The sequence below is a fragment of the Lathamus discolor genome, chromosome 4, assembly GCF_037157495.1.
Source record: "Lathamus discolor isolate bLatDis1 chromosome 4, bLatDis1.hap1, whole genome shotgun sequence".
Lineage (NCBI taxonomy): Eukaryota > Metazoa > Chordata > Aves > Psittaciformes > Psittacidae > Lathamus > Lathamus discolor.
Window position 1 is genome coordinate 60286562 of NC_088887.1, and position 143878 is coordinate 60430439.

General features: G+C 42.2%; 6 protein-coding genes across 19 annotated transcripts; 2 read left to right on the plus strand and 4 right to left on the minus strand.

The window, feature by feature from the left end:
* Window positions 1-6248: 6248 nt before the first annotated feature.
* On the minus strand, window positions 6249-72437 carry CRACDL (CRACD like). Of its 8 annotated transcripts, XM_065677665.1 has the most exons (12): window positions 72153-72437; window positions 61411-61511; window positions 33528-33604; window positions 32438-32600; window positions 29393-29528; window positions 28855-29019; window positions 28156-28224; window positions 24543-24773; window positions 19573-21178; window positions 9628-9827; window positions 7770-7905; window positions 6249-6954 (listed from the first exon to the last, which is right to left on the minus strand). In XM_065677665.1, the coding sequence occupies exons 3-12, from the start codon at window positions 33592-33594 to the stop codon at window positions 6809-6811; spliced, it is 2919 nt and encodes a 972-aa protein (XP_065533737.1). In that variant the 5' UTR covers window positions 33595-33604; window positions 61411-61511; window positions 72153-72437; the 3' UTR covers window positions 6249-6808. The 8 variants fall into 8 exon arrangements, with proteins under 8 accessions (XP_065533737.1, XP_065533736.1, XP_065533735.1 ...); XM_065677664.1 differs by lacking the exon at window positions 61411-61511 and having other exon boundaries at window positions 72153-72436; XM_065677663.1 differs by lacking the exons at window positions 61411-61511; window positions 72153-72437 and adding an exon at window positions 68401-68450.
* A 7667-nt stretch (window positions 72438-80104) lies between these two features.
* On the minus strand, window positions 80105-112148 carry TSGA10 (testis specific 10). 3 transcript variants are annotated; one of them, XM_065677671.1, is made up of 17 exons: window positions 111810-112148; window positions 106404-106610; window positions 105648-105713; window positions 104276-104476; window positions 103646-103801; window positions 103134-103307; window positions 102889-102966; window positions 100290-100441; window positions 98954-99069; window positions 93085-93239; window positions 91858-91913; window positions 91468-91636; window positions 89211-89321; window positions 88448-88633; window positions 86236-86438; window positions 85803-85907; window positions 80105-80274 (listed from the first exon to the last, which is right to left on the minus strand). In XM_065677671.1, the coding sequence occupies exons 1-17, from the start codon at window positions 111837-111839 to the stop codon at window positions 80139-80141; spliced, it is 2301 nt and encodes a 766-aa protein (XP_065533743.1). In that variant the 5' UTR covers window positions 111840-112148; the 3' UTR covers window positions 80105-80138. The 3 variants fall into 3 exon arrangements, with proteins under 3 accessions (XP_065533743.1, XP_065533742.1, XP_065533744.1); XM_065677670.1 differs by lacking the exon at window positions 111810-112148 and adding an exon at window positions 108652-108708; XM_065677672.1 differs by lacking the exons at window positions 106404-106610; window positions 111810-112148 and adding an exon at window positions 106250-106324.
* On the plus strand, window positions 111712-113992 carry LIPT1 (lipoyltransferase 1). Its single transcript, XM_065677673.1, has 2 exons — window positions 111712-112096; window positions 112523-113992. Exon 2 carries the CDS (start codon window positions 112789-112791, stop codon window positions 113908-113910), a length of 1122 nt encoding a protein of 373 aa, XP_065533745.1. The 5' UTR covers window positions 111712-112096; window positions 112523-112788; the 3' UTR covers window positions 113911-113992.
* A 3484-nt stretch (window positions 113993-117476) lies between these two features.
* On the minus strand, window positions 117477-121509 carry MITD1 (microtubule interacting and trafficking domain containing 1). Of its 2 annotated transcripts, none has more exons than XM_065677674.1 (7): window positions 121211-121509; window positions 120919-121020; window positions 120652-120788; window positions 120483-120569; window positions 119680-119795; window positions 119289-119349; window positions 117477-119201 (listed from the first exon to the last, which is right to left on the minus strand). In XM_065677674.1, exons 1-7 carry the CDS (start codon window positions 121362-121364, stop codon window positions 119106-119108), a joined length of 753 nt encoding a protein of 250 aa, XP_065533746.1. In that variant the 5' UTR covers window positions 121365-121509; the 3' UTR covers window positions 117477-119105. The 2 variants fall into 2 exon arrangements, with proteins under 2 accessions (XP_065533746.1, XP_065533747.1); XM_065677675.1 differs by having other exon boundaries at window positions 121221-121301.
* MRPL30 (mitochondrial ribosomal protein L30) lies at window positions 121359-123919 on the plus strand. Its single transcript, XM_065677676.1, has 5 exons — window positions 121359-121602; window positions 121831-121911; window positions 122448-122594; window positions 123427-123500; window positions 123587-123919. Exons 1-5 carry the CDS (start codon window positions 121552-121554, stop codon window positions 123717-123719), a joined length of 486 nt encoding a protein of 161 aa, XP_065533748.1. The 5' UTR covers window positions 121359-121551; the 3' UTR covers window positions 123720-123919.
* Window positions 123920-127008: 3089 nt separating this feature from the next.
* Window positions 127009-136813, minus strand: LOC136012685 (lysozyme g-like). Of its 4 annotated transcripts, XM_065675754.1 has the most exons (6): window positions 136138-136813; window positions 135246-135335; window positions 134028-134224; window positions 133638-133773; window positions 127733-127937; window positions 127009-127653 (listed from the first exon to the last, which is right to left on the minus strand). In XM_065675754.1, the coding sequence occupies exons 1-5, from the start codon at window positions 136364-136366 to the stop codon at window positions 127744-127746; spliced, it is 846 nt and encodes a 281-aa protein (XP_065531826.1). In that variant the 5' UTR covers window positions 136367-136813; the 3' UTR covers window positions 127009-127653; window positions 127733-127743. The 4 variants fall into 4 exon arrangements, with proteins under 4 accessions (XP_065531826.1, XP_065531825.1, XP_065531827.1 ...); XM_065675753.1 differs by having other exon boundaries at window positions 127009-127937; XM_065675755.1 differs by lacking the exon at window positions 127009-127653 and having other exon boundaries at window positions 127720-127959.
* Between the last annotated feature and the right edge of the window lie 7065 nt (window positions 136814-143878).

A 143878-nucleotide genomic window follows, 5' to 3' on the forward strand; every position in this document is an offset into this window, starting at 1 on the left:
TTACCGTGCCGTCCAAAGGCAGGTTCAGCACATCTGTTCCATGGTGTGTGCACATTCATGTGCATGTTGCACCCCTGTTAGCAAATGTGAATGTTTGCTTGCCTTTTCCTACTATGCCAACCTTACACTGATGCCTGATGACACATGGTCTAGCATGATGCCTGCCAATCTGGGGTTCATGTGGCGTTGTGTGGTGTATGGCTTACAAAGTGCTGGCAGGGCCATGAGCTGGTTGTTCCTTGTGTTTCCCAGTGGGTTTTGTGAGTGCTGGAGCTGGATTCACTGTGCCGTTGAACCACCACATAGCCCTGGCATTTGAAAGAACATACAGACAAGCTCTGCAATGCCACAAGGCCAAGGATGGGGAATGATTTGTGCCATGGTTCCTCCTTGGAAATCTATTTTTTGTGTGTGTGGTTCAAAATAAAGGCATGAAACAAACAAAAACCTTCATTAAGCAAAAAGCAATCCCTTTTGCATACTTGAGGTGAATGCTGCAGGAGGAGGCAAAGAAGTTGAAAGAAGGCAGCCCTTATTTAAAGGAGTGGCTAGATGGGGAAGATGATGTCTGTTTTGCCTGGACAAGCTCAGGGCCTTATTCTTCCCCTTGTCTGCAGGCAGCCTGCCCATCAAAATTATCCCTGGTGCTGAGTGCAGAGAAGGCAAGCCAACAGCTTATTAAGGAGTCTCTGTTATTCCTGCTGAGAAAGGTGGCTTTTATTTTCCTGAAGGGTTATTAACTGAATTCTCCTCGTCATAACTCTGGGTGTTTTCCTCTGCTCTTTCCAGATAGTTCTCCTTGGTTCTTCAATGTAGGCAATGGTTTGGAGGCGTTCATTCAGTCTTGTTAAATTCTGGGCAGGAGGAATGAAAATAACATGGGAATAGGATTTCTTTGGGAGACAAAATCACCGGAGCATAACTTTGGGACAGACCTGACTGCAGTCCAGTGACTTCCAGTTTCTGATATGGTGCTGAACCTTTTACAGCAACTGGGGCCCCTAACATAGGAAGAACATGGACTTGCTGGAGAGAGGAGGACCACAAGGATGATCAGAAGCTGGAACACCTCTCCTAAGGAGACAGGCTTAGAGAGTCAGGGTTTTTCAGCCTGGAGAAGAGAAGACTCAAGGGAGACCTTAGAGTAGCTTTCTAGTACCTAAAGGGGGATACAGGAAATCTGGAGAGGGACTTTTTGCAAGGGCATGTAGTGACAGGACAAGGGGGAATGGCTTTAAATTGACAAAGGGGAGATTTAGGTTAGATATTAGGAAGAAATTCTTGACTGTGAGGGTGGAGAGACACTGGCACAGGTTGCCCAGAGAAGCTGCGGCTACCCCATCCCTGGGGCTTTGAGCAACCTGGTCTAGTGGAAGGTGTCCCTGCCCATGGCAGGGGAGTTGGAACTGGATGATCTTTAAGGTCCCTTTCAACCCAAACCATTCTGTGATTCTATAAATAAATGGGAACTATGTGCTACAGTGAGTGAAAATACCACTGCACCTTGCTCAGCATCCTTGAACAGGCTTCAGTGGAATTATGGACCTGCAACATATGCCATCGTATGCAAATAAGTAAATAAACAAAGCAAAAAGAAATCAACAATGAAAGTACTCAATGTGAAATATGTGTGAGATGGAAGGAAGGAAAATTGTCCTCCATCACTTTACTCCAGTAATATCTTACAGACTCTTAGCTGCATTTCTAACTGTACTTAAGATAGCAATTTGGAATCCCAGAGAGGGAGACAGTTCAACCTTCTCCTCAATGACCTCCATTTAAGATGCCTTAGGTGAGCTAGAGAGGTTTTCTTCTGGGAATACAGCCAGTGTACACAGAGAATTAGAATCTGCAGCAAAGGTGCTGCAAGATACTGCAAAGGAAGAAGATCTGAATGGACTGTGAATACGTTTCCCATCAGACTTGAGCTTCAAAGTGTAACATGATGCAGAGAATTAGCTGGGACTAGTAATCCATAAAAATCTTCACATGGTATTTACTTTGTGAAGTAAGGCTACAAAAGATTCCATGCTGTAAAACCTCATTGGTTCCTGTCACTTTCTGAGCATCTTAGCAAACATCGGGAGTATGTGAGAACTGTGCCCACTTGGAACTGAAATGCCTTCTCCTATGGGAGTTAGTCCCATGCAGCCACTCTGTGCTGGATCACACAGCGTTACATTTACCCCTGGGTTTTTATGAGACATGCAGCACTGCCCAGTGTTCACAAATGCCTTTTTCTTTTTTGGACTCTGTAAGAGTACAAAAGTTACCTTCTAACCACAAACACAAAATCCTGTAATTAAACCTTTGTTACGCACAGCAGAGTGCTCATCATGTATACAAAGCAAACATTTTGGCAAGTTTATTATGCTCCTTGAGACTAAGATGGAATTAATGGCATTGCAAAATTACAGCAAGCTGCTTGCTATGCTGCTGCTGGGTATTTTCACTGGCAATGGGATTTTATATTCCACTTCGTCTTGAGAAAAAGTGCAATAGATTCAGTAAATGTTTTTACTGTCAAAGGCAACAGGGTGCAAAACACTGTGTCAAAGTAAAGGCCAGGGGGGTATTTTGGCCTTAAGAATTTATTGCACTTCGCTGAACTTTAAAAATCCTTTAGTTGTAACTTTTTACTTAAAATTCTTAAATGTTAGGAGGTAGCTAATGAGGATAATCTGACTAGTAAACAGCGTTAGTCATCACATGTAGAGGTTCTGCACTAAAAGACACCTGATACATGATTTTGTTTGCATTGTGCGCGGTCCTTCATCACTGGGAGGGACAACTGCTTGCAGACCATCACCTTCCTCATTGAACAGAAAGCCAAAGTGCCTCATGCAGCACTTACGGGAGAGGAAACATCTATTTTTCAAGTCCATTTTGGTTTTGTTCTTTGACTGCAATTCAAACTATCTTAGTTTATGTGCATGAGTCACGAACAAAGGGTGATTTTTTACATTTTATTTCCCTGATAGATGTTATACTCCAACAATATATATTGCAGCTGCCTGAGCAAAATGGATCAGCCTGAGTCAGTCATCTTGCTTCTCAGCTGGAAAAGTACAATGATGTCCTTACGAAAGCTGAGCAGATCTGAAAGGCTTTTCTGGTGGTATCAAGTGTGAAACATAAATCACTTCATACAGAGAAGAATAATATACTTGTAATTGCATCTTTCCATTGCCATGAACAGGCCATTTGACCAAAGAAGAACATGGGCTCTAAAACTATTTTCTGCTTACTTGTTGACAAGACAGATATAGCAAGACCTGTTTGCATGACCCTTTGACTTAGAATGAATAGATCTCGGTACAGAACAATGCCATCAGTAAATAAAAATTACCTCTAGCCATCAGCTCAGATGTCCAGGTAGCCGAGTGCCTTCCCTTACACAAAGGCCAGGTCCATCAGCAGTAGTATGAAGAATTCATCAGTCATGCTACCTCCCAAAGCTTTTTGCTATCTCCAAAGCCAAGATCCTAGCTTTAGTGTCGAGCAGCACTTGATGGATTTTGTCTTCTACTGATTTGTCTAGATGCTTTTTGAAATCAACTAAACCTTTGGTGACCACAGCCTCCTACAATCAGCAATCAATTCCAGTGTACTTATGCACTGCATGAAAAGCAGCACATCATGTTACTGCTTCTCTTAAGCATATTATGAAATTAACTTACATTCCTCCATAATTACGGTAGAATTGGTCAAGATCCCAAGTTTGCTTCACACAGGCCTGAGCTGCCTGCAGGGTTGCAGTCCCATTCCCTTGGAGATGACTGTTGCTCATGGGCCCACAGGGAACCACAAAGCTGTCTTGTCACCACCCATGGCAGTCATTCACACCTACTGAAAACTGAAAGTGAGTTTAGCCAGCAGAAACCCTAAGGCAGCAATACTTGGACCACATCACCAATGGCAAAACGCAGGCTGATGTCCACCCCATGCTTCCTACCTTATCATTCTCCCAGATTCAGATCCCAAATGCCACATGAGGAGTAGGGCTGTGCTCCATGGAGAGCTGGTCACCCCCTTAGCCCCTTAACTTGACACGTCGCAACAGGGAGGGACATGGGGCTTCTTCTTGAGATTGTGCAGGTCTTGGTACAATACCTCCACCCTTCATCTCTGGTATTCCTGAGCATCGTCTATGAAAACAGGAGATAGTCCAAGAGATTCGTACTCTTCCCCAAACAGCTGCACAGGTCAGGCTCTGGGAATTCAGTCAGGTTTCAACACAGATTTAATCCTTTTAAACAGGGAATGTTATGGAGACAGACCATACCTTGACCATACCTTTAACTACATGTCCTGAAAACACTGTGCTCTTTGCATGGTGATAAGTAGAGAATCCAAATTTGGTCTTTTTTTTTTGATGTATTTTTATATGTATATTTATATATATTATAGAACCACAGAACCATAGAATGGTTTGGGTTGGAAGAGAAATTAAAGATCATCCAGTTCCAACCTCCCTGCCACAGGCAGGGACACCTCATGCTGGGCCAGGTTGCTCTCAAAGTCCCATCCAGCCTGGCCTTGAATACTGCCAGGGATGGGGCAGCCACAGCTTCTCTGGGCAACCTGTGCCAGTGTCTCAACACCCTCATAGTGAAGAACTTCCCCCTTATATCTAATTAAATCTACCCTCCACCCTCTTTCAGCCATTACAGTTGTTTAATACACAAAACGTCTTTTTCTTCAAAGATTGCTACAAAACATAATAGCATATCTTAAAATTACACTTGATGATAATTAGTTACTTATTACAGAAAAGGTGTTTTGGAGAGAGAGTTAAGCTGTTTTTCATTGCATCTGAAAAATGTACCTATTGCTGCTGTACATCCTACAGCATGATTTGAACACCAAAACAAAAGATCACTAACGGACTGTGCCTGATGGCTCGTGGGGAGCCACGTGAAAGTTGTTTGCACAACCAACCTTCAGGCAGTTGAGCCCAAGGGTGCCTGTCCTGTAATTAAGTTCCTATTTCTGTTGTGGATGTGTTTAGCAGAGAGCACTCTTGCCACTTCTCATTTCAGCAGGTTTGCCCACGCTGCCTTCTGTGATCTGCATAAAGCAGGAAACCCTGGGAGAACTGGCAGGAACTCCTTGGCGTTGGGACCACTGACAGCTGCTGGAGCAGGCAAGTGCAGCTCCTGCATCATGCCTCCAGCACCCATGCAGGCTGATTCCAGTAGTGATACAGGCTAGCTGGCTTTAGCCAGAGGCTTTGACAAATACAAAACTTGTTTTTTTCCCCTCATATTTTCAGTGAGGAAAGACAACCTGCCTGAAAATAGATGTTTCTTGGATATTAACCTGTTCCAGTGCCCGTTGTCTTTATTAATTACAAAGTGCAGTTGTTGGAGGGAGCTCGGGTTTTCCTCCCCACTTCCTTAGAGCAGACAAGATTTTGAAACTGCAAATGCAGGTGGTGTTAGGAAACCCCAGGTATCCTAAAGTCCCCCTACATTTATCTAAAAAGACTGTTACTGCATCAAGAAAAAAGATCACATCAATACACATAAACCTGGGGAGTGCAGTGCTCAAGCAGTAACTCACACATACATACACAGATGGAAATGCTTGCAAAGAGGGGAATGCTTAGCAGTGGGCATTTCATTTCCAGGAGATTCCCTAATGGGCTTTGTCATTTGCTTCTTTGACTTACAGGGAGGTCTTAAAATATATTCAGAGTGATTTCGGTCAATCAGCAGCAATGATTTCTCCTGTCAATCTTGTTAAACAGGTGAAGGTGAAGAGCCTGGGAGACTTCGTAAGCAAGAGTCCCAGACTGGTTGGGGAGACTCAGGCCGATGAACATGAGAATTTTATATAAAGGTAGTAAAGCACAGAGATACATTACTGTTTTTTAATGAGAATAACTAAGATTCCCTAGGGGGTGATATGTGAAGCCGATGCTGCAATGACATTCACAGCATTTCAGTCTGGACTCTAGCTCAAGGCTTTTCAGTTCTTATTTTTAAACTAAACGCATACTGTCCATTGCTACTAATACTATCCTCCTAACTGAGCATGATGATTACACACAGAGGAAAGCCAGTTGCAACCAGATAAATTCAGGTAGGAAGGCAACTGTGAATGCATTGATGAGCTTACAACCACAGATCAGTTTCCTTATTACTTGCCTGCTTGCAAACGTTGTGAAAACAAGTCTGCTGACAGAAGGAGCTGAGGAATTTTTATTCATGGTCATGCATAAACGTGCGTATTTGTGCCTCATGAAACGTAACCTAAGCCCAGAAACAGGACCACTTGGCTCAGCTAAGCAAACATGCTGCTGAAGCAACACAGCTGAATGGAATACTCACTAGCACCTATTCACCAACACCTCCATGTGCCAAACAGAAAGTGCGTCAGGCAAGTCCAGTGAAACACATCAACAGAATCAGGATGTTAGTGCACACTTTATAAATGTAAACAGAAAACGGTAACAAATAGAAGTTTCCAACAACAGAAATTCAGAGAAGGTTAGCAAAGATCCTGGTTTGCTGCAACCACCATTAAAAGCAGAAAATGCAGGAAATATGTCAGGCAAAGGTTTTATTTTCCAAAGTGTAAGTATGTCCTTAGCATAATTTAAGTAATCCATTGCCATTGCAATCCTGATTGCTACAAAGTTGACGGTAAACTTTTTGACTGCACCTATTGCACACTTTCTCCACAGCTGTACAATAAAACCCTTCTCACGTATCAAGAGACTCTCCACTGTGATTAGCTGGTCTGTAGAAATTCAGTTAAGTAGTTGACTTCATTATGAAAGATGCTATTTGTTTGCATTGTTCTACTTTATAATCTGTGGCATATCACTCCAAGCTTGCGATTTCTTTTTGGCCAGTTCCATCCATGATGGCTGATCCGGAGCAGCATTACTGGCTTTCCTCAAGGGGCTTATTTCCTCTTTATCCACTAGTGCTGGTGATGGGGCTACTGTGAATAAAACAAATGGACATTTGATGTTCACTTGCTGTGCAGCTGTAGCCCCTACCTCTTTAATGGAAAACTTCCCATGGCTCATTCTACGGTAGAAAATCTTTACATTTCACATGGAAGCTGCTCCTGCAGTATGTTATTGAGGGAAGAACCATTCTATCCTCAAAAAAAAGACAATGTTTTTCTTACCACTAGTATCTTTTGGTCCTTAAATTTACCAAAACCAAAATGATGACATGGATTCCTTGCTGTACCCTGTGTGTTAACACCCAGGCCAAAAAGGAAGAGTCTTTTCATTAGCAAGAGCATTCACTTGCAAATTCCTCCTTTAGCCAACCCCCAACTCACAGGAATTTTATTACCTTCAAAACTTCTGCCCTTCTTTCAAATGTCAATTTACCAAAGAGATTCAAAGTTACAGTGGGAGGACTGATGGGCAGGCAGTTTGTGGCCACATCCTTCCAGCTTGCTGAGGAACCCACATCAAAATTGAATGCTAATTTTGCATGCATTCTGCATTGTACATTCTACACTGAGTGCATTTGAGACCCCATCCTGTCAAATGGTCTCATGCTCTCAAAGTCACATTTCTTTCAACACGAGTTTTGACTACTCTGTAATCAAAGTGCTCAAAAGAATATGCCACCGAATAAAACCCCAAATGTGAATCCTGAAAACAGCCTTCCCGTGCTGATGTGGGCCTGGGGAAGAGATTAGAATCTAGCCCCTACTCCTTTTCCATCACACTCAAGGAGGATTTCTTCTGACAAGGTTGGGAGATAACAGCCTACATTTTAAGAATTGTTTCCTACCAGTGACATAATGTGACAGTGAACTGGTTTTCAGCAGGGGCTCCTTCACTTCAGACTTTGTCTCTTTCCTTTGTTCTTCAGAAGCGGTTTTAGGTGCCAGGTGTGAAAGTTTGTTCCATTGCTGCTTCACTGAACCCTAGGCACAGACAGGGATCCAAGCAATGCAGAGAGAATGAGACCAGTTTGAAAGACACAAGCAAAAGGAGTGAATGTAGTGCCTGTCACAGTTCAAAGACCACATGTGCTCATCACACATTGGTCCCAGTCCTCTCACTTGAGCAGATACCTGTTCAAAAAACTCCTGTGGTTTTAGCTTAATGGCCATGACACTCAGCATTACAAATTAAAACTATCCCTCTGTATCTCTTATTCATACCGGTATCTCTGTGTAGGTTATTATAGTCTTCAATGCAACATGTATTCCGAGCCCTTTTCACACCTCTACTAGCATATATAGGATTTGGAAACAGCCTTGTTCTCTCATGTTTCCCTCCCACTTCCTGAATTTTGTGGGTTAGGGCACTGTATTTTGGATGCTTGATGATAAACGGATTTTCCATAAAAAAGGAATCAAACACATCCTCCCATGGATTTCCTTGCCAGTATCAAAAACTACCCTGAAGTGATAGTGGCTGGTGCAATGTGGGAGAAGGAAAAAGTGGGATCAGTACAATAGCACCAAGCCTCATATACTGCAGTCAGAAACATCTTGAGGAAGTTTCTCTGTTAGCTGATATAGGGAAATAAAATGCATGGCATGAATTTAAGAGAACATTGCCAGCTCAAATCTGGAGTTTCCTATTCTGACATAGAAACTGTATTTTGGGATCATTTATACCCTTGGTGTCTTAAGTGCTATGACAATTTTGAGCATTATTGCAGTTCATAATAGACATTTTATTAGGTATTACTCCTTGTTAATCTAACCACTGCTATTTTTCATTATCTAGAGATCTTCCCTTATTCCAGGTTATAAAACAGCTACCTGGGTTTCTAACAGTAGCGTCTAAAGCAAAGAAGTGGGCCATTTGCACTGGGAATGCTGTACTGGTATAGGACACACACTCACTCCTGCATCAGTGCGGGGTTCTCCCTGTGAAGGAGGCAATGCAGGGAGCACTCGCACTCTGCTGAGCTATCCCAGCACCAGGGAAGCCTTATTAGTGTTCAGAATTAAGGCCAAGCACTTCTGCTGGCCCAGCTTTGTCAACCAGAAAGATCATTTGCTACGGGTATCACCCTCTTTTGCATGGAATCTTTTAAGAGGCAGTGTCAGCCAGTATTCCATGGCATCATGTGAGCGTCTGAGTTACCCGTATACAGAGAACCAGAATTTACATCTTGGCACTGTCTGCAAGCGCAAAAGTTATTTTTATCCTATTTCACTTCTCAAGGCTCTAAAAATTGTTACCTAGGAGCTTCTGGGACCGAGCTGTTCATTCAGTGTTAAATCAGTCCGGATGCATAGGAGGCTCAATGGAATGCTGCGCTTTGAAGGATAGTTAAAGACAGCACATTCCCTCTGCATTGAGAGAGATCTGAGATTACAGTTTAGCACCTCACTGTGGGTATTTTAGCATGCAATACACACTTTAGATCTGTAAGAATGCGCTGGGCACCCAAGAAATTTTACACAGCTCGCATAGTTCCAGGATTTCTTGGAAATACGAAATCACATATCTGGATGATCAGAGAACACTGAATTTGTAACACATTTCTCAGGGCAGTGTCTTTGTCACTCACGATTATACTCATCAAGTATCTGTAATCACTACAGCATGACTGGTAATCTAGCAGTAGATACAAAGAACACTAAAGGGGGTGATATGAAAGCATCATGAATTTGTACTGTAAGTACCTCTGTTCGTTCCTTCTCTTTATTCTGTCTCTCTGTATCTGACTTCACATCCAGAGCCACCAGTTTTTCTCTGTCGGGTTCCTGCTCCTGCTGCATGCCCCTTTGCTTTTGCCTTGCTATGGAAATCCAGGCTGGTTCTGTGGGAGTGTTGGGATCTCTTCTAGAGTCTCCAGCAGCCACAGGGGAAGGCATGCTTCTCTCTGTTAACAGATCATTTATGTACATGGTTATATGAAAGAAGTTGTAATTAGCTTTAGCTTGCACTTGCTCAATATGCTGATTGGTCCCAGGACGTGTGACCAGCCTGGGTAAGTAGGAATTCTGTTTAGTTTGGTCTTCAGAGAGCAATCTGCCTGTTTTAAGTTACTGTTTTACTGGTGAAAACTGCTCTGCATCTTTGCTTGGCTGGAGTCACAGTGTCACTGGCCTCACCTGAGGGAGATGCAGAAACACGAATCAAGCTTCACTAATCTGCCCATTTTCCAAGGACTACTCTTCTGCTTCCTTCTCCCATCTGGTTCGTGACCTCTCAGAGACAAGCAGCAGCAGATTCAAAGCTGAACAGAGTTGACCCACACTGTTGCAAAGACAACCCCGTCCTCACTGCAGCTGCCCTCGGCTTCCGCTCTCCCCATGCCCACAAGGCAGCAGTTGATGCCTTGGTCTGGTTCCTGCCTTCCTCCCATCCCTTTAGGAGCAGCTTCCCTCACACAGCCCCTTGGTGCCTGCAGGTGCTGTGGGTGACTGAGCACAAGTCTGTGGTGTCTGATCACACACAAGTACTGCTAAAACCATAGGGTTAATTCGTGGTCTTTTGACGTGAGGCTTACTTTGAGCTGTCCTTGCTGACACGGACTGTGCTTTCCACTGGAGACAGTCACTTTCATCATGCTCTACCACAACTCAGATTTCAGTGAGATGAGTTAAAAAAAATCGATTCCTAGAGTGAAGGGTCAAAAGTGCTACCCTGCTGTCCTCACAGCTGCTACTCAGGCATAAGTGGTATCCAGAGTTATGGGGAAATGAAATACCCTCTATTCAAATATTCTGTGAAGAGAAAGCCTGTCTATATGCTGAGCAGGTATGGAACAAGAGAAGAGCCTCAGCTCCTCTGTTGGCTCCATCTCCCAAGTTCTCCACTTCTTCATTGGCTCACACTGCACATGAAATTCCGTTTTCCAAGCAGTGTGGAGCCTCTGTGTGGTTTAAGAGGAACAACAGTACTAACACCCTTAGAGCCACTTTAGAGCCACAAGGAAAGATGATTTAACCATTCCCAGACATTTCTGGCAACTAATATACCCCAAAATTTACAGAAGGCCATTTCAGAGCTAGAAGTTAAGCTTCCCAACCTCAAACCACACATGGTCCTACCCCAAGGAAACGTCTGTTACCTAGTCAGCACCCTGTTCAGGGTCCCAGGAGGAGGCAGACCCAGCCAGGGAGCACTGCTACCCCAGAATCTCTTGGGGCTCAGCTGCTGTGCAGGCTTACAGCTGGGCCACCCAGCCACAGGACCCTGTGGAGCTGTCAGGAGGACTGTGGTCTAGTTTAAAGGAACATGGCCCTGTTGAGGAAAGCAAATGTCTCTGAAGGCACATTTGAGAAGCCTCATGAAGGCATGGGAGATAAAAGGGATGATGCTCTCCCAACAGCTGGAGTCTGCAAACTCAGGCACACTATGAAATCCCCCAAGCTTTCTTTGCTCAGGGATTTTCTCAAGTCAGTGCTGTACCTCACCAGAGACAGACTAGTTATTTGAGCAAGAAAACACCGTAAAGCCTATGTCAGCTGAAAAACACGAAAAGAGAAAACACAAGGTTTGCTTTAAAGCCTAAGCAAGGTACTTTGCCAGCTGATGCCTGCATTTCCCTTCACATTCAGCTCATGATCTCACAGGGAAAACTCTGAAGAAACAAGCCAGAGAGTCCAGCTGTGTAAATGCAGTCCTTGAACACTGAAAGAGCTTACCTCCCTCCTGCACAGCAAGTTACTCCAATTCTCAGCATCCCACCTATGCCCCACCTTTGCATGCCAACGGCTGTTCCTCCCATAACCTCCTTCTTTTCTCTTCACTGGCTCCCCTCACTTCGCTTTTGTCTTGTTTTACAGGATGATAAGAGAATATGGCTGGGAGGGATCTCAAGATGTCCTGTAGTCTAACCTTCAGCTGCAAGGCAACATCAGTTTCAAGATCAATTTCACATAAACTGTTTCCTGATTAATATGTATCTATCCTGTTCTTAAAACCCTCATAAGATGCGACAGATCTCAGAGTCTCTCTAGACAGCCTATCCTATGGCTTGGCTCTTGTTCTACTCGATTTTTTTTCCCTATTGGTTAAGTTAAATCTTCCTTGCTCCAATTTAAATCCTTAACTTCTTCTCCTATACACTATGCATATCAACAGATTACTTACAGCCTCCTTCCAGCAGCCTTTTATGCATTTGAAGACTTAGACCGTGTTTTCCGATTATTTTTAGCTCTTCTGATTAATCGTATTCTCTAGATCACTCTCACTTTTGTCCAAGCTCTTGACCAAACCACATTGGTTGGAACTTATATCTGTTATCTTGTAGGTGCTTAGAAACAGCTCAAGTATTCCTTTCAGTATTTTGTATTAACTTAAGTGGTCTATAACAGCTTTTCCCCCCGCCATCTTGCCTCCCTTTTCAAGATGTGCCACCTTCTGGAGTACCCCTCATCTTCCACGGTTCACCAGGATAACCACTAGCTGAAGCTCAAGGACTGCTAGCCCATCTTCTCTGAGTATCTGAGGACAAACTTCATTAGGATCTTCATAAGTAAACCCGCACAGCTGAACTGATGTGATGTCTGCTAATACATCTACCATTCCATTCCCTCCTTTCCTTGTAGGCCATATCCTTGAACCCACCTGCTCACCCATTTTAAGTCATGAGCAATTTGGGCAGGACTTATTAGTGCATTGCCCAGTAAAACCAGGTGTCACACTTCATCAGTTCCCAAAGCACTAGTTGTACACAGACCGACTGCCACTGCTGAAGCTGATGGCAATGCCGAGTGCTCCTCAGAGCTGAGGACCCCTCACTGAGTACAGAGTGTACAAGCTTTTGTATGTACATACTCAAGTACATGGAGTACAAGGTTTTCACTTTAGTTACCTTCTATCCAATGTGAACTCATTTCCCTAACTTTAATGAATAACCATTCCACAGTTACGCTCAATATTATGAACATGCTTCCCCACTGAAGCCTGGCTAGCTGGACTCATCGTGCAGTTCCATCCCACCAAACATACCCCTTTCCCATTACATACAGGCCTCTTCTCTCAGCCCAGAGAAGACTGGGCTTCCTCTCTGACTGTACAGCTACAGACACATATCACTCCATGCACCCTTTTCCACCACCTTTTTACCTTCCTTCACTGTAATATCTTGGCGCTCAAAACCACTGATGTGTTTACCCTGAAGGCCCTTTTCTACCCACCCACCAGCTTTCCAATGATTCTGGGAACCTGACTTCTGCCTTGATGCTGCTAGTGATGTACAGTCCCTCTGATTCAAAATCACCCTTTGTGCTTTGTCCCATTTTCACTGTCACACTACAGGAGCATTCTGTAAACACCAACTGAACTGCACGTTGCTCCCCCTCTGCTCCCATCAATCAATACCAACACAATGACTGCTATGCCCAGGCTCTATTTACTGCACTGCTTGTAACGGTCTTATTGCTACCTGCACTCCTGTTTCTCTGTCATCCTCATGGATTTAGGATTCATCTTTCTGTTATTTCAATGTGCCTTGCCTAGCACAACAGGGTTCCCAGTCCCACAGTGATATGTCTGGAGGCTGCTATTATGTTTTCACAAGGCAGATATTCTGAGGAAGGCATCAAGCACTTTTGCTCTTCAGAAAAGTCTCCCTGATGAGATGCCAGACATCCTAGTTATGCCAATTAGAAGGCCAAGTATCATCCCATAGAGATGGTATCAGGATGCCCCTGTGATAGGAGGGAACAAAACCTCTTTATCATCATCTCAAAGATTTTATATGTGTCTGTACAGGCCTGACTTAGGACAGCAGAGTAGGGTCACCTATAGCAGATCAAGAGCTGAGCTGTTTCTGGGAGGGACTTCCTTATTTCTTTAAGCAATTTTGTTCTGCCCTTGTCCTTTGCTGCAGAAAGCCAGCCAGGCAAGGCAGAGGAAATGCCTTCTCTTCAGAAGAAAACCCATCAGATGCAACCTGTGCAGGATTTACTACCTCATCTGTCAGCCAGAATTACTGTAAGGGGTAGAAGAGGCATATTCACTATTTATTATCTTTCCTATTGCCCAGAGGTCCTTTACCTCCTCCCACCTCCAACTAGAGGAGGTTTCTTGGCAGTACACATGCACTGTGGTACCAGCCAGAAAGATGAAGGGTGGTGAAGTAATCCAGCAGACAGTACGGTGAAGTGAGTCGGCAGTTTAAGGTGATCTGTCCTACAAAGCTCTGGGTACCCTGGGGGACACCAAGAGGCTAAAAGCTTTCTCAGGAAGAGACTGTTCTCAAGAGAAGTGCTGCTTGCACATCTTCCTCACTTCACCGACTGCCTGATCACCTTGAATGAGCCCTCCCTGTCCTACCTCATCTGGTCATGAGGCAGTCTGTGTGCTTTTATGACTCATCACGTGGCAAAGCAGCGAGTTTAAGGAACCAGGTAGCCAGAGTGAAACCAAACGTACTCAAAAGCAAAATCTAATTCCTGCTTCTGCTGCATGTCACATCCACAGCAGCTAGCACAACAGCTCCCAGTGGGTAAATGTGACTTTTAGGGAGACAAATGCAAGCAGTAGCATCTTCCATGGGAAGCTGTGTGAGCTCGACAGGCCACAGACGCCACAAATGCCTCCTCCAGTGAAGCAGGGCTGAGCCTCTTCCTTCCGCCTGACACTTCGGAGGTTTTTCTGAATAAAACTGACATCTGAATCATATTCTTCAGTTCTTATTACAACATCCTATTTTAAACAATATGCTATTCAACTTCTTAATAACTTCATAAGCTAATAAAGGACACTGCTGGCAGCAGTTTGTCTCTTGTTCACCCACAGTTTTAACCTCGTGATTGCATCTTTCCCTAGTTTCCTTGGAGCTGGCTTGGCCTCAGACTTTTTGAAAGACAAGCGAGCCTCTTCTTCCCCTCAGGATAAGTCACCAACAACGGTGATACCAGGTCAGAACTTGTCAAGCCACTCTGTGCATAATGTCACCATGCATAAAAACGAGCATTTAATGTAGGCTGCCAAGGTCTTTTTGTGCTACTTGAAACCACATCCAGAGGCTGCAGAAGCCCTCCCTTCACATCTTTCCCACAGCCGCCTAACACACATTGATGGTCCCAAGACCAGCCACTCTGTCTGCTGTCTTCAGCACTTCCTCAGCCTCCAGACTGACCACCAAGGATAACCCCTGAAGCCAAGTGAACCATAGCCACATCCTTAATTCCCTCCCACAGATCAGAATCACCTGAGCTCTTCTCTGCCGGTCTGACAGTGGCAGGGCTGGTTGCCTCATGGCCCCTAACGGGGAATTCTCCTTCTGCAGCCCCATTAAATTCAGGTACCTGTTTCCTCCACTATCTTACTAAAACAGCTTTTTATTTTTTTTCTCAGACTAAAGTTCTGATCTTACAGATTAAATTTATGCCTAAATATCGTGGAAACGAGTGTGTACACTTCTCATTGCTACTTGGATATTATCCTTTAATATGTGTCAGTTTGGTTGTGCAAAGAATAGGACGAAGATAAAAATTAATCTTTACGTACAAAAGGAGATACGTGATTGACTTGTTATTGTGCATTGGTTTATATACACGCACAGAAAGTGAAGAGAAATGAAAGAGAGATACATACCTATTTCTGTCTATTGACAGACAGATATACTCAGTGTATTCAAGTGCATCTGGGTGTGTGTGCATTGCTTATATGGATAACCACAGCAAAGACACGTTTAAACATTGCCCTGAGATTTAGAGACTGATTTTTGTTAGGTTTTTTTTTTTTAGAGATAGCCTCAGGTATTGTACCCATATTCTTTAAGTCTAAAAACCTTCTTGTGCACGAAATATAGCAGAGGCCCTTTATAACATTTAAATCTCATATCTGCAAATGAACATCTTACGCCTGCAAGGACTGCAAAGAGCGCTTCCTCTTGCCATACATCTGTGCAGGCAAAAGGTCAGAGACAGAAATATTAGGTCTTTTTGAAAGCCAAACCTCTAACAGCAAGCAAAGGTAACCTGTGGATTCCCTACGTATTTTAAAAGCAAACATACTCAGAACTAATCCAAACAACTCCACACCAGGAGATAACACCCCTTGTATACAACACGATCATTGGTTTGTAACACTGCTCATGCATACATATTTAATTCCACACTGTTGTATCTTTGCTCATTTATAAAGCCCCAGTTATTTTAAGAAGAGCTTTACAAATGCACATGGCATGTAGTATATCCTGGCCTACATAGTTCCTTGTGTTTATAAAAGCACTACCTGCATTGGTGTCAGTGTACACACCCAATTCCTTAATTTCAGACAAAGCTATTCTAAAAGATTTGACATTTCTTTCTTCTCTAGGATGATGTGTGAGGTATTTGACTCTTGGTCGGATCTATACCACTGCTGTCAGGAGAGTCTTTTTTACACAAGAAACTGCTATGTTAGCATCAAAGTCTATTTCACTGCTGGAAAACAGCCATATTGCAAAACAGCCTGACACAATTGAAAAAGCAACTTCTGCTGCAAAACAACAGCTTCCTTTTCAGCTGTAGCCAGGACACTACAGCATTAAAGCAATGTCTTTTTTATGTAGAGAGAAACGTTTTTCTTGTCATTTCAGAGCTTGTGTTTGCCGGATGATACACACCAATTTCATTCACTTTACGTTCACTGTCCCTGCCCAAGCTCCTTTCCCTTGTTAGAGCACGTCTCCCTGCTACAGCTCCTCAGTCACTGAGTTTTATATACCCTAAAACGCACATTCACACAGGTACTGCTTATGGTTTTACTCCTGCAATAACCTATTAGCATATGTTAATTGCTTCCGCCCTTTAGAGGATTTATAGCAAAGTGTATCAAACCCAAACAGCACAGCTTAACCTTTTAATTCTTGCAAAGACTTGTGCCTTTAGCTGCAGGAACTTCCAAACGACTCCTCCTGGGGTGACTAATTTCACACAGCCATTAAAAAGCCACCTTGCAGGCTGACAGAGGCCAAGCAATCCCCTGCTAGCTCCCTGGAAAACTCTGGAGAGCACAGGTGCTACTTTCACCCGGGGTGGTAAACCAGCATCCCACCAGCCCTCCCGTTGCCCCTGGTACCAGGAGAGTTGAAAAGCTAAAAATCAAACTGAATGAACCAAATTGTCCCTGCTCACTCCACAACACAGTAAACTGGCTTCCTTGAGATGAATCTACATGCGAAGGGAACTGCACCCCTTACATCACCATTTCACAACTTGTCTTTCCGTTCAGTGCAGGGATTTCCTAACACACTGGGAGGAAACTCCCTGACAGCACAAAGTGATTCCTGATGTTGACCACAGCTTTTTGAAAGGGCTGGTGAACTCAAGGACTAGGAGAGAGCTGGGTGCCAGCATTAAGGGTGGTTGGATGGAAAAAGGAAAGTAAAGGGTGTCCCAGCAGATCAGGAGGCCAGAGATGGCTGGTAAGTGATGTGATCCATGAAGGGCCATTCTGACTGTGCTTGTCAGGTTTCTCGTGCTTGTTGTTGCAAAGACACCCTCCCAGCTCACTGGGCTGAGGCAATGTTTCAGAGACACTTCAGAAAGGCTCAGTGAAGACCTTGTAACAGCCTTCCAATACCTAAAGGGGGCCTACAAGAAACCCAGAGAGGGACTTTTTACAAAGCCAGGACAAGGGGGAATGGCTTTGAACTGACAGAGGGTAGAAGGAAGAAGTTCTTCACTGTGAGGGTGGTGAGGCACTGGAACAGGTTGCTTTCTTAGTCCTGACATGCCCACCTATTATAACCCATTACCAAGTGACTCAAAGCTGGGAAACCAGCAGCTTTGCTTAAAGTGATACAAGAGCAGTAGTGCAGCAGGTAAGGAAGAAGACTAGTTACCATCACAGACCAATCTGAACCACCATCCGAAACAACTCCAGGCCACACAGATTTGGTGTAGTACTGTCAGGTGGAGAGGAACACGTCCAAAACATGGCTCAATTTGCAGCCCCAGGCTTGTGCAGCCCTGCCAGGAGGAGGGGCATGGCTCTCACCTGTGGTCACTATTTTGCACAGGACAGTCCTGAGCCTGGGAGCAGGAATCTCCTTCACCCCAAGGCTGAGGAGGCAGAGGAGGAGCCTGGTGGAGAAACATGTTTCCCAGCTCTGTTTCTGACCTTTCTCCCTCTTCCAGCACTGCCTCCAACCCTGCTGCTGCTGCAGGCACTCTGGGACTCAGCAAGAGGGATGGGGGAAAAGGCTGTGTGCAGGAGCACTGGTCCTCCCACTGCTTGCCTCTGTCCTCTGCCAGACCAACCCTACCATGCCAGGTCTCCACTACAAATAATCAACCATTCTTCAGGGCAGGGTAGAGAGAAAAATATCTTTAAATGGAATGCTGGGATTATACAAAGGGAGAGCACCTTGCTCTTGGGGTGCAGGGAGACTCTAGACTGATGGCCATGGGAGCCCCATCTGGCTGCAGAGGACCTGAACGAACACCCTCCTTTATGGCTGCTGGGAGTGCAGGAAACTATACATGTGGCCAGAGGCCTGCAAACACATCTGTGATCTTGCAGCAGATGACAAGTGGAATCAGCTGCTACTCAGGGCATCTCAGGTTTCCTCTGGGGCCAGGAACAGGCTTTCGTCACCCTACAGGACAAGTGCCATGAGGTCTTCTGGTTTGGTGTTTCCCCACTCCAAAGCTCAGATTAACCCAAACCAGAGCAACCAGAGGCAGGAGGGAGCTCTCTGCAGTGGCACACAGAAACCTTTTCATGTGCTTGGCCAGCATCTCCTCCTCACATTCTTAACATCAAACCCACGACCAGACAGAGTAAGGGCCGGGAAGAAGTTTCTCCCACATATCAGAAGACCTAAAGACTCTTTTTCCCCCTCTTGGCTGTCCTCTGAAGCAAAGACCAGTGCTAGAAGAGTTTGAGCATGCTTCAACTAACTTGTTTACCGTCATTGCAAAGACCTCAGACAGTGGTGCCACTTGCAGTCTTTTCTGTTCTCTGCCTGTAGCCCATAATATATGAGTCTCCAGAGGACTGATTATTTTTTTAACTCTAACCCAATTATATAATGCAGACAACAGGGTGAAATTTAACAATCTGCAGTAGACACAATCTTACAGTCTCTCCCAGCTTTAAACTCCAGGAAGCTGCAGGGTAGTTATTTTTTGTTTTTAAACAAGGAATGAGTAATGATAAAGATGGATAAATGAATAAGCAAAGCTCACAGGAGACAATAAATAAATGGTGAGTTGAGCATGCCAGGCAGCTACTGGTACTTCTCCTTTAATGCTACCCTGAAAAGAAGGTCTAGAGGTCTGAGTCACTCATCCCACACAGGGCACTGCACTTAATATGTGCTCCTGGCTTTTGAATTGCCATACAGCACCTCTAAATGGGATGCTTAGTGTCTTGGTAATTGTGTTCTACAATACTTGCTAATGCACTTTGTTTGTTGAGTGTCACTTAAAACATCCTTTAAACAATGCCCTGAGATGCAAAAATAGCAGGCAAAAATATCTTATTCTTCCCTGCTGTGCTTCTGATACTCTTTTCAGCAAGAGAGAATGAGGGAGCTACATCACTGAAGGCAGAACCATTAGCTCATGCTCACCAGTGTTGTGACTGACACAAGAGGGCTGCCTCCTGCTCTCTCACAGGTAATACCATTCCTTTTGAGGGAAGGTAACTTTATCAAGTATCAGGAGTCTTACCAGACACTTTACAAGGATTTGACTTTTTCTCCAAGTCTCTATCTTCATTTCTGGATTCAGGAGAGTGAATAGCTTTGTCCTGCTTCTCCTTGTTTGCAGTAGTATTTGGAACGCTTACGTTTTGCAAGGCTGGCTTTTTAGGCAATGGAGGTTTGTTACTAAGCTGTTCAGAAGACTTTGCTTTGGGTTTGATCTTTTCATTTAAAGAATCGCCAATAGTTGTATCAGCTGTTTTTCTGATCTGTGCCTTATCACCTTTTAGAAAGGAAGTCAATCCTTCATTTTCTAAATTAAACTCTGCACTGTGTCTTTTAATCCCCTTTGATTCTGGTGACGAGTTGTCTCTATATTTCAAGGACAGTGACGTGGATCTAAGTTTCACTTGAAAAGGATTTTTATCTTCAGAGTTTGGCTGATTCTGAGATACCGCCGTTGAATCGCTTGGCACCGGCACTGTATCGACAGCTGGAGAAACACAGCCAGCCAAGATTTCTGCAGGTTGGCCTGAGTTCTCCGTGTCGGACTCTGGCAGCAAAGGCTGCTTTTTGTTGCTTCTTTTTTCACCCTCCAGATCTGATTCCTTCTGCAAGTCTTCTTTCTTCTTCTCGTTTCTTGAGACCTTCACTTTCGACACGAAGAATCCAGTGTTTAGTGGGCTTTCCAACTCTGATCTTTCTGGGAAGTGAAGGCTTCTGGTCCTTGGTCTCTCCTGCGCAGAGGAAACAGAAAACTTTCTCCAGGCATTGAGTTCATTGGCTGCTTTTTCGGCTTTCTTGCCGAAAACTTCCTCCTTGTGGACCAGTGACTGACTGTTCTCCTTACCAGAAGCAGCTACCTCCTGTGCAGTCTTTATTTTCTCTAGAGAGCAGGAAGCAGATGATCCCATCCTTGTTGAGGAAACAGGATGTGAAACATGGAATGAGCCTGTGGGCTGGAAAGAACCTGTGGAAAACTGCTTGCTGGACTCTGACAATAGAGCAACCTCTTTCTTTACCTCTTTATTACAGGACATTTCCTCAGCTATGTGATCATCCTTCTGTATATTTTCTTCTGACCCTTCCAAGCAAACAATACTATTCTTACTAACTGAAGTATCTTCTTTGGATGGTATTTTATTTACTGAAAACACGGTAGGAAGCTCTTTATTTTCTTGATTTAAAATGTTGATTGACACATTGTTCACATCCCCAGACAACAGAACCGGTGTTTCTGAGGCATCTTCTTGCTTTTGTACGTCTCTGTCTGGACTAGAGTAGGAAGAAGTTACAAAGTCTTTGTGTTCTAACAGCAGTGAGGACTCAGACTTCACACACGTTGTTTCCAGTGTTGGCTGGCAGCCCTCCGGTTTATTCTCTGGTAGCAGGGCTTCCTGTGCAACAGCAGACCCAGAAGCAGGCTGAGTCATCACTGGTCTCAAAGCAGGAGGAAGGTCCTCAGGCATTCTGGGCTTTGGCCAGGAAGCCACATCCTGCACTGCTGCTGTGCCACATGGCAGTTCTTGATTGCTTGGTTTGAATACAGCATCTGACAAGTCTGTCTGTTCATCATCCTCTTCTTCTTCTTCTGGGGTACAGCTCAAATCAGTCAGAGATTCAGACTGGGTCCTCTGCAAGAAAAAAATTCAGAAAGCCCCATCACCATGTAAAGATGCACTTTTGTCTTATACATCATTACATTTTATAACAGAGATCTCAGAGAGGAAGGCAATACTTGCCTCCAACGGTAAGCTGATGTTTTCTTAATCTACGTATACTGGATGCCTTTTTATCTAAGCAGATTCTGGAATGATGTATTTAACCAATATAAAAGTCCTTCTGCACAACTAGTGCTTTCATGCCTTTGTAGATGGAAAGTTCATCAAAACAATGGCCATTGGACTGTCCTTGGCACTTGATTCCCCGGAGCATACTGGCTATGTTGTGATCCTCTTAGGCAAAAAGCAGCACTTGAAAGAGAAAAATCTGTCCCTTTGTATTTTACTACTCCATGCTAGCGTTAAAAATAAAACAACCCATTCTTCCTAAAACATGACTCTGAAGAGGGAAGGGTACATGGAAAGAAGAGCAAAATCCTAGCAAGTCCATCCGGTTAAGGCACTCTATGCCAGCTGAGTATCTACCCCCATATGGCAGTCTTCTGTCTAATTCCACTGCCAAACAGCATGATAGCCTTCTCTCCTTTGTGTAAAACTCTTTTTTTTTTCCTCCAAGAGTTAGACTATTTGTTGAAAGTTTCTAAATGCATATGTAGTTATCTGGGAGGTCTTGTGATTAAGCTTCCAGTAAGGACTGGCTAAATATAGAGGATTATTTGAAAGCACGTTATGAAGCTGCTGAATATGCCTTTTCATATGGTGCCTGTATTTGCTGACTGATTCACTGTAGTTTGTCAGGTAAATATATATTTTGGATATAGGCCCTAATTCCAAGAACACAAAACTTGCACTCTGAAGATACTTTTAGGGTTCTTCCAACTTCTTGTTCTGCAAGTGGAATTGCAAAAACGGAGTTATAAACTTGTGAACATCCAAGCTGTGAACATCTAAGCTGTCCAATGTGGCACTGCATTAAGAAACCGTCTCCCAGTTCAGAATGGGAAATCTGTGCAGCACAGAGCAGAACCCGTCAGAGACACTAGCTCAGACCTCACAAGTACAGCCATGTCAATGCAGTTGTCTCCTTACACCGGGCAGAGCACTGTGCTGACAGAGCTGTCATGTTTCCAGTTCAAGAGCTGGCTCATGAATTTCTGCATGTTTACACTGTGTGATGCAGATTAAGCCTGCTATTCCACTTTTATTATACATACCTTCCTCAAGCCTATTTCATATTCTAACTGCTGGTCCTAACATTCTTCATCTATTAAAACAGGAGCTATGCAATTTACATTGGTCAGAAGATGGCTGAGAAAGTTCAGTTATGTTTTCTTGTGGAGTGAGAATCTACCTCCATGGTAAATATTAACACAATGTCTTCATGTCTGCTATTGCTCCCCAATTGGCTAACATCCTCTCTGTCATGGGAGGGAGTTCAGAATTCATGATTGTCCTTCGTCTAACCTTTCACTCACTACATACAAGAACAAAACAAACACAACCTCCATGTCTCTGTAAGAAAGAATTTATTTCACTTCAGATGAAATTTCTCATAATGACTCAAATTTGTAGCTATAGCTTGGCTTTTCATTACATTTGCCTTTACCCAAAGAATAGAATTAGGAAAACAACTGAATTTATGTTCAAATCCGTATGCATAGAATCACAGAATGGTTTGGGTTGGAAGGGACTTTGAAGATCATCTAGTTCCCCCTCCATGTGCAGGGACACCTATCACTACACCAAGTGGCTCAAAGCCCCATCCAAAGCCCCTTGAACACTGCCAGGGATGGGGCATCCACAGCTTCTCTGTGCCAGTGTCCCACCACCACTCTCACAGTAAGGAATTTCTTCCTAACATTTAATCTAAATCTGCCCTCTTTCAGTTTAAAGCCATTCCCCCTTGTCCTATCACTACATGCCCTTGTAAAATGTTCCTCTCCAGATTTCTTTTCGGCCCCTGGAAGGCTGCTAGAAAGTCTCTCAGGAGCCTGCTCTTCTCCAGGCTGAACAAGCCCAACTCTCAGCCTGGAGAGGTGCTCCAGCCCTCTGATCATCAACAGGAACATAAAAGCACAGCAACATGAAAGCAAAAGATACCAGTTAGCCAGAAGCAAAGGTGCACAGGCAGAGTCAGACAGAAAATATTAAACCAAGTATTATCAAAAGATGTAAGCACTCTCCGTGGAAAACCAGGAGAGCTCAGTCATCTGGCAGTTTGTAAGCACGCCGGACAAAGCAATTGTACAATGTTACAATGGAAGAGGATGTTCAATCAATGAGTTATTGCTTTACACGGTTCTCTACATAACTGTCCTTATCATTGTGTTGCTCACAGTGGTGCTCTACCAAGCCTAAAGATCACTCACAGATTTTATAAAATACAGAGTATCAGACAAGAAGTATTTAGAGACAGACAGAATATTCCTGGTGATAAGCAAGAGAATTTAATGTCTGTATTTGAAACACTGAAAGAAACCAGGAACAACAAAGTGCGAATACTATAGCAAGAGCTGCAAACTTTAGTTCAAAAAAGAGGAGAGGAAGAAGAAAAATAAGCTACATCATTCATAAGATACGACAAAGAATCAGATGGTGTTTTAAAAACATGGTTTAAAACCAATGTTTTTTTAACAGTATACACCTCTTTTTTTTCTTGTGGAGACTTACTTTAAGTCTCTGAGGTGCACATAAAGGGTTTACAAGCTCTAGGGCAGGGAGAGGTCTGAATTCAGCACAGTCCTAATGTACAGAATTTGGCTCCAATTAATAGATCACAACTTCCTCTTTCTGTGCTTTTTGCAAACATAAACCCAATGGTCTTTGGGAAGTTAAAACAAGCCCTCCACAAACAGTCTCTCAAAGACACATGATTGATTTTACAGGATCTTTCAGACCACAGGAAGAACACAAGTTAGAATCACAGAACAGAATCACAGAATAGTTAGGGCTGGAAAGGACCTTAAGATCATCTAGTTCCAACCCCCCTGCCATGGGCAGGGACACCTCACACTAAACCATCTCACCCAAGTTGACTCTAACAGTTTCCAAAAAGCATTTTAAAGAAAGAAATGGAGCAGTCAGCCCCAGCTCCTGCACCACGAACAAGATATTGAATTGTGCTGCACAGTAAATTTAAGAATGAATTGTTACATAAACTGCTGCATTAAGAGTTAACAACTAAACTCATAATATTTGATCTGTTCCTAGCGTCTACTCCAGATACGTAGCCTCACCAAGTAACAGCTATTAAAACCCAATGAAATATCCATGCTGCCATCTGACTTTCCTTCTCATATCTGAGTTTGAAATACAAAGTCCAGTGAGAACTTCCTGGTTCTGTGTCAAAGGTGATGCCATTTATTTTCACAAGTACCTGAGAAAACCGTCTCATTTTACTGGATCTCTGGTTCCGGGGTTTTATTAAGAGCTTATGTTTAGCAGCAGAATTATCCAAGCAAGAGGAAAGCTCAGGCGGAGTGTCAAAATTGGCTGTAGGCGAGGTGGTACTGTCAGATATCTGGGGAGCTCCAGTTTTGGCACTTCCATGCCTAGGGAACAGCTGGCCATCTGTAGAATGAGATCTAGAAGAAGGACTTAATGTAACCTGAAAAAAAAAATAATCCCCAAACAGAGAATCAAACAAAGAAACAAAGACATGAAAATTAGAAGCCTACAAAAAAGGGGCCATGTTTACTGGCATTCTAAGGTTGCCTCTTTCTCTTTTTGACATCTCTTTAAAATACATTGCGTTTCCTAATGTTGCATGTGGAGTACTACTATTAGTAATTCTGCATTTTTAGCTGCTTGAATACCGTGGTATACTGTCTGGTGGGAAGGACTAAGTCATATTTAACTAGAAGATGGTAGAATCACAGCATCATACAATGGTTTGGGTTGGAAAGGACAGTAAGATCATCTCATTCCAACACCCCTGCCATGGGCAGGGACACCACACAGGCTCTGTCCAACCTGGCCTTGAACACTGCCAGGGGTGGAGCATTTATCACTTCCTTGGGCAATCTGTGCCAGTGCCTCGCCACCCTCACAGTAAAGAAATTCTTCCTTATATCTGACCTGAACTTCCCCTGTTTAAGTTTAAACCCATTCCCCCTTGTATAAGGCACTCAAATGCATGGCCAGCATATTTTAGAAGACAGATACATGAAGAGTGGTCAGTTACAGAACCTAACGGGCCAGTTTCCTTTCTTGATCTGTCCTTCAGCATCTGTGTCTAGGCTCCAACACACAGTTATGCTAGGCTGGAGCATCTCTAGCTTCCTATATGTCATCAGCTCCCTTCCAACTCTACCATACCCTCCTAAAGACAAAAGAATCAAACATCAGTGGCATTGACATTTAAGTCAGCTTGTGCTTTTTCCTCATGCATTTGTATCTGCAAAATAACTAGGGAGTTTACCTGAAATAGAACATTACATTTGTAGACTATTCTGGGGAAGGAAATCATGGACAATTCCTACTAGAGGCCAATAATCCATCCAGAAATAACTAACGAATGCTGCAAGGGGTGCAGTACTCTCAGCAGGCTGGAACTCAGCTTGCCTGTGCACTTCACAAAAAGGTACCACAGTCCCAGGGCTGATGCAAAAAGGAAACTGAAAAACTTAAGGAAAAATACTCTAAAAATGGTTCTTTCCTTCTCTCAGATTAATTTTCTGCAAATAGGTAAAATGCTATTTCCAAAGTGTCTGTCATGGCATTAATATGACCTCTGCAACTCGTGACAGCACTCCCTGTAGGCTTGAAATTCTGGTTCATTTCATTAGAGGAGCTTTCCTCCTTTGTCATGCTTTCTTCTGCAGGCTTTCTTCTTTCTTCTTCTTTCTCCTGTCTCTGGAAGTGATATTTCACTGAAGGGTTGGATGGGAGAAGGGGAGAGCAGGGTAGTGTTCATTTTATTTAGAGAGGTAAAAAGCACCAGTATTTTCTGCAAGGAGAATTCTGCATTATGCACTGCAGCCGAAAGATACTCTGTCATGTAGTGTGGGCCTGGTACAGATTCCTCAATGGCCAGGGGAAAACTCACATTGATTTTAGCAGAGGTTGGATCCACAGCTTCTGATCATGCTTTCTATTCATGAAAAAAAGAGGTAGCTCAGCCATGCTGAATAATGGATACTCTCATTAATTTTCACTCTACACTATCTGCAGTCTAGTACTCAAACATGACTAATGTACAACAAACGATACGTGGCTGCATTATACATCAGTACCTAACAGTGAATACATTGACATTTCAGCTCCAAGATAAAGATGCAGCACATGTTCTCTTTCAAGGCATGTCATTATTTGCCTGCCTTTCTTCTGGCTTCTGCTTTTCCTCGAGAACTTCGCATGTCTTCTCACTGGCAGTGCTCAGTGTTGGCCGTTACACTGGAAAATCAAGAATCTGGTTTGTTACTTAAATTTCAGCAGCCTGAGTGAATGCCAGCTCTGAGACGGCTGCAGAAGTTGCCTGTCCCATGAAGCTTGGCTCTGGCAAAGCCTGCTGGAGGACTGGACAGCTGCCAGCTTCAAATCTCATGTTCGCATGGCTGTTGTCCTGCTGGTCATGCTGGGTGGCACAAGGTGGGGGTCCATGCGGGAGCCACATTCCCAAAGCCTGATGGGACAGTCATGATCCTTTTCTCCCTTCGTCCATCCAGGAAAGCTTCCAAGACACAGCAAGGTGTCACTGCTCCCCAAAACCTTAGGGCTGCGTTGTGCAAAACTCCTCAGCCCTGCAATCTGTTCTCCTCTGACTCTCTCCAAAATGCCAGGTAGTCAACTCTGTGTTTTGGGCACCTTCAGATGGGGCTGCTTTCTGGCTGCGCTCTGAAACTGGACTGGGATGAAGAGAGCTCTGAGCTAGTTGTATGATGTGCCATGTGGGAAAAGCTGAGCAACCACAGAGTCACCACCTCATCTCTGGAGTCAGCAAGTGAGTCAGAGAGCGATGTTAATGGAACAACAGGGAGACATAAATCCTCCTTTAGCAAACACGCATCTGGACTGGATGAATTTACAGCGAGCCTACACCAGTTTTCAAGAAATACCTTCTGCAAGCGTTCTGTTGTTTTTCTTTAAAAATATTAAAAATTCACTGCATCTAAGCAGGTTTTCAAACAGCTTCATGTGGAATCTAACAACTGTAGCCAGAATTCTTTGCTGAGCCCTGCTGCAGCTGGCCTTGAAATACATTTTGCATAATTACCAAGGAATAGTCAGCTTAGGACTAGCTTCTCTATTTCCTTTCAGCAATTCCCTTCCACCCCTCCTCCTATTTCTAGAAAACGCTTTTCCCTTTGCCTCCTGTGTTGTTTCCACCATGACTCCAGCTGCTGACAGCTAAAAGGGACTCTTCAGAGCCTTTCAAAACCTCCCTTTAATCAGCCAGAATGCTGGCTGCTGATTGAAGCAAGCCATCTATTTGCCTGTACTCAAGTCCTGAAAACCACTTCAGCAAAATTCACAGCCAGAATCCAACTGAAGGCAGACTCCTGAGCAGCAATGCCAGCCACTATCACCAGTGTGAGGTAACCTTGTGCTTAAAGCAAGGGTCTGTCTGGGCAGACCTGAGAGGTTCAGAACTCCTCAACAGGCTCCTTCCCTTATCCTATGCATGTAACCCAAGCAGCCTTTACTGCAACTTCCCGTCTTTACAAAAAAAGGGATACCATTTCAGTGTCTAAATCTGGTCGATTGTGCTTGGAGATTAAATCATGTCTGCAAAGTTTGCTAAAGGATATAAGGGCTTAATTATTATCAGTGGGAGATTACCTGGTGTCAGAATTATGTTGATAAATAATCATAACTTTTATGTTAGACAGACAGGCATTAAAAAAGCACAGCAAACAGAGGCATGCAATTAAATACACACAAGGGGTTTTTTGCAGCAGACGGGCAACACAATAATATTTGTCATAACACTTCTTTATAAAACTACCATGCATAATTGCTTGGCCCTTAATACATTTGGCAGAAGTTACCTGTTCTTCTTCTTCACTGCCTGTTCCAGCTAAACTCAAAGAGCTAAGGTGCTTGTGAAAGTCAGAGAACTGTGGGATGGAATGAGGAAGAGATTCAGTAAAAGATGACAAACAAAGTGGATATACTCACAGAAACCATCTACACAAAGCGCACACAGATACTATGTAAGTTGTTGTTCTCTATAGTCTTAAGGATTAGCAAGGACACTGCAAACATAAAGTGTAAGACATGCAGATAAAGAATGAAATAATGTGTAACAAAACTACTATTTAAAAAGAAAAATCAGTTTCAAATGCTTTGTTTCTTTTTCCAAAGACAGCCTAGGAAAAAACATTATAGAAGAGAGCTCTCTTATCAGCACATTCAAGGGGGAATATAGATTTTTCAGCCTTTTTTTCATGCCTGGCAGCTCCCTGTAGTCCCTAAAAAAAACACCCCACCATCCCCATGCACTACACAAACACATCCTCTCCTTCCTAGTTCTGCATTTTTCTGGCGTGATATTTATATTTTAACAGGAACAGAGATTCTTAGTAGCTGTTTACACAGAGGGATAGCATCTTCCCATTTTGAGTAAGGCATTTCTGAATTGTTCAGCGATAGTGGTGTATATAGCAAGCCAAATAATTTATTCTGCCTTCTGCACATAGGTAAGACAAGTCATTAAACTGATTTTTGTCAACACTGGAACTACTCACTCCTGTTCTAATGCCTGGATTTAGGTTTTCATGTAGCAAAGACATTTCTGGAGGGCTCCTGGGTAATCCATCATCTTCAGAACTGGTCCCAGCATCCTCTGTTCGCTTGGCATTAGGTCCAAATGGAGGTGGAGGTCCCAATTTCATGGTAGGCTGGAGTTTCAGCTTCAGCGTGGCATAAAATAAATTAGCATGTGATAGTGATGGAGGTTTCCCCAGTACAGTTTTTAGCTCAGGTCAACAAGTTACCTGTATTTCAACTTCACAATTGAATAATTCAGAGCATAGGACATCTCACTTTGGACCCAGGACAGACGTTCTCTCAGGGTCCCAAACAACCTATCCACTTTTCAACTGTCATTTAAGTAGAACCAAGATATGATACTGCTGTCTGATTAACAAATGCAACATTTCATGTAAACTGCAGACAGATATTACTTACTAATCAAATGCTGAACCACAAATATTACCCCAAAAATCAAGCCTGAAAAGGCAATTCCACCTCTTGCATTTGAAAAAATTATGCTGTATACATTACCTGTAAAGCTCTAATCCGATCAGAAATGTTTTCTTGAGAGAACACTCTTACTGGCCTTGCAGGCTCTTGCCCAGTCTCAGGGATGAAAATGCTATCATGTGACAAAGCTCTGCTTCCCATAATGCCTTTATGTGTCCTAGAATAATATAACAAATGAGTGAAAACATACAGACTATTTTGCCAGTCCTCTTACTCTTAACTAAGGTGGTCTGTTGAACAGGGAGTGGGAGATAGGTGTGAAGGGCACACCACACACAGGAGATTCCAGGCTCCTCTGTGAATACAATACAGTCATTCATTAATCCAGGTAACACCTTTAAAAGCCAAACACAAATTTGCAAATGCTGTTATCCGTCACATTAACAAACTGAATCAAGGCTAACGACAGTTTAACCCCAGCAATTGAGTTATACCTCATGGAAAAGCCACTACCCCTTGGATGGAAGCCAGCAGCTGGGCTTCTGACAGGCAAGCCTAGGTGCAAAATGAAGGGAGCTCACATAAAGGAGCCTGTACCTGAGATGAACTAACTTCTTGCTAACGTAAGAACATGCCTTGAAAATGACAGACCATTACCATAGGAAGAGTAAGTACCTTTTACTATTTAAGTGTGGTACAGTATTTAATGTATCTCTGCCATACAGGTCATTAACAAAAGTATTTCAGGCAATACAGTTCTCATGTGGAATCATCTGCATAAATCCTTACAAGATGCTTACAAGGTCCTGTTCTCTATATCAAGATCCCTGGAATTCTCTCTTATGAGCCTGGGGACACATTTTCTCATGGACACCTTTTATGGGCTAGTGAGAGGAAGCAGGAGATGTTTTTTGGGTGACTTCGCTCATCTTCCATTTTCTACTTTTGAGGCATGTGCTATGTCACCTCTTTGCAAACATTACATGTGGGGCATGAACACCTCGTTTCCTTATGGGAATGGTACAGCAGACCCACGGTCAGACAGTTTGCTGCTAGGAGGTCTCTTGTGCACATTTTCCACAGCTTAGCTCATACTCCAAGAGAGCAGGGACCAGAAATGCATGCACACAGCATTTCTTCTAGGACTCCCTATCTTTTAGGTTTTTTTAAATAAGACATCTATGAAATGGCATAGCAGAGTACAGAGTACAGAATTGTTTGGGCTCATGTACTTATCAAGTTAATTGAGCAGCATTCTAGAGGGGAAAAAAAGAGAAAACAGGAAAAAAAGAGGAGAACTGTGTATTTTTGAATCTTAGATACTGTCATAGGGACATTCAGGAACATAAACATGGCAGAAAGAAACATTTTCCTTGTAACGGCTGCTATAAATATGTTTGATAAAACAATAGCAGGAAAAAGTTGATCTGTATTCCTGCTGCAGAAGGACGGAAAGCCTGCTGCTCCTGCTTAATGCATTAGAGACATTAGAAGAACAATTTGTCTAAATGAAAATGGGATCTCTGCAACGCATGCAAGGTCAGACAAAGCTATAGCAATTTGCAAAGTAAGTGCCAGCCAGGACTGCGATGGCTGCTCAACACACTGACATCTTACAAAGGCTGCAAGGGCAGCCAGATCAGCGGGGCTGCTGCATGTGGATGTTCATCCCAGCATGCTACCTTTGCTTTCTCTTTCTAGCAGACACATACTACCCAGATGCATGGTGCAGGTACCCTAGATGTCTCCTCAGATTACGAGTGCTTGAATTAACTCTCCTTCCTTTCAAGGAATTTTCTGATCGTTGTATAAACAAATATTAAGAAACAACAATGTAACAACCCTGCAAGTAAAGGCACAGGAACATGGCCAAACCACCCAGCGATCATACCCACTTGAACATGACCTTGTTGAGCTGTGCATGAGGGAAAGAAAATCTGACCATCCATGTCTTAAAAATATGGGATCAAACAACAGCGCTGTTAGCCCACTGTTACGCGTGGGGCTGCCAGACTGGAACTCCTGGGGCTTCAAGCTGGACTAATGTTACTCTTGCCAATGCTACAAAAGACACACAAAGTATTTAGTCAATTCCTTTGGTTGTTTGGCGCTGCCTGGTGGCCGCGTTGTATAATGTCGTTTTAAATGGCCGGAAGGGTTTGCCTTTCCCGTCCCTGGGCACAGCATCTCCCACTTGGGGACCCAGGGGGCTTGTTCTGAGAACCACAACATCCAATGCAATGACTTGCTTTTTAGACAATCCAGGGCTCTCCAGTTCAGATCTCCATCAAGGAACACACGTGGACTTTAGATTGGGTTTCTCATGCTTACCTTTCAGCAGTGGGTAGCATTTTTGGCAATGCCTGAACAAAGACAGGATTTTCAGGGGCAAACAGATACACAGGCTGGGATTCATCTAGTCTAACTTCAGATGTTAAACCACAGGTATCTACATTGGAGCTGGTCAGCCCTGGCTCCCATCTACATTCAGTGGGGAGAAACAGGCACTTCCAGAGCCTGGCTCATCTGAACAGCTTCAGACATCTACGCAAGAATGACACAAGCTTTCTTAGTAATGTTGACTTCTCTCTGCTGATTATAAAAGGCAGCTGATGACTAACTCAGATGCAGAAATTTGTCCTTTGGTCAGATGAATCCCATGTATAGAGAGGAAATAAAGTTTTCACAGCCTCTGGATCCTGCTGCTTTCAGTTGCAGTCATCCTCTTATCCCTTCCTTGCTTTCAAAACCTGGCATAAATGGTTAGACATCTAAATTTCTTTAACAATCCTTAGGAATTATATCTTAGGGGCATAAGACAATCTTAGCAAGATAAAAGCTGAATACCTAATTCTTTTTTGAAGATGGGAGTTACATTATTTTGAAATCATAACCCAAGGCTTATTTTATGATTAAATGAAAGCTTTTTTTAGTTGTTTCTTGCTGCACCCCATACAATTCCCTTGTGATTTGTCTTGCATCAGCCTTTTAAATTTGTACTTTCCTGAAAAAGGCAACTGTTTGAGAATGCAGCATTATGAAAAAAAACAAGGAGGCAATTCTAGGGTGTCTTTCATCTACAAACATTGTAGCAGTTCAGTATTTGTTTACCAGCCAAACACTTACTCAAGTTCATCTTCAGAATCATAATTAACGTGCATGTTATGAGAGGCTGCGACATCACTTGTTGACTGGAACAGCTTCAGAGTGCTGCTCCCAGAAGATGACTCTTTCCTTTTCTTCTTACCAAAAAACTTTTTGAAAGACTTGAACTTTGATTTCTTCTTTCCTAAGTGAAGAAACATAAAGAAGATGCAGCCAGCAGCATGTTTCTGAACAATAATAATTCCTTTATCATTTCTGCATAAGTGGGTCTTTTTCCTGGAAAACACAATGCAGTCCGCTCTTCCATCAATGTGTTTCAAGACTACATTGATAGCATGAAATTACTATTATCTTGGAGAGTGGACTGCAATGTTTATGACACACAAGAAATAACCTGTGGTGTAGAATCTTTCCTAATAGAGTTTCTACTTGCCTCTTGAGATAATTACACTGTGAAGAAAAACTCTGGCTTAACAGCCTGGGACACAGAGAAGAAATTACAACCTTTGTTCAGCAAGCTAAACACTGCTGATGAGGACAGTGTTAGCAAAACCAATTTAAATGTAGAAAAGGCTTACATGGGTGGAATGTGCGGTGTAGGGAGGCTTTTAAAATGTCAGCTTTATAATACATCCCAGAATATTTTGAATGCTAATTATGAGACTCAACAGATCATAAAGTATTAAACTAGAAATCAAGCAATAATCTTGAAAAGCAATGCTAGTCTGTTCAGTGAAGAAAGACCTGAATTAGGCTCAGTTGCAAGCTCTGTGAAGGAAACTATTTAAAATGGAATCAGCCTTTTGCACGAGACATCCCAACAACTTGTGCCTGCCCTGTGTAAATTAGCATGACAGCACTGTGAGGCATCACTGCCAGCACTTCACTTACTTGTTGGGTAAAAAAGTTAACTTGGTCGGAAGATGCTACAAAAATCTTATTTCAAGCCTCCAAAAATGTCAAAAATGTAGACGCTCTTGGAGAAAAAGGGAAAATGCATTCTCTAAACAAACAGATTCACTCCCATGACAGAGCTGAGGCATCAAAGCTGAAGAACTTTTCAACAAAACTCACAGCACTTTTCATTCACAGGGGAAGGGAACAACTCTACCTGAATTGTCCTCTCCATCTCCTTCAGTCTCTCGCATCTTAGGGTCCATTATCCTTGGGGAACTCATGTGACAGTCACTAAAGGAGGTAGAAAAAGCTTCAGTCATATCAACAAAGTAGCAGTACTTCACTTCGTAGCTGTATACATACATACAGGCAAGTTACTAAAATACAAAATACTATGCATGTGCTTCTATACGTAAATACAGTATATGTCTAAATCCATGTCTATGTATTGTATCTGTAACCTGTGGCTATCCTGTCCCTGGCAGTGTTCAAGGCCAGGCTGGACAGGGCTTTGAGCAACCTGGTCTAGTGGAAGGTGTCCCTGCCCACAGCATGGGGGTTGGAACCAGATGATCTTTAAGGTGCTTTCCAAGCCAAACCATTCTATCATTCCATCATAAATATACATTAAAATCAAAAAATATCCCATAGGATGAAGCTTATTAGGCAAAAGTATAATAAATTGCATAGAATATATCTACTTTCATAAGACAATAGCATGTTAAGGTTCAATTAACTAGCCTCTCCTGCCTGAAAACAGAGTTTGTGGAGATTCTCAAATGCTTCCAAAAGCATGCATCAGAGGAGGTAGGTTTCTTTGACTCTCCCTCTCCGCACCTATTCAGGACCACAGACAAAATGTCTTTGTGCTTATTACAGCTTTTGGGTAACTGGAAGTTCCAGGATAGGCTGGATGGGGCTTTGAGCAATCTGGTCTGGAGGTAACCCTGCCTGTCCCTGCAAGGAGCCTGGAACTAAATGACCTTCAAGGTCCCTTCCAACCTGAACCATTCTATGATACTATGATGAACATGTACAAATAACATTAGTAAAGAACCATACATATTTTCCCTTTATTTATATCCAAATTTGAAGTATTCTACAGGCTGTAGTTTTTCTTATTTTTTAAGCAATTTGTGAAAAGGTAACAACCCTTTTTATTCCCTTTGTTCATACAGACAGAAAAATACAAGTAAAAATAAAACAATTAATTTTCTTCTCTGTTGCCTTCTGAAAGCACAATACCACTTTGCTTGTTAAGGTTCCTAAATTAAAAGCATTTCCAAAACTCTACAAGTCCCAGGCCTTAAAACAGAATATCTGTAATTTAAACTGCATTCTCAGAGCAGCAGTCTATCTGTGCTCTCTCTTCTTCATCTTGAGAGCCATCATTTCATGGTCAAGGCAGAATAAAGTCATGGATGTCCTTGACTGGATGGTGAGCCAAATGCTGCAGGGTCACTCTCTGGGCTGTAATGGTGCCAGATGCTCCCATCGCACATGGGTGGGAAGGTGACTACACTGTGGCTGTTTTGATCCCCTGAAGTACCAGCAGACTTAACTAACGAGGCTCATGCGTTCAAAGAGTTAGCAAAATGGAAACAAAACATTAATTACTCAAGTCTAAAACATGATGCGATGCCTGAACCGTCAGCAAGCACTTGAGCCTGGCTGTGACGACCAGATGCACGGACAGCAAAGGCACCTCGGCTCCCCCCCAAAGCTGGATGCACACAGTGGGTGTAAAACACCCCCTGCTACAATCCATCAGGAAACCAAGTAAGAGTTAACCACAAACACGAGGGTGAGCAACGTCTGGTCAAGGGCATCTGCCTTATGTAGGGACAATTCATAAGGAACTGCCCTAGAAAACAACAGATGTGGATGATACATGTATTAGCAGTAAATGCCTGCTGGGAGGTGACAGACACATATGTATTGTGCGCCTTGGCCTTTCCAGTCGATAATTAAACAGGCTCAGGATGTCTCAGATTTACTCTGTCATGTTGCAATAGCAATGGCAGGAGTGCAAATCAACACCTTGAAACCCTCAGCTGCTATATGCATGCCAGAGGTGGGATCCTACAGTATCTATATAAATGATGGATGCCATAACTCAGATCCCCAGTTGTGGCCCACTGACACTGCTCTGTTGCATCCAGTTGCACTCAAGCAAGGGTGTATTTTTTTAACCCAAATGTTTATAGGCCATATTTCACTAGTTCTGCATAGCAAATACACCAGGGGATAAATGCCCACACAATGGGACCTGTTGGTTTGAAACATGAAGCTAATTACAAACACTTCCCCTCAGGCAAAATTCAAGCAGATAATATATTTCTGACACACCAGAAACGTGGTGTTGCCCCATCCCAAAACTTGGCAGCCAATTTTCTAGAGAATAAAACCAATTTTAATTACAGTTACCTCCTCCATAATGTAAGAGGAGGTTTGTGTGACTGATTCATGACATCTGAGGTCACAAAGAGTGTTTCTACTGTGTGTGCCAAACACCTGGGGATAGTAATACACGACCAGGGGTGTGGCATACATCTCCTTGCCTAGGGGAGACAGAAGGATGCTGAACACCGATGAACTCTCTCCTTGCTAGCCACACATCTTGAAGCAAGGTCCTCTCTCCCCTGCTGACCTCATGCAGCCATTCTTCACCTCTGCCATGTTTTTTGCTGTTTTCTAAGGTTATTTTACAAATTAAGGTGTCTTTTCAAAAAGTGCCCAAGACCTGGGGAAGGCAGCTCAGATCCACTGTGCTTTTGGGGATGTCTCTTGCAAAGGTGCAGCACAGGGAGCAGGGCTGGAGTACTAGCTTGTGCGAGACAGGTCCTTAGCCACTGTTTTGTCATTTGGTCTACTACTTGTATACAACCTGTTTAGCATAACTTGTGCAGCATTAGCAGCTAAATTTGCTGAAGCCTTAGGCCACAAACTGCGAACTTTCATCTAGACATGTACTTTTACCTAGACAAGAAAAAGAAGGCCCCACAACCGATTCAAGCCAGAAGATAAGGAAGCTATGTTAACTAACAGAAGCTGCAACCTTAGATAGGAGAAGAGAAATGGCTCACCTGGATACAATGAAAGGACCCAGCAAAGAATGGGAAGACCCCAGACCCTAATATTACTATTGGTCTGAACTGTCGCATGAGGAGTGGGTAATTCAGATTGTAAGGGTATAATTGCCCCAGGATTTCTTTGCTCAAGGTCACTCTTCAGAGGCACCCAGCTCAAACTATAGCTCTAGTAATAAAAACTACTTGCATAGAGGGATCTCTCTTTCATCTTATCAATTCAGCATAAACCCAGAGTCAAACCCTGTTACGGCGGCTGGCATGTGTAATTTCCGTAACACCAAGTCCCACCATCATTGCCAGAGCCACCCCTGTATGGCTCCCCAGTGCTGCCTGTGGAAAGAGCTGGAAAGAGGTGGCTTCACTGTGAGGAGCCTGCTGAAGAGATGCAGGAGGTGTGCGGGGAGGAAGGTCATCCGGGTAAGATGACTTTGGAGAGAAGCAGAAAGTGACCCAAGGTGGAGGTCAGAGGTAGGCAGGGTGGAAGAAAACTTGGTGCAAGCACCAGCGGCCTCTGTCTCCTGTGCAGGAGCCCAGAGACTCTCATGTCCCCAGCAGGCCCACGGTTATGTTAAGTCGCAGCAAATAAACCCTAGAAGTTCGGGCCAGGTGGGCAATACTGCTTTTGCAGTGAGGCTACTCTAAGGCTTTTATAAAAACTGCATCTCGACTCATCATGCAATTACAAGGATCAAGGAACAGTGTGCGCCTTTCACTGCCCGGAGCTTGTGAATGGACATACCTCAGGTGTTCAGTTCAAAGGCAAGTTTCCAGCCCAAGCCCAGGGTTTGATGTGACTCTTCCAAGCCCATGCACAGGAGGAGGAGGCAGCGGCAGCCCTCACCACAATCACTATGCTGTGTAAACATGTGCTGTGACGAGGAACACGAGGCGTCAGCGCCAAGGGTGCGGGAGGAGTTTTATGGCTGCTGTCACCAAGGGGAGATTTGTTTGCCTCAGGAGATGAAGGGGAACCCACTTCCTTACCCTGAGGACAGCGGGAGGGGGTCAGCAGGTGGCAGAAGGAACTGGAAGGAGTTGTGAAACCCTTGGCAGGCAGCGTGCTGGTCAGGTTTTCAGAAAGATGCTTGAAAGACAACAGGTTAGTTTTTAGCAAACCTTGATTTTAAGCAAATACTGAAGCTGAGACTTAGCCACTTGCCTGAGTGTTTTGCCAAGTGATGGATTCCACTGGAGCAATATCCCATCACAGTGCCAAGAGATACTGGCCCCCACTTATCCCTGTGCACTGCCAGAGACCCCTCTGTGCTACTCTGCAAGCAGAGCACTGCCCAGCTGAGCATCCCACCAAACCTAGCTGTACACAACCATATTTACTTCTACCTTAGAATTTCTTATGACATTTTTACTGATGTGGGGGAAAGTTATTTTTCCTTTTAAATGCCTCCTTTGCTGAACACTGTTAGAGAAATATTGGGTTTCACTTGCTCACCACCCACCCCATTTTCTTTCCCAAATATATAAACTCGGGCAACTGTTCTATCTATAGCTCCCCTTTTTTCATTCGGTATGATCTATTTTAACAATATATTGAGGCAGGTTTATCAATCTTTCAGGCTTTTTCCTCAGCGTTTGCAACAAACCATCCAGTATTAATGCATTCATCACGGGAAAGACTTGATTAAAACATGGTATTTAAGAGGAGAAACAACAAAAAAACCCCAGAGGCCAAAGTTTACCCCTGGTGTGACTATAACTGTTTGTCACTTCTCTGACGCAAACACAGAATTGACTGTTTGCTGTGGAGCTAAATTTTCTCTTCCTCAAAGCTTTGCTTACAATCTCTGGTAGCCTGTAAGTTCAATAAAATGCTGATAAAAATCCAGCAGCTTTGAATCAGCACCCACCGACATGGGTGATATTCTTGTCCACTTGTGCTTGATCTGGAGGCTCGGCTGTGGAACATGGCTGCTGATCTTTCTCATTTCCAGCCGCCCCAAGATTTACTGAAGTCCGTCACTAAGTTAGATCATCCTGTGATCTGAAGACTCAGCAGGATTCACAACCAAGAGGAGCAGCCTGAATCACTTCTCCCCTTTTAGCAAGGGCAGGATTTACCACACCGCTAATACTTGTACACTTTTCCTCTTCACTTCCTTCGCATTTTATGTGTGGTTTGTTTCACAGCAGACTCCTAGAGATACGTGCTTTATCAATTTATTATGAGATTTTATAAGCCTAAAATGCCAGATGATAAATTGCTAAATATTACCCAAGCTTATAACAGTATTTTTTCTATATTGGACTTTTCCCAGCAGAGGCTTTCTCCACTTTCTTTCTTCCTTTCCATGCCCTTTCGAGATGAGCTAAGATACAAGAAATACTGTTGAGACTAGATCAGTGCAGAGAATAGACAGAGGATACGGCAATGTAATGGGGTTTTATTCCCCTTCCTACCCCTCCAAAATGTCAGTACATTCAAAAGTGTGTATCCAAAAAATCACAGCTGAACCAAGCTACAGCAGTTTACACCTTTTATTCCTGTGTTGTGTAAGAACAGCCTATTTCTAGCAGACAAAGTAATGACTGAAGTGTTGGAATGGAAGGATACAGGCTCTTCAGGAAGGATGGGCAGGGGAGGAGTTGTGTTCCTCAGGGGTTGGTGTTGGGACCAGCAGTGTTTAACATTTTTGTTGGTGACATGCACCGGGGCAAAGACTGAGGCAAGCTTCGCCTCATCCATCCCTCCTCTGAAGACTTCACCTGAAGTAAAGATGCCACCCACAAGCCACGTAGTCCCTTCGCCTGTCACATGGATGGCGGAACAGGGACAGCTCAAAGTTTCCAGAGGGAGCAAGCCCAGGGGGCTGCTGCGATCCCCGCCAGCAGCAGGCGCACCAGCAGAGCTTGCACACCTCTGGAGATGCCCTGCTCTCCAGAAGGTGCATTAGTGAGAGCACCACCCAGAGCAGCCCCAGGACACCACGCCCTGGCATAGCACAGGGCCAAAAGCATGTGGTGATCACCCGCCTCCCAAGCAAAGGTTTATCTCTGCAGCTAAGAGAGACCGTTTGCTGAAGACATTGTGCAACAGGGTGTGGTAGAAGGAAGTGTAGGAGAGCAGGGCAAGAAGCTTGTGATGGAGAGGTATTTGCACAGCACAAGAAACCCTGCTGTTCAACACTTCTCTGCTCTGACCTTCTCCTGCTAACAGAAATCCCAGCATCAACCCCCGCTTCAAGCTCTCAAACTGCTTTGAGTGCTCCCAAGTGGTAACACGTGAGCCTAGCCAAAACCAAATCTCTCACAACATGCCCAATTATAAAATCCTTTCCAGAAGTCATCTATCATCCTGAGCTCATGTTACTAAGATAAACCTCTCCTCTCTCCCCTTCTCTTCTGCAACAGGAGGTCTAGGAAGCATAGTGAAGTGATCCCCATGAGCTGGAACTGCACATACAAGTCCAGGTATTTAGCAATGTCCACATGAGTGAGATGCAGGTCTCCAGGAATCCAATTAGTTTGTATGAACACATCCAAAAAGCTCACATAAATGGACAGGAGAATTTGATAACAACTGCAACACCGTTTCCAAAGCCATACATCTTCCTGCTCCAGACCTCTCTTTATGTCAAAGGAGCACAGGTTTCAGTTTTTATTCGGTCTCCAACCTTAAAATCAAACGAGCAAAGGCACCTGAGTGTACACTTACATGCACACAGCCATCCTAGGAGCTTTGTCTGGAGTCCCACAAGTGTGACTGAAGTGCCACCCTGCCCTTCTATCATGTCAGCACCTACACAGGTTCTGTACATATTCTAGATGCATCCCCATACTTTCTGAATTATTAAAACCTTTTTATTCAGAGAAGACATTTTCTGAGAAAACTGCACTGTTCTCCTCTACCAAATCAATATAAAATATCAAAGATAATCTTCATGCCAAACCAAGAAGAAAAACACCCTGTCAATTTTTGTATACAACCTTGCCTTTTGTTTTCAAAGTTGGGCAAACAATCATCTCTTTCCATTTTCAATTGCTTCAAATCAGTAAACAAAAAGTATCATTTTGCAAAGCCTCCGACTTCATGTGTTCTCTGTTTGTTGTAATAATTTAGTGCAGATGCTGTTAGCGCCTACTTGTTTACGCGGACTGATATCCACGGGGACATCATCTTCAAAATGTGGCATTTTCACAAATGGTTTGCTGTCTAAAACATGACAGTTCAATATCCATCTTCATCAGTCTCACACTGAACTTGGCAGAGCGCAGGTTCTTTCTGCACTGCTCTTCTTCCCTGCATTACTGGTTAGTAAAAGGGTTTCTTCCTGTTTCTTCCCCTCCTTGTGACAGACATTTTTCTCTGGCTACCACAACCCTTGTAGCATGCTGTCATGCTATCAGAAAATCTGTATATTGTGCAACCACAATGGTGTGGTGAGAGCTCGTGTGCCACTCCTCATGCTTAGAGCAGGGCTGGCTGTGAGTAGCTTTGCTACCAGCACTCCCTCCCTGGCTAGCATCCAGGTGAGAGCATGCAGCCTGAATACAGTGCCCTCCCCTTCAAAACTCTATCTTTTAGGGATCCTCCCATCCTCTTCCCAGTCGCTGTCAAAATGAACAGAGCTAGCTGTGAGTGATTTGCCCTTTCTCTCAGAAATTACTAAAACAAGGTAGTTGCATCAACACATCATCTCTTCCAGTGCTGCTCCTCGTGCCAGAGTTTGCTGCTGCTCCACCTCCAACATCACTGGCGGCGGAGGAATAGTAAACTGTGGCACAGGGACCAGCTACGTGTAACTACTGACATACTACTATCTCTTTGCAGCAGCCCTTCCTTTGCAATACTCCCATTTATCACTCAAATCCCCTGTTGCATACTGTGCAAGCATAAGGTGGTGCCCAGCGTTCCTGTGACCATCGACAGAAGAGACATCAAGGGATGTCAAGTAATAAAAGACCTGCTAAATGGAATACAGGAAATGGGAGATAAGATACAGCTCACTGTATGGACACCCCTTCTGAACCTTTGTGCAAACAGGGTGAGAACTGCTATGACCAGCATGTTGGACTCCACAGGCTATGACAGGAAAAGCAGAAGAGGCAGCAGGTGCATCTTCCCAAGCTTTTCAATGCGTTTTCTGGGTGTTCGGTTGTTTTCACTTGCTTCTTTCACTGCTGTTGGGCAGTGCATGCTTTCCTTTGCCTAAACAGACCAAACCCCCCTATCATGCACCTGTCCCTGTTACCCCACAGGCTGGGCAGATCCTCATGTAGGATCTGACATGAGGATCAGCCCTTCCGCTGTGCCCCTGCCAACAGCACATTCCTTTCCCTATTACAAGCACAACACATGTCCAATGAATTGGGAGAGTGTGTGGGGGGAGCCCTGCTCTCTCTACCTGTTTTTCTTTTTTCCAAGAATTGACTGGCCTTCCTTCCCCCAGCATTCCTGACAGAGGCGAGAAACACTCCATAAGATAAATGCTCCTCCCAAGCAGCTTTTGAAGGGTGAGTTTTGGGTTTTATTTTTAAAAAAGCACACTGCAACAGAAGACACAAGCCTAAGAGCTCAGAAGGCACCACTGGCATTCCCCAGTCTGATATCCCGGATAGTGCAGGGAACAGGCTGGTCCCCAGAAGGGTGAAGGGAACTCTGCTTTCATGATAGGGCTCAGTAACCTGAGGGTATACACTTTGTCAAAGGTCATATTTTGTTCAGGAGAAAAGCCTTATCTTCCGTGATTTCTTTAAACAGGAAGAAAAACCCGAACAACAACAAATCAAACCAAACAGCCATACATAAGAATTAAAGGGGGAGAAGGGGTAGCTCGCTCCATTAGTGAACGAATAAAGTGAACCCATGTGAAATGTCTTATTCCTATGGAGTAACCCTTTTCTTCATGCTTTCAGTTGCCTATTTTTTTGTGATTTAATAGAGGAGCCAGGAGATCTATTCTACCAAGCATTATTATTAAACGACCTGTTAGAGTAATAAAGACACATTGCCTCTCTTTCTTCTTTCTCAGCGTGCAGGGATAATACAAGCAGAGTTGTTTTACACAAAGACACGAGACCTCCCACGGCCAGCACCCTACCAGCTATCCTCCACTATATTTAGGAACACAAGCAGCTTGACATGCTACCTGAGTTTTAGGTTTCTATTAGCCATCTTTACTGACAGAAGCACAGTCTGTACCTTTAAATAATACCGAGTGTTCACATAGAGTACTTTGGCTAATAATGTTCTGCAGAAGTTCATCTTTTCTGTAGAGCAGCAGGCTAACGTCACTCAGAGCCAACGGTCAGTGAAGTATTAAAAATTCACTGTGCCTCTCCTTGTGAGGCAATAGAAAAGAAAGTAAAATGTCTTGCTTTAGTTAGAACAAAATTACATTTGATTTTACATGTTGCAATTGCAATTATCCTTGAATTCAGCACTGGGAACATTCCTGAAGCTGTTTCACAGAAATAACTATACCAGGTCTTTTGGTATTCAGAATGAGTAGAAGAAATATCAACGTTATTGTAAAGTCTCACTGCTTTCAAATTCAAGGAACTACAACAGGGCTTTCATTGATCCTTCCTTGCTTTTTGGAACCATGAATACAGCAAATTGTCTATATAACTATGTACACATACACACTTTGTGGCAAAGGAAGAATAAGAGTCACCTGCAACCACAGCAAGCCCTGAGGAACAGTGCACTTACACCTGCTGCCCTCTCAATTAGCCTATTGTAAGCGTGTTCTTGTGCAGCGCGGAGGTTAATGGGGGTTTAAGATGCAGAAAGTGTTTAGCACTACCCAGAATAAGATCCGTATTCAGCTTTATCTGCTGTTCTGAAGAAAACTCAGTGGGCCAAGTTAACCAAACAATGAAGGCAACTGCTAACATCAATGCTAATTTTAGCCCCATTTTCATCCTCTCTAAGCCCATCTATACTGCGTGGAGTATTTATTCTCAGGTCCATAATGTGTTGTGTAGTTAACCGTGTCATTTCATTTTAGGTTTCTTTAAAAGCTTATGACAAATCTTTTTAAATGTCATGTTAATCCAAACACAGTATATCGCTATATCCCAGGCCTAATTCCAAATATTTTGCCATTATGTGTGATGAAAAATACAGTCTGCTTTGGCCAAACACAAGTTGATGAGGAAAGTGCATGAACTAAAAAGACTAGGCTGGGCTATTCCCAGTTCCTTGGGAAATCCTGTGCTGGAAGGATAAAATAATCATTAGTATCATCTATGAACCACATGCAGAAGAGTTTTAATATTGGATATTTAAAGTAGAGAAAAAAGCAAGTAGAGAATGCAAAGAGAATGAATTAAGTATTCTAAGAGAAACCTGAACCCTTCCAGGCAGAGAAACACCAGCCTACCAGCTGAGACTAGCCAGAACACAGCAGCAGGTTCATTTCCAGGAGCTGCTCGTGAAAGGTGCCGTCAGAGGCCCTCAGTCCTCAGCTTTGCCTCATTTCAGCCCACACTGATCTGCCGAACCAGCTGCAGCTGTGTGCTAACCTGGAGTCACCTCGGATGCAGGTATAACAAGAAGCCATGTCTTCAGCCCAAGGACCGGTTCGCCCTCCTTGGTCATCCTAGCACGAAGGAGCAGTGAGGATGGAGTGAGATCCAACTGCAGCTGTGGGAAGGCAGTAGGAGGTGGCGGGGAAGGGGAGCATCTTCCACTGCATTCCCTCTGCAGGGCTCTGACTGCAGACTCAGAGGGCAGCTCCCTCCCCAACATCCACAGGGACTGTCCAAGAGGCACAGCCACTGTCAGTGCAATCTCAATCCTCTGAAATTTCCCCAGGCACCAGCGCTCACATATTTCAGCAATAACCACTACCTTGTAAACACATTCCACATTCCTGTTGCATTAAACCCCAGAGGCCAAATGCAAAGCTGAACGGCCTCTTGTCTAACTGTTGTACGAGGCTCCCTCTGAAGGGGTACACGTGGCAGGCTTTTAATTGGAAAGGACCTTGTTTAGCCTCTTTTGACCCTTCCTAATTCAGTCCCTCTTGGCTTTCAACGGATAATTGTTTTCGTGAGCCCGAATGGGAGGCAGGTGAGCCATGGGCTCCTTCCTATTTCCTCCACTCAGATCACTTCCAGAAAAACAGAGCCCAAGATTTGTAGTGAAGGTCACAGCAATACATGACTACTGCAGGGGTTTCAGGTGGGGGAGTCCAGTTAAGTTGGACAGTCTTCCTAACCCAAATAATTTCTTACATGAACATGCTGGAAGGTTTTCTGACCATGCCACAATAAACATTATTGCTGAGTCCTTTCATCTTTGCTCAGAACCTTCCTCCACAGCCTGTAATGAAAATAACCATCAGGATTTCACAAACGTAAAAGCCTTAATTTTTTGTCATTTACTCCCTCATGACATGCTCTTGCAAACTTTTCATTCTTACTATCCATTCAGGACATATTTTGTGTTTGAAAGACAGAAGGTATTTTCCTGTAGCTCTTCTCTCACCATATACTTGCTGGTCTGTGCTCCAAACCACACTCTATGCTCCAAAACAAGCATATGGTCAAATGGAAAGAACTGCCACTTGTTCAGATTCTTGTTTCCCCCTTTGCTGCTTCCCTGCAGCAATAACCTCAGTGAAAATAACCTCTGGCTAGTCATGCTGCATGTTTCACCTCCAGCTGGCGCTTCAGACTTGCAGACTTTAGATGTTAATACCCTGAATGCTACTTAATAGTTTCTACTGCTGCCTTGTCAGAAGTCCAGAGCCAAGTCTCTAGTGTGCCCTACACCACTTGCACAATCTCTCTCATTCCTTTGGACTGGAAAGAAGAAAGTATTTGCACATGCCAATCTGTCCAGGACAAGCACAATGAGCACGTGTGCTCATATAGTCAGAACATTATATGCAAAAATGTCACATGCAGAATAAAATGAGGAGAGGGGCTGGAGAAAGTACAAGAAAGGACAGCACTGGAGAGCTCACACCTTCCCTGACAGTGTTTATTACAGTAAGGGACGTAGTCACTGAGAGGGCTACTGCTCCTCATCTATCCAGAGCAGCAGAATACACTACCAGTCACAGTATCATACCAACTGTGCATCTAGCCCTGGCAGCACTTTCATCTTCAAAGCAGAGCAGGAGGACAGGTGATAAATGTCAGTATACAATGCTGCTACTCCTCAGGTTTAATTTCCTAAGGAAATTTACTCTATCCTCCTCTGACCTGAGAAGCACTTTCCTTGCGAAACACCTTGCTAGTTTGACATGCCTTTTATCCATGGCTGCATCTCCCTCTAGGCAATGGAGAAAAGAAGACACTTCAACTAGTAATAGGTCTAAACCACGTCACTCTGAGGGGACACCTCTTTGTGGAGGATAGACGGAAGCCAGGGTTACCTAACAGCTCATGGTTAGGTACTCTGCATTCCCATCCCCACCATCCAAGTAATCCCCAAAGACTACACAGGAGCCTGAAAATCATCTCTAAAAGAGGTAGAAAAGACCCATTTGGAGACTTCTCCCGTTCATCCCCAGGCTCTCTTCTTTGAATACGCCACAAATGTTTTACTTCAATACTCAACAGCCTGATGAGATGCAGGTCATTAATTTATGACTATGACAAGATTATTATGGTTAAGTTAACATGTGCAGGCACTTAACTAACTCCTGTTGGGAAATATTTGTCATTAATTCAAAAATTTCCTGCCTGCAATTTGACAAATGCAGCGCAAGTGAGCTGCAGAAATCCAGCACGACATAAACAGCTCTCATCTGCCATCACCCTTACAGGTGACTCTATGGTACTTGAGCTCTGCCTGCTTCAAAGCAGCACAGCAAAATGTACTGCAGCATTCATAAATGAAATGGCACTGGAATTCAGATACTAGAAAAATCTAACTATGTTCTTCCAGACGCAGGAAAAGGAGCAGAGAGGTACTCAACCTCCCCTTGGGGAGCAAAAGGGCGACCACTGGGAGAGAGGGTGGCAGCGCAGCATTTCTAATTAAACCTCAGGAAGCAAAGCTGTGTGAGCAAAAGCTGCTTGTGTGGGCTTTCCTCTCACCTCCTGTGGGTCTGCTGTGATCCCAACTAAGTCAGGTGGTGCAGGGTAAAATCACTGAAGTGGTTTCACTCAGGAGCAACCTGTCTGTCAGGCACAGCACAGATATTCAGGGCCATCTCACTACCCGTGGGTGAGGGGACTCCCTGCCTCAAACTGCTGTGCTTTGCTTGCTTTCCCAGGGAGGTAGATTTAGATTAGATATTAGGAAAAAAACTCTTCACTGTGAGGGTGGTGAGGCCCTGGCACAGGTTGCCCAGAAAAGCTGCGGCTGCCCCATCCCTGGCAGTGTTCAAGGCCAGGCTGGATGGGGCTTGGAGCACCCTGATCTAGTGGAAGGTGTCCCAGCCCACGGCATGGGGGTTGGAACCAGATGATCTTTAAGGTGCCTTCCAGCCCAAACCATTCTATGGTTCTGTGAGGCAGGTGACAAATCTGTGTGTACAGAGTTAGTCACAACAACAAATCAAAACTCACTTCTAAAATAACCACGGTACCTTTGAAGGGTCCCAGCATTTTTGGCTTTTCCTGACCCCTTGGGCAGGTCCAAAGTCAGTGGTGAATCATTTTTCCCACAAAGGCTCTTTAACTGTCTTTTTGCAAGACCTATCGCTGTCAGCCCCTTCCCAGGGGCTCCATGCATTGCTTTGACTTTTTCAGTTCTCTGTCCCAAGGAATGGCATGTTTTGGTACACTTCAATCTCTGCACTTCACATGGGTGTGTCAGGATAAAACTTGGGGACGTACTACCAGAGGGGAGAACAAACACTCCATATAATCCTTTCACAGGCTGATTAAAGTCCTATTTTGAAAACTATTCTATTTTTTTCCTATCACTTTGACTGAAATGCTATTCCAGAACTCTGTTAACTGTGATGGCTAGAAATTCCTAGTCAAAATGAACAGCCTCTTTATCTTTGTGCCAATGCAATACTTTCATTGAACCAGCATTTCTCTCCTGACACAGGTATTAAGAAAAGATGGCCACCTCCCATTTCAGCCTTTATCTGCAAAGCCAAACATGGCACCTTAATTTCTTCCCAGAGATAAACTCTCCAATCTCCTGGCCATTTTACCCTTCTCTGCATCCATCCCACCACAACCCCACCTCTTCTGGCAGCCAGATGCCCAGAAATGGACACTGGATCCCAGGAGGCATCTTTAGCTAGATGACACAAAGGTCATTCTTGGATTTAAGCTCCCCAGCTCCTACTTAGACTTGTACAGGTTAGCAGAAGGCAAAGAGGAAAGCATTCACCTTCCACCTCTAGGCCATTCTCAACTCCCAAGGACATGTTTGAGCCATTTACCCAGATCACTGATGCTGGCTGCCAGCATCAGACTACAGGATCCATTCCAGCTTCTTTTCAAACCCCAAAGTGCCAGCGTATGCTCCCTTGGCTGGACTTGCAAGGGCCCAGCCATCTGTGTTCGTACAGAGCATCTCTGGCGTAGGTGTAATGGGAAAATATTTTGCCTTTTACATACAGCTGGCAAATGTACTAGCTCAGGCTTGAGGAAAACCTGACCCTCTTTCCCTAGGGGCCCCCTTCTTTTTCACATCTTTTTTTCAGGCATTTTAAAAATATTTGTGAGTCATGGAAAACGGCAGGAAATTCGATGTCTAGCAAAGCTCCCAGCTCTGGCAGAAGAGCACTAGTAAGAGGACACTATAAGGCTTTGTGAACAGAGGAGAGATCAGTAAGAACCCGGAGTGCCGGACAACTTAATCTCTCAGGTCCCACGCTATTGTCTGAGGGTGCTGCTTTACTAGAAAAGCTAGATCAAAGTGACTAAAGAGGTTTCTGCTGTTAACTGTCTCCTCAAAGTTGTTGACCTTGAGACCAGAACAATTAAATGAAATGTGAAGCACCTCCTCAAACAGATATGTCTCCTTCTCTGTCCTACATCACCTAAACACACAGTAGTGTGAAGTTACACACTTGGGAGAGCCTTTTGTAATAAAGAACATCCTGAACTGCACAACGATCCTGCTGTGGTATGGATTTTTTCTCTCTTCTTAAGTGGACACATACGCTGTGGGTCCTAGCAATCGATGTTTGTGCTCTCCCATGTGTATGATAGAGGAAAAAAAGCCTAGGATACCAAATTGCACATGCAGACTTTGAAAAGCAGCTGCTGTATCAGGTATGCAATGTGAGACTCTGGGAATTGTTTTTCTGAATACTAAGTGTGGAAAATATCAAATGAAGCTGCACTTACTCAGCCTCTCTGAAGAAATCAGCTCCTGAATGCCTTAGAGTCAGCACTCAAATTTAACAGCTTCATATTAGAGATAATTAAAATATATGGCTTAAAAATAATCTGGTCTTTTATGCCCCTCTTCAGAACCTACCACTACAGCCTCCTGTGCAAAAAACCTATGAACTTGCAATGTACCTGTCCTAGAGATGTGCCGCCAGATCTTTGGCTGATGTCATTTGTCAGGCCTCTGGTGAAGCTAATTGGAGCTGTACCAAATCATATCAATGAAGAGCTGAAACATACTGTTTATGAACTTCTGAGAAATGCAAGTTAAACAGTTTGTATTCAGCTGGATACAGTCCATGTCACTGATCCACCCGGACTGTGGATGCAATCCATGTTTTCCAAAATATGAGAAGTGTATTTACTGTGAGGAGTGGTCCTTCAGAAAACTATCATGCCAGCCCTGTACCAGCACTAAATACGGACATACTCGGGGGTAATTCCCACCATCTTTGCCATCTGTGAGTAGAGAAGGCCACAGCAGAAAAAAGACGATTTTATTTTCCCTAAATTATTTTCTAGAACAGTACATTGCTTTCATTTCAAATTTCTCAAAGGCTCTCTACGTGTAACTTATCAAAGGAAAACAAAAAGCAGTAAGAAATCCCATTGGGTTACCAACCAGAGGCAATGATTGCCTGCCTCTGCAGACAATACACAATTAGAGGGACTTGCTGCTTCCCATTTTGTAAATGTGCTTTGAGGAGCCAGTTGCAGAGAGTGTGGCAACTGATAACTCTTGATCGCTTAAGGATTTCTCTTTAGCTAATCCTACAATAAATTCACTAGAGAAGTTCAGAGGTTGTTTTCAACACTTTATAAACAGGCACCACAAGGAACCAGGGAAGACAGTTCATCTTTCCACTTTTTCATTTACCATCCAATGAAACTTTAATAAGTGCAAAGACAGGTCAATACTCCCACAACTGAATGTTGTGCATCTGTGTAACTAAGAAATGCATTACACCTATAGGAAAACAACCTTTAAAGCACTCAGACATAAACTTTCTTCAGCTGCTTACCTGCGTACGCTCCTGTTTGCCAGATTCAACATAACACAAAAAGGCTACTGGTGTTTCAAAAGGGATCTGTCACGTCTCCAGGCATTTAAGTGGTGGCACAAACACCACAGGCGCTTTCAAGTTTGCATGGAGGAAAGTTTTGCTTGGGTTCGGCTTGGATAGTGCACCCTATGGCCCATCAGCCATGCTCTGCCTTCCCGAAGAGTGAGTTATTAGCACTGCTCCGATCCCTTCACCAAGTGATCCCTGTATCTAACGCCCGGGAGGAGTCAGTCAGAGGAGAAACCACGAGTATCCCCCAGTTGCTAGGAAACAAGCAGGGAGATCCTGACCTGAATTCTTAGTGGAGGCTGATGTTGCTCAGGAAGTGTAAGCTGGGTCCTTCCTGGAAAGTCAGGGGCTTGCTGAAAAGTTACTCCTGGCTTTGCAAAGGCTGCAGCGAGCACCACCCAGGGTAAAGGGACAGCAGCTGAGCTATTTTTATTCAAAAAGGGCACCTGTGGTGAAAACAGGAAATGCTCATGCAAAAACAGAGGGCAAATTTTCTGTTCTTTGTGCCAATTAACCTCAAAATGAGAACTCCGTATTTCAAATTTGGTCTTCAGATAAAGTGGGAGAAACCACGCATCATGTGCACAGCCTCAACATTAACAAATGCAATAACAGAGCATTAAACGTGTGAAAATCAAGAAATTAAGGTTATCCCAGACAGGTATGCTACAAAGCACAATTCGAAGCCAAACTCATAACATAGAAAACTAAAGAGAAACAAATCAAGGAAGTTAATGATGACACAACAACTCTTCATTTTCTTACCTTTGAAATATTTTTAGCTATTGCTATGCCACTATATTAATTACTCTACTTAGCTTCCAACCTCCTCAGCCTGCATTTGCTAAAAGATGAAAAGTAAGAGCTGAACCAGACCTAAAGAACTAAAGCACCTCTGGGTCCCCTAGATGGGGTATACCTGACCCTAGTTATCCTGTACAGTGGAAGGAAATAATGACTCCTCAAATGCAGCATAATGTAAATGTCTCACACAGACACGATTATTTGAGAAAAATGCCTGTTTGCTTTCTACTGACACCAAGGAACATCCATCCTCTTCACAAAACTGGCATAAAGCGATGCTGTGCACACCACGCATGGCATGGCTCCTGCCTGCTGGAGGGGCTGGTGAGGCCTGGAGGAATGAGGGGTGCTAGTGCAGAAACAAGTCCTGTCATTCCATCCACGTGTGAGCAGCTCCTTCCCTGCTTGGGTGGATGCTTTCAGTCCTGGACAGGAATACCTGTGAGGACCTGCAGCCCAGCCAAGGCAGTAGCTGCAATATCATCTTTGTAGAGCACATGCTCTGCGTGAGAGATTTGCCGCAGGTATACCTACAACCCCAGCTACCACATGGGCAAAAGCTCTTATAAAGAGGGGTCTCGGGCACAGGAGGACAGGCCTTAAAAAGGAATTCCTCCACAATTTGATAGCCTTTTATCTGTTAAAAACTATGTTTTCATGGAAGGAAAATGTACACAAGTGTCTTTGCAGAAATGCCAGACCATTTCAGCTGTGCAATGGCATGCCTAATGCTTTCTCCTAATGTGTGTAGTGTACCCCTAAAAAGGCATTCTTTTCGTTCAGTGGCTCAATACAGCTATGTTCAACACAGGCTCAGGGTCAGGCAACAGTCTCTTAGCTAGGCTTGAAATCTCTCCCTCCCTCATAAATGTCCGTATCTACTCAGGGAATCAGTCTATCCCTGCAGCAATTGTAACTGCCCAAAAGCAGATGAATATTAAGGTGCTTCAAGTACCTTTCTGAATAAGACCCAAGGCCTGATGCATTGATAGGAAAATCACAGTTCTTTTGCTCATTTCCTTTCTCTCATCTTTTTGCAGAAATAGGAAGAGCTCAGTATTAAGTCCAATCTCAAAAGCACTTAAATTTCCACACAAAACAGTCATGGATGTCATGACCCAGGGAGCAGCAAAGCTGAATTAATCCAGGTTTTAAAGATGGTCATAATAAGAAAACCTTTATAGGTAACCAAGCATCATTTGGAGGAAGCAAACTGAAAATTTAAGATGTTAAATCACCTGCTGCTAAAGACAAGCTTACCAGTTAGATGATCAGAATACCGTGCAAGTCAGAAACCCCAGCCCTCTGCAGTGCAGCTGTATTTGAAATAGTGCAAGTATTCTGAAACAATTTTCTTTATGAAAGGCCATCTTAAAGATACTATCACCAGAAGGCAAACTTATGCAGAGAACCTACCACAGAAATATCTGTGCTTTAGACAGTGCCAGATTCATTTTCTACTACAAATTCTTCTTTTGCAAACTAAGTGGAGTCACTTCAGTGCATTTTTTTCCCTAAAACCTCTTCCAAATGGCCTCAATGTTCAGCAACACAACAAGCCAACACTAAATTGTCTAAACTAATTGTCCCCTTTCAGGGACAAGAATTTCACATGTGACAGGGGAGATGACATATGAGAAAAATACTTCTGGCTTTTTCTGTATACAAACTGAAGGGCTGTATACACAGACAAGGACTGTCATGTGGATAGAAAGCCATGGGAGATACCTGTTGGTGAAGACAACAGTGATTCAGGTAGGTGCCACAATCCAGCGATCTTCTGGCCACAGATGAGCAAATAGCTCAGTCAGTGACTTGCCAGTGACAATCTTGGCAAAGATACCAATTATTGCATCGCCACTCATGTTCTTAGGTATTTTCAAACATAACCTAAATGCTGTGAAGACCCACTGGCAGTTTCAAACTTTTTCTATGCAGAAAAGGGGGTGTGAATGGTACATGGAGCAGAGTGGTAACAGGCAATAAAACAGTGTGAATGGCAAAAAAAGTGCAGTTTTATATCAAAGTTAGAAAAAAATGTAGACAGGAACAATGCCACTAGAAATGCTGATTCAAGGGAGAGCCCAAACTGGGCATCTTTATTCCCTCTTAACATTTCTAGTCATGTCTTGAACAGTAAGAACAAGTGAGTGGTAAAATGGATCTGGGTGGGGTACAGAAAAGCCATTCCAGAGTGTTAAAAATAGCCCGTCACATCTTCCTATTATCTAAACTGGCATAACTCCACCAGCTTCATTTTATGCCAGCTTAAGACCTGGCAGCCAAATGCACTAAGAGGAGTAAGACGAAGGTGGCAGTTCCTCTTACATGCTTCACTTTGCCTGCAGGCAGGTTTCAGCAAGGCACATGTCTGTTCCAGGGGAAGATAGTGAAGGATTTAATCTTCCTGATGCACACACAAGGATGCTAAAGTACCTAACTCATCAAACACACCTTGCAACAAAATATATTGTTAAAAAATTGCTTTACTCAGCTATGCATTTGTACAACACAGTTCAAAACTGGACATAGAAAGTCAAATGCTGCTGTCCAAATCTCCAGGCCAAGGTATAGCTTTGCAGTAACTGAGATAGTACGTAATCCAGTCACATCTCCACACACATCAGTAACACAGTACTGAGAAGTCTCCTGGTTGTTCAGATGCAGAAGGAGCTACGTGAAACACTGATTCACGCTGATGAATTGTAACCAAGCAACACTGCCAGCATCCCTCCAGCCCATTGTTCATCTGAGCTGGGGAGAATAGCAGCAGAACAGCACTGAAAACCTGCCAAACTCCGACTTCCCCAATTAAAGGATACCATCCCTCTAACACTAGATATAGCAAAGTCTTTAACCAAAACATAACAGAAACAAACTGTTACTTCCCTCTCAGTAAAAAGATAGTGACAACCCTGAAGGTGGCAAATTAATTCCTGTGTGTCCATGACTCTCTTGTAAATAATCTTTACAAAAGAAATAGTTCAAATTTACTTTGCACAAAAAGCACAGGGCAATGAATTATTCATCTGAGCAGAGGGACAGAAATACTGCCTTTTTTGTTAGGCTGGCTGTTGGATGCTGAGGGAAACTGAAGACAACTTTCTCAGCTACAATAACTACTAACAACACAGATGAGATGAAAAGGAAGGAGATACTTGAAAAATTCGTCCAGTGAGAGCTGGCAACCATTTTGCATTTAAGTGTCTGCAACTGAGAGTTAACACACAAAATACAGCCACTTTACCATCATTGACAAGAACCTTTCTATCAATGGAGGCACTAAAAAATGATAATACTGAATGTTTTGCTTTTATTGCAGTTAGGTCTGAGTGGTAAGATTGTCTGCTCTGTTTAATGCCACGGACCTGGACATCAAAACCAAAATTCATTGTAAAATGATCCACCATTGCTTTTAATGGGAATAAGAAGATGACAGAGTCTGTCAATAAAACTGCTTGTTACTAGAGGTCCTGAATTCTCAAGATGTGCCACAGTCCCCCCATTTTATGGGGGGTGGGGGAAGAAGTGCATCTATGAGTTAAGAATAAGATACTTGTTCTCATAATGTAAAAGGCTAATAGCTGTGTGCATTTCTCAGAGTATAAAAACCAAAGCACTGACCTGTAAAACAGGAACAGTAATAACATCTGCTAGACTTCTGGGATCTGAAAACACAATCCCTGAGAGCAAGTTTCCAAAAGAAAGGCTGGGCACTTACGTAAGATGCCACTTCCATTTTCAATGAATTACGCTTTTCTTTTGAAACTCTCGTTAAAAGCCTGAGTGCAAAACCACATACATTTCTCTTTGGGAATAAAAGCAATACGGTGAAGCGACAACTGCCACGGCATTGGCACAAAACCAGATTTATCAACACCTTTCAGCATTCAGGATATACTGGATCACATTCTTTATTTACTCCCTGTTCTTCATTTCCTACAAACCAGATTCCTAGATGTGGTCTTCTCATAGAATGGCTTGTGTTAAGAAGGGACCTTAAAGATCATCTAGCTCCAAACTGCCAATGGCAGGGACATTACTTCTCGATCCCATCATGGGGAATCAAGCAGTTCTGTATTCACTATTCGCTGTGGGGTATTATCAGAATCTCACACAGGCAGTAATGGTGCTGGTGCTTTGTCTCTCTGCTTGGCAGTTTAGGGTCTTTCTTATATAAGTTTTCAATGCTGCCAAAGGTTTTGATAGTTCACAGGACTTCTTACAGGGTCAAAGTCAGCTCCGCATGGCATGAGTTCCCACCAGCTTCCTCTCAGTTGTGAACAGATATTTGAAGCAGAACTTGGTCTCATCTTCTTCCTTCCCCTCATATGTCTGCCAGATGGCTTTATTTAATGTCTATTCCCTAGACTGGCTCTTAGATTGATTTTTTTCCTCTACATTTGCCATCTGCTGGTCCAAACAACTAAATGATACACTCACTTTTCAATCTCATGGCATTGATTCATTCTTGGTGTCAACTTGGCATCCAAAATAGTATGGCAGGCAGACCGGCAGATACAGGTTAGGCCTTGATCCACCAACAGGAATTTTCTCCTTGTGCCTTTGAGAGTCGTTACCACAGGAACAAAGTTGTAAGAGGCAAGTAAGCACAAAGCCAAAATGAAAGACAAGTACTGAGAGGAACTGAACCATATTGTCTTAACAATGGAAAGTGGCCTGTGTGGCTGCTATTGCCTGGAAGCTGGATTTTTAGCCCCAGCAGCTGGAGTTGTGTGGCCTTGTGCAAAGAGAAGACATCATGTCATGCAGCAGCTAAAGGCAGAGAACTGCATGTGAACTTCCAAAAAAAACAAATGCTGTGTGGAAACAAAACTTGACTTAGATCCTCCAAATTGTTTTCCAAAGCCTTGCTCTTTTCAGTGACAATGCATGGGGGCTCTTGTGAAATAACTGATGTGAATATGGGTAGCATGTCTGTGCCCTGCAGGGTGCCAAACCTGAGCAGCACTCCAAAGGAGAGGGAAAGGCCAGGACAGAAGCCCACAAAACTTCAACAGCAGCTGGCTGGAAAGGGTGTGGGGAACATGAGAGAGGCAGAAGGAAGGGAAAGATGCTGAGAAGTCTTGCTATGACCCCACCTGAATACCTAACAGCAAGGTATTACTGAGTCGCCTGAATGCATGTGTTTTACCCATCTTGTTACTTTAAACTCGGAGTTTTTTTAGAGATGGTTCCGTCTCTTGAGTGTTTGCACATTTGAAAGCACAATAGCTCCTTGTGCTGGCTGAGTCCTGTGAACGCCATGAGAATACAGTTAAATAATAAGAGCAGTAAAAAGCCTGGTGCTATTCATACTTGAGATCTTGCACGGCTCTGGACAAATCATAGCCACAGCAACACTCTCAACAAACACATTTTCTAGTCCTCTCATTATTATTGTTGCTCTCTCTTAAAGGTTTATATAAGACAGAAAACAACCCCATCCCTTTCATGAAAAAATATTAATTTCATTTCAAATCTGAATACCACAAAAGACCAGCAGTTTATCCAAATTGTCCAAGTGAACAAAAGCTTGAGAGCTCCTAGTTCAATGCTTCTCTGTATGTTTAAACTTGCATATATACTTGCCTTTTTCTGTTTCTCTTGTGGTTTTGATGGCTCAGCTGACATCCGAACAGCCTGCCTGCTCTCAGGTTTGCATCCCACAGTGAAGTAAGTGGGAACAGTGTGAGGTCTGTAGCGTCTAAATCCCTTAATGTTCAGACAAATGCTGATGCTACAGTGCTGGTGCTAGTTTTCCAGAGCTTCTAACTTCAGTTATGAAACCAATAAACCTACCCCAGCTGCTCAGTGTCCTTGGTCTCAGCAGCTCTGATTCCCTAATTACCCAGTGAGTGTCAAATCAAGTGCAATTAGACTCAAACACAACTGAGGAACAAGCTGTATAAATTCTTTTGCAATGCAAATTCCTTCAGTACTGAACTGTACGGCACTGACCTGCCTGCTCCAGGCCCTCGTGCCACCTGACACTTCATTCGCAGCCCAGGCTTCAAGGGAGTGGTGCTGAGAAACAGATTTCTTGAAATTCCCAAGCTGTTTCGTGTTCTTCACTTTACTGGTTCACAATCAGATTTCTGGTTGTCACCACCATGAATGGAAGGATGATTAAAATTCAGTGACAAGTTATGAAATGTTACATCTGCTCAAGAAGGTAGAGCAACCAGCCAAAAATAATGTATCACAGAAATGTGTAAAACAGCATCAGATCTAGCCGGAGCCAGCACAAGCCAGGTCTATATTTGAAAGCTGCACTGGTACAGATGTTAGTAGGTGTACTGAATAAAGGACAGAAGACTGTACCACCAGACTGCATGTCCATGGCAACCAAAAAAAGGATCTCCTGGGGAAGTGAGTGGTGACATGGGGAATAAAAGAGCCTTAGTCTTTTCCCTTTGTGTTAGGGCTAAATAGCTTTCACGTTACACAGAAAAACTGTTTAGGTTTGGGCCATGTTCGCTCCTAGACAACAAAAGCAGTAAGGAAAAAGGACAGCATGGCACCTTCAGTCCTCAGAGGGCTTGTCTAGCTTGCACACAGGCCCATCTCCTGCATGCTCACAGCAATTATTCCACCTAGACAGTATCTGATACAAACACACCCAGCCATATTACAAACAACCCATTATAATTTACACAATACAGTATAGTAACCAAGACATACGGTGGAGGCATGCAAGCTCAAGAAAGGCACAATAGCCTGCTATGCAGCTATCAGTATACAGCATTTAGGTACAAATCAGAATCATCTAGTTTGGAAGAGACCTTTAAGATGATTAAGTCCAACGATTAACAGCAGTGCAAAGTACCAGTGAAGCTCATTTCTCTTTGTGTATACAAGTTTATTCTGAATACATTTATGATGATTTCATTGTGTCTGCTATAGGCAAGGTTTAACAATATTTACCCTTATAACTACTTATAAAAGTTCTATTACTGTTGAAGGACAACACCCACAGAAAGAATTAGCAATTGCATAAACAATGGAATGACTGGTAACTCCATACAATGCATGGTGATACCAGTCTCCCCCATATGCGCCTACTCTTATGATTCAAAGGGCAACCCCTTGAGCTCCTGCTCTGCTGTGTACCCAAATGACCCTTGCAGAACCACCATCTCTCTCCATTTCCCTCCAGTTATCATTGGGGTGGCTTACACTGAGTTGAGCCCATGTGGACTCGCTGCTGGGCACCTGAATGCTGAGCTGCTAGGCAGGAAGTCAAACACAACAAAAGAAAGAGTCTCCATCTACCCTGCTGCTGTATGTAACCTCTGAAGTAGCAGGATGAAAAATGATTACAGTTACTTTTAATAATCTCCTTTTCTTATTCTTCCCTACCACAAATTTCAGTTTATTCCATTTGTGAGTCTGATGGTACTCTGCATGTGGTCCATTTCTCTGGCTCATTCCTGGTGCAGGTTCTACCTGGGCTTCCCTACAGGCATGAAACAATGACATCAAAAAGGGAAGGGGAGAGAAAGAAAACTGACACAATAGAGCCTTAACATACTCAAAAAGCCATTTGAACATCCAAATAGGAATAGAAACACTTCTTTTCAAGTCTCTTTTGTTTCCATGCTATACTATGTACATGGTATTTCTTGTAATAGTTTGTCCTAAAATAAGTTGGGCATGGTACTAAATATTGTATAATTTCATATCATACAGCAGAGCTAACCGCTTGCCTAATCTGGAATGTACCTTTAAGAAAATGGGGCTTAAGTACCTTTTATTTCTCTAATGTCATATAGGCCCCCAAAAAGCAATTTCCTCTCTATTTCAGTTGGTTTTGAAAGTCTTAGAATTGACAGTTGTATGTAAATAACTTATACCTTCCCTTTTACAGCCACCAAAATCAGCATTGATTTATGCAGCACACAGTGTCTTTATATCTTAATTAAGTTCCCTTCAGGCTTTCACTGTAAGCAGTGATATTTTATTAGAGATAACACCGATACTTGCGTTAATTTCCTTCATCATATTCAGTTGCTCGTAACTTTGGCAGGTGATATAACTTTTAGGTCCTTTCTGTGGGAAGGCAATAGGGTGAATAGCTTTTGATGGTGTTTTTAAGTCCATCCCACATGCAAGAGGCAGGTTACAGCTGCACAATGAACCTTGGTTCTGACAAATTCAAGTTTGTGCTTTGACTCAGCAGAGTAAATAACGCTCTTTTCAAGCAGTCTGCACAAAGTTGTCAGGGCATTCTGGTTTAATACACAGCACGTTATCAGACATTGCACATCCAACATAATTGGTTTCTGAAGTGGTTTCCCCCTGGTGTTTGACAATTTGCTGCTCCTAAGCAAAGAGACTAAGAGTTTAAGAAGGAATGGCAGTAAGACTCATTAAAGTTTGAAGTTCATTTTGATTAAGAACCTTTTTGTGTAAGCAGACCACTTGCATGTTCTTATCACAGTAGCTCTCTCACCTACACACTAGCAAATGGCTTTTGCTTCCTTACCCTAACCTATTAAAGCAGATATTGTCTCCAGATCACGCTGGACAGACCTGTTGTGAAAGACAGTATTTTAATGACACAACAGCAGACTCTTGGGCCAAGCTAATCCGAGCTCTCAGCTTTAGTTCAAATCTGACAGCAAAGTACACAGAGTTAGGATGATGCTGAGTGCTACTGTAAATTCCAGCCTAATTCCATCCTGAAGAGTAGATGGAGTGACCACTTACAAGTATCATGATGAAAACTGCATGTTGGTCAGTTTACTTTGCCTTACGCTTCAGAAACAGAAACTATTAAAATAACAACTAGTCAGATAAGAAAAGCTAATAGGAAATGAGGCTTTACAATGTGGAGATGCTGCTGACAAAATTTAGTGCTGCAGGAGCAGATGTGGTACAATGAAATACTTTTCAGCAGAATTTGCAAGTTTGTTTTGTGGAGATGGAGTCAAGACGCCCCTGCTGAAGGCTCCAACCACCATCACCCACAGATGCAAAGTCCCCATGAGTTCAAGAGGAAGGTTCATAGTAAGATGGACCTATTTGCACGTATGGCCCTCTCTTATAGCCCAAATTATTGTTGTACTACAGCTTGTGACTTTCATTCAGAATAAGACCACAAAGCCGCTGAGATGGTTATTAAACCAGGTATTTAACCAACATGAATAAAAATTACAGAATTAGACTTTAAGTTTACAGTCTGATTGCCAGTAAACCCACTTACTTATTTAGCTTTTACTAAGAAATTTGCTACATTGGGACCACTGCAAATGTTGCAGAGAAAATTTCTGCAAGTTTCAAGATAGCTGACCAAAAATCTTTCATGCGGTCATGACAAACAATTCTCAGTGCTGTCTGCTCACAGAATCATTTCCATCAGATTCACAGGACCACCTTTTACTAAAAAATCATCATGAGAAAGGTTGTGGAAACAATCTCTTCACTCTAGAGCAGACAGCATTTCCTTAAAGCACTCCACTAGAGTTCAAATATAAACCCTTGTGCTAACAGCACTGTTACACAAGAGCTGGTAACCAGCTGAAAGAGCATAATCTTGTCAAAACACCAGGTCAGCTAGCATTATCTTTCTGTATTCTGCAGACTCACTGCAAATGTCAGAAAGGAAACAGATCATTTACTTGGTTCAGGTATCTCTAAAATGCACCAACCTCCAGTCCCATAAAAACTTTGAATGTTGCCTGTTCAAGGATTGAAGCCCACTTGGGGATCCTGGAACATCAGATATGCAGTATTAAATTATTACACACTCAGGATTTCAACTTGCTTCTAGGAAAAAAAGTCTCTCTTTTTCTCCTACCACCTTCCACTGTTAAATTTCACGCTAAAAGCCAACAGGAAAATTAATGACCCGAGTTATTGTTGTGACCAAGTTAAGCATTACTGAAGCAATGGTTGTAATTCAGAGCAAGTGCAAAATGCAACAGAGCTTCTTTATCTAAGAAGATACCAAGACTAACAGAACCATCATCTATATATGCATGGCAAGTTCAAAGGAGTGACTGATGTTGTGCACCAAAGGAGATGTCCCTTAAGATTGCTGTCACAAATGCAGATATTTGTATGGCAGAGATGGAAAAAAGAAAAGGAGATACTCGGTAGGAAAAGCAATACAGCAAAGGCAGCAGAAAGTCTGTGACAGAGTGAGAACAGTTGTTGGGAAAATGCCTAATGACAGAGGATCATACCTCACTGGTGGCAGAACAGAGTAGGGAGTGATACTCAGGGAAGCCTCCCTTCTAGCTGCATTCTGCTTCATCCATGGAATCAAGGTTTGGATAGGGTTTTTTTAATCATCAGGCCCGGATCTGACTTCATCACCAGATGACCATTAGTCAAAACTTATTAAAAATGGCCTGGTTTTAACCTAAGTTTTGACAACATGAACTCAAGTGAATCCAGGGTCACAACCTCAATTCTGACCTTGCAGCAGCTCCTTATTCTGCTTTGCCCAAGTATGGTTTTATTTGTACACGCTACTCTGTGTTCTCAGATGCCTGCACAAAAGTGGAAGAAGCAGGAGCAGGCCCACTTTCAGGTGGACTTTGTTGATTTCTTTCACAGCTGTGGCAAGAATTAATAATGGCAAACCTGTCAAAAGAAGCCAGTGAGCCTGTTCTACAGCCATGAGGCCACAGACACAAGGACAGCTATGCACCACACCAACCAGTGAATCCCAACACTTGCAGGAGCAGTGCTAGAAGGCCCCCTTCTCCTTCAACCTTTCACAAGAGCCAGTAATACTCCCTACTGTATTCTGCAGCCCAGCCTACCAGACACCACCTTCACACCATCACTGCACCCACCATGGCCCTCCTTAAGACACATGCACAGGGGAAGCAGGTACCTGTGAAATTCTGTCCAGCAGACAGAAGAGCAGATTTCCTGAAGTCCTTCAGGCTTCTCAGCTGACTGCAGTATGTGCCACGGTTTCTCAAAACTAATCAGCTGTTTCAGAGAAACATGAAACTGATGAGGAGACCGTGTCTGTTCATTCACAATATATGCTCCACTACAAATACGTAACGCAGATTGGAACTGACAATTAAGATGACCCACACCCTATATAAGCCTCACAAAAAATGCCTAGTTACTCACTTTTCCAGCTTGGCAAACTAAGCCTCCATACTCAGTGTCAAGCTAAAACATTTGTTAAAATAATTCTTGGCTTCCTTCCACTCCAAACAAATTCACCAGACAGATATTTCAACTCATTTGTGACTCCAGCAAGCAGAAGTAGGGAGGTACGAAAGTAGAGGTATACTTTCATATTTCATACCTTCATTAGCTGGAATTTGATTTATTTTTTCTTTAAACACCTTTTTCTTCCACATAAGGATAGTGGAAGATTTTGGCTATTTTTGAGGTCACTGTCTCCAATTAAGAGTAACGCGTGAGCTTTAAACAAATCAGACAACCGTGGAACAATTTTAATCCCTGAATGAACAAATCCCTTGGGGGACCTGGCTGCAGAGAAATCAATGGGCAATTCTATTAAGCCTTAACAGCAAGAAAGGCACAATCTGGCTTCTACAATGAACCTCAAAGCCACAAATCCTGTCATAAGAATTTGTCAGATTCATGTGATCAGTCATCAGTGTACAGAGCCCAATTATACCCAGAATGTCTTCTGCTTACAGCAGCTGTTGGAACAGCACTGTGCTGATCAATCTTTGGGTTAGGGGCTATAATATTATGGGAAAAATAAGACAGTAATAAGCATTAACTGGGTGAATACACATTCATTACAGTGAACTCTTACCCTTATCAGCACCCTGCTGCCCACTGACCTTACTTGTAGCTCAGAAGTGTTAAGTATCAGCTGTGACTGTGAGAAGCTCAGCATTTGCTCTCACAGCCTTTCACAGCAACACATAACTGACCTCTCCTGCCCTACAGAAGTGCTCTCTCTAACTGTGGGATCAAACACAAATCATTCATACTGTGCTACAAAAATATACCACAGGCTGGCGCAGAACCATGCTTTAAAAAATATCATCAAAACAGAAGAGCCAATTTGCCCTCCCCCTCAATAAAACTAAACACTCGCCTACCGACATGTCTCAGGGTAAGGATAAAATCACTGTGCTTCGTATGGTTGATACAGACTGGCCTACATCTAGGAGCCTCTACAGTATGCCTCAGGCTACATCTGTTCTTGTAAATTAAATGATCTCAGGTCTGTTCTATAGCACTGGAGCCAATGCCTTCAAACCAGACTGCTCAGCTCTCACGGTTCTTGAGAGCGGATGACTACATTCACACAGCTTGCTGAAACCCATCATCAGCCTATCTAATGAGGACCATGTCCAGAGCTGCTGTAAAAATGTGAAGGAATAGGTGATCAGTCACAGCCTGACTGAAGAACATTCCCTGAGCTACTATCCAAAGCTATGATACAGACAGGGCACAGCCAGCGCTCAGTATTTACTTTGAGCATCCACTCTTCAGATACACAGTTCTAGAGAGCCATGTTTTCAGAGCCATTAAATGCTTAAAAGCTAGAACTGGGAGCTATCGCCTCTTGTAGCGAAAAGGAATCATTAGCTGATAAGGTGTGCAGTGGGATTTTCAGGTTAGGTGCTTCAATCCTATTGCAGTTGACTGGTATTAGATCCCTGAAGATGTTAAAAGCCTCTGAGTCAAGAGAGATGCCTCTGTTATCCCTTGTCATCCAAGTACAATGTCTCTCTTTCATTTTGCTGGCTTATAAAAGAAAGAAATATAGAAGTAATACTACAAGCAAATGTTTTTCTTCTTTCTAAATAAAAAATACCACCTACAAATTTTGGCTTTGAGATCTTGCTTCAAGTCTATCTATCTCTGACCAAATAAATGGAAGTACTGTGGAAGCTGCCAGGGTAAATTTCAACATTGCCTGGTAGTGTGAGACACAAGACAGGCAGAAATAGTTAAGCAGTTTAATTCACATTGGGTTGGCATTCTGTCAAAGGGGTTTTGCAGAAGTAATTCAGAAAGGGAACCTGAAGTCATTAGAAAGAACAAATAATTTTCACAGTGACACTACTCTTTCCCCAGCACCCTTTCACTGATGCATGTTATCCAGAACTCTGGAATCTGCACAGTTAATTTTAAACAGTTATCAACTCACTTTAAAAAACCCTGAACTAGTAAAGAATCACAGCACTCTTCATCAGTCAGTTCAGCAGTGATTACTTGAGCTGGCTTTAGAGTCTGCAGCATACTTTCTTTCATCTTTCATCTCACAGAAAGACGTGAAAAAGAGCTAGGCTACAAGATTAAAAAAATAATAATTATACATATTGTCTACCACAGCTCCTATTATTTTGAATCAAGTCACTTTTGAGGTAAGTATATATTCAAAGTGAATATTTGAGAGCAGTAAACAGGAAAGTATCTTATAAAGCAGGCTAATGAAGAACAAGAAACCCACAGACCAGATACAGTCTATGACTTCATTTCGGTAATCTGGGGCTGATTCTGGGGGTATAAATCTAGGCGAGCAAGGAAGTCAATCTGTGCCCTGCCAAATGGGTCTGACAGTTCTCGCTGGCTGTGGAAAAGAAAATACTCACTTCTGCTGGGCAATTCGCCCACTAGGAGAAAGTAATAGTACACACTGACACAAGATAATATGCCACATTAACTGTTCTCATAAACATTAATTGTAAGTAGGAGGGACAGAATTAATAAATGTTATCCTCCTTATTGTAACAAGGGCCATCTTTTCTCAAAATTAACTGGGATGTATTCCTGTCTGGAGGCCAAATTTAGAACCCATCTACCTTCAGTGTCGCAAAGACATCAGCCACCTCACAAAATTCAGAACACTCTACTGAAATACATTAACTCGCCTGTCTTGAAAAGCTCCTTTTCAAAATCCTGTGAGAACAGTGCTGACGAGGACAGCATTTTCTTTTTCATGTTTGGATTATACACCAGTGTAGCAAAATCCAGTTACCAGGGCTGGCCTGAATGGACTAAGCAAGATACCAAGAAGGAGGATCTCTGCAAGTCAGCATGTTCATTCACGCTTACAACACTGAGAACACACAGATCTAAGAGACTGATTAACGATCTAAGAGACTGATTAACCTATTTTAGCTGTTTGATTAAACAGTGATCAACAAGTTTCTCATGTGCTTTTTTTCAATTCACACTCTTTAGTATATTTGTTCATGACATGCTGCTGAAGGAACTAAGGACGTATCTCTGTTTAGCTAGACACCAAATCAACTCTTATTTCATTATGATGCTGCCACCTATAGTCTTTCTGAACACCACACTACCCCTGCACAGCTTTGATTTTCATCTACATTTATAAAAATTACATTGTTTATTCTTTGATAAAACCTTCAATACTCCCAAGAGAAATACAACGTAAATGGTTTGGAGGGACAATCTTTTGTCAGCTTTCTTCTGTGATTTCCAGCCCCAAAGATGTTCCCAGTTTGCCTGCTGTGATATTCGCTGATGAAGACTGCTGTCAGCAGTCCTGAGAAGAACAGACAACACTGAGGTGAGTGCTTATCAAAGTAGCATGAGTGGTCCTTCCAAACAAAATAGAGCACACCTGAGCACACTACACAACAAGCCTACAACGGAGAAGACAGGGATGAAAAGAAATCTAAAGCTGCTGTGAGGAGAAATGGAGAGCTCTCACCAGCTACTCCTACATACACTTCATTCACACTCTACTTCTGTACACTGATTAGTACCATTAAGCAGTGGCATTAATTCTCTTCCTCTCCCAGTGTTTTTCTGTACGATAGGGGTTTTTTTTAAGTAATACATCATGAAGTGAAAAAAAGGTCTTGATGAGACTAGACTTATATGCCTTTTTGCTACAGAGCAGCACACAAAGCAATGTAAATTTGGAATCTTTGTTTTGTACCCTTACAAGCAGAGACCTAAGCCATGTGGACATTTTGCAGCATTCCTAGCTATGAAACTGTCAGCTCAGCAATGATGCATTAAGCACTACACCAACTCAGAAGGCCTGCAGATACAGAAAGTAGCAATTCAGCCTTCTAGGAGTAGAAGTCAGGGGGTCAGACTGTGTGTCTGTCCCTCCTTAAGTCCAATTTGTCCAAGCACCTCTGGAAACTTTTCCACGCACACTTCCATGGTCAGCTGATGTAGTGCAGCCCCTGCTTCTGACCAAACCCCTAATCAATACCTTGCAAAACCCTCAGCGATACCAATTCCAGTATTAAAGAAAGAAAATCGTGACTGTAAGATTTCAGGAGTTACTAATTTTGATGGCATACGGTGATCTTTTATCTACACATCTGAATCCTTTAGGTTCTGTGCTATGTTCACAGAATCACAGAATAGTTAGGGCTGGAAAGGACCTTAAGATCATCTAGTTCCAACCCCCCTGCCATGGCCAGGGACACCCCTCACTAAACCATGCCACCCAAGGCTTCATCCAACCTGGCCTTGAACACTACCAGGGATGGAGCATTCATGTGTTGTATTTCTAGCTTCCTTCTTCAGTTCTAGAGTATTTTCCATTTTAGAAAGGAAAAAAAATCTAATCAAGTTTAGAATCAAATAAGCGCCATGATTCTAAACACCAGGCAGCTGATAGCATTGTATTGGACAATGAGTTGGAAGATGAATCTGTTCATTTGTTATTCAATTTTTCTATAAATAGCAGAGTTGCCAAAGCTGATGTGATAAAAAAGAATGACATGGAGAAAGAAAAACTGCGCAATTTTCCCATCTCATTTACCACTTTTGGACACAACTTGTGCAGCTTGTCACTTCTGCCCAGTACCTTCATATGCTGCAGACAAAAACCCAAAGCATGATGAGATTTTAGCTTTTCAGGGAGGCAATATTAAACAGCACTATTCAAAATAAATTGACCTTAGAAAACCCCAACAAACTCCTATGCTGTCTAAAAAAAAAAAAAGAAGCAGAGCTACTGTGTATTTTTATCCATAGAATAAACAAACTGTTTATGGAGACTGTAGCTTAGCAGTGTGAGCTGAAACACTTTCATAACTCTGTGTACACTCAAGAGCATGTCTCTCTTGTAAACTCAGAGTTGCACATCATACCTAAAACTGTAAATGTACCCATAAAAGTTGCACTTTGGTACAGTCAAGATATTTTCCTTGAAGGATTCTTTTTAAAGCTACTTCTGTCTTAGTTTAGCAACAGTCTTCATCAGAAAACCAGCTGGCAGAGAACACCACTGAGCGTATGTACGTACCAGTTACCCACACGTGGGTTTTCCATACTCCCAGGGCTGACTGATGAAGTCTGCTCTGAAACAGTTGGGAGCATGACCTGAGAATTCTGAGAAACAAAATGTACTGGAAGAAGTACCAAAGAAATCTGTGTCCTGTTTTATCTCTTCCTCTTTGGACACCAACAAACAGACAGGCTAAAAACCTGTTTGCCCGAAGTACATACTCTTGTGATTACACTTCAGTAGACTCTTTCCAAGGTCATGAAGCACCAGTGGTGACAAACTGTTAAAAAATCCCTGTCTCTCTTATACCTGCTTGGATTTGTATTTCTCCAAGTCACTGATTTAATTTTCCCCCTGAAATATTTCCAAATTTGTCAGAATTTAAGGTACCACCAATTGCATGCAGTGAAACTTGCTCCCGAGGTACGTTTCAAACACACTCTACAAAAGGAGATACACCATCTGCTGTTTAAAGGGCTTTAAGACAGTTTTCTGTTAGTTAAATTCCTGCAGCTACAGGGTAAGTTACTACTGCCAAGAGGAATTTTGTTGGCTCCAGCTGAGGCTATCCCGGGTACACACTCCAGGAGTAATGGGACTTGCAAGTGCTATGAACGCAGTAAACTGTCACCCCTGAAATCAAGGCAATGACTACGCAAGCCTCAGCTTCATTAGAAACATCACTGCTGATTGTTTTTGCAGAAACATCTTCTAATACATTTATGCTATACTTCGAGACTGCTGTCTGTATTATCCCAGGTGCCAACAGACCCAATTGCTTCATTTTGAACTGCCAAGATTTTTAGTTTCACGCTGTTATAACTCATCAAACAGATGTAGGCACTTTACACTCAGAATTCTATAACACATAATATTCACACTTTATACACACCATAAATTAAAGTACTTCAGAATTACTCTACTGCTTGAACTGTCCACTGCTATATTTAAGTTTAAAACCTTCAATTTTACATGCATTTAAGAGCGGCAAAAGATCCCCTTATCTCTTACACTGCACTCTGTTTTACTCACATCTACCTGCAAAATGTTAATCATAGAATGGGTTGGGTTGGAAGTAACCTTAAAGGCTATCCAGTTCCAACCCCGCTGTCACGGGCAGAGACACCTTCCACTAGACCAGGTTGCTCAAAGCCCCATCCAACCTGGCCTTGAACTTGATATTGAATAAGAAAGATCTTTCCATTAATGACTATATGAGAAGACGCCTTTACTGAGCACATCTCAGCTTACCCATCTTATCTTAGCCCTCTTCAAGTGGGGCAACGGTGTGAGAGGGGCTGCAGTACTACACTGACAAGGCACTGTGGGAGGAGTTGGGCCAGTATCAACCAACTCAAAAACATAAATTGAGAGGACCCAGCCTTATGAAACCCAAAGCTGAAGGATGGACAAACATAACCTTGGGGGAGTTCTGTTGCCTTTAGGATGAGTAGCAATACACAGAAATGCTTTGCTACAGATAAAGCCATTTTCCTTAAGGGGCAATTTTGTCCATGAACAGATATTTCTCTGTAGCAAAATGGGTAACTAAATGGTCTCCTTCCCTGACCTTTTTCCACAGACTCTATTTTCTCTTTACTACTATAGAACCATAAATCTCTCAGTAAGAGAAGACTGTATATTTAATACCTTGGACACATTACATTTTAATGGTTTATGATTGTATTTCCATCTCTCCTGTGATTATTAACTCTCTTTCAGAGTATCCAAAGCTGGGAAATGAAATAGCTTTTTCTGTAAGAGTGTGTTAAGATCCTGGCATGTGCAGCCTTCATCTACTGTCTTCCAACAAAGATTTCCATGTTCAAATGGATGTTCTTTACTATTCTGGACTGATAAAAACCAGACACATTCATTTCATCAACACTCCCAGGCATCTGAAAACATAAAGATAAATGAATTATGCATTCCTGGATACAAACTATATTTAATGAGCCAAGTTAAGAGGCAAGACCTCAGAGGGTGAGAGAACTGATGCACTCCAGCTGTGCAGGGCACTGGACAGGAGATGTGTGACGCTAGTAAAAACAGACACTAGAAGACACCTTCACTTTCTCCACAGTGAGTGGTCTGCAGGGTCCCTGCTCACACTGTGGTTTGGTTACAGTGCCCCAGTGAGAGGCTGGCTGTGCTGGCAACACACATGTGAAACCCAAATGTGGAACAGCCAGATGCAGCACAAGGCAATAGCCATTTATTAAATCTTCACACAAACACAGGGACAACTTGTCTCTGTGTCATTAAACATCAATCTCTCACTTTAGTCCTGCTGAATCTGAAATGTAGCTTTGTTATTGCACTAAATATTTGCTTTTGTCATTTCCATAATTTAAGCATATTTTCAGTTCCTTGGTAACAGTTCAGTGCCAGTCCTTGTCAAAACAGAGCTCACCCTTGCCTCCTCTTTGGTACTCTTCCATCCTAACTATAAATACTGAAACCGCCAGCCAGGTAACTTACAGCTGTTAATGTCCTGCATGAAGGGATAGCAGAGGATGTCAGTACCTCCACAGGCAGCACATGAGCAGGTTTTTTTTCTCCGAAGAACTCAGTGGGAGGCAGAAGGCACTCACATACCTGTGCGCTAGAAGAAACACTACCACAGCCACTGCTGCACAGGTTACTTTTATTTTCCAAGAGAACACTTGAAAGCATACTTGATGCTAAAGAAAACATTTTTAATTAAAAACACAGCAGAAGTAAAATCACAAGGTCATTGTGAAAGCAAAGAAACAAGAGCTTCTACTGTCTATAAACTCTGATGTCTGTACACAGACAAATTAATTACCTATCACTACAACCACAGAAAGATCCTGCTTCACCACTGGATTAAGCTAAACGCACCTGCTCCCCTTCCTTTAATGATAAGCCAACTCCTACCATGAAACTGCCTTCTTTCAATGATTAAAGAGCTACAAGGCAAGTACCAGTAATAACACCACATTTTTTCCTTCTGTAATCTAATCTTTGCCCTGTAGAAACTGCTGATGAGAGCTCACTTCTACTCAAAATTTACATAAAAACAATCCATATCACGCTGCATGGAAAAGGACTGGTGCCCTAGTGTTTATTGGCACAGCGATACAGGGAATGAGAAATTACTCCGAGCCTTGTGTCAGTATCAAACAGGCTTTGATGCATGTGGTTACCATTTTTGGAAGCTAATGATATGTGAGTGATAAAGCAAGTGAATTTTTTAATGATGACAAGTACAGGAGAATATACAGCATGGAGCAGAGAACATGATGTTCAACTGCAGAAAGATTTATGGGAGCTAATTATGGTACGTTAGATTTATAATGGAAAAACAGGAGACTAGGAAAAACTTCTGGAAGATCTTGTGTGTGTCAGCTTGGAATAACAATTTACTTTTGGGCAAAGGGTGTAATGAATACTCCACTGCACACTTCTAGACGGTATTTCTATTGCTTTGGTATTTATATGTACATAAAGCCTCACACCTGCATCATTTCATGCAAATTAAATACATTTCAACTGGCTACAGAAAAGATAGGTTTTTAACTAGCATGAAGATAGGCAAATAATTAGTGTTTATACTGGTATTAAATATACGTGTTTTCTCAGTTAATTGTACAGCAAAACTGACAGGATGATGTTTCCACCACTAAAATTTCACTGCACTCTTATGAATTCTTGAAGAGATTCATGTACAGTGACCCAAGATCTATCAGTGGTGGTTAAAATTCAATACACTAAATATACTATTGACAGCAGTCTGTCAATAGAAGCTAATATAATAATGAGAAAAATTGACTCCTGATATTTCAAGTCTCATGTCCAACAGTATATTAAAGAGGGGAAGAAGTCACGACATTTAAGGGCAATTTCGGGCCATAGAATCAGTCAGCATTTTGTGAGACATTTGAGGAATGGGAGGAAAGCCTTTTTGGGGCAGGAAAACATGCTGGAAAGCCACACTCAGCCTTCCTGAGGGGCACTGCGCTGGTGGGAAACACCAAGCCTGATCACCTCGATCTTATTCACACCTCTGATAAACTTCAAAACAGCAATCGCAGAGGAACCTGCGATACATGGTACACTGAAACCAGCGCTCATGTTTTCCCACTACTGTGTGCCACTACGTTAAAATCATAGAATCAACTAGATTGGAAAAGACCTTTATGATCATCGACTCCAAATTTTAACCATGTCACTGAGGGCCTCATCTACACAGTTTTTGAACACTTCCAGGGACGGTGATTCCACCACTTCCGCTGGCAGCCTTTTCCAACACCTGATCACCCTTTCAGAGAAGAAATTGTTCCTAACATCCAATCTAAACCTCCCCTAGCACTGTTGAGGCTGTTACCTCTTGTCCTATCACTTGTTACTTGGAAGAAGAGATCAGCCACCTCCACTTCTCCATCCTCCTTTCACATAGTTGTAAGGAGCAAGAAGGTGTCCTCAGCCCCACCCGAGCCTCCATTTCTCCATACTAAACATCCCCAGTTCTCTCAGCCGTTCCTCATAAGGCTTGCTCTCCAGACCCTTCCCCAGCTTCGTTGCCCTTCTCTGGACCCGCTCCAGAGAAGGAGAAGCGCCCCCTCAATGTCTTGTAGTGAGGTGCCCAGGATTCCAGATGCAGCCTCACCAGTGCCCAGTACAGGGGGATGATCACTGCCCTGGCCCTGCTGGCCACGCTATTTCTGGCACAGGCCAGGATGCTGTTGGCCTTCTTGGCTGCCTGGGCACAAGCTGGCTCATGTTCAGCTCTGTCAATCAGCACCCTCAGGTCCTTTTCCATCGAGCAGCTTTCCAGCCGCTCTCGCCCCAGCGTTGCATGAGGTTGTTGTGGCACAAGTGCAGCACCCTGCACTTTGCCTTCTTGAACCTCATACAATTGGTTGCCTGTTTTTAACTGCTGAATAAAGCCACCTGGTTTCATCCATATTAAGTGCCTCCCTTCACTGTACTCCGGAGAACACGGGGGAAACCAAGCCCCGTCCCGCCGGCCGGCCTCCCCGCCCCCGACGGCAGTGCCCCGCCGACAGCGGCTCCACCTCACCCGGCAGCCCGCGGCTCGGCCGGAGGAAGCCGGCGGCCGCGGCTGAGGGAGGGGGCTGCCGGCTCAGGGAGGAGGCGGTGGGGCAACAGAGACCGCGGCAGGCGGGCTGAAAGCAGACCCCGCCGGGGAGCGGCATGCGGCTCTGCCTTCTCAGGCCCGCACGGCCAGGCCGCAGCGCCCATCTCCGGGCACCTGCCGCCGATTGCCGGCGGGTTTCCTCGCCTGCCGCCGTGCGTGGCCGGAGTGACACAGGAAGCGGCCTCGCACCGCACCGCACCGCACCGCCCCGCGGAGACTCACCGCCGCGCTGCGGGCGGCGGCGCGCCGTGAGGGGCTGCGCACCGCCTTCACTCACCTGGGGACGAGGCGGCAGTCCTCACCCGGACGCGGCGCAGCCCGGGGCACCGGCAGCTCGCAGGCTGCAGTAGAGCAGTGCCCGCGGCCGGCGGCGCGGAGCCGACGGGGAGTGAGTCAGATGGCACCGGCCCATCCGACCACACCAAAGCCCTTGCCCTGCAGCCACCTGCCCGCGGCCCTAACTCACTCCTCCCCGCCTGGCCCGGCCGCCACCTGCGGGGCAGGACCCGCCCGCAGCCGCGGGGCCGAGGGCGGGTAGGGTGCGGCGCTGAGGCGAAGGGCAGGGTAACTCAGGCCGCCGCCTCGGGCAGGTCTTGACCGTGGCCGGGTTTCTGTGGTACAGGGGCTGAGGAGAGCAGCCCAGCAGCTGTACAAGAGCGATTCCAGCTCCGGAATAAAGCAGGCTTGGGGTTTTCCCCCCCCGCCCCCTTCGCCTACCCTCAGTGGTTAAGGTAGCAAGTGGCCATCTAAGGGTTTTCTTTCTCGGGTTGGAGTTCTGCAGCTGGCAGGGTAACTGCAGCATGTAGCTACAGACCTGACCCTAATTAAAAATCAGTCAGGACTCTCACAGTGGTATCAGTGAAAGGCTGCAGCTGAAGTTGCTTGCATCTGTGAACAGCAGCACATTTGGATATTCAAGTAGTGCATCTGAAGCTTAGTTTCCATGCAAGAGGCAAGACAGGAAGGCTGGTATGGAGGAGCTGACAAAACAACAGTGGTTTCCTACTTTGGAGTCCATCTAGTTCAATAAATTTCTCTCAAACTTCTGAGTTCTTGTTTCAGCATGAGCATGTTTTTGTCTCTGAAGAGTCTCTCCAGTGTACCAGCGAGTCTGAAGACTGCAGTTTTGCATAGGAAACACAGGTATTGCCCAAAAGAAGCAGCAACACCACGCTACATTGCTTTGCAGTCCAAGGTAAAAGTGCTAGAATGAAACATGCTGTGGAGCTTGCTTGTTTCTTAGGGCAGTGGTGAGGGGAGCAGAAATGAAAATGGGAACACGGTGCACGCTCAATCTGAAAATGAGAAATCATTTCAACGTTACTTCAGCAGCAGCCACTCTGGGTAAAAGAAACAGATCAGTTATAGGTTTTATTGCTGTTAAGTAGCATTGTTTTGAAAAATCCACATGCTATTACGGCAACAGTCATTTTATAACATATTGCCGTGTGCAGGAGGAAGGACATACCCTTGTGTAAAGCAAACCTGAGAAGCACATTATTCACCTGCTCGGTTGCACTGCAGCTCTAACAACAAAGAAGTTTTCTGCTTTGTGTACTCTTATATAATTGCTTGGGTGTTGGCTGCATTCAAGATAAAAAAATTGTTTGTTCTTCTCCCACCTCGGGAAATAAAAGCATTGAAAACACAATGCAGTGAGAAGCACAAGCTGGGAAACTTAAAACTAAGTTTGGACTTTTGCATCGGATGAAATAAATTATTAAACTGCTTCATGGACTTTAATGAAAGTCAAATGTCAGGCAGCCTAGAGAAAAATTGAATTGCAATCTATTAGGGAGCCAGGTCAAAAAAAAAATGAATCTATTGAATGGAAACATCATTACAGGCCATGTCTTATCATGTTTTAATTACAAGGAAGCCTTTTTTTCCCGAACTTTATTAATTAAAAATCTGATTCTTGTCGTAGACGATATACGTTTTGACTTGGTCGATTCAAGCCAAGTCCTATGTAAACTTTATTCATCTTATCAAGCTATTTTTATTCTGTGCAGAAAGTGTCAAAAAAAACCAAAACAAGACAACAACCCAAAAACCTGTGAAATCTCTTTCCACGTGTTCAGATAATAGTGTATGTTAATACCACAAAGCTATGTATGACCTGTTCATCTTCGTCTCACATACTCCCTCTGCTGGAAATTAATATGAAGTTTCAGTGGGTCAGAGGAAAGATCATTAAGAATGAAAGACACATTAAAAAACCCTCTTGCTTCCTTTATTAAAAGATCACACTTTTTAAAAGACACTCCAGTCTGTATCAATAAACCAACTTACATTCCTTGTTGCAAGGCTATTCATACTGAAATCACCAAGATGTGGAAAGAGGAGCTAATGCAAATTATCTAGTTAAATATTCTATATATACTAACTTGATATGCATTCTGTTGTATCATCTAAGATGTACTAATATCAGATTAAATAAATGCACGAAAGCAAGCAAGCAACAGAGCTACTGAAGTGCCTCTGATGCTGATAGCTATGGGGCATCCTCATGCGCCATAGCCTACACTGATACCAGTGAGATTAGTTGCTCTCAGAAGAGAGGAGGGGAACAGAATAAAAACCTCAGCTGTAGTGCTACCAAAGAGTACCCCACACCACGAGTGCTTTTCCTGCTCAAAGACTGAACCCGCTTAGCTTTACCACTGACAGCAGAATCTTAACTCCAATGACATGTTGCTAAAGTTCAAGCTTTATTAGTGACTGAAAGGCAAAATAAAATATCCGCTTTTCTTTGATTGGAAACAGTAAGATAAATCACACAGATACAAATGCTGCTGAAAGGTTGTTTGATGGATTTTACAGAAAGCAGTGAAATACTTCAACACAGCAATGCACAATGAATTCTTCCTCCTTGCTGGGACCGTACTGATGATGGAGATACTGTTCTGTACACAGACATAGCAGCTGCTGTTTCTTCCAGTGTGGAGAAGAGACCAAGGAGGGAGGACATCAGAGGCACTGAATTTTTTCTTCTAAAAAACCTTCTAAACTTTTTATGCTCAAGTAAAATCCTTTCTACTGATTAATGGTGCCAATTTTCATTGCCATGGAGAAGCAAAGTCAGTTGGAAACAAGTTCAAAAACAGTGGCTAGAAATTAGGAAAATATTGCTGCAGGAGAGCATGAATACTTTTAAAAGTATGATAGGATTCTTTGTTACGCAAAATGGATAATTTTAGATCATCACAGAGTAGCCGAGAAAAAAATTTAACATGTTCCTACTTGATATGAAACCGCAAGTTGCATTTTCAGGTTTGCCTATGTAAAAATATTGTGGTAAAAGACAATTTTAAAGCATGTATAAAAATCAAGTATTGCATTGTTCACAGTTGCAAGTAAGTATCACAAATGTAAACAAATGATAAATAGATTTCTGGCGTATGTTTCTTTCTGACCAACATACTGTAATAAAGCAACAACAAGAAAATCACCCTACCACAAATAACCCAAATTATGAGGAAAGAGATACTATCACAAAGCATGTAACACATTTGGTATATTTGGGTATGTTCAAATGTAGGAGGCTGCCACTACAGCAATACTGCTGTATGAATATACTCACTTAAGTGACTGTTTTTCTCAACCATATATAATTACATAACAATTCGTTACTGTCAGAAGTCACTTGAAATCTACATGATACCACTACCGAAAAAAGTTCCTTTGGCCCATCCATAACCTGATGATTGCTTTGCAATTTGCCTGCAGATAAACAAAGTTCTTATTTCCGTAACATTTTCTAGGAAAAGGCTAACCCTAGTAATAAAGGCTGTTACTTTATTGGAGTACTCTACAAAAAGCAAGTTTATTACAACTTGGTATTTATAATCTCATTTGCCCTTAATCATTTCTACTTAAGAGAATAATTTTAAAGTACAAATTGATGAAGAATCCTGCACTTTTACTTCATAGGGGAGCACTTCGTTACTGACTTCTTTATGATCTTATATGGAAAAGCCATCATTGTTGCAACTAAGGAATTACGTCTTAGGACATGGGCCTCTGCACTGTATATCCACACCCAGAAAAAACTCAGTTTGATCTATTTTATGATTATCTAATATCTTCTCATTTTCTAAATGGCAGGGTATTAGTTTTACAGACTCAAGCCTCAAGCTTTTTTGTGATCATCTTCTAAAAAAAAAAATCAATATGGCAATGTGATTGCAAAACAAACAACAAACCACTTTTTCATCTTCTGGAATGATGAGATGATCATCTTCTCTCATCTGGTAAAAGTGTACAATATTCTTTTTAATAACTGCATAATGTGGAAACGGTTAATACCATCATGTCTGATCCTACAGTCTTTACTTACAAGTATTCCCATTAACACTGGTGATTGCCAGAATGACCTCTGTGGCTGTCTGCCAAATAAAGAATGAAGGATTCTAACCTACAAATTAAAATCAAGTCACCTGTGCTGAAAAAAATTGTTGCTCTTACGGAAGATAATTCTCACAGTTATAGTACAGGTATATATTTATATACATTATATTTTTTTACATTATTAATCAAAATACTTTTACCGGCTTTTTAAAGCCACCTGCTCCTAAAAAGCAGCATAGAATCATATCAACAAGTTTTAAAAGGCAGTTAGGGGCATTCATCTGGGTTATGCTGTCTTCAATCATTACTCAAATATGTTAATGTTTAGCAGTCACAAACCAAATTCATCTGAAGGAACACAGGTGCAAGATACACGTTTAAACCATTACTGTGACCAACATGCTTTTGCTTTTAAAAAATAAACTGGAGACCTTTTATAAAATTCTTTTATGAAGATAACAAAAAGGAGTAATCTATTAAAAATATTGAATAGTTTAAATTATTTAAACAGGAATTACTTCTCTATTTCCAAATACTGAAGCATAGATTTCCCAGATGATTTATAGGTGAGAATTTTACATTTTCTTTTGCATTTAAAATGTGAGAACATAGAACACAGACAAATGTTATGAGATAACAAAGGGTGGGAATTTCTGGGCAAGTTTAAGTGCCAATAACTATCACCAAACAGTACTTACTCATATTAAAGAACTCTAAGTAGAAACTTTGTGCAGTTTTAATAAAATCTTAGAAGTTGAACACACCTCCAGTACAAAAAAACACATGTCTTCATACGTGGGTATTTAAACACTGGTATCTGCTGGCATCACTGTTTTATTTATCCAATTTAATAAGTCAGTCAGGTTTGAAGAGAGGAAAAAAACCCTCAGACCCTTCCTATCTTGAGATGACACAGCATTCTCTCAAGCATAATACTCACATAGTTCAGCACAAATACACCCAAAGCATCACACCTGAATATAGACACTTTTTCCCCCAATAAAGTTTCATGTTGTTACTTTCTTTCCCCCTTTTTTCAGTTATATCAATAACCTTTTAAAATTATGCACACTTTTAAAATAAAAGCACACTGTCAGTAAAGTCGATGGAACTTGTGGGGCTTTTTTCTTTCTGTTTACTAAGATGGGCCATCCCACATGATAATACAAGAGCTGGGAGAGTGGTGGGAGAGGAAGCTATCTGAACTGTTTTCTTTTTGATGAACAACATTAAGAGTGATAAAAAACCTATGCAAGCATTTGTGAATGAGATTTAATGAAATTTAGCATTCAGCAGGGAAGAAAGATTAATTAAATGAGCATTCAACTTTAACTCTCCAGATGGTGTGCAGTCTTCACAAGCCATTGTGAATATAACATTATAAGTCCTTGAAACAAGAATTCCTAGAAGGGAAAAGAAATCTAATTTGTTTCATATCTAGTGAATACAGAAATACATTCTGATGTTTCCATGTGAAAAATTTTAAGGTTTTGATTCTGAAAGCAATTTGAGCAAGCTTCCCAGTCTCTTCAAAGTCAATAATTTGAAAGAATAGATTTTACTGTGCAAAAGCTCTATAACGCTATTTGGAATGAAAGGCAAGCTTTGGACTCCTATCACTTGAGGAAATCAGACAGAAAAGGTCTTTCCCACTAGGTCTGCAAGACTAACTACAAGGCACATCCTGTTCACTTTACTGAAACAGTGAGGCTGGTGCAATAAAGACAAAGATAGAAGAATAAGAAAAAGTTACTGTCCAATTTACTTCTGATACCACATTCTCAGTAAAATAAAAATGTGACTGTCCGCCTTATCTCCCTTCACAGCATGTCTGCTAAAACTGCACCAAACACTGGAGAGGAGGAGGGGTATTAGTGGTGATTCCAGCACTGCTATCTCATCATACTTCATGTACTGCAGAGTCAGAGGTTAGCTGTGGAAGAAGCCTCTCTACCAATGAGTAAATAGTTGTTTCTACAGTATCTTTTTCAATCCCTGGTAACTTACCTTCAAGCAATTGAAAAATGGAATTATACCTCCTGGAGTTCTATTTCTAATAGTATCCTGCTTTAAATCCAACAGGAACTTGCACCTAGATCATATTTCATCAATTCCCCATATCTATTTAGAAAGTCTTAATTCTGTGGTTCTGCTGATGATTACACACAAATATTTGCATTAATGTTCCTGCTTTTACTCTCAGGCCATACTTTACATTAATTTTGTCTTTTGTTCTGGTCTCAGTGAATTTTCTGAATCTTTCTAGAGTTAGCAGGGAGGGAAATTATCTCATCATTCATAAATATTTCAGACACTTCTGCTAGTCTGCCATTTTCTTGATACAGACTCTTAAGCTCTTGACATAAAATTTATCAAGAACTTTAGTATTCTGGACATTAGAGTACTCACCCAGACACAGGTAAATCAAATGTAAGTCACTTATACAAAGCAGGCAGATCCAGATTTAGATCTCTGCTTTATCTGAGGAGAACCTTATCAAACACGTTATATTATTCATCACTGTATTACTACACCACACAAACCTGATTCTTTCCAGTTAAGCTTTTAAAACATAGCATAGACTGTCAAAGTTTCAGGTTTTATTACACAGTTGTTTGGGGTATTTTTACATTAAAACAATCCCAAACCATTTAGTGTAAGTAGCTCTGGAACAACTGTAGTCTTTCCCCCTGAGCCAAAAATGTATAACAAAGCTGAATGAGGAAAAAAGTAATGAATTATATTAGTATCTTGAGCATTCAAAAATGGAAAATAATTAGGCAGAAAAAAATTGAGTTTATTTGCACTCAAAAGCTACATTGATTTGAGAAAGATTTAGCTTAAACCGGCTAAAGATTTTAAGCAAACAAAGTATTTGTATCTGGCTCACATATTTCATTCCTTACTTAAAACTGTTCACTAGGAATGTGCAAAAGCAGATAATGTCACATAAGGCCAGCCATGAGGAAAACTCAAAAAACAAAAACCCCAAGACACAATCCTGTTAGAGGAATGAAGAATCCCTACTATCAAGGCCTGGCAATAGCTACAAAATCACTGTCTTGCACAGCTGTGTTCTCCTCCTAAGGGGACCAGAATCAGCTCACTGACCTGAGGAAACTTGTCTTATATTCTTAGGATCTATGTACTTAGAGGAGCCTTTGACAATGAAGATGAACCAAGTGCCGAAGGTAATACTCCCAGTTTACAAAGTATTAGAAAATTCATATTGGAAGTACATAACTATCTCAAATGCAGAAATTATTTCCAGGAAGTCATGAATTGCAAATTTTTCCCCCTCAACTGGCAATTTTTTTTAATGCAGGCTGCCATCAATCTACCAAAAATGTGTGATGCAACAAGCATGCAGCTACCAAATATGAAACTAAGCTGAGACCAAAATTGACAGGGGAGTACCTGCATATTGTGGAGGCTCCATTTCACTGATTCTTAAAAGGAAGGATGGGCTTGCGCCTCCTCAGGGTTGCAAGTACTTGAAGACTTTTAGAATGCATTATGTTTCTTGTAAAACATGCACATATACAGAGTAAAAACTATGTGGAAAACTACTAGAAGAAGAAAGGCTGGGTAGTTAAGAGCTTTTATGTAGGAAAGATGAAAATACTTCTACACCTGCACTGACAAATTAAGTAGAGATTTTCTGTAGCATTCTTTTATTACTGTTTGAAGAATTTATGACTACAGCACTGCTGTGTAAGTAGTTGCAATTTGATACAGCTAAATAAAATGAGTATCATCAAAATACTGTGGTACTGAATCTTCTTGTAATTTTATTTGAAGCAATGAAATTCAGTCATTATTTCAACAAAAAATAGCAGAGTTCACCCCTTTATTTTTTTATTTATTAATTTTTCCCCTCTCAATGTTTGGAACTTAAATGCTGTTAAACCACTTACTCTTCCAGGGACCAGTCTGGAGACCAATCAGGCAACGCCTGACGGGAATGTTCAGATGATGTTCTTAATGTAGAGCTTAACTGATATGAGATCATACGATTCCGACGTTGAAGCTCCTTTACAACACGCTCCCTAAATAAACATTATTTTCCAGTGAGACTAAGCACTTTCCAAAAATCATTAAAATGATCTCATAAAATCATAGAATAGTTAGGGTTGGAAAAGCCCTTAAGATCATCTAGTTCCAACCCTACTGCCATGGGCAGGAATGCCTCACCCTAGACCATGTTGCCCAAGGCTCTGTCCAACCTGGCCTTGAACACCGCCAGGGATGGAGCATTCACAGCTTCCCTGGGCAACCCATTCCAGTGCCTCAGCACCCTCACAGTAAAGAACTTCTTCCTTCTATCTAACCTGAACTTAGACTCATGGAATAGAATCATAGAATAGTTAGGGTTGGAAAGGACCTTAAGGTCATCTAGTTCCAACCCCCCTGCTATGGGCAGGGACACCTCACACTAAACCATCTCACCCAGGGCTTTATCCAAGCTGGCCTTGAACACCACCAGGGATGGAGCATTCACAACTTCCCTGGGCAACCCATTCCAGTGTCTCACCACCCTAACAGGAAAGAACTTCTTCCTTATATCCAATCTAAACTTCCCCTGTTTAAGTTCTAACCCATTACCCTCTGTCCTGTCACTACAGTCCTTAATGAAGAGTCCATCCCCAGCATCCCTGTAGGCCCCTTCAGATACTGGAAGGCTGTTATGAAGTCCCCACGCAGCCTTCTCTTCTCCAGGCTGAACAGCCCCAACTTTCTCAGCCTGTCTTCATACGGGAGGTGCTCCAGTCCCCTGATCATCCTCGTGGCCCTCCTCTGGACTTGTTCCAGCAGTTCCATGTCCTTTTTATGTTGAGGACACCAGAACTGCAAACAATACTCCAGGTGAGGTCTCAGGAGAGCAGAGTAGAGGGGCAGGATCACCTCCTTCGACCTGCTGGTCACGCTCCTTTTGATGCAGCCCAGGATACGGTTGGCTTTCTGGGCTGCGAGCACACACTGAAGCCGGCTCATGTTCATTTTCTCATCAACCACCCCCCCCCCAAGTCCTTCTCCACAGGGCCGCTCTGTATCTCTTCTTTGCCCAGTCTGTAGCTGTGCCTGGGATTGCTCTGACCCAGGTGCAGGACCTTGCACTTGGCTTGGTTAAACTTCATGAGGCTGGCATCAGTCCACCTCACAAGCGTGTCAAGGTCCCTCTGGATGGCATCCCTTCCCTACAGCAGATCAACCGGACCACACAGCTTGGTGTCATCGGCAAACTTGCTGAGGGCGCACTCAATCCCACTGTCCATGTCAGCAATGAAGATGTTAAACAAGGCTGGTCCCAACACCGATCCCTGAGGGACACCACTCCTTACCAGTCTCCAGCCGGACATCGAGCCATTGACCACAACTCTTTGCGTGTGGCCATCCAGCCAGTTCTTTATCCACCGAGTGGTCCATCCATCAAACTGATGTCTCTCCAATTTAGAAACAAGGATGTTGTGTGGGACAGTGTCAAACACTTTGCACAAGTCCAGGTAGATGACATAAACTGCTCTACCCCTGTCCATCACTTCCATAGCCGCATCATAGAAGGCAGGATTTCCCCTTAGTGAAGCCATGCTGGCTGTCACCAAGCACCTTGTTGTTTTTCATATGCTTTAGCATCATTTCCAGGAGAATGTGCTCCAAGATTTTGCCAAGCACAGAGGTGACACTGACTGCTCTGTAGTTCCCTGGGTCTTCCATTTTCCTCTTCTTGAAAATGGGGGTTATATTTCCCTTTTTCCAGTTGTCAGGAACTTCACCTGCCATGATTTTTCAAATATGATGGCCAGTGGCTTAATATGATCAGTCATTAACACAATTATTTTTACTATTTAAGATGTCCAGCTTTTTTATTTTATTTCAGAAGGAGTTGTGAGGTTCATCATACACTTCCCTGGAAGACAGACTCTTTGTATTACACCCTTAGACAGATTTTATTCTACATAATCATTGTCTCTGTTTTCCTAAAAGAGAGAAGCTAGCCATGGTTGCTGCAGGTTAAACTCTTAAAAACTGTAAAAATCTCCAGGGAGGAAAAGCCTAATTTTAATGTTATTCACTAGTCTGCAAAATAAGGACAATCACTAAAATCAGCAATGATATTAACAGTGTTGATTGCAGTATTCCTGCGCTGTTTGAGTTGGCAAGGCCAGTAGACTGGTTTCTACCTGAAGTGTCGTGAAACTGGTGGATATTTAAGAGATGCTGGACTCCCCAGTGGGAAAGCTGCAAAGTCATTTTGACTGCAAGGAGTGGGGCCTGGATATTGTATCAATCCGTAACTTCTGCATCTGGGTATACAAGGAGTAAGTACGTGGGATCTGATACTACATTGGAAAACTGACTGATAGTTGCTGTGCTTGGTCACCACAATCAGAACAGGGCAATAAATCAAACCTGCTGTTCCCATGTGAGTCTAAACTGCTTCTGCAGTCAGGAGGATAGGAGGAATGGGGAGGTGCTTTTCCTAACTGGTAAAGAAAAACTCAGACAGATGGATTAAACCTCCTGGTACCATTGTGCTGGTGTTCATTCAAGGCCTGACAGTGTTGGCACTTCCACCTCCTAATCTGAAGTATTACTCCATTCTGCACCAAGGCAGTAAATTAACACAGCTAGCTAAATCAGTGTTAGAACAAGGATATCATCTACCCACTTCTTTAACAATAACAAAAAAAGAAAGTCAGTACTCACATCTGCTGCTTCCATTACATACTATCATGATACTGACTTTAATGATAGGTTTTTATCCTCTCTGGCTAATTTTCTGGTTTTCACTTGCCAGTACCAGAAAAATAGATTGGCTGTAAGAACCTGCCTTGAGGCTTTAACATCTCTCTTTGTGAGCATGAGAGATAGATACCTGCTCTTGTAAAGCATGACTTTCTGAGGAAAAACAGAAAAGAAATAGAATCCTTATAACCTTTGCAGGACATTGAAGGGACACTGTTTTGATTTTATGAAAAAGACAAAAAAAAAAAACCCAAACTCTAGCCTTTCAAAGACAGCTCAATCTAATGTCAGATTTTTATATGAGAACTTTTCAGTCTTTGCTATCTTAAGATTTCTGCATACTGTTTTTGCAACTGACTTACAGACTGCGTAATGGAGCCTAGATTTGTTCTTTCGAAAACAATTCAAGTAATTGTCCTACACCTGGGTCAGGGCAATCCCAGGCACAGTTACAGTTTGGGCAAAGAAGAGATTCAGAGCAGCCCTGCGGAGAAGGACTTGGGGGTGCTGGTCGATGAGAAAATAAACACGAGCTGGCAGTGTGCGCTCGCAGCCCAGAAAGCCAACCATATCCTGGGCTGCATCAAAAGGAGCGTGACCAGCAGGTCGAAGGAGGTGAGCCTGCCCCTCTACTCTGCTCTCCTGAGACCTCACCTGGAGTATTGTTTGCAGTTCTGGTGTCCTCAACATAAAAAGGACATGGAACTGCTGGAACAAGTCCAGAGGAGGGCCACGAGGATGATCAGGGGACTGGAGCACCTCCCGTATGAAGACAGGCTGAGGAAGTTGGTGCTGTTCAGCCTGGAGAAGAGAAGGCTGCCTGGAGACCTCATAGCAGCCTTCCAGTACCTGAATGCGGCCTACAGGGATGCTGGGGATGGACTCTTCATTAGGGACTGTAGTGACAGGACAGAGGGTAATGGGTTAGAACTTAAACAGGGGAAGCTTAGATTGGATATAAGGAAGAAATTCTTTACTGGTAGGGTGGTGAGACACTGGAATGGGTTGCCCAGGGAAGTTGTGAATGCTCCATCCCTGGCAGTTTTCAAGGCCAGGTTGGATGAAGCCTTGGGTGAGATGGTTTAGTGTGAGGTGTCCCTGCCCATGGCAGGGGGGTTGGAACTAGATGACCTTAAGGTCTTTTCCAACCCTAACTATTCTATGATTCTACTCTATGATTCTAATTACATTTGTAATTCTCTTGAAGTAGAACTCTCTTCAAGAATGAAAACTGGCAGTCTTTGCCTAAGCATAGGCTCACTCTAATGTTTGGTTTATAACCAACTGTAAACAAAGTGTTGATATTATTGCAACTATAAGCAACCATTCAAGTAGCAAATTATCCTTAACAAGGAGAAGAAATTAAGTATGGAAGCTGATTCAGCTTTCTGCCAATAAACACTTTAAGAAGAAACACTTGCAGTCCCTACCAAGGAGCACCCATATGCCATGAAATGGATGCACTCTTATAGGGGTAGTAGAGAAACAACAGTCTGAAGAAGATACAATTTCTTTTGAAACAAAGGCACTCCTGTATTCATATACAGTCTAGCTCACTCTATGAGCTGAGCAAACACAGATGATAACAGCTTTTAAAATGATTTGTGCATCTAATCCAAAAGTTCTGCAGTTTTTGCCATGACTTCACGGTAAAGCAGAATCTAATTTGAAACTTAAACATACAGAGACACTTAAGAAATCCATCTTTAAAAGATCTAACCTCAGGTATGGAGATATCCCCTCCAAAACCTGCATCCCTACTTGTGAAAGAATGGAGTAATAACAAAGTAGTTTACTACAGTTAAACAAGACACCTGATTCTCAGACCTGTGCTACAATCACATCAAACTGCTTCTTTTAGCCATCTCATTTATATATTCAAAATAATGCCAGGTACTGTAATATTTTATACTCAATATACCCATGAAATAGAGAAGTACTACTGTTTCACAGATAAGAAAACAAATTAAGACACCAGGACTACATAGATAAACTCACTCATGAAGCAGGCCAGTGACTATTCTCTGGCACTGTAGCCAAATCAAATGAAATAGCTTGTACATATCCTCTTCCCATAAAAAAACACTCCGCAAAACAACAAACCTACCAACCAAAACCCACAAAATAACAACCAACCAACCAAACAAACAAACAAAAACAAAAAACCCAAAACCAACCAAACAACCGCACAACAACAGCAGCAAGAAAACCCAAAGCCAAACCAACCAGCACACCTTACTTTGGCCATAATGCCATTTGGGAACCATCCCCAACGCTTTCTGTGCCTCAGGTAGTACGCGGTAGAATGCTGGCTTCTACTGGCCAAAATCATTCCAGTGTACTAACAATTAAACTGTATGGACAAGTGTACACTGTGTGTACCCCTCAAGTCAATGCTCTGACCTGGGTTAGTTCACTAGTCCAGGTGTAGCCAAAGGTTGCCATTCATATTGTCATAGTAGACAATAAATCACATTTATAGCCAACTAGTCACCTAGACTTCCACTACAGGTCAAGACAGGCATCAGTATCAGTGAGTGAAGACAGATGAGCATGTTCAGGAAAGCAATCCATCCCATTGTAAATCCGTCAGTTCCAGAGGGCAGTTTATCTCAGTGTCTCATTCTGTTGCCTATACAAGGAACCTGGACAGCTAATTTAGACAGCTGAACAGACTAAACTTAGCGACATGAATAGCCTCTGAACACACAGGAGATGTACGACAAAGCAAAGCCGAACTTTGCTGTTTATTCTACTGATTAGTCTTAGTACTGTATTGCATTTCACCCCAATTAGATGCAGTAAACACAATACAAAAACATACACTTGCCTTTCAGTGCGCTCAGTCCCCAGCTGTCTTTTGGTCATATCCAGTTCCAGCTCTAGCTGAGCTGCTCTATTTCTGAGCTGAGTAAAATCTCGAGTCTGCACAACACTGTAAAGCCCATACACTTTAATTAGATAGTAATCACAATCCTCCAGGTATGTTAAGAAATATGATTATCCAAAATTAAAAGGGCAACTGTACCATCCAAATGAGATCAATAACATTTTTTGAGTGAAATACAACACTACACAGAAAAGTCTGTTAGGGTATAGCTGAGGAATCAGGAGAAGGTTTTTGGTATTTTCTGCTTTTAAGGTAACCAACATACATTGGACATTTGAAAATGCAGTTAGATATAAACCCGTTATCTGTTTGCCTATACAATTGGGAAGAATGAAAAAAGAACTCTGCAATATTCCCCTGGTCATTTACTCACAGTTTATCTTCAGCTGCAGAAAGCTGTTCCTTGAGCAACTGAATTGTAGAGTCTTTTTCTTGCTTTGCTATCTGTGACTGAAGTTCTTTCTCATGACTGGACACAAGCAAAGATTCCAGGTTTTTCATAGCTGCTCTTTCATTTCCCAGTTGTTTTCTCAGCAGCTCTATTTCAGAATAGGATGACTCACACTTGCTCTGCAGCTAAAGAAAGATTTGAAAGTTTTAGATGTGTTAGTTAAGATCCCTGGATATTAGAATAACCTTTAAAAACAAAAAGAAAAGAGGAAGTCTGGAATCAGTGACCAAAATTTGCCCTCACTCTAAGATGGATAATTAGTGTTGTATTTGCCCTTAGTCAAAATCCTGTGTCAGATTTATAATTTCACACAATGCATATATCTGAATATAAACGCATTTGAGACTAATGACAAAATGGTATGAAATATATGGACCAACGGATTCTGTAGACAGAGTCATTAAAGAAGTTTTACATTTTGCTCAGGCAAAGTGCAGGAAATGACACCTGGTATAACAAACCAATATCTGCATTTTGTATGTGAACCATTTGTGTGTTCAAACAAAGAAGATATGAGAGAACTCAGGTCATAGGCCAAGGGGAGAAGAAAGAATATTTTTCAATTTCCAAAGCAAAACGCAAACTTCTTGTGTACTAAACTAAAATGCTTCTTCAGTCTGAAAGATTCAATTTTCTGTCAATCAAAAATCTAGTTCTTTTGCTGATAAACAGTTTTGATATCCTGCTTTTGTATTTCAGAACAAAAGAATACTGAAAACTGTAGACAGCATAAGTTACAGGAAAATAAACAGTATTAGAAATGCTGAAAGAACAATATTATTCAGCATCAGGTTTAGTTTCCATTTTTTAATATATATATATATATATGCTGCAATCTAGTACTGCAGACTTCCGCATTGGAATACTATGCAAAATAAAAGCCCTATCTGAAGGTTATACATAGCTGATAAAACTCTGATTGAAAGGTATGAAAAAATTAGCAGCTTTACCCACAGGGTTTGGAAAAGGCATAAAGGTTAAAAAGAATGCTAGAAGTCTGTAAAGAGCAAGAAACTCAGCTGGAACAGAGGATGGATGGGACAGTGATAGAATCATACTGGAAATATCTAAGTAATCTGAGTATGTATGAACAATTTTTCAGAGTCTATCCAAGCTGAGTTTTTAAAAATTGCCTATCAGACACTAATTTTGTAGGCTTTGTAAAAAACAAGCTCAATTGAAATTGATTTTCAGGGAAAGTTAAGGAAATTTATTAAAGAGATATTGATACTTCCTAAAATAGTCAAGTATTTTAAAGTTCATGTCAAATTTCTTTGCTGATGAACTACTTCAGCTGTTCTGCTTGCTTAGTGACTAAATGTAAAATCTGAGATATCTTTCAAGATGATCTAGATGATATTTGAGGCCCCTTCCAACCCAAACCATGCTACGATTCTATGAAATCTCTATTCATTTTGAGGCTCACTCTACAAACTAGGACCATGTACCAGTTTTATTATATTTTTTAAATATCAATCTGCCACACAATCTTCCTGTGTTGTTTTGCTATTGTTATATTCTTATTCACTTTCTGAACAGCAGCAGTTTAGTCCCTTTTGAGTATCTAATGTGCATGGCTAGCCCTCCTAGCCTACATGATATTCAGGAAGCAGAGATGATCTGCAACAAAAACTGTAACAACTGAAAACCAGATGATAGCTTGTATGTCTGTAATGTATTTATAAAGCTATGCTGTGCATTTCTCTCCGAGTTCTGCAGATTTTCAGGTGGGAAGAGGCTCTTTGGGACATCTAAAGCAGTGAAAAGAAGGTTGAAACGTAGAAGCAAGAAAAACAGTGACAGAAATGTAAAGGTGGTAAAGCACTAGATATGCTTCAGCTATGCTGTGGAGTTGTGTGCAACATTATGCCTTCTGTCATTCCACACGAGAGCATTTTATAATTTATAATGCATATTTATTTCCTTGAAATATGCAACTATTTTTTAAGATTTTTTTCCAAGTGTGACTAGTGGAGTTCTAGTCATGTCATTAAATAAACTCAAACAGTACAGCTTATTGTTGCAAATATCTCTAAATATGAGAAGTGGCATTATTAAACAGTTGCAGGCTTAAAATACTACCAGATCATTTCACTATGATCTATGAACTATGGAAAGAACAATTTCAACTTACTTGATCCATCACTTTTTCAAGGGAATCCACTTTCTCTTTCAACCTGCAGTTCTCAGACTCTGTACTTATCAGTACCAGTCTAACAGAGCTACAATCTGCTTCTGCTTGATGGCATTTTGCTTCCCAACTTTGTCCTTGTTCACGGGCTTTGTGGTGGTTCTCCAAAAGCTCACAGTTCTCTCTCTCCTAACACATAAAGCTTGCTTGTTTAATAATTTACAGTAAGCTTCACAAAATAGGGATATGTATAGATCTACAGGTATGACATGATATTGGATGTTCTCTTTCCACTGAAAACTTTGCCACTCAGCCAAAACATTAAGAGACTTCTCAGGAACCAGTGTTTTGTTCAAGATGGCCACGTTTTAATGCTCAAAAGACATCTGTTAAAAATGGCTAGATTAACATTACAAATATGATGTACACAAATATATTGCAGAAATATCTTTTTAAATTAATCCCATATGGTAATAAAGACAAAAGAGTTCCAAGTCTCTGCATGATTCACTACCTGCATTTTTAACTTTAATAAACACACACATGCATATATATGTGTGTGTGTATGTATATAAAACCACAATTAAATATACTGCATTACTTGTATGCTGTGAAAACAGCTAAGAAAATGTATTTAATAAATCCATATTGGTAGAATGCAAATAAGTTTTGGCTAGGAAGCAAATTCTTTCATGGAGATATTGTTAAATTTTTATTTTTAGTTAAAACAACAGCTTTTATTAACAGGTTTAATCCATATACTCACTTTAGACTTCAGTACATCTTTCAGCCTGACAATATCTGTGTTTAAATTCCGCACTTTCAACTTCGTACCATCGAGCTCATTTTGGTACTTTTCTAGTTTTTTATACAATACCTATGAAGAAAGATTTGTTTCATAATGTATAATATTTGTACCTTTAAAAAAAGCATTACTGCATATCTAATGCCTATGGCTTTATTAACTCATTATTTAAAGGCTACATAAAAACTAAACCATGTATATTTCCATAAACAAAATTTGCATTTGTCAAAAATATTTTGTTTCTTTGACTTAGAAATAATGCTAAGCCTTTTTAAGAAGAAGAAAAATGCCAATAAATGAACGTAGCAGTCAAGAAGGAAAATACAGATGGTTTATGTAGGAGCTAGATGGTCATAACAAAAGAGCTTGTCCCATTTAAGGAGCAGGGCTCAGACTCAGCTCCCTCTCTTTTACATGTTACTGTCTCTCAAAAGCCCACATCTGAAAAAGCAGAAGACAGCTAAAATAAAATGAATTACCTAATTAAGTGGCTATCTCCTAATTGGGAGAAATAAAGGCTCAAGTATGAGGAAAAGGGACAGAATTTCTCACAACTATTGCTTGAGAACGAGAACAGAAAGAGGAAAAAACTGCAGAAAGGGTGTCTGGAAATGCTCTGTTCAGAAACCTTTTCTTCCTTACAAAATTACTAGAACACTCAAGTGCATGAACTGGGAGAAGGTGTGGAGGGGTTGTGTGTGGAGAAGGCTATGGAGAAACCTCTATTCCTGCTGCAAAAAAATGCTGTCAGTTCTTGAGAAAGGTACTCTGGAAGTCTCTGAACTTTTCCAGTAAGCCCAAGTGAAGAAACGAGAATGCTGCTTTAAATATTTCAAGTGTCACCTAAATTAATGGAACCACCTAGAGGAACAAATACATATTATAGAGACAAGCCTGTTAAAAAGTAATTGATCCTGTGAGACTAAGACTTTTTTGTTTCTAACTGCTTCTAAAACCATCCAGGCATTACAAAGAAAACCACAAAGCTTTCAAAACTAGGTAAAAGCAACAGGAGGCTGTGTTTTGTAGCAGCTGACCTCATCAGTATCGACTGTGATTCTGAGAGAAGGTAAAGAATAGTGATTCCCTGGAGTACCTTTGGTGGCGAAAGCTACTATGAACCTTGACTTTTCTAGGATACTCAGAGGCGCCAAAGAAAAATGATTAGTATGTTTGAGAGAATAGTTATTTAGAATGAGAGTTGTCTCACCTAATACTTGCAGTGCAGAATTAGGCACCTGATCTGTTAGCTGTGCTTCCTCTCTAATGAAGGGAGACCGGTAAAATGAATCACTTTAAAAACTGATGGGATGGGGTGAATCTCCTTCTGGAGGACTTTTCTTCACTTAAAGGGGAGCCTTAATAACTTAAATTTTTCATATACCTAACATCAGGTGAAATTAATTTGCTCCTTCAAAACTGGTAGGTGCTTCAAAAGGAACAGAAAGCCAGAGGAGCATAAAGTATTTTCCCAGACATCCTAAGCAGTAGAGTAAGTGCAGAGAAGAAAGACCAAGTATCAGAAAGCCTAAATGAAGGCAAGAAGTTGAAGAAAGAAAAAGAAAAAACAGAACATTACATAGTGATGAAGTTTCTACAAGAATTTAAGATTAAGTTCTAGCTGATTGGAAAACACACTGATGCATAAGCATTGTGTGTGCATGAGGTGGCACTTCAGTTTAAGTGTTTTTACTACTTTCATTAGGAACTGCACTCAGATAAGTACCACAATAGATAATGTAAAATAACCAAGTATTTCCAGCATCTTTTATCCAAAAGCCACTTTAAAGGAACATAAATATAATATTATTGCCAAAGTTTTGAATCTTATTAGAATGTATACTGTGTTCAATTATTAGCAAGTCAAATTCAAAAGCTTTTAAATACTCTGGGCCACTGACAGTGCAGTATACAAAATACTTGCTGCCTTCTTTACTTTTCCATATAAGCAAGTTATAACTGCCACATTGGTTTTACCTGAAGATCAAAAAAAGCATTAATTAGCTGTTCCTCAGATAAACATCCAAACCATCACATAAGAAGAGCTGGTCCTCATTGTACAAGTGAGCTGAGCAGTAAGGGGAAAATCAGAGTTTGACAAATGAGCTTAAAAACTAGTTTGCAGATTTACTTCTGATGAGAGGCCAGCAATTCTACGCACTACTTTAGAAACGCACCATTTTCCTTTTTTAGTCAAGGGTTCTCTGTACAAATATACCTGATTTTCTTGCTTAATACTAGAAAGATGCTCTTGTAACCTGTCATTCTCCTGAGCTAATGATTCTCTGTTCTTGTTAGCCTGTGCAAGTTCTTTGGTGGTTTCTTGTAGCTGTTGATCCAAAGTCGTGATATCTTTCTCACAGATACAAAGTGCTTCAGAAGATTTTCTATACAGCAAATAAAAAAATCCTTCAGGTATGACAATACTGTCCAACCTAATACGAATGATAGCTCTACCATTGGTTAAGTTTGCAAATCATGAAACAAAACTGTAACATTTTAACTTTTAATAAGTAAAAAATATTTATACATTAGCACATCCTATGATTCAGTTTTTGAGTTAATAAGTTATTCAAAATCTGATAATGGTCTTACAGTTCATCCTTACTTTATGGAACACTCCAACTCAGAAATCAGAATCTTGAAATCTGCAATTATTTTCTCCTTGAAAAGAAATACAAAATTAAAATAAAACTCTTGCCACTCCTCAGCATAAAATGGAAAAAATATAAAATAATATTATTTCTGTTTCCTTTTATTCAGCTAGCTGATTAATTTAACTAGTGCAAAATGGACTGTGGTTTTCTAAGTTTCATCATGTATTGTTTAGAGCTGAAAATTCCAATAATCTAGTTTGGCAAATAAAGGAACAAATACTATCCTCTGCAGAGTATAATGGTCTTAATTAATTTTTTTAATCCTTTGTGATTGTATAGGTAGCATTTGTCTCACACTCCCAAAACTAAATAATGTCTTCTGCCTATCAGATGTGTTATCACAACTTTTCTACAATGAATAAACTACCAAACTCTGGTAGTTTGCAAGTGATAAAACAAGAATTCCATCACAAATTTTATTACTTACTCCCTTGTCTTTGGATACAGATATTAAAAGAAACATAGACAGGCTAAGGAAATGTCTTCCACTGAAGACACAGGGTAGATGAGACATCCACCTCTTCTCTAAAATGGACACCACAATTTACAGCTCTAAAAATACAAAGTCAGTGCTTATGGAAATATGATTTTAGCCTATCCTGCCATGTTAAAAATCAATGCAAATTCTTGAGTTAATAGTTGAAACAGTTAATAATTACCTTCTTGATTTTATCCTAAATCAATATCCAGGTGACTTTAGCTGAAGTGAAAAATAACATTTCAGAACAAAGAACTTAGCAGCTTCATTACATAGTTTGAAATCACACTGTGCAATATACCTTAAGGTGAAAGGAATGTAATTCAGGTGCTTCTTCAATGACAACAAAGGCAATATTATCTAGCACACTGCATATTTAACATCAGTGGACCCCAAAGAAGAATTTAGGCTAAATTTTATGATAAAATATTTATTGGCTAATTTACTCTTCTCCACTTCAGAAAAAAGTACTTGAAGTCTCTTCTCTCGATAAGTATAAACCAAACAAAACACCAAATATGAGATGACCAACACTGCTCAAACCTACTGCTGCTGAAGTCAGTGTAAGTTTTATTGCTGTCTTGAAACTGAAGCAGAACTAGGTCAGCACTGAGCACTGTTGTAGATGACAATAAGTGTGATGATTCAACAGATCCTTTACCCGTTTACTTTTTGTGACTGTTTACATGTTAGAACATACTTTAGTTGCCAGGCTTTCCTCAAAAGTAGCAATCTTTTTTCTTCCTTCTTCCACACAGCCTTGCAAAGATGCCTTCTCTTTATTGAGTTGTGCAACTGTTCCTTTCAAAGCACATATCTCCTCTTGTTGTACAAGACTTTGTCTTGAAAAGTTATCTGGACACAATCAGAAAGGTCTCATTTGTATTAATTCAACCCATTTGAAATAAAAATTCTTTTGGTGCACTTCTAAAGTATAAAAGAATATGGCAATATCTCCTCTTCAAGAAAACACTGAAGCATGTACCTTTTAAAGATACACAGGTAATCCAACTGATACTAAAATTACTTGGCTCAAAAAAAAAAATATCTAAACAGCAAATTTTTAGGTCATTAAAAATAACTTTCTTGGATATTATAACAATAAAGGCTTAAACAGAATTACTATAAGACAGAAGCAATATGCAGACTATAGCATACAGACTGATGAAGTAAGAGAGACTGATATCCTGATATTAGCTAGTTTTTTCTTAAATAAAATTTTTATTCATACAAACTTCATGTAAAAGTGAGAGTAATGCAATTATGTTTTAACACCACTTAAAATTGCAAAGATAATAATGAAAAAAGCAATCTACTCATTACAAAATCAAATTCCAAAAGATGTCTCTCCCTGTCTTCATTCAGCTAATAAGGTGTTACACACTACATTTACCTTTAAATGGTTAGAGAATCAATCCTTATTTGATCTACATGCATTGTATTCGCAGAGGAGAACTACAGAAACCCTACTTACCGTGAACCTTACATCTCATAAAAAAACATGCAGGCTGCAAATTACTTTTTAAATATCAGTGTAATTGAGCTCATTGAATGATACTTCCTAACCACTTCCAGGAGATAAAACATCAGAAGTAAAATGATCTGTCTTTCAGGTACATCATAGCATGTATTCACATTCTATTTTTTCCACAGAAGCTTTTTCTGTTTCAAAACACAAGATGAAAGGCACTCAAATTTCCACCTTGTATTTTTGGATGTATGGCTCTGGTACCTGCTAAGAAGACAGTGTTCGAACCTGGCTCTAAAGAAAATTCTGATGGAGCAGCTAATCCAGGAAACCACTTCCAGGCACATCAAAGACAAGAAAATCATCAGTAGTAGTCAGCACGGCTTCATCCAGCAGAAGAGACCAAACTGACAAATTTCTGTGATGAAATGACTGGCCTAGCAGATGAAGGGAGGCCAGTGGATGTTGTCTACCTTGAGTTCAGTAGGACCTCTGACACTCCCATAAGGTACTCAGAGATGAGCTGTTGACATATGGGCTGGATGAGGAGACAGTGAGGTGAATTCAAAACTATCTGAACAGCCAGGCCCAGAGGTTGGTTATCAGTGGCACAAAGTCTAGTTGGCAGGTAGTCACTAGTGGTATGCCCCAGGTGTTAATGCTGGGTCCAGTCCTGTTTTACATCTTCATTGACGGTCTCGATGATGGGAGAGAGAGTACCATCAGGAATTTTGCTGATAACACAAAATTGTGATGAGTGGCTGATACACAGAAGGGTCATACTGCCATCCAGAGGGATCTTGACATGCTGGAGACACAGGCTGATAGGTTCAAAAAGAGAAGTGCAAAGTCCTCCACCTGGGGAGGAAACAACCCAGGCACCACTACACACTGGGGGCCACCCAGCTGGACAGCAGCTTGGCAGGAAAGCTGGGAGTCCTGGTGGACAACAAATTGAACATGAGCCACCAACGTGCCCTGGGTGCAAATAAGATGAATAGTATCGTGGGCTGCATTAAGGAAAGTATTACCAGTTGGTCAAGGTGGTATCTGTACTCAGCTCTGATGAGACATATCCGGAGTGATGGTTCCAGTTCTGGTCTCCCCAGTACCACAGAAACATGGACATACTGGAGAGAGTCCAGCAAAGGACCCTAAAAATGAATGAGGGACTGGAGCATCTTGCTTTTGAGGAAAACATGAGACTGCTGGAAGTGGTTAGCCTGGAGAAGGCTTAGGAGGGAGGTCTTATACATAAATATCTGAAGGGAGATTAAAAACAGAGCAGAGATAGGCTCTTTTCAGCTCAGTGACAGTATAAGAAGCAATGGGCACGAACTGGAACACAGGAGATTCCCTCTGAATATTAGTAAACACTTTATTTTTATCTCTGAGGTTGACCAAGCGCTGGAACAGGTTGCCCAGGGAGGTTATGGAGTCTCCTTCCTTGGAGATATTCAAAAGTCATCTGGACATGAGCAACTGGCTGTAGGTGGCCCTGCTTGTGAAGGGAGATTAGACAAGGTGACCAACCTCAACTGTTCTGTGATTCTAAGCAAGGGTGTTGTCGTGGTTTAAGCCCAGCCACCAACCCAGAACCACGCAGCTGCTCGCTCATTTCTCCCCTTCCTTCCCCCACTCCCGGAGGGATGGGGAGGAGAATCGAAAGAATGTAACTCCCACGGGTTGAGATAAGGACAGTCCAGTAACTAAGGTGTAACACAAATCACTGCTGCTACCACCAATAATAATAATGATAAGGGAAATAACAAGGGAAGAGAATACAACTGTTCACCACCCGCCAACTGATAGCCAGCCCGACCTGAGCAGTGATCTAGCCCTTCCGGGTAACTGCCCCCAGTTTATATACTGGGACGAGGTGGCTGAGTGGTGAAGGCAATGTACTGCTAATCCACTGTGCTCTGCCCGCGCGGGTTCATATCCCCTCCTCGTCGCCAAACAAGCTCAAGGTCCAGTTGTAGGAGAACGTAGGGTAGTCAAGCTTCCAAGACTACAGACACATCCAAGTGAGGTGCTGCACGTGGCAGTCTGCCATTCTTTACTGGGCATGACATTCTGTGGTATGGAATACCTCTTTGGCTAGTTTGGGTCAGGTGTCCTGTCTCTGCTTCCTTCCGGCTTCCCTTCCTCCCTGGCAGAGCATGAGACTCAGAAAGTCATTGGTCAGAGTAAACATTACTGAGCAACAACTAAAAACATCGGCGTTATCAGCATTGTTCTCAGACTGAGAGTCAAAACCACAGCACTGCACCAGCTACTAAGAAGGAGAAAAATGACTGCTACTGCTGAACCCAGGACAGGTGTGTTATCACCATTTTACAAAAAGGCAATGCAGGCACTAACATCAATTGAAAGCGCTATCTGAGTATTCTGGATGCCCAAACTGTGACCAACATTTTCAGGATAGAAACTATTACATTTCAAAAAACCACAACTATGGAATGCTGTCACAGCAGTGACATTCCTGAAAATGAATAACCGAAGTATCAAATCAGGGACTCCAAAAATAGGTCATATACATAGTTAGTGAGCAATTCTGAAAAGCTGAATGTGCATCACCCCAAAATTCTAATGTACAGACAGCAACATCATTAAATTATGCACAGTAGTATTTAACAGTTTAAACAGTATGTGCTTTCTCTTTCCGCAATTACCTGTTTTATTCACTGTATTCTCAGCTAAGGAGAAGATCTGACAGACAAGCTTGCTTCACTAGACAACACTGATTTACTCCCTACAAAATTCTGCAAAAGTTGGTTCAAAGGCTCCTATAGAAAAATACCACGATAGCGTAATTAAAAACAGTACCACAAGTTAAAAACAACCAACCAACCACCCAAATTTGGGTTTATTTGTTAAGTAGTATAGACAACCATAAGACTCACGTTTCAAACTTTGAAGTGTTTGTCTCTGAAATAAGTTACTTGTGTGAAAAACAAAAATCATAACTTGGATTCCTCTTATGTGTCACATAGAAGACAACCATGGGGGAACTATAATGCTGTCTACATTAATTTGCTGACAAAAGAAGGTAACACAAGACTTGGAAATCCCTAGTTCCGTTCCAGACTCCAAAATGGGAGAATGTTCTCCAGTGGGGGCACACAATTTCTTTCCATCTTAGAACCATCTTTTCCAATTCTACCTCTCCAAGATACTATTAGCTGCTCATGTGTTATTTTCATTTTGGACAGCCCTAAGTCTTAAGGTTTCTCATCCTAAACTCCTTCTCCACTAACAGAAGACTCCTAAAACTGTATTTTCCATCTCAATCTCCTTTTACTTTCAATCTTTCTCCTGCTTTCAGCATTATTGTTCAAGTCCTAAATATTCTGTATTGTTCGAGTCCTAAATATTCTGTGTGTATTCCGCCCACAATTTCTAATCACGGTTTGTGCCCATAGCTCCAAGTCCTACCCAAAATCTCTGAATTAGTTATCCAACTGCGAGGATCTTTCCAGTCTCTCTACACACTTCATACTAGCTCTCCTCACTGGATGTCTCTGATCCTTCCTCACTCCTTCCCCTCACTTCATTAATTTGCAGTCTCTGACTTCCCACATTGCCCCAGCTTTCCCTGGTGCCACATCTACACTCTGTTTTTCAATTCATTAACTTCCAGTCTTGCTGTTTCATACTTATAGTCTCTTCTGACAACCAACCCTCCTTGTTGCAAATTTCTGTCCAACAATGTCCTGGGTTCAGCCCGGGACAAGCCAATATCCCTATTCTTCACTTATCTCCTAGATCTTTAACTTTACTTCACTTACCTATTTCACTAGGATTATGCTGCCCCAATCCAAATTTTAATCTCCGTATCCTCTCCTTACTTACACTGCAGTTGAAACCTCCTGACTTTCTTCTCTCAGTACATTCTCTCCCCACACCTACACTGTAGTTCTACTCCTTCAGCATCTTCCACTGTTATCCCTGTAGTCACAGGATAACAGCACAATACAGTCTTCATTAATTTCAAGATTCTCTGGCTGGACTTGCCTCACAGTATTGAAAAATGCTAATGAATCTAGATTAGAACATGCTTCAGTCAGATTATGTGAGGCCTCAGGTGATGAAGTCTAAAAAGTCTCTACTCAGCTTTAATGAACTGATGTTTTAGGGTTTTTTTAGGCTTAAAATACACCCAAACTCAGATGCATTTTCTGGGAATGACCAAAAGCATGCAACGAGACATAGACTGACATGCCTATCAAACACTAAGGCCCTACGTTACTGTACCACTATCGGGATAGAAGTATAGGACTTTTAAAACAAAATATTTTAATGTGGACAAAACATCCTTGCCTCTAGCCTTCTCAGGAGTGGCTTAAACACCTTAACCAAAACACTAAAAAAACCCACAAATAAGTTCACTTTGAATGGAATGTTCATCCCAAACAAAATATTTAAATTCAAATAACCTGAGTCTGAAATTTGTAATTGACAAAACCCAAGATATTTAATAGCACCAGTCAGCTCTAACATTAGCTATAATTAGCTATAGCTTAGCTTTGCTTTCCCTTCACAAATACAGCACTGCATCTGAGAAAAGATTATGTCAACTGCATGTATAGAAAATAATAAAAGACTTCTAACACAATACTGTTGTTATTTTGGAAGTAAGAACATATTCCTTGGCACTACAGGAACAATAATTCATGTATCCACCTCCTTTACTCCCATAATATAGAAAACATGCAGCATACACTATCAGATATATACTAAAAGGATGTTTTCTTGATTCCATTATCATTATCTTACGGTGCTAAGAGGTGCTACCACCTCCTTAGTGGATCATAAATCAAAATGATATGCCCATATACCCACATGCATTGTTCAGCTGACAAAATGTATTGTCACTGAAGCTTACTTGCAAGAGCTTGGTTACATAATTTTAAAATGCAAAATCCTTCCAATAATAAAAGAAAACTAATGTTTTGCACTTGGAATGTTAAAACTGGCAAAAATGTATTTATTTGTATTCAACACTTTTTCTTTCAACCCATAAGAAAAAAAAAGAGCAGCAATTTAACAACTAGCATAGTTAGTTGAATTAATTATAAAAATTGTATCTGTCACTCACCAATTTTTTCATCCAGAAATGTAATTTTCTCTTGAGCAACTTGCAGTTCATATTTTTTCTTAACAAGGCTTTGCTGAGCCTCTGAAAGACTCTGTTCTGTCTTTTCATTTAATAAACTAGAAAAGCAGAAGCATTAAACAGGATAATTCAGACATTTACATGTTAATATTTTTTTCCATTTTGAAATATCAATAAAATTGTAAAGGTTAAGAAAAAGCAAGATTCTTCTGTATATTTTAGACTACTTGGAATATTTTATTAATGTTAACCTTAATTTCTGCATATTACAGTCTGAGTACTCATAAAGAATCACAGAAAAGTAAGTATGATTTACAACAAGTGTGAAAGCTTCTCAAAAATTATGAAAATAAAAATCCTCACTTGGGACATACATTGAAATGTCTGACCTACTTCAAGTTATACCCAAGTCGTCTGTTTAAATCATGTAGTAATATTAATGATCCTAGCACCCAGCATTACCACCAATTAAAATCCAACAAAAAAAAAAATAATCCTACAACACCCAACTGGTGTTGACTACACCAGTCACTTGTAAGGACACATAGGTTTAAGAGAGTGTTTGCTTAACTAAATTGTATTTATGGAAATACAAGAGGAAAAAGTCACAGTATCTTCTCTTGCAGCCTGTTCACTCTGTGGCCTAGTTCAGTCTGTGATCTAGTCCCTCATATCTCTCTGCACAAACTTGACATGTGATTGATCTTTCCTTCCAGCCAGTAAATTACTGGGTTTTTATCTTGCACTTGTTCAAGATCTGACTGTGATTTATTATGGACTTGTGCTTTAATCCTTAACAGCTTCAACTGAGTCTAGTCCCAGCTACATGCTTCTGAACATGGTTAGGAACTCCAGTTGAACAGCAGACTATAAACTTTATACAAGGCTTCGGTTTTATTTCCTCTCATGAAAAAGCTCCAAGGAAAGAATGTTTGAAACTAACTATACATGACACTCATTATTTTATGTGTTTGTTTGCTTTCATAAAAAAATAATAAAAAATTAGAGAAAAAAAATCATACTCAATTTACCAAAAACCATCAATCTCTGCAGCTTCTAATACAAAGCTCCTAACTCTTAGAGTGAATTTTACTTTTTCCCTGAAGATGATTTTCAGCATATCATAATATCAACAAGCTGAGAACATTTACATATAAATGAGCAACTAGGAAACCAATTTTATTCCAAAAAGAAGGATGGCTCATAAGGACAACTATCATAAATTCCTTTGCCTTTGAGCTATACGACAGTTATGATAACAAATGAACATAGGCCGACGTTACTCAACAAACTAATGCAATTAAATACATTGACTTACTTAAGTGAAACATATTCAGCTTCTCGTCGGCTCAGCTCAGCTTCAGAGTCCAGTGCTTTTCTCGCCAACCTTTTGATCTCAGTTTCCAGAGAATCAATGGTGTCTTTCATTAGCGTCACTTTGGACACTTGTTCTAACCGTTCACTCTCTAACTATAAACGTAATTAAACAGTAAAAGATGGAAAAAGATGATTTAAACAGAAATTCTCCCATTGATTCAAATTCTACTGTTTTTAGCACAAATCTTTTACTGAAGAACAAATGTCCAAGTATCTCATTTACTTGGGGCTGACTCCAAGTCTACTGAAGGTAGTTGGCAAAGATGAAATATGATTTTCACTTACTTTGAAGGACAATCAATTTCTGGTCTTTCAGATCTCTGGGAAAATTTTCATTCGTTAATGTAAATTTTAGGTTGACAATTATGCCCAAGGGCAAAAATATTTGTTATTGATCAATACTGAAAGTTTTCAGTGCAAAATAATTTACAGAGATCATTATTATGAGTGTATGAAAGGAAAAATGCCAGTTTGGGATGACTTTAGGCCTCTACTAAGTTATAGATACAGATATGGATAGAGAAATCACTGTAAAACATTTGCATAAAGCACTGTATCACCAAGTTACCACCATGATGCCTTTAGGTCTGTACCTTGAAAAAAGAACAGGTTCAGAACCGCTCACACAGATTCCAGCAAAGCTATTTTCAAATCTACACTTCAAAGAAAGATGTGTTTATTAAAATGCTCACACTTAACACCACGCAAAGAACTGTCCTTTCTAAATTATTTGAAACAGCTCTTTAAAGGTAAAAAAACTCTCACCTCATCCCTTTCCTCATTTACTGATTCTTTCAGTACTAATTTCTGTGTTACTATATTCAGAAGTCAGACTTCTAAAGAGCAAGTGAGTAAGCCTCTGGTACACTGTAACTTTTTCAATACTAGCGCCATAAATTTCATATTGATGTATTGCCCTCAAAGGGCACCAAATTAACTGAAGAAATGACATACCTAAACCAGGACTATTACCAATTTTCACTATATATCATATGTCAGACATGTGATTGAAGCTAATTTACTACTTGGAGTACCCAGAGCTATTTAAACCTACAGTGCATTCTTCATCGCAGATGCACTCAGTTTAATATTATAATCCTTGAAACTATACTTAATAGCTTTGTAGGATTTAAAAGGCTGAAGAGGAGAATTAACCAGAACTTATAACCACAAAATCTAGAAGAAAGATACACAACAGAAAACAATGTTAACCTATTAAAAAACCAAGTTCTATCAAGACTGTAGATGTATTTAAGATGTATATTAATTAATGTTTTAATTTTCTGTTTTGGCACCATACATTAGCAAACAATTGCAAACACAAATAATATAAGCCATATTAAATAGGACTTGCCAGAACAGTACAATTATATTTGGTTTTGGAGCATCAGGCTTTACAGTATGCAATCATATATAATACACACTGGAATGAACTCCAAGAGGTCTCTAGTCTAAACTCCTGCCCAAAGCAGGGCCAGCTCTCAGGTCAGGTTGATTCAGGGCTTTGGCCAGTCCAGTCTTGAACATCTTCAAGGTTGGGAACTGCTTGACTGTCCTCATGAGAAAAAGGTATTTCTTTATCCAGCCTGAATCCTTGTTGTTTCAACTGATGACCATTGTTGCTCTTATCCTTCCACCATGCACTGGTGTGAAAAGCCCACTTCCAACTTCTCAATTATTACTGGCAGGTTAGGACTTAGATCCTTAAGCCATCTCTACTCCTGGAAACTCCTCTCATGTGGAAAGTGTCCCAGCCGCAACTACTGTGGGAGCCCTCCATTAAACTCACTCCAATTTGGCACTGTGTTTCTTGTACCGTGGTGGCAAAACTGGATGTGGTATATTCCAGGTGTGGTCTAATGAGTGCTCAATAAATGAGGACAATCATTTCCCTCAAGCTACTGGCTGCATCCTGTTCACACAGCCTAGCACACTCTTGGCTACCTTTGCCACCACAGCATACTGCTGGCTGATATACAGCTTGCTTTTCAGCAGAGCTGCTCCCACACCCATTGGTCCCCAACCTGTATTGGTGCCAGTGGGTCTTCCAAAATTCAGAAGCTGGCATTCATCATTGTTGGACTTCAAAGGTTCCTGTTTTCCATTTTTCCTATCTGTCTTGGTCCCTGTGGATGACTGCCCTGCTCTAGAGTGTATCAACAGTTTTCCCTAACTTCATGTTATCTGCAAACCTTACGAGCATGCATTCTGTCACCTCCTTCAAGTCACTGATAAAGATGTTTAACAGGACAGGCCTCAACCCCTGTGATGCTCCATGTTGACAGTCTCCAGGCCAAATTAACTTCTACCTCATAAAACTGACCATCCAATCAAGTTTTTTCCCACCCATCCAGACCTTAACATCCTAACCTGGATACAAGAACACTGTAGGTAACAGTGTCAACAGTCTTGATGAAGAACATCCACTGCTCTCAGCCTATTGTTTCCTGATAGAAAACAATCAGGCTGGTCCTGCAGGATTAACCATGATTATCATCTGTATTACATTTACAGTTCCATAAATAATTATTTTCTCTTACATTTTGAATAGTAGCTTCTAGCTCTTCAATCCTCTGTTCCAAACGAGCCTTTTCATTAAACACAGTCTCTTGGGAAATCTGTACCAAATAACAACAAAACCACATACAGAACAAGTCTGAACTCACCACAGACATGTAACACAATTAACCCTCAGGATTAGAAGTCTTTAGCAACTTTAATTACACTACTAAGTAGTTTTCACTACTGGTTAAAACAACCAGGGTTGGGGAGGCCAGAATCAAACCTTTAACTGCTCCCTGAGGCTATCACGTTCTGTAGTCATCCTTCGAAAATCTGACAGTACTGTATCCCTTTCCATCTCCACTTTTCTTAACATAGCTTGAGCTGTCACAGTAGCTTTAGGACTCCCTGGGCACCTGATAAGTTCCTGACGAAGTCGGGAAATCTCTTGCTGTGCCTGTTTTTAAAAACAGCAACATAACAGAAATACGGACTAGATAATGTAATATATTACTGTGGCATATGGGTGGTAATGCAGAGCATCACAGAAACTGTACAATATCAAAGTAATGATTTGTGCTCATATTCTTTCATTCAGAAAAGCATTATTAACTCAGGACAGCACTTACAAACTTGCATTTATCTGACACATACAAATCACAGAATTTCTATAGCTTTTTTCTATTTTTTTAAACAAACACTTTGCTCTTTTTTTTTCATGTGAAAAAAGAGAATTTTTTTTTGCATATGACCTTGAGTTACTTTAATTAATCATACAAATATAAATTAAATTACCTGTTCATAAAGATTGACCATTTTGTCTCTCTCAGCCGTTAAAACATTGAGGTTACCCTGAATTTCTGCTATATGGCGCTCATATTTTTTCTGTGTTGACTTAAGTTCTTCACGTTCTCTCAGTATTTTCAAAACGTCTGGAGCAAAGGTCACTCCCTTAAAGAATACAATGATATAAGCTTAAAGTAGAGAAACAGAACTTGATATGATTTCTTATTATATCTGGTTTGGAAATTTCTATGAAAGATTTAATAAGACTTCAACCTAGTATCTTCTAGATAGTCAAGACTGTACATGTATGTTTCTCAGCATTAGAGACCAGATATACATACCATTTTCTAAAATCCACATTTAGTTTGAGCAGCAACTATCTATCACTAATGGTACTGACAATCATGTTAACAGTTACTTAAATTGTAAGCACTCGTGAGAAACCATTTAAAGTGATACACACACATGCAGTATAAAGTGGAAGTTCACATTATTGGCCCATTCCCATCTTAAGCATCCTTCCCTTTATAATCAATTAGTTTTTCTTCCTGCCAATTACAGCTTTAGTATTTTAGCACAAGGTAAACCAACATTCTAAAAATGCATTCCTCCCTTTTCAAAGTGTTTTCCCAAGCTCACCTGGATGGATGTATTTTTTTTTAGCATGCTGCCACAAGTATTTGTTTGCTTAGGACTTGCAAATGTGTTCCTAAATATCTTCAGCAAATTCTCAGTCTCATTTTTATAGTAGTCTCTGTCTTCTTCCAATGTCTTAATAAAGGCATCAAGCTTTGAAGGTGACCTCCCTTGCTTCATTTCAGCTTCTGTTTGTAAAATAACCTGCAAGTGTAAAAAATGAGAGAATTCATTCACTGAAATAGAACTTTGGTAATGGATGATACTTCAGTGTAAAACAGATAAATATACTCTTCAAAATAAAGATAAAGCAGATATCTAATTAAAATAAATACCCATTTAATACTTTAACTTCTGAATGTCTGTATTTTCTCTATTTTATTATACTGCAGAATATATCTGAATGTCCTTTTAGAATGGATCTAACAGGACAGAAAAGGACATAAAAGCTGAATGTTAATTAACTTGGAAAATATCTGTTCAAAAATAAGGAGGGCAATTAAGATTTGCATTGGAATATTTAATGATTTTTTAAATATGAAAGACATTAGGCTGCTATGTTTGCTTAAGATTCATGAAAGGTGAATTTCTGAAATGGAAATAAAGTAATGTGCAAATAAGTATAGCTGAAATACAGGAAGTCATGTAGGGGCCTAAAACAAATTTTGAGGATGAATTGCAATTCCCAAGTTCAAGATGGCACATCCAATCCCTCTCTGTTACAATCTATCTGTTGGAAGTACCTGAATCATGGGAGTTTAAGCACCTAGAGAGTACTAAACTCTGCAAATGTATTATTTTTGTTAAGACACATGCAGAAGTATGCCTTTAAATCCCTGAAAAGTTAGAAATTAATCACCTAAATCTCTCAGTCTAGCTGTCAAATCCCAAATTTTCTGGCTGAAGGACTGAAATCTTTCCAGGGTAATTGAACAGTAAGCTCTACAGAATCAGAGTGGGTTTTTTTCCATAGGGGATTCTTTGCAGGACTGTAGCATATGCCACATTAAATTACCTTAAGAAATTATTATCTTGAACACACAAAAAAATTCCCCATCAATTTATACTGGAAGCAAGTGAATGAGTCCACTTAATAAATCCAAATGTTAAGTTAGATTTACCCCTATAAATGGCAAACATTTTTACAATTATGACATTGTAAACATCTCAAAATATTCCAACAGCATTGTTACACCTTAAGGAAGACAAATTATTACAAAAAAATTACAAATTATAACACATACATTTATCCATTCTATAACTTGTAAGTTTATCAGTGAAAACAAACTAAGTGAAATTGACTCGTACAAGTATTAATTTCACGTGGAAGTGATCTGATTTCATAGTTACATATATAGACACATGCTTAACTCACAGATTTTAGTGTTTTCACTGAGTGTTCCAGCTTCTTTATTGTCTTCTGCTGGTTCTGAATTTGAATCTACCATAAAAAATAAAAAGTCAAGAGCAAGAGATGCATTAATTTCATATAATCATTAGTGCAAATCCAGCATTTTACCTCAACTGTTCTAGTTCAAAAGAGCATTTTGTACATGTTTTCTAGTTTGACTAGGCTGAAAACATGCTGTCTAGTAAAAATAAACTGAATCTAGAAGGCAGTCAGTTAAAAGTTGCAGTTCAGCATGGGAAGAAACAGTAACAGTTGAATTACTCTCAGGTGAGTGAATGGAAAAAGAAGCATGGGATGCTTATTCCCAGGACTGTCTTGCAGAGAAACCGCCAAAACCAGGGACAGTTTATGGGCTAAAGAAATAAGGATATAGTTACACTAATGGCAAACAAAAAATATGCTTTCTGCCATCTGACCACTACTGCATCACATAATTCCATGTGCACAGAATGCCTCTTTCCATTTTCCTGTGAAATCAAAAACATTTTTTCACTGAAACTACATTCTTTCCAACTGCATGATTTTAATCATTGAACTTAAAAAATACCAAAAATGTCAGAACCCACCCACTCTTCCTTCATTCCAGCAAATATATTTCAACACAGAGATGAAAGCTAGAAATTCAGCCCAAAAGGTAAACAAAACAGAACAGTGCCCTGTAATATTAGCAACAAACATTAAAATTATCATTGCACAATATTCATTCTAACAAGTAGCCACCTTTGCTTCCTTAAGCTCCTTATCAGAAGTATTCAGTAGCAATTCTTTTTCCAGCTGCTCAGAGAGTTTGCCAATTACAGCCAGTTCTTTACACAGGTGATCATTTTTACAGGTGAACCTATCCACTTGACTTCCCACAGCTTGCTTCGTATCAAGAAGTTGTAGGACATGTTGCCTTAGCTCATAGTTTATCTTCTTCAGATCAGTCTATGAGGACAAGGAGGAAGAAAAAAAATGTATTAATCTTCAGGATTTGCAAGGACTATTTCATATGTAATTTACACTTAACCAAAAAAAAAAAAAATCAGTACATATTATTCACAAATGAAGAATATGCACACTACTAGCACCATTCTGAACAGATTAATTTGGAAGGGTTATGGACAATGCAGAATCTGATCCTTAATGTTTACATAAAATTATTTCAAGCTGGGCTGCCACAGCACTGTGAGAGGAAATGTCTCTCCAGGCCAGGTCTGAAGTTTCCAACAGCTACTCACAATGGTTCTGTTAGGTCTTAGGAATGCCCTTCAATCCTCCTACTTGAGTTGTGCTAGTATGCTTTCCACAAGCTTCAGAAAGGCCAGTAGAAATATAGCAGATCAAATATTAATGCAAATTCATTGATTAATCAAGATAAGATTAGTCATTTCCCTGAAACAATGTTGTTTTTTAGGAAAATATTATACGCCCTTTTTGAAAGGAACCAGAAGTTGACAACTATTTTGGCACCATCAACTTGCTGTAACATCTCAGTCTGCAGGAGTGTTACTGCCTCCTGCAGCATTTCAATGTTCTGAGACCTCAGATTTCCAAAATCTCAACCTAATTGAGACAGGGATACAGTGCCATGCAGAAACTCCACTGCTTCCACAGGCTGATCCTGTAATGCATGAGAAATCAATATAGCTGAATACCGAATTCTATGACGTTCACTTTGATTCTAATAGTAGAGAGTTTTTCTCAGTTACTACTAGCATTGCACAAAAGTTCATTCTGAATTATCTAGGAAGTCCTAAAAGAAGCTTTGTGACAAAAAGCTTTCTGGATGGGCTCTGTCCTGTGACATTCTGCAGTAGTTATTTTTGCCACTTCTTCTATTCAATGGGTATACAAATATATCAGGAGAGTCAACAAAAAAAAAAAAAAGAATTTATTTTCACTGTCATTTTGGTTTTATGTTTCATCAAGCCTGATCCAGCTAATGCTATTGAACTAATAAGAAAGCACAGTTATAAACCCAAAAACATAATTATGGAGTGGCTGCGTGGAAAAGGAGTTTAAAACAAACAAACAAAACCACACACCACAGAAACAATCCACCAAATGCTCTACAGACAGCATCTGTACATCCATGGTTTGTGATTCCTACACTTTCATGAAGTTATAAAATTTGGGGAGAATACCACTCTGATATTACTGAAGAAAGTTCTCAGGGATACCTGTTTTACAAAGTGGGAAGAGAAGTGCTAACGAAGGACAGGGAGGGTAAATCCCACTCTGAACCTGAATGCAAAACAATACTTAAAATGACAAAATTGAAGCCCCAGTCACATCTATACCCTCAAGTAACTGACTACACCAAAAGTGGGTTTGTTCCTCCATACAGCCAACCGGTGTCATACCTTAAGGGTCTTTTCCCTTATTCTACGATCCCCCCCCCCCCCCCAAATCTTCTCTTACACTTCCCTAGTCCTTCCAGAAAAGGAATAGAAGAGGTCAGAGTAATCTGCAAGCTATCAGTATCTTCACCGCCTCACTGAGCAACAAGGACTCAGATTTCCAGACAGTATTTGCGCACCCACAATACTAATTTTACTTAACTTGTGAAAGAGCACTTTTTGAAAAATAATATGATTATTTGCATATTTTTTATTTATATATCCTAAAAGAACCATTATTTACGCTTGCCACAGAGCAGTTGAGATTTTAACTACCACTGTTGGCACCTTCTACCACCATCCTCGGAACTGTAATAATGCAGTCCCCTTGCGACAGGGGTAGAACCTCACACTCACACCACCCTAAGCTTCATAGAATCACAGAATGGTTTGGGTTGGAAGGGACCCTAAGGTCATGTAGTCCCAACCCCTGTCACGGGCAGGGACACCAGGTTGCTCCAAGGCAGGTCCGGCCTGGCCTTGAGCACTGCCGGGGATAGGACAGATGTCCTTTCCGCCTTGCTCTCCACAGCGCACGCAGCGACAGGACCGGCCGCTCCCGCAGCCCCCCTCCCGCCGGTCACTACCTTACGGCGACTCTCCGCTCTCCCCCTCCGGGGCGCCGAGGAGCGCCCAGCGCTCATGGCCGCTGCCGACGGCCACCTGAGGCACCCGCCGTCGCGCCCGCTCTCCCGCCCTGCCCAATGGGCGGTGCCATGCCCCAACGGCTGCCTCCCTCCGCGTTCCCCGGGCGCCTGGCAACAGCCTCAGCCCGCCGAGGGGGAACGGGGAGCCACAGCCCCGCGTAGCCCATCGCCCTGGTCCGCAGCCCTGGGCTCCTCCTCGCCTCCCCGCGGTAAGGCGAAGCTCTGCAGGGTGGGAGCAGGGCGGCGGCGGGAGGAGGTTCTTTCAGAGTCGAGTGAAAGCCCTAGCTAGACTGGATGGCTGTGGAGAGCTGTAGAAACCCCGACTCCAGCTCTCCCCCTGAAGGAAAAGTTATCCCTAACCATTAGAATCATAGACTGGTTTGGGTTGGAAAGGACATTAAGATCATCCAGTTCCAACCCCCCTGCCGTGAGGAGGGGCACCTTCCACTAGACCAGCCTTTGAAAGAGGCTGCTTTAGGTAAGTCCCAACGTCAAGCTGAGAAACCAGAGATAAATGTCCTCTGTCCACCATTAGCACGGATTTTATATTCTGGAGACAGTGCCGCCTGAGTGACAGGTCACTTCTGCAAGCTGCCACTATTAAGCACTCATGGATAGAGCTCACCTTTTTGGAGGTCAGGAGTGCCCAATACCTCTGAAGTATGATCCCCACCAGCAGATAGAGAAGAAATTGGAAAATTTCAACTTCCAGGACAAAAGCAAGAGAAACAGGACTTTTTATTTTCCTCTCCCCATCCTGGCTTTCTTACAAGTCACTTCCTGATTTTGGTATGGCGGGAATCATCAGAGAAGACTCTGCATTATCATGCTGATCTCCAAAAGAGATGTGAAAAAAAAACATTTCAGGTTTTCATAACTTTACCAAAATTAGTCTTCATGAAAATTCATTTTAGGGGTGAAATGCGGTATTTTTAATTGTTTTCACTCTGGTACGTCTACAGCTTTCTCTGACATATGGTGTGTTCTCTCTTATATGTTAATGCTGGTTAAGGTTGTGCTGAGCAGTTGCTTTGCTTTCGGTGCACCAAACACAGCTTTGTTCATCAAAGAAAGTCAGTCATACACAGAACTGTTTTCAAAAGCAAAACCAATAACCGCTGTATTCTGCAGATACGCGATTTATAAGATAGTAGCTGAGACTAAGAAATTTAAAAATTCCAATCCAGAAGAGATAAATAAATCACGGTGTGTATTTATAAATTCATACTTCTCACTTATTTTCATAATAGTTCTAATTATCTTGCCGGGTTTGTTTCCAAAAAAAACCCACTTTTCAGTAAAGGTATTTATTGTTGCATGTGGAGTTTACCCTTCAGCATAGAAAACAGACCCATGGCATTTTCACCTGACCACCTAGCACTCTCCCCGCTTTACATTTTTTGGCATTCTGGTTCTAATTAAGGGAACCCAGTTTTGAACTACAAAAAACCGGGGAGGGTAGCAGCTCGCAGTGTGCTTTTAGTGACACCGCATGGCAAAATGACATACTGCAAATTTCGAAGAGTCAAGTGCCAAAATGGAAACTAAGGCTTCAGCAAGCTGTTTTTAGTTAACAGCAGAAGCCCCACAAGGGGCATTTCATTTCCTCTGACCAGTTAAAGTGCCCAGGCTAACCTCTGCATTTTGCCAACTGCCTCAAAAGTTGGTTTTTTGATATTCAGAACACTCAGCACATTTTTCTGGACAAAGTTCACATGCTTTTTACCCTATGCATTACAGAATAATTAGCCCCAGTGAAAAGTTTCACCAGTCTAATTTAGCAACTAATTGTGCCCATTTCAAACTGCTTAAAATAATTCCCAGGGTTTTTTTTTTTCCTTTCTTTTTAATGTGGCAATACAATGTGCCAAGTGCTTGGGCACACATCACATCAGGATCCTTTTAGTCTTGTTCCTCTCACTAGTCACCACCAGTACACATGCAGTGATGATTTCTTACTTTTTGCTTGCCAGACTCCCCCCACATTTCTTTTAAGAGTCTGGTAAGAATACTCCTGCTCCTAATGATATTGTTCTTCAGTAGGAAATAATAGCAAGCTCACATCTTTAATCTCAAAGTCTTTCACCCTTATCCATCTTCTTTTCTCCTTTGCCCTTCAGGGAAGACAGCTGTTCTAGTTCTGTTTCTTTGATTAGAAGGTAAAAGGCAATTCAGGCCACATCACAAATAGGTTACTTTATTGATAAAGCAAACATATGAACACCCAATTACACACCCAAAGCCAAACTGCTTCCTCAAGTAATTTCACTGTTTCGTCTGAATAAGGACATCAACTTGGCATTTCTTCCTAAGGCACCTATTTAGAGAACCACAAAGCGTAATTTCTTACCTGTTCAACAGAAATAGCCTACATGAATTCTCACAACCCACTGTACCAACCTTTTTCTCTACAATTCCTTAATGTCTTGGGACTCCAATATAAAGGCAGAATGGAAGATAAATGCATGCACCATACCCTTTATAAATACACATACACCCAGCAAGAGACATACAGCTCACACCTGCCCATATAGATACTACTGAGGATAAAAACTTCAGCACTAGCATCAAACAAGATCTGACAGCATTAGCTTAAACATCGATAATAGCTCTTGAAGTTATAGCCATGGTCCAGTAGACTTGAAGAATGGTTTAAATCAATGCAAATCTGAAGACAAGCTGCTGCACGTAATACATCTCTAATTATCTAGTTTTGGATCAATTTCAGCTCATTAAAGAATTATGATACCGACACGTAATTTGTGGATCTTCATAAATACTGCAGTTTCTATGCATTTCACAAACCTCTGTGCATTTATGGTAACTTGTTCAGTCTCCTTTTGAACTCATGAAAGCTTCTAGCATCCAGAACATCTTGTGATGAGGCACTGCACGGCTGGGTCTTGCGCGACTTATCATCTGTCCTGTTTGTTGTGCATCTGCCTGTTTCCGGCATGATCCGACACTTCGCAGTTCCCGTGTCGGCAGAGGCAGTAACAATGAACACCTATTTTCTGTAACACTACTTATCATTTTACAACCGCTTACCACAGGAGGTGCGGTTTGGTTTTTTATGAGGCTGAAGAGTTTGAACTCACTCGGCAGCACGCTGCGCGGCAGCCGACCATCCTCACTTCTCAACCCCCTCCAGCCATACCACGTCCTGGCCGCGGTAGGAGAAGCGCCGCCTGCTCCCCTCAGCCCTCAGCCCTCAGCCCTCAGCCGAGCAGCCAGAACCCGCTGACGGCCCTGCACCACCACCGGGATGGTGGATCTCCGTTGCCGCTTTCCCGCCGGGCGGCAGCAGTACCGCCCCCAGCACCTCTAACCTCGGGAACCGGAAGGGACTGCCGCCGGCGCGGTCGCTGCCTTGCCATTCCTAACTGTGAGTAGGGACTCGCGGCCCGCAGGGGCGGCCGGTTAACGGAGGGGGGAGGAAGGTGGCGGGCCAGGGGTGCCTCGCCTTGGTGCACCCCGCGGCGGGATGGGGCCTGCTGCCGCACGGTGAGGGGCGGCCCGCGCCAAGAACGAAATGGCGCCCGGCTCCGGTACCTCCGCCGGCCTTGCCTCGCCTCGCCTCTCGGTTGGGCGCTGCAGGCACCGTGGCAGCAAGCTCTGCGCCCGGCTGACTCCTGACTGACCCAACGAGTTGGTGAGCTTGGTGCACCAGTTTTGTTTCGTTTGGTTTGGGTTTTTTAATCGTAACAAAACTGGACTGCTAAAATTAAGTTTAGCAAAATACACAAAGTAAAATTGTACTAGTGAGGGGAAAATACACGCCTTAATTCCGTTTCTTCCCTTGATTTTTTAGGCATTAAGGGCAGCGAGGAGAAGCTACTGACAACCCCCACTTTTATGTTAAGTACATGTCAGGGTTTGGACCACATCACTAGCTTCAGGAGAATCATGCCTTGTAACTTGCATCACTTCAGGAGCATTGCTGCTTTGGGAAGAGCATGACTGCATCATGACTGCTACTAGCATTTCATTTCAGTTACAACAGCAGATTGTGCACTTGCCACGTTCAGTGTTACTAGATTGAGCATTGCTTCCATCTGCTGTTCAGTTATTAAGAACATGGTGCTCCAGGCATCATTAAAGAACTGCCTTCAGCTATCCTGCATCCTCCAGGCTCCAAAAGCTGGCTTCAGAAGCACGGCAAGTGGAGGCCTCATTATGCAGTCTACTTCTAATGATGTTTACCAGAATCTGGCTGTGGAAGACTGGATCCATGACCACATGAATTTAGAGAACCAGCAGGTCCTTTTCCTTTGGAGAAACTCCCCTGCTGTGGTAATAGGGAGACATCAGAATCCCTGGCAGGAATGCAACCTCAGGCTATTGAGGCAAAAAAATATAAAACTAGCCAGAAGAAGAAGTGGAGGAGGGACAGTGTACCATGACTTAGGCAATATCAATTTGACTTTCTTTACAACGAGGAAAAAACACGAACGAATGGAAAACCTGAAACTAGTTGTGAAGGCCCTGAAAGCCTTGCGCCCACAGTTAGATGTACATGTCACTGACAGATATGATATCTTGCTAGACAGGCAATACAAAATCTCAGGTACTGCTGCAAAACTGGGAAGGACAGCTGCTTATCACCACTGTACTTTACTCTGTAACACGGATAAGTTTGTTTTATCTTCTGTGCTAAGAAGTCCTTATAAAGGGCTAAAAAGCAATGCTACTCCTAGTGTGCCTGCCACAGTGAAAAATCTCTTTGATGAAGATTCTAGTTTAACTTCTGAGCTGCTTCTGGATGCCATTGCTGAAGAATATGCAACGCAGCACCAAATTGATCGTCATATCAACTTAATAAATCCAGCTGATGAGACTGTGCTGCCTGGAATTAATAATAAAGCTAAGGAACTACAAACCTGGGAATGGGTATACGGGAAGACACCAAAGTTCAATGTTAGCACTCATTTTAACATAGCCTATAAAGATTCTGTTCTTGATGTTAAAGTAGATATGGATGTAAAGCATGGAAGGATTGAAGTCTGTAACATTGATCTGCCAGAGCAGTGGCTGCCACCAGCACTGTGCAGTGAGCTGGTGAAGAACCTCACCGGCAGTAAGTTTTGCCCAAATGAAACCACTGTGCTAGTGACAACATTACTAAGAGCATGTCCACAAGATGGTGACTTGCAGAGCAGATGGAATCTGCTCTGTGAGAATATAAAAATGTTAATGTGACTTGCACTTTGAAAATGCAAGTTAAACTGCTGCTGCTTTTTATTTATTGAAAATATTAAAACGTTAATTTCTACAAGCTGAACTTTATTAGTCATTCAAACTGTTTAACCTTGTACTTTTGCCTAATATTACCTACCAGCAATTAGATTTACACTGCCTGCATCCAAGGTTACCAAACTGTGGGAATGTAAGCCACTGCAATAGGCTGCAGCCCTGTATTGCTCCATGCTGACAGACACCATTGCTGCTTAAATCGGGGAAAACAGTAGAGGCATCCCAAACTGGCTCTGGAGCCAAGAAGGTACAAATGGCTGATGCAGATGGGATGGGGTAGATGGAAAACTGCTGTGGTGCTGCTGCACTGGATCCCCCACCTGCATCCCACTTCTTGCAGATAGTAACCAAAAGGCTGTGCCCCAGGGCCTGAGCTGTATAGGGGAGAGCTGTGTATGTCCCCCTGGTTTCTGGTTGAAAGTCCTTTTTTGCAGTGTGGTGACCCTCTGCCTGGTAGTAAGCTAAGCTTGCTACTGCATAGTGAATCAGTCCAGCAGTTCCACGCTGGATTAGGGCTTTGGTCTGTGCAAGCAGAGGAGGGCTTAGGAAATTCAGTGTAGAGGTTTATGTGATGAGGGTAGAAGAAGCTAACTAACTGGAGCAGAGGCCATACATGCCTCCTTTGTATCCACACTGCTTGGCACAAAGTTAGGAGTCACTGCTGCCATAGGTACTGCTATCTGAGATAAAAACTGGAATATTTCTACATTAGGAAGTACACATGTATGAGAAACAAGTTCCTTATGTTAACATCTAGGAGAAAATAAGCTAATAAAATGCAATAATGAACTGAAAATGACAGTTTTCACGTTAAATAAAAATAATAGTTTAATATAAACTAACATTATGAAAGAAAGGCTCAAGATGTATTTCTCTGTTGACAAATAGGCAGAATGCAACTCTGATCAGGTTAGAACAAAAGTAGTTTATTGCTGCAGCTGAAGGAAAGGACTCTCCTGATGTGAACTGTGCCCAAATGAGGCACTCACAGAGTTTATATACCTTTGTGTTACACAACTCTTTCTTCACCAAACTGCCCTTGAACAGCAGTGAAATTTGCAGTGGGAGGTTCATAAAGCAAAAAAGCCATAAATTCACCTGTTGAGGTGAGCACAGTAAGGCAGAGTCACAATATACAGCACAACCCAATTTACATCAGTCTTTTCCCAGGAGGTTAACTGGAGTCGTAGGACTTAAAAGGAAAGCACCGTATCCAGAAATGAGGGAGAGTTACAGAGAAAGGCTTCTTTACTGCATGACATATGAGTTGTCTTGAAATACTAACAGGATTTAATACTCCTGAAGGTAAGGGAACTGCAGGGAAATCAGGGACACATTAAGTAGACTGAGAAATGCCAGTAACAATTAGGCAAGAAACAATCTTGCTGTTCTGGCGTAAAGGAAGTAAAGGAACAATAATGTTCATGTCCTTGGGGCTGGCCTAATTGCATTTCTGAGGCTGTGGCGAGAAGGAAAGTTGGGTGGAAAGCTAGTGTGACAGAATCCTGCTGAATTTCAAAGACTTACAGTTAGGTCTGTAGGACATTCTGGCTTCCTTGTCCATACAGACAACCCTCGGCTGATGCTGCAGTAGGAATTTCACAAAGACCCTTACCTTTCTAAGTGGTACCAAGGGGGTTTCAGCAGGGATCAGTCAGTGGTCCTCCCAGGGGAAGCAGGACATCTGAATCCAAGTCACAGCACCAAATTCTGTCATGGTGTAAGCAAAATACAACTATGATGAGGTCAGAAGAGCAGCAATGTAGTGCCATAGGAGAGAACACAGAGCAGCAGAGGCAGATAGGAACTCCACCCAGTTGAAGCAGTTGAAGAGTTTATGTACTTCCAAGTTACACAATTTCTTCGTCACCCAACTGCTGGATAAGCAGGATAACAGCAGCGACTGCAATTCTTCAAATGAGGATTTAGGCAGATTAGGAAGCCCTAGGCAGTATATCCTTTTATGAATACTTCCCTCCTTTGTTAAAGAAATGGTGCTGACCAGATGAGCCTGCTAGCTGCAAATATTTCTTCACGAGTCAAATACTTAACAAGTGAGGTCTGTGGAGGCATCTGAGGTGTTACTGTGTTACTTCCAGACTGTCACCTTTGGAAGATGGCTCGTTGACCAGCACCCAGTAGGAGGAAATTCCGTGTCAGAAGCGACTTACCTTTGGTTAAGGAGAGCAGTCACTGGGGGTGGATCCAGCTCTCGGCTAGGACTGACAGCCACACCATGTGACTGAACAATGCTCTGCTGACTCCAGCAGGGAAGGTGGTTTAAGCTCATCTGCACAGATGGTGGCATGAGGGACAGCCCTGAAGCACGATCCAAGTGATGACCTGATCACATGAGTGGCAGCGTAGAACATAGCCTGGAGAGTCAGTAAAATTATTGAAGAACTGTACTATTAGATTTCCCAGACAATTTATTTTTTTCTCCACTCATCGATGCCAATTACCTCCTCATACATGGTGTTCCTACTGACAGTGAAAGGAACTATTCAGTGATAAAGGACTTATAGGTAAAAATTGCAGTGCAGCACCAACTGGTATATCACTGAAGGCTTACTTGTATGTATGGACAGATATTGCATGTCCATTGGATCTCAAGGAAATCTGTAGTCTTAGTGGATTACAGTCTGATCAAAAAAAGGAAAAAGTTCTAGATTTGAAAGGGCAAGAGAGGGAAGAAAATGTTTGCCTTTTGTGGTATTTGGGGAGGACCACATCAAAGGGGATTCCTACTAGAACAGAGAGACATACTGCATTACACGATTACAGAATCATAGAATCACAGAATGGTTTAGGTTGGAAGGAACACTAAAACCCACCTAGTTCCAACCCCCTTGACACAGGCAGAGACACTTTCCACCAGACCAGGTTGCTCAAAGCCCCACCCAGCCTGGCCCTGAACACTGCCAGGGATGGGGCAGCCACAACTTCTTCTGGGCAACCTGTGCCAGTGTCTCACCACCCTCACAGTGAAGAATGTCTTCCTTACTTCTGACCTAAATCTCCCATCTGTCAGTTTAAAGCCATTCCCCCTTGACCTGTCACTACATGCCCTTGTAAAAAGTCACTCTTCAGCTTTCTCATTGGCCCCCTTTAGGCACTGGAAGGCTGCTTTAACATCCTGCTGGAGCCTTCTCTTTTCCAGGCTGAAAAAGCCCAGCTCCTTCGCCTGTCTACACAGGAGAGGTGTTCCAGTGCAGATGCCAGAAGTATAAATATTTTCATTTCCAAATAAGTACTAAACTTTATAGTTGATCTACAATATTTAAGGTATTTAAGGTGGCGTTTCACTTTGCCCCTGTACATCTCAAATTGCTGGGCTATCTTAAAAGATACAAAGCTTCACATTTGGAAAGCTTAGTGTATTCACAGCAAATACTCTCCAAAACATGGCTGGTCTTTAAGGATTACCTACCTTCCTTTAATTACCTATGTAATTATATATAAATATATGCAAATAAATAGTTCAGAGAAGAATTCAAACAGGTGACTGTAACTAAAAATAGTAAAAAATAACCTTTATTCCCATTAAATATAGGCATATATTATACACAACTGAATAAAATTGACAACAGTGACTAGAAACCTAGTACCACAGCAGCAAGCCAGAGAGCTCTGATGGAATGTTTGAGGGGTAGGTAGACTGGTAGCGTACAGCTTCTGTGGCATGTATGTTATTCTTTTTTTATATGTTACTTTGAAAAGCAGACATTATTATATAAAAGGATAAGACAGACCACTGCCAAACTGTGACCCACAGAACAAGGCAAAGACCAGCTCTGATTCTTCTTGATAGCTGTGGAATAGACTTGTGTTAGAGGCAAGAGTAAAGGAATAGCAGCTTTAGATAACAGAAGGTGAAATAAGAATAAAGCAAGTGTAAAAATAAAAAGATAACAGAATACAGCAGCCATTAGAAAAAATAAACAGAGGAGAGAGAAGTTCTAGCAATGAACATGCTAGAATACAGAGGCATACTGTATTACAAGATGCAGAAAGTATAAGGCACCTGTCAGTTCTGAAGCAGAAAAGATTTTGGTGGGAACTGCACTGCCTGTTCCTCATGTCAGAATATATGTCTTTGCCAGATACTTGCTGAAAATGATCAAGAACTCTTGTATAAAAAAAAGCAGCAGCAGCTCAGTATACCTTATGGTTTCCAAAGGATGATAGAAATACAAGGAAATACTTTCATTTTTTTTTCCTATTAGCATAATCCTTAAAATCATTATTAGCAATATTAGCAAGAAAACTTAAGGGTATCCAGCTTCTGGAAGAATTAAAAAAAATCAATTATTACTTTTTTAAAGGACTATCTTAGTAGCAGGGAAGTAGCTTACTGCAGCTGAGACTGACACGACCAGCTGGAAGGACATTAAACTTGCAAGTCAGGGAAAAAGACTGGGAGAGGATCATACACCCTTTCCACACCTAGTGTGCAAAGGATGGAAATCAAGTATATGACCATGCATCACAGAATAAAAGAACACACAGGAGTGACAAGGAAAAGAATACACCTGCTTGCATACTTTTCAGTCCAAAATCAGGCAGAGGCACATAAGAAAGCCCCAAAATGCCCATATACTGAATACTACAGTGTTTGTATGCAAGGAGCTTGGAAAATGGAATGTTAGATTTGGGGTTGCTGGTAAAGTCTCAAATCAGATATTACAGGATTGACCAAATCATAGCAGAACAGTAGTCATGACTAGAATACAGAAATCAAAGGAAATAAATAAGGCTGCTAATAAAAGAGGACATGTGGCAGCCCAGCTTCAAATGTTTATGAGGTGTTCAATTAAAGATATTAAAACCCAAATTTGCTCAAGACAGTAAAGATGCCTTTGACAGGCACTATTGAGGGTCTGTTATGAAATCAAGATCAAATTTAGACATGGCTTATATTAATTAAGATTATGGGAGAAGCACAGTGAAGGAATTGTACAGCTGTGTTTTCTCAGGCTGAAAAATCTCAAATATTCTTAAAACTATAGATCATAAAAGCTGTGGTGGACTAAGTACTTAGAAGAGTTCCTACTGAGGGTGGAGAGCTGGAATCAAGCAGCATCTTCCAACCTTACATTTCTATGCTTGTAAAAACACTCATTAAAAGAAGTCGTATCTGATCACATTTTCTTTGTATGTTTAGTATGAAAGACATCCACTGTTGTTTCATGACAAGGTCGCAAGTCAAAATCACAGTATCCAATGCTGAAACGACCCTGTGGAAATTAACAGAATGGACACGGTGAACATAGAATGAGCTCTTCTACAGTATAAGTTAATTAATGAGATCAAAGCATTCTTACCTGTGGCCTCTTAAAATAATCAAGTCCCCTTCCAATCTTAATCATCCATCCATTGTTGAATCTGTTTTAAAAATTCACAAATTTGAATACCATGAGTATGTTGAATAAAAAAAGTTATATCCACATGATGCTCACTCTCCTTGTTCCGATCACAATTGTTTCCTAGTATCACCAATACCTGTATAAACCATGGAAAGGACTGTTATGTATAAAGAGAAATGTACTATTATGTTCACAGGTAGAACATGTGAAACTATCGAGGGCTGATTTTGTCCAGTGAGGGCCACTGCCTTCCACTCTTTTAACCATAGCTGTAGTTAGAAATTGTCTCAAAAGTTAGGATTAAGCAGTTCAAATAACTCGCATTCACTGATTCTTTTATATCACCCACCTAATTTCTCGATCATGGATTGAAGATGAAAATGCAATATTCAGCGTTACTCCATAATTCCTCAATGATTGTTGTATTTCATCCAAGCCAGTTATCTGCTGACTCTTCCCACTACCCTGTTAAAAGTAAAAATGACACGTTGTTGGGGGGTTTTTTAACCATAAATTCTACTTCTGGTCACCTTTTCCTAAACTCACCAAGAGTTTTTTAGTAATAACTTAAACCAAAAAAAAATAACTTGGATGAAGGCAGATTTGCAGTTTCAAAGGCAGGATAAAAAGCAGAAACGGATTATAGGTACACTTGCTAAGACATGTGGAGGAGAAGCTCATTCTCAGACCTTTGAAACTAGATATGAATTACTATTTGAGCCAGAATAAATACAGTGATAGTTTGCGAGGTTTTAGCTCATCGAAGCCTCTAAACTGACAACTATATACAACTAGCTGTTGGAAGAGAAAAAAGCCCGTATCTCAAGAGATGCTTTAGTTTTGATGACCTTTTCCACAAGAAAGCTTTCAATATCTTTCCCATTTAAGATTCTGCTTACCAAGAATGTCAGTTGTAAGAAAACTCTAAATTTATAAAATTACTTATGTTCAATTATCACATTTTTATTTTTCTCTTAATCTGTGTTTTCTGCTGAAGGCATCGGAGCCTCAGTCTAACAAGTACTCGGAAGTGATAAAAAAATCTGTATTTAAAAATAAGTATTTAATATACATATGTATTTATATGTGTGTATATTTGCATGTGTTACCACCTGGGTATTGGGAAATAGAAACCAGAACTTACACACTTACTTCATCGTAGGAAGTGAGGAGGTGGATCGTTTTCACTTTGCACGGCCCCTTAACCAGCATCTCGCAGAACCGCAGGAAGTTATACAACTGCAAAAGTTTTATTTAATTTAGTAACTTGGGATTTTTTCAGTAGTTACATCCTCATCAGTTACACCGAGTGTGTACTTGCCTGATGCACGCTCCGAATGTATGGGTCCTCCACCCAAACTTCGGAAACAATCTCAGACAGGTACTCTTGGAAAACTTTTTCATAGCTGAAACCCGTTGCATTTTCCTCTATCCTGATCTGCTTATGGTATTTGCCATCTGAAAGGAAAAGAACTCCCTTTTTTTCAGAGAGGATCAGGACGTAGTTCCCGCGTTAACTACCTCACCCATAAAACGTTTACATAGCAACACGTATTCAAATGTTTACAGGTACACGGCAGCTCCATACCTTGTTTCTCTTTCTCGATGTGCTTCTTAATGTCCTCAGCTCTGGTCATGTACTCGGATATTTTCTGCCGGTATCGGTGCTTTTTTGCCTCATCTTTCGTGCCTGTCAATCAAAAGCACAATCAAAAGTTCTTTCCTTCCCCATGAGGCGACGACGGTTCAGGGCCGGCTCTCCGCACCAGAGAGGCCTCGTTTCTCCCCCAAACCACCCCCCTCCCAGAACCGGGGGGTGTTTAACAACTAACCGCCTCAACGGCTGTGGCAAACGGCCGCCAGACCTCCCCGCCCGGTACCTTTCACCACCTGCAGCAGCAGGTCGATGCCCTCCTGGTAACACACTAGCGACTCTTGGAACCGAGACGCTACGTCCAGCTCTACCGCCCGCTTCACCGTCTCCACGCCGGCCCGCTCCAGCACGGCAGTGCTATCGCCCCCCGTCCGCGACATGGGCGCCGCGGGGGGGGACCGGGACGGCGCGGCCACCCGTCCCGCGGCACCACCTCAGCCTCCGCCGGGCAAACAGAAACCATAAGCGGCAGCAGAGGGGAGGGGGAAGTGTTCCCTGTTGTCGTTCCGCCAGCGCGGAACTGAAGTGCCGTGGAGCGGGCGGCCGGGCGGAAGGCAGCGCACCGAAATGGCGGCCGCGGCGGGCAGGGGCGGCCTGGGGCCCGCAGGCGCTTGGAAGGTAGTAGTTTGGGCTGGGGTTTGTTTGGTTCTTGCCTCCTCTAGACGGGAGAGCGGCAGCTGGAAAGTCCGAGGAGCCGGTGTGGGCACTCTCTGCTCTTCAGCCACCTAGAAGTGTAGTAAGGACGGGACGTGTGCTCAGCCGGGTCGAGTTTGAGTGACCGTGTAACCTTTTAGCAAACACGAAATAAGGAAAGCGCAGACAAGTTTTGTCCTGTTCTCTTTACAGATGCTGGGGAAGAGGATGGAGGCGGTGACACCGGCAGCGTGGGTTCGTTGTCTCTTTACCAGGTCGAGAATTCCAGACTCGGTATGTGCTTAAGTATTTGAGAGACTGAAAAGTGGGCATTAGCCTGCTTAATTTGTGTTTTCTGTGGTATGATAGATTTCCAGAGGCTGTGGGATAAGAGGGTTTGTGCTGGGGCGATTGAAGAACTGGCTGAAGGCAGAGCCCAGAGGGTTGCAGTGAATGGGGTTGGTGAACCGGCCCCCAGCCACATTCCTCAGGGTTCAATTCTAGGGCCAGTTCTGTCCAATGTTTTTGTCAAGGATGTGAATGCAGGAGTTGAATGCACCATTAGCAAGTTTGTCTCTGATATCAAAGTGGGAGGTGCAGTTGACTCTTGAGGGATAAGAGGCCTTGCAGAGGGATCTAGATAGACTGGAGCACTGGGCAGTCATCAGTGGCATGGAATTTAATGAGTTGAAATGTAGGATTCTGCACCTAGGAGAGTGACACCGGGCACTTGATGTTATAAAAGCTAAATATGAGGTCACTTGTTGGTACTTTGACCTTTTGAGAAGAAAGGTAGTTTTAAACATGGTTTTGTGAACTTCTGATTCTAGGTATTTCAGCCACGACCTGGAGATCATGAGAAGTATGGAGGTGACCCTGAGCAGCCCCACAAGATCCACGTTGTTACTAGAATTAAAAGTGTAATTGGTCGCCCTTATTGGGAAAAGAAGATAATACATGATCTTGGATTGGATAAAGTATGACTGTTGTACTTTATACTTATTGTGTGTATCAGAAATGTAGAAATAGGCTAGAATTAAGGTGGTATTTTTCTTAAATTTTTGTCAATTTTGCAGTCATAAAATGTGGATTGGTTTGCAATGGCTATAACGGTAATCGAGAAATGTGTTTGAGAGCCCAGAGGAATGTTAATGGAAAAGAGCCTTTTTTCTCTGGAATTCAGAGAATCACTGTTTGCTATTGCGCTGCATGCCTAAGGTGAACTTTACCTTGAGACTTCTGCTAAAATGATTAAAAGTAGATTTCTAAATACTTGGAATTCAGTTTTCTCTAGGTCATATTACTCAAATATTACAGGTACATGAATAAGACTTGTATGTTAATGAAAAGCCTTCCAAATCCAAGACTCTTAGGGAGCTTATGTCAAAGATGTGTTTATCCAGATTTTTTAGACTAACTGCACATTGTGCAAAGATTTGTCTAGTCAGTGTTACATTACAGAAAAAGCATGCTTGATCAGTTTAAGATCTAACTGAAGCAGTCGTACTCCTGAACTCCTGTATTTACATTACTTTTACTGTAAATACTTCTAATGTAAATACATTACTGTATTTACAATACTTTTAACAGTTGAAAGAAATTTCAATATATGAAGATGAATTTATCATTTTACTGTAATAGAGTTTGATCAAGTTTTTATTTCATATTTATGTTCTTGATGCATGACGTTTTTTACTTACTATATTTGCAAGTGTGGTCTGTAATTCTACTGTCAGTATGAGAAGTTGAGTGATCAGAGATTTGTGGTTTGGCAATGCATTTGTAAAACCCATTCTATCCTTTATACAGGCGCATCAGCCGATACTGCACAAAAATATCCCTTCTGTGAATTCCAAACTGAAAGTTGTTAAACATCTGATAAGGTTTGTTAACTATTTGCTTAATTTAGAGCATTTAATGTAACTATTCTAGTCATAGAACTTCACTAAGCAAACTCTTTTGCCTGTAGAATACAGCCCCTGAAACTACCTTACGGGTTGCCAACAGAAGAGGAAATGACAGACACCTTTCTTACAAGCAAGGGAGAGCTTGTCATTAAACGGCATCTGAAACCTGTGGAGCAGAAAGCAATTAAGTCATAAGCTGTGCTGGTTGGATTTATGTAAAATAAAGTAGATTATTTAAATCCTGGGTTAAGATTTTGTGTATGAAATGTAAGCTTAATTCTTCCCCTCTGGTATGAATGGTGACGGTGATACTGATGCTTAAAGAAGTGTGTACAAATGTAAAACTCAATTTTGTTATTATTTGCCCCAAATATTAAATGAATGATAGGCCTGTGTCCTTGTGTTTAAATTTTGTGGCTAAATGTGTGCAGTTGATGGCTTGCTATTAAAGAACTTTGTAAATAAAGTCAGAGAAGTAAGTAGAATATATCTAACTAATGATGGTAAGGGTATTTAGAGCTAACAGTAGCAGGTTTACAATGATGGTGCGTGACTTTGGTGCACAAAGGAAGAAACTGGAATTGAAAAGCTCACTGCTTAGCAGTTACATGAGAACTGACTGGCTATCCACCAAGACTGTCATTTGATTGACACAGGCTTTTCATAGAATTATAGAGTGGATGGGGTCGGAAAGGACCTTAAAGATCACCTGGTTCCAATCTCCTGCCACAATCAGGGACACCTTCCACTAGACCAGGCTGCTCAAAGCTCTATCCAGCCTTTTGGGTTGCTTGTTCCTTAGCAAACAGTCTGTCATCTTTCTGTCTCTGTAGCTTAAAAATACCTGAACTGAATGAAGGAGTGATTCATATCATGGTAACTGGTATAATTTGTTTTTCAGGGAATGTGCTGTCTCATTTTATATGTATTTCTTGATCCTAACTGTTTAATAATAATAGCCTAAGAGTTGCAGTCTGTGTATAAGTTGATGCTTTTCCTGTTCTAAAATTGCAGACATTAGAAACCTGGAGGTCCTGAAGCACACATCTTCAGTGCAAGTTAGTAATGATGGGCTGCAAGCTTATGACACCTTTTACTGAAGGATCTTGAGTATTACTCTTCATATTTTTGTTTACAGTTTTGAGAATTGTGGCCAAAGTTAGGAAGCTGCTGCTGTATCAAATGATAAAACAGTGTTTGTTGCAGTGAGCGTAAATGCCACAGTATGAGCCTCTCCCACCCTACACACGCTGTAGAGAAGTTAATGACTATGTTATGAGAAGATTAGAAGGATACAGTCACTGAAAGTGAATATTTATCCTTTCTGCATGCTCCCAGAGAAGAGTAAACAGCAGTAGGAGTTCAAAGGAACAGACATCAGTAGAGGGACATAAAAGCTGGAGACACTGTGCAGAAGAGAAAGGAGGATAGGGTATAGTAGTAGTGCTGAGAAAATTGGTGGTTCAGTGATTCCTACAGGCAGGCTGAAGGCAGAAATGCGCAACTGAGCTGAAAAGCCTCAATTTCTCAACAAGCTACGGGCTGTAGTTGGAAGGACACAGAAAATATTGGTGTCAGTCTGATGTACACAGAATAGCAAGGAACAAATTAAGCAGATAAAAAGATGTTGTCTTCCTGCCTTCCTGAACCTGCATAGCATCTTGTGCTGCGGTGTGTTATAACTGCAGTCTCTGTGTGATGTTGATCCCTGTGTGATGGTGTTCCTACAGGGAGGTACTTGTTACAAGCTGAAATTGTGAGTGCAGTGCATCCAAAGTACAGGGCATGCTTAAAAAAGATGACACAAGTACTAGGGCCCAGAAAATTACTTAAATGGGTCTTGTTGCTGAGGGATAGCAAATATAAGACTTGCACCAGGATTGCTGGCGCAGAGCACTAAAGCCAGGATGGCTCAGCCTTACCAGGCACGTTCAGGATTTGTCTGAGGCACTGCAGCCTGATGAATCTCCCAACAGAGGGAGTGCTGCCAGTTCTGTCACACGCAGTATGTGTGTGACTATCAATCTATTCTATTCATTACACTATACAGGTGCTACAAAAGTACTGCTGTGTAAACCAAAGAGAATGTGTTAACGAACGAGCTTGCTTGGTACTGTGCCCAACTTGGAAAGTGTGTGGTAAACTACCTAAGTTAGAGCACAGCTAGTAACTGTTTCCCAAGTGCAGAGAAGAGAATGCTTTAGATAGTACCTGTTATTTCTGATGAAGATTTAACTACAAGAGGTGTTTACAACTATCGTTGACAAGTTGGCAGTTTTAATGAAAAATAAAATTGTATTTTCTTGAAATATTTATGTGTTAGTGTGGGAGTTTCTTAAATGGTGTTTCCTCCAAGGTCACAGCTGTCCTATCATCAATCTGCTATCTCAAACCTTCTCTGAATAAGCATACATTCTCTAAAGATTTGCGCTCAGTTCTACAACCTGAACTAGCAGGGTGCACAGACACAGTGTGTGTGTCCACAGCCTTTCATTAATGGAGCACTGTAAATGTTTCATGTAAATCTTGACAAAGCACAGGTAAGAGATGCAGCCTTTCTGTGCAGGGAGCAAACAGGCTGACTTAGGATGATAGCAAAATTCAGGTTGGAAGGTACCTCGCACGGCTCCACACAGCTCTAGTCCAACCTCCTGCTCAATGCAGGGCCAGCGCTGAGGTCACAGCATCATAGAATATAGAATGGTTAGGGTTAGAAAGGTTGCTCAGGACTTTGTCCACCAAGGTCTTGAAAACCTATGAGGACAGGGACAGCTCAACCTCTCTGGACAGTCTGCTCTGCTGCCTGGCTGTCCTCATGGGGAAATGTTACAGGCAGAATACAGTCTTGTATGCAGTCCGAATGTCTCTTCTTTCAGCTTATGCCTGTTATCACTTCTCTTCCCATCTTGCGCTACTGGGAGAAGCCATCCTGGCTCTATTCTCCTCAATTATCACTCACAGGTAGGTGCTGTGGTGCTGCTGTTAAATCCAGCTGTCCCTTCTCATCGGGTGATTGCTCCAGCCCCAGCCATCTTGGTGGCTCTCTACTGAGTTATCTACTTAATTGGTCTCTCCTGTGTTAGGGGGCCCAAAACTGGACACTACTCTAGATGTGGTCTAACAAGTGCTTAGCAGAGGTGTGTAATCCCTTCTCTTGGTCAAGCTGTGCTGTCCATGCAGCCTATGGTACCCTTTGCTGCTTGGGCACACAGCTTGCTCATATTGAGCTTGCTTCTTGGGTAGGAACCATTTGCCATGTCTACCTGCTGTAGTATTTAAAGTATATTCAAACAAATCCTGGTGCAACATGTGGTAGCAATGTGGAAATGGGCTGGTTTAAGAATAAATTTCTATTTCTGAGCTATTGCTCTGTTGCAGGTTCACTTACTTACTGCTTCAGATCTGGTAGTTAGTACTGTAGTGTAAGTAGATAAATGCCAATAATAGTATCAGGATATTTTTAATCACAGGTAAAAATGCTGGCTATAAAACATGCACCATATTTGAAACAAATAAACAAAACCCCCTCTTTCTTCTCTAGGGAGCTCCCCTGGACCTCTGCCCCGGTTCTTCCACTTCTCCTTGACCTTCTTCTCCTTTCTTCTTTCTTCTGTACTTCTTATCCATGGGGAAGTAAAATGCAAGCCTTAGGGGGCTGGAGCTGTTACAAAATTGGATCCCAATGCACAGAGCAAACGGTTAAGGGTTGTACGGGTAAGCACACAACTTGGCAAACAAGTGAGGCATGAATGTAGGCATGAATAATGAAGAAAGATCCCCCACTAGCCAGGGCCCTGTGGTGCATAAGGGGTAATTAACCTGACTATATGTAGCTGCAGCCTACAGGCCCCTGCGCTTAGTTAAAAAAAGAGAAAAAGCTTTTTGAAACAAGATTTTTTATCTAAAGTATAAAATAGAAGCAATTAATTCCTTCCTTCCCAAGAGAGCACTGGGAAGCAAGCAGCTGTTTCACAGTGCAAAAGCAGCTTGCTTATGTCCTGACACTCACTAGGGTCCTTCCCCAGTGCAGGGAGCTGACAGCAGGGTCAGCTTTGTTCTGGCCAAAGAGTTGGCTGAAATGTTCAGGGATTGCCTTTCAGTGAGGCCCTGCTGCTCTTCTGTCTTTCTGCTGCAGAAGAAGAATGCATTTTGTGTTTATAGGAAGGTGGATCATACCTGCATTAGAACAAATGCATTTCTGTGCTCACCCCAGCCATCCTTAAGCACTGTCCCAGTGTGTGACTCTTGAAAGATAACACCAGCCATCAGTCACAGCTGAATCAACACGCTTTCTGTTGCCAGATTTTGTAATCTTGACTTGGTGTTCTTCCGTGCCTTCCAAATCTGTTTCTGCAATCTTCTGTCTCTGCTTGCATAGCCAATGGAGAAAGGTACCTCCAAAAGTCGGGTTTTCTGTTCCAAAAGAAAACAATATCTGATAGAGTCAGAAGAAATCTACACTACTTCCTGGCTCCAACTTGCTTGTCCATAGCTACCATCAACAAGAAAAATCAAAAGAGAAACATCCTTCAATTACATCCATTACAGTTTATCTGACTCGCAGTTTGTTTGACTTGCCATTTATCTGCATTTTTCCATTGTCTAAGCATGCTGCTGCAGAAGGCAAACAAGCAAACAGCAACTGAGAGGAGCAATGCTAACCTCATCCCAGCAGCTAATGGAAAACAGACTTTGGTACAGTGAATCATTTACAAGAACATTAGGCAAACATCACAGAGCTGACACATCTGCTGCAGGATGACTTCCTCCATCCCACCGTGCTTCCTGGAGACAAATGGGCTTTTTCTCTGCTGGCAGCATTTTGGAGCAGCTGGCTCAGTGCATTTCCCACATGCCACTGGTATTACAGGAAACAAGAATGCTTGACAACTTGCTGCGCATTCTCCCAGGCACAACAGGGTTTCTGCTATACAGCACAAACACTATCACGATTTTAAAAATTAAATACCTTTTAATTTAATTAAAACCCTGTTCTTATCAGTGTGGACCTAGGGTGAGCCTTGCCTGAAAACAACTGTCCCCTTTCAGCTGTTGGAAGCAACAACATGCTGACGATGGGAAAGTGGGGACCTGCACTTTTGGCTGTAATAAAGTTTTTGCAGGTGAAGACCCAGCAACAATAACATGACACTGCTGAGAATCTGGATATGCAGAGACTATGCCAGGTCCCTATTGTTATCCCTGCTTGTACAGCAATGACAAAGGTGTAGGCACAAATCCACATTATCAGGCAACATGGATCAAAGCTACTGTAGCTCATCAGCAAGTAAGGAAAGTAGCCACTGGATGGCAAACCTCTATGTCAGTGCTAATCTATCCTGACATGCTTCTTCCCGGTGGTAAATTCTGCGAGGGTGAAATGCTGTGTCACTCTTCCATCAGCTCTTTCACATTCTAAGCTGGGGAATCCTGTGCCATTGTGTTGAAAGATTCTATTCTGTAAGGTTTTCCTGCGCTGTTAATACCTCCCATCGAGAGCCAGCTGCCAAAAGTCACATCAGCCCATGCACGGAGCTCCTCATATTCGTAATTACGTGTGACTTTAAAGAGCGTTGAAACAGAGGGAAGTACATCTGGCAGGAAGGAAAATAGAACAGGGGTGGCTCATACAGAAATGACATAAAAAAAAAAAAAAAACAAGGAGAAAATTCAAAATACCACTGAAGAAGATTCACAAACCAGTCATCTCCAAGTGGCCCGTGCTACCGTTCCCTTATTGCTGGGGAGAATCGGAAAGGAGGTACTAGTTTGCTTCTTCTACATCACATCAATTGACGCAGGCAGGTGTACCTGCTGTGTTCTAGATCCTACACAGAAATTCTTGCTTAATCATATATGCATGCATGGAGTCTACATGCCCAGGGAATTGTTTTCCCCAACAAACCTGTATTCAGAGTACTAGGGGAGAATGGCATGTCTGCATGGTGGGACAACCTGTGCGACATCAAGCAGGCTGCAGCTCGCAGGCTTCAGCAAAAGCTCCAGAGCTGCTGTTGGCTTGGGTCTGTAGGGACAGAGAACCTACTGTGACTTTTGTCAGTGCTCTTTGCAGCATCTCTTACTTGTCCCTTCACTCGCTTGCCATGGAGGAGGCAATATGCAAGCCACACAGCACCGCGGTCTCTCCTGCTGTGTCAGGGGTACAGGCAGTTTTAAGGTTTTGGGCAGCCTCAAAACTGTCCCTAATCATGGTTTGTGTCCTGGATTTGTCTTGTTCTCACTGTTAGTTGAGGTATTCAGCAACCTCCAATTCAGATCCAGCTCATCTTACTTTTTATTCATTTTTCAGAAAGGCTGCAGAAAGCCTGTCATAGTGCAGTTCTGCCATTGATCAGAGATGATCTTTAAGGTCCCTTCCAACCCAAACCATACTGTGGTTCTGTGATTCTAGGATCACTTTTTACACTGAAATAAGAAAAAACAGGCCATGTACATCCAGCATGGAAGTAAATAGTTTCAAGGAAGGCAATTAAATAAACTGAGGCAATTAAATAAACTGAGGCAATTAAATAAACTGAGGCAAGCATTAGATTGAACAGTCCCCAGCAAAAAGGAGCAGACCCAAACCAAAGGAGCCTGCCAAGCATCCTGGATGCTGTTCAAAAGTACCATGTTAGAAGTCCACACTAGAAGATGTCACAACTCAAGAAGAAAAAATGTTGCCCCCTCATAGGATGAGCCTAGTATTTTGGGGTGCAGTCCTAAGTGTGCCTAAGGCAACCACAGAGAAACTCTGCCCTGGAAGCAGGTTGCTGGCTAGGAAATCGCGGCCCACTTTTCCAATGAGTAACAAAGCAGAACAAGCTCAGTTATTCAGCACTGCATTACTGTGGTGGCATTGCCCTTTGTTTTCTGCATCTTTTGGAGAGACATGGATGTGTGGCTCAAACTGATCTAACTCCAGCGTTCAGAGTCAGTCATCAGATCAATCTGCTCAGCCATGTAGTTACAGCTCTGGCCCATGGGGACTTGTTCTTGGCAGTGGTTTCCTACTGCTTCACTTACTGCTGAAACAGGTTTTCTAATTGCTCCCCTTGCCTGGTGTCTATGACAGTCAGTCGTAGAAGCTCCAGACTTTAGACAGATCCCTGCCTGAGCAGTGGAGGGACTGGCCCATACCACCTGCAGCTTATGAAGTTGATGCCAGAGGAAGCTTCCCACCTCACATTTGCTGGTTATTGTAGGAAGCACATTTAAACACATTTCCCAGTACTGACTGTGGTTGTAAAACCAAAGCGCAGGACCCAGAGAAGATTTTTCTCCCCTGACTGGAATTTGCTGTCTTTTTGATTTCCTGATTGCTGACTCTGACACAGCAATGTTAGCCTGTAAGAGTCCTTAAAGAACACCAACTGCATTTCTCCGCTCTACAGCAGCAGAGCATGCAGCTATTTTCACATGTTGGTCACTCCCAGTGAATGTTGCTTCCTTACCCTGAAAGTTCTTTGAAGTACCCAACACAGGGGTCCACAAGACACATTGCTTCTGTATCAGCAATGGTGACAGCCAGCAGAAAAGTGTCCCAACACTTCCAAAATCCTTATTCAAAAGGCTAAACATGAACATCCTTATTCCCTGTTCACAGGTTTGGAGGCAGTGGCCAGGCTTGGCCTGCCTCGCACCCTGGTAGCCAGTCCAGCTCTTCTCATCCACCCCTGGGTGTCTGCAGCACCATTTCCCTCTCCCTGTTCTCAAATTGAGTTTTAGACCCATTGCAAGAGTAATGAGTTGGGTTATCATTCAAGTTGCAGGTTGCTGAGCACTGGGTCCCATGGGAAGAGAAAGTATTTGGATTCAACATTTATCTTTATTTTCTCTCTTATTCTCAGTATTATTCTCAGTAAACCTTTAATTTCCACCCAGATCCATCCACATTGAAGAACACTTTCAAACAGAGCTTACAAACCCAGAGCTAATTCACTTCACATTAGAAGTCTGGATTCCTGACAGAGGGACAAACACTGAAACACTTTTAAACTTGAAGGAAACCCAGCATAAAGATGCAAAAGCTAAAGCAGGAAAGGTTTTGGGTTTTTTTTACCAACACTCTTGATACAGCCCCTGGGCTTGGGTACGTACAGGTCTGGCTCCCGCTCAGAGGGCTGCTGACTAATGGAAAGCTGTTTTGCCGTGCCTGCTAAGGCTCTTGGAGTACTTCCCATACAGCCTCTCCTGCGTGAGGCTGCTTTTCACCATGAAGAAGTCTCCAGCCCCACCATGGTTGTGGGCTCCAGGGCTCGGGAGACTAACAGAAGCATGTTCAGCATTGTCCTGCACAAGGCTGGCCGCAGGAACGGACAGCTAGTGCAGAGACCAAAGCCTTGGCGAGAAGTCTCTTCATTGCCCTGCAGCCAGCACAATCAAGGGGAAGGATGAGTTTAACTCCGGGGCTCCATCCCCACATTGGTCGGGGAGAGGGAAGGAGGTGGATAAAGGAGATGGGCGAACACAGACAATGCACAGGGAGAGCTGCTTGTGTGCCCATGCTTGGGGGATGCACAAACAGCTCTGGGTTCAGCTTCAAATGGGAAGAGGCAGCTTCCTCACCCAACACCTAAACGTTGTTGGACTGTCCCTGTCTGCCTTTCAAAAGCCCTGAGCTTGTGGTGTCTTGTCCCAGCAGGTCCCCTGGAAGGCAGTGCTGAGCCGTTGCCACCAGCATTAGTCCTGCCAGGGGACCTGAGGAGCTGCTCTGGGCGCTACGATCACTACTGGGCTTAGTCTATGTGGAGGAGAGGCTCGGTGGTGGTGTGGGTTTATGAGCTAGAACCCATGTCTCTTAAAGTACTGGGCTCGCCTAATCACACTGTTGACGTAGTAGCTGTCTCTGTCACAGGGGTCATCCTCGTAGACCTGGAAGTTGCCCATTTTTGCACGGTAGGTGCAGATTCCCCCTAGAAAGAGTTAATAAATTGTTGTTACAGGCTTGTAAGTAAGAAACAAAGATTTAAAGGTAAAAATTCCTAGCGAAAAGGACCATGCATCTCACCAAGCCAACACAACTGCTTGGGAAATCGCTCATAGAATCATAGAACAGTTAGGGTTGGAAAGGACCTCAAGATCATCTAGTTCCAACCCCCCCTGCCATGGGCAGGGACACCTCACACTAAACCATCCCACCCAAGGCTCTGTCCAGCCTGGCCTTGAACACCACCAGGGATGGAGCACTCACAGCCCCCCTGGGCAACCGATTCCAGTGCCTCACCACCCTAACAGGAAAGAACTTCCTCCTTATATCCAATCTAAACTTCCTCTGTTTAAGTTTTAACCCGTTATCCCTTGTCCTGTCACTACAGTCCCTAATGAAGAGTCCCTCCCCAGCATCCCTATAGGCCCCCTTCATTCTGCATTATGGTTGAAAAGTGACTGATTTTGTAAAATCCGTATTTCTATAGTGAAGGAACCCATGACTCCCTCCAAATGAAAGTGGGAACGGCATGGTGGTCCTAGAAAAGGGTGTAATCAAAAAAGGTAGTGGCAGAACAAGGATGGCAGAGTAGGAAATAGCTCAGGGTGAACAAACCAGTACACAGATAACATGGACTGCAAGCAAACCTGGGTCCCAAGCTTCCTTCACACAATTTAACAGCATGCCACAATCAATATGCTACATTGCGATACCTCAATTTCTGCCTTCCCCGGTGGCTTTTGTTTGGCTGCTTTCCACCTTATTTGTCCACCTGGCAGCTATTTCACTTGTGGGATGAACAGAGAAGAGGAAAATTCAGCTCCAAGGCTGGGCTTGTTTCATGCTGCTTTCTACTACAGCAAAGCTGCCGAGGAGCTTAGTGCCCCACTACAGTCTCTCTTCTGTGGGCAGAAACATGGAGACCCCGCAGACAGCGCTTTGAGCTGGGAGGCTGCATCTGTATTCAGACCTCTTGCTGGTCTGTTGCTTTGGGATTGCCTCTTTTCAACTAGAAAACTCCAGTTTGGTGTGCGGTTTTTTGTTTGTTTGCCTGTTTGTTTTGGCAAGAGATGCTGTAAAATCTGCTAGAGTGATGCTCTTTTTCCCTTAAAAGTGATGCCAGCAGATGCACAGCACTCCCATCACTCAGTGTATCCCTTTCTAGTACATAGCCCGCCACATACCTCTTAGCTGCCGGTCCCAGCTCCAGGTAGGATGTCTTGCCCGTACTTCATTAATTGAAAGAACCAGGATAGTTGAGCACTGATTTATATGTTCTTCACTATCCCACAGTCCAAAAGGCTGTTGATGCCCACCAAGCTAGAAAAGTCAAGCAAGAAAATGGGTTTTCCTCTGAACACTACAGCTCTATCATCTGCCCTGTCTTCTTTGTACACCCAGGCTGTGACTCATTGAAATGACTTTACTCAGGGCAACACTTACGCACAACCTTTGATGTACAAGGAACAAATTTAAGTGCTGTCTTGAGCACAGAACAGTCATTTACTAAGGTAAGGCCCTGGGATAAATGCTACGTTGCTGTTCTGTTACTCATACTCATCATCCTCATGTACCTGCATCAAGCCGTACTTGTGCCGTTCCTGGTCCCAGCCGTTGTCCAGGAGCAGGCCGACACGGCTTTCCTGAGAGATGATGCCAGCGATGAGCGCCGGCTCCAAGCACAGGTTTCTGGCTACCCTCTTAATCGGGATCTCGTATTTCCTCAGGCGTATGATGTCTGCCTCGGCAGAGCTCCGTACCAGGGCAAGTCCTGTGGGTTAGGAAAGGGCAGGCTCACACACCCTCCTGTCCAAAACCCCCGCTTCACCTTTGAGTGATGTTTCAAAGGAGTAACTCAAGCTCTGAAGTAAACACAGCTACATCAAGTTGGGCAGTGGCGCTTGAGGAACAAGCATTGCCTCTGACTGTGGCCAGAGAACTGGTGTCCAAGGATGCTGAGGGGAAGAGGGCAGCTTCTCAGGAGGTGGCACTGCACGTTCATGGGCCACTCCTGCTGCAGCACTGCTGGAAATGTGTCTCTGGAGTCAGAAAAGTGCAATACAAAATGCATTTGAAAAGACTGTGAGGCTGACTGACTGTGCAAACTGCAGTGATGCTGTGTTGTTAGAAAGGTGGGGTTTTCTCAAAGGTAATCTTGGAACAGTTTGGAAACAACCAAGCAGGTTCAGATCCATACTTGGACACCCGCGGTCAGGTGCCTGCCCTGGAGCTGCCTGCATCCGATGTATGCGGCAAAGTCCCTGGAGATCTCAGCAGTATGAACCTGGTGTAGTCAACTTTGTAATGACGGGGCAGTAACACAAGGCAAGAAAGAGGGAAATGGGAAGGAGTTACCAGAAAAGGGTCATCCAGAGGTAAGACAGCTGCGCACGTGGGAGCTTCCTCCTGCAAACTGTGCCCCTGGCTAGCTGAGCTGACATGCCAGCACTCAGGGTCTGGCTCTGCGCATCTTCCCCTTTGGGCAGACAGGCCCTGAGGTTTCATGAAGATGCTAAAGTCCTGGCCAATGCAAAACCATTTTAACTGAAAAGGGGTTGCACCTTTTCCCTTTGCTTAGCAGATGAGGATCCTGACTATGGGACCTGAAGATTGTCCTCCCACTCCCCATCAGGTCTGGGGGCTTCACAACACCTAACATTTTGGGAGAGGAGGTGTTGCTTTCTCTCTTTTGGCTACTTGAGTATCTGCAACACATTTAATTTGGCAGCAGACAAAGCATCTCTCTGTAAGGTACAGACAGGTTGACAAATCAAGCAATGAACGATACCTACCACAATCCGAGGCTCTTACAGCTGTACAGGGAACCAGTGGGGCTTGAAGGGCACTTATATCGCCATAGCAACTGTAACTCATGGATGGAGCTGAAAAATTAAATACAGGTGTTTGAACGCACAAGATCTCAGGGTGATACCATACAGTGTGCTGCAGGTTCATACAGCATGAGGGATTCATCCACATCGCCTTGTGTTGGCCATGCTTGTATGGTTGCCACTGCCCTCCATTACTAACGTTATCAAAGAAAGGTAGAGAACAGAAATTTGTTCTTTTCTAATCGCATAGGTTGAAGTGAATGAATCTAATGAGAATTTAGAGGAACAGGCATCTGCCTTGTTAGGTCCAAAGGCTGATGTGGGAGAGGGGAACCACAGCCTCTGCAGTTATTTCAGAGGGTGCTCCTCATCCAATGCCCAAAAATATCTGGGCCCCCTCAGATGATGGCTGGTGGTACCCGAGCACCCTGGCTGGGAGCATTTTCTATGACCCCCTGTAACTTGGTAAGGAATTAATTCAGGAGAGTGCTTGCCTCAGCCTGGGCAAATTACTCTGCTTCCTCAGTTCCGGAGGAATGAATAGCCTCCATCAAAGAGCTCGCCACATTGGTGAGATCATTTCTGGGCAGGCAGGGATCAGAGAAGGGTAGCTGGTAAAATCACGAGAAGGTATGTCTGTGACTCCCTTCTGGTGTCAGTCCTGTACTCCAGACATGCTGGTCTGGGACGCAAGTGGACAGCGAGCAGCCCCATAGAGCATCCGAGGACCATCAGGCACATGGGGTTTTACAGCGCCCTGCAGAAAGGGGACCTGAGGCCTGACTGCACACCTCCTTCTGCAGTCCCTCTGCAAACAGTTCCTCCCCAAACCCAAACCCAAACCCTGGCTCACCAACAAGGGCCATAATGCCCAGCAAGAGCAGTGTGCGAATCATGGCGATGGCTCTCCTCAGCTGCCCCAGCAGACCTGGAAACACAGTAGTTTGCAGAACATGAATGAATCGGTGCTCATTTTCAACATCCCTGTAGCAAGGCCTGCCAAAAGCTCCCAGACATGTGGAGATAGGTTGGAGAGTGAAGACACACTCTCTGCAGCATGTCGTTCCCCTCACCCCCAGCATGGGATGCAGCCACCAGCTTTGGAAAGTGGTGGTGGGAGGAGAAGGAAGTGATGATCCCTATCTGATCCTTATTTCCTCCTTGTTTGGGGATACAGGCTTCTCCTGCCATTGAGTGTCGCCTCCATCTCATGTGCCATTACACCACCACATTGAGAGGGAAAGGCCATGCCTGGGGAGCTTGGGAGCAGGGAGATCCCTGTCAGCAGCCTGGGCCAGCAGGGATATTTTTAGCCCTTGTCACTTCACACTGCTTGCTCCCATGGCTCCTTCTGAACACCCACAGCCTGTCTTTAGGATGAGCAGGTGAGATACTTCTGCTTTAAATAACTGTTTGAAGTCTAGCATGCTAGAGTGCACACATCTTTAGTCTGTTTGAAAGGCAATGAGATTGTTTGCTTGGCTTTTGGAAAAACATGTTTTCAAAAATGAAGCAATATGACCTTTAATTCTCTGCTAAGGTATGCGAGGCAGCTCCAACATCCAGCTGATGAAATACTACTTAGGTGAGAATGTATGTGAGTCTGTGCTCTGCGATACCAGTGGCAGATAATCACTTTACTAATCAATGCATTCATTGTGCTTGTTAATAGAATTCAAGATTGTCATCAGATAAAAGCTACGAACTACAAAAACATCGACTGCATTTGCCTTGCTGCTGAACACATTTAAACTGAGCAGGGTTTACGGCTTACAAAAAATACGTTCCCAAGAGGGTTTTGAATACAAAACGTGCCGCAAGTCTTGTAGGCAATCATCACACAATGCAGTTAACACTTGAAAACCCCTTTCTAACTTTAATACTAATTTTAATACTAATTTTAACAATACTTTCAATAATAATTTTAGTAAATTTTTTAATAATTATTTTTAATCTCTTTAACCTGTATTTCTACTGCAAACCAGGCTGCATGGGCGCAGAAACACAAATAGTTCAGCAGTGTCATTGGAAATACTCTGTTGTCCTGAGTAAGCTTATTCAGGCCAACAAATGCCCACGGCCAGAGCTGAGTACATGCAGTAGCTCAGTTGGAGCTTTGCCGCTAGCCCTGATTATTCACAAGCCCAGATCAATATAGCTTGATCCAATACCAGTGAATTCAATGGCAAATCCATATATGGCCCCATTGAAAGCTACACACTGTAGCTATTTCTACATGTAGGAAATTGATAGATTATATAGTTTTAAGTTATCAGCCTTATTTTTCCCCTCCCATCACATAAACCATCGCAGGCCTAGGTAGAAACAGTGTAGCAATCACAATATTGACAAGATGCTAAATCAAAACAAAATCAAAGCTTCTGGCTCTGAATGAATAGTCTATGAATGAATTGCAACTCACCTGTCTTCAGTCAGCCTTCCTCTGAGGGAGGTCACTTGATGACATTTATATATATGTGTATGAAAAGGTACCCACCCTGTGGGCTTAGGAATCTTAATTCCTACCTAGTATGATGACATTTGTTTTAAAGTGTAATAAGTAATACATATTAAGAGCTTAGAACTCTTGTGATTCCTTTCATCCACAGATTTGCACAAGCAGTGGTTAGTAATACTCAGGACAACACCGAAAGGAAATAAATACTGGTTTTCCTCCATCGGTGAGAACATTGATGCACAATAAATGGCTTGCAGAAAGCATTGCAGTGAATCAGTGGCAAAGGCCAGGCAAAAATCAGATTCCTGCCTAGCGCTCTCCTTGCTTTGCATCTGGGATTAGTCTGGACACATCTCTGGAAGGATTTATTGCCTCATTTCCACAATGATTTCAGATTGGCAAGCTTTTAATTAAGTATTATGCTTTCATATGAATTCTAAAAAGGACAATTAAAGGAAAGCATCTCTGCTTCATTGCTTACAACAAGCCTAATTCAGGAGGGTAACTTGAATACTTTGAGAGCAGAGGCAGGGTTTGCCTTTCAGATCTGGGGAGGCAGGATGCTGCAGCTGAAATGAGGAGGAAAGGAACTGGTCTCTCAGCAGCTGAAGCCAGTGGGGGCACACAGTGGGTCTCTGAAAGACTTGCACCTCGTAGCTGCAATACTTTTATCTATGTAAAACATATGAATCACTTGGAGATGGAAAGACGGTCTGGGAGGCCAGAGCCCTTCAACCCTGTCCCCTTCCCCACACTTTTCTCTTCCCAAGACTCTGTCCAGTACGTGTAGAGTCTAGGAATGCAAGACTTCCTTCCAGTAGCTTTCTCTTCGTTATTTAATACATCACAGATCCATCTATTCCCACTGCTCTCTTTTGGGCTTGAGTAGCATCCAGGAAACATGGTTTTGGCCAGATACTAATCACTGGGCTCAAAACCAAGCGAGATCAAGAAACCAAAAGATGGACAAGTGCACTTTGTCACCTTAAAAATCAATAAAGGCAAATATCACAAAGATATATAGACATCTTCCCAAAGATTACAGCAAGGCTACATTCATTCTTCATGTACAAACTTGGTGTCTTATTGTGGTATCTCAGACTAGACTATTACTAATTCTTTTACTGAGGTTTAACATTTTAAATAGTAAAGGTACTGCTTGGCATAAAGTAAGGTAAGAATCTTAGAATCACAGAATGGTTTGGGTTGGAAAGGACCTCAAAGATCATTGAGTTCTAACACACCGCCATGGGCAGGGGCACCTTCCACTAGACCAGGCTGTTCAAAGCCCCATCCAACCTGGCCTTGAACACTGCCAGGGATGGGGCAGCCACAGCTTCTCTGGGCAACCTGTGCCAGTGTCTGACCACCCTCACCGGCAAGACAGTCTAAGAGCAGAATAGAACAGGAGAATCTATGTGGTATCTTTGGAAATAACAGGTAGAAAATAAAGACATCACATGTACAGGGTGGCTTTAATCCTTCCAAAAGGAACTAGTGACTGAAGAAATGGAGGAGAGGAAAGCCAGAAGAAATGAGACAGGGAAAGCCCAGGTGCACTGAAGCCATCAAAGTGAATGGCAACAAACCCAGTAGCTATTATTCATTTGCCTTCTATAGAACAAGACAATTTGAATTAGAAAGAGATGTGCTCTCTCAAATAGATGAAAATGATTTAGTATTAACACCCCGTTACCTTTCATAAAAACAGTATCATGTTAGTGATAATAAACTAGGGTTCCTCTGTCACTGAACCTGTGTTCATAATGATGCTCAGCACCTTGTTCTGAGAAGCAGCCTCTGACCTCAGGTAAGATTTATTTCCTAATGTGTTGTCCACTTGCTGATGGTCCTTCAGATACAGTTTTGAATTTAAATACTCTTTGTCTTTGATATGTGTTTTCTTTCTCATTTATTACTTCTGTAGTATCACAGATTTTCTACATTTCACAGTACTGCTTCATGAATTCTTAATGCCTCTTCTGCACTGCTTTGCTCTTTATTTACTCATTAAAAGGCGGATGATATAAGTACAATTATTTTTATCTGTGCGGCTGTATTCTTTTAAGTGCCTGGGACAGATTCCTTGTATTCACACAATTTCCAGTATAAGGCCAAATAAGATGATACTATTTTATCAACATTAGAAATTGGACTTTTTCTTGCTAGAAACCTCTTTACAAACAAAATGTGCTGACTACCTTTTAAAGTGAATGGTGAAAGCAGGCAGCCTCTGTGGTAACAAGGTTGTGCTCATGTACGTTGAATGAGGCAAGACTCTAAAGGCAGTGCTCTTGTCCAAGGCACCACCATGTAAGGGGACCTACAGAATGTTAGGAAACTTGATCTGCTCAGAGGTCTTTGTGGGACTGTAAATGCGGGGCACCGAATTCAGGTAAGGCACTTAATGAGAGTGCCAGTAAAGCACAAGTTTTAATTTTTATGCTAAGCTTAATATGGAAAATTATGTCAAGAGTCAGATAAGGGCTGCTTCTGACAGCCCATAACGCTACAGAAGGGATCTACACAGCTGCCCTTGCTAGGCTGCGGAGGGGATGAGCAGTAGTACGTCTTTGCGCATACGACTAAAGCAGCTCTTTCTAAACGGCTGGACTTCATAAAGAGATATCCAGGAATGTGCTGGACTGATATCCCTGAGAAATGTTACTTTCTCTCATAACACTACCATACCACTTTCTATGTTTTGATTCGTTGTTCTTGGCGTTTTGTTTAGAAGCCCAGGTTTTTTGATTCATCTATATTGCAAGACTCATTCAGAAGGACAGTGAGTTGCTAGCCCTCTCGCTTGGTGGTAAAGAAAATACACGAAAGCCATAGAAATATGAAGTTATTAGATTACTATTAAAGAAAAAGGACACAAATGTTATAATTAAAAAACCCCAACAAAACACAACAAACAACAACCCTATAATTTTAAACTGCTTTTCCTGTTGTGTAATCTTTAAACATAAAGAATGCCAGTACATACTCCCCTTGTGCTGGATCTTGGTCATCACAGCATGTGATTGGGAGGGAGGAGATGGAAAGTCAAGCAAAGAGGAGGCAATCTCTTATCAAATGGTACGTGCGTCATCTTATGCTTCAGAAGCAGGAAGGTTTCCTGGTATTCACAGGGCTATACTGGCAATAAGCCCCAGTCAGTGACCACATCAGTGACCACAGACATGGTTTCCCCATGGTCTTTCGATGATGCTGTTGGTTACACTGAGCTAAAAGGTGTGCAGAGTGGAGTGGACAGAAATTGCTACCTGACAGAATAGTGTTTTCCACTTGTTTTACATAAGAGAGACAGGAGCATCCCTGTGACCTAAAGCACACCAAGGCTCAGTACCACCAGTTCTTTCCTACTCACAGAATCATAGAATCACAGAATGGCTTGGGTTGGAAAGGACCTTAAAGCTCATCCAGTGCCAAACCCCTGCCATGGGCAGGGACACTGTTTTTTAACTCATGCCAAGGGATCTGCCAGGGTGAGAGGGTTTTTTTACATCCTACTTAATGGAGATGCAAGGAGAATGGATCATCATTTTGAAAAGCATTATGTATTGCACATGCTGTTCTCCTTCAGGTTGCAGGTTACAGCATCACATTTCACTGGGTGGCGAGAATACTATCTAAAATTACCCGGAACAATACCCATACTAATTACTGTCTCTGTTGTGAGTTTCAACTCCAGTTTCATAATATCATCAGGCAGATGCATTTCTCAGGCTCTTCCTTTTGTCTGTGGTCTAATTATAGGTAACACCAGGCATTCACGGACTTTTTAACTGTTTTATAGGGAAGCTGCCCATGACAGCTGACGCACGTTGGATGCCTACCACTAACTGGCCAGTTAAAGATGCATCTGTAGCATCATCTCAAACAAACCCTCTAGAGTTGTCTTCCTCAACTTTAAAAGGGATACAGCCAGTTCAGTAATTGCATTTCCTTAGATTTTCTTTTCTACACCTAGTACACTGCTAAGTAATGACACCAAAGGTCTTCAAGCTTGTAAGACGTGAGGCTCTCAGATTTCACTGTGTTCTTTCTGAAGAACGTAGGTGGACATTGAAATGACACCCACTCTGCGCAAAGTACCTCTCTAGCCATCACATAAAATAACTCAGACCACGAGTGTTTATGAGTGAGGAAAAAAGTATTTTCCTCTGTTCTCTAAAATGAGACTCTGAATTTTACTCTAGGAAATGTGCTCTAACAAAGAGGTCACTGGACTGAATCATATGAGACACATATGATGGGTTCACAATGATGAGACACATATGATGGGTTCACACATAAGCTGGGTTCACAACCTAAGCAATCCTATTGTGGCAATCCTAAGCACAACAACAAGCTGGGTGGAGAATGAGTTGGGAGCAGTCCCAAGAAGGACTTCGGGGTGCTGGTCGATGAGAAACTTAACATGAGCCATCAGTGTGCACTCGCAGCCCAGAAAGCCAACCGTGTCCTGGGCTGCATCAAAAGGAGCGTGACCAGCAGGTCGAAGGAGGTGATCCTGCCCCTCTACTCTGCTCTTGTAAGACCCCACCTGGAGTACTGCATCCAGCTCTGGGGCACCCATAGGGAAGCACCTCTTCTATGGAGACAGGCTGAGAAAGCTGGGCTTGTTCAGCCCAGAGAAGAGAAGGCTCTGAGGAGACCTTAGAGCAGCTTCTAGTACCTAAAGGGGGCCTACAAGAAATCCAGAGAGGGACTTTTTACAAGGGCATGTAGTGACAGGACAAGGGGGAATGGCTTTAAACTGACAGAGGGTTCAGATTAGATATTAAGAAGAAGTTCTTCACTGTGAGAGTGATAAGACACTGGCACAGGTTGCCCAGAGAAGCTGTGGCTGCCCCATCCCTGGCAGTGTTCAAGGCCAGGTTGGATGGGGCTTGGAGCAGCCTGGTCTAGTGGAAGGTGTCCCTGCCCATGGCAGGGAGTTGGAACTGGATGAGCTTTAAGGTCCCTTCCAACCCAAACCATTCTGTGATAACTATTAAAGAATCTTTTCTATGTGCCTGGAATTCATGATACAAAGCACTGAAGATTGTCAGCAATTTAAAAACCAAACAGGAAACAATTTCAGACCTCTTTCTAGGGCAGCACACTAACAAAAGAAACAATTAGCAAGGAGGAAGAAGATCAGGAAAGGAATTAATGTGGCTTGTGTATTACAATCACATAATTTTCATATGATGTCATCCTGGGAAAAGCCAATGGCTACTGGAGGTTGCATAGTTTCTGAAGCAGATACGTTAATTTTTAAACCTTTTTTGTAGGAGTCACATGTTGAAATCATACCACCAGACAGGTGATGCCTGAACACGTTGTGTTCAAAAGGGCAAAGTATATCAACATGGATGCAACACTGAGCTGACACAGGTTGATGGCTCCTGGATCAGTAGTAGTTTTTAGGCCGCTAAAGCCATGGCTGTAATGGCGAATCCAAAAAACATACAGCTTTAGAATATGCACCTCATGGCATCTATAAAAGTTAGTTTTCTTTACTCCCTTTGCATCAACAAGCATCAAATATCATTCAGTGTACACGCACTTAAAATTAATCCACCAAATTTGAACAAGAGTATTTTGTGGTGATAATCTGGTCTTTTATGTACTACTTTAGCCAATTTAATGTGTTAGCTTAAATCGATAAAGGAGGCACATGTTCCCTTTTGCAGCATACAATACAGAATAGTGCTCTGCAGGGGAATGGCTAACCAGGAACATCTGGGAGACTGGAATGTCTTGGCTCACCATGATCATATTAGACACGCTTAACACTGAAATCTCTAAAGCATGATCGAAGAACAGAAGATCCGAGTAGATCCTCAGAGCAGTAATGTGGAGGAACCTATCTATCTATTTATCCTTAGGGACAACATTGTCCTCAAAACAGCTCTAAAATATTCTACTGTAACTTCAAGTACTCTTCACTTCTGACTCCTAGAGAAGCTTTTCTTAAATTCCAGAGCATAGCCCTCACTCCTGAACTGTCATATATACAGCTGTTCTAAAGACAGATCCATCCACTACTGACAGAGTTTTCCCTTTAAAAGCGGAATATACAGCTATAGAATACGCAATGAGTTCAATAGCTGTATTATTAATGCACCAGCTTGTGCTTGGT

Coding starts and splice junctions, on each gene's coding strand:
- CRACDL (XM_065677661.1), bottom strand. CDS start 43,928: ATGGCTTCTTGTTATACCTGCATCCGAGGTGACTCCAG. Junction 32,601..33,527: donor AGATGGAGAGGACAATTCAG/GTAGAGTTGTTC, acceptor TTCTTCACTTAG/GAAAGAAGAAATCAAAGTTC. Junction 28,225..28,854: donor ATCCAGGCATTAGAACAGGA/GTGAGTAGTTCC, acceptor TCCATCCCACAG/TTCTCTGACTTTCACAAGCA.
- TSGA10 (XM_065677670.1), bottom strand. CDS start 108,708: ATGAGCGCTGGGCGCTCCTCGGCGCCCCGGAGGGGGAGAGCGGAGAGT. Junction 102,967..103,133: donor GCCTCAGGGAGCAGTTAAAG/GTTTGATTCTGG, acceptor TATTTGGTACAG/ATTTCCCAAGAGACTGTGTT. Junction 80,275..85,802: donor GGGACTGAGCGCACTGAAAG/GCAAGTGTATGT, acceptor ATGTTTATTTAG/GGAGCGTGTTGTAAAGGAGC.
- LIPT1 (XM_065677673.1), top strand. CDS start 112,789: ATGGTGCTCCAGGCATCATTAAAGAACTGCCTTCAGCTATCCTGCATC.
- MITD1 (XM_065677674.1), bottom strand. CDS start 121,364: ATGTCGCGGACGGGGGGCGATAGCACTGCCGTGCTGGAGCGGGCCGGC. Junction 120,789..120,918: donor CATCGAGAAAGAGAAACAAG/GTATGGAGCTGC, acceptor TTTTCCTTTCAG/ATGGCAAATACCATAAGCAG. Junction 119,796..120,482: donor TCCTCACTTCCTACGATGAA/GTAAGTGTGTAA, acceptor TACTTTTAACAG/GGTAGTGGGAAGAGTCAGCA.
- MRPL30 (XM_065677676.1), top strand. CDS start 121,552: ATGGCGGCCGCGGCGGGCAGGGGCGGCCTGGGGCCCGCAGGCGCTTGG. Junction 122,595..123,426: donor ATGATCTTGGATTGGATAAA/GTATGACTGTTG, acceptor TCCTTTATACAG/GCGCATCAGCCGATACTGCA. Junction 123,501..123,586: donor GTTGTTAAACATCTGATAAG/GTTTGTTAACTA, acceptor TTTTGCCTGTAG/AATACAGCCCCTGAAACTAC.
- LOC136012685 (XM_065675754.1), bottom strand. CDS start 136,366: ATGCTGGGGGTGAGGGGAACGACATGCTGCAGAGAGTGTGTCTTCACT. Junction 134,225..135,245: donor TGTAAGAGCCTCGGATTGTG/GTAGGTATCGTT, acceptor CCTAACCCACAG/GACTTGCCCTGGTACGGAGC. Junction 133,774..134,027: donor ACAAGTACGGCTTGATGCAG/GTACATGAGGAT, acceptor TGACTTTTCTAG/CTTGGTGGGCATCAACAGCC.